General features: G+C 45.8%; 1 protein-coding gene and 1 long non-coding RNA gene across 2 annotated transcripts; one reads left to right on the top strand and one right to left on the bottom strand.

The window, feature by feature from the left end:
- The first annotated feature begins 8,893 nt into the window (after window positions 1–8,893).
- LOC144107522 (uncharacterized) lies at window positions 8,894–63,707 on the top strand. The gene is made up of 4 exons (XR_013309293.1): window positions 8,894–9,072; window positions 25,584–25,641; window positions 48,367–48,505; window positions 63,402–63,707. It is a non-coding gene; the product is annotated as an uncharacterized LOC144107522 (long non-coding RNA).
- On the bottom strand, window positions 45,450–46,658 carry LOC144107302 (uncharacterized). Its single transcript, XM_077640299.1, has one exon. It carries the CDS (start codon window positions 46,656–46,658, stop codon window positions 45,450–45,452), a length of 1,209 nt encoding a protein of 402 aa, XP_077496425.1.
- Window positions 63,708–128,216: the final 64,509 nt, after the last annotated feature.

Genomic DNA, 128,216 nt, shown 5'->3' with positions numbered 1-128,216 from the left:
AATCTACCGCCCTCGTACGCTAGATGCCTGCGACGATTAGCACAACGTACTTAAGCTTTGTGTGCGAAATTTTTCCATCAGTGAACAAGACTTCCGTGTGGAAGTCGAAACGTCCTTCCATCTTGACAACACCTTTTGGTCGGCGCTTCGTTATTTTCGCCACTTCTGAAAATTGTTTAAGATCTTCAAAAATAAGTTAATCCAAACAATTAAGAAGAGCTTGAGGTGCGTATTATATTCTGGAGTTTGTAACTAGTATAGGACAAACTGATAAACTACGAAAGAAGATAAACGTTCTTACGGGATGGAAACAGACGGGAGCATTACCACGGACGCCCCGTGAACGATTAGGAACTCGCTGATGCATCTAATCAAAACTTTGCAGCCAAATACCTTGACCCGAATTTTCGCATCACCAATGACAGCACAGCACCTAGAAACAATAATTCAATTTTATTTTAGCGCCAGCAGAACGTCTGAAGTGTGTTCCGCTTTCCTGACCTTAAAAATTCACGCAGCTGCGATAGAGGCAATCGACAGATACGGCCATTATGTAAAATCGCCCCTATTTTGGTGCGCATTTACATCTTGTGGATTTCTTGTGGTGTTTTTCTTACAAGAATGAAAACTGCAAGAGTAGCAGCCAAATTTTTTAAAGGCGACAAGCTTAATATAAAAACTACCGTGCAAAATCAATTCTCACAGTTTTTTCAATAGGCTTGTAAAAATATTCTCATCGTCTGTTATCATTTTTCGGTAGACACTAGAATATAACTGAAGCACAGTATGCATTTCAGAAGCACAGTTCCGCAAATCTGCCACTCTTAAATCATGAGAGTATATATTAAGAAACATTGAAATAATTTTTAACTACCGGTATATTTTTTGTTTATATACAGGCTTTTGACTACCACAATCACAATATTCTCCTTAAAAAGCTAGAATGGTACGCCATAAAGGGCACCCCACTGACGTTAGTATCCTCCTGTATTCAAAACAGGCAACAATTTGTCTCAGTAAATGAAATCCAATCGCAAACCAAAGATAAAATCTCGGGTATACCACAGGGAAGTATTCTCGGTCCGCTGCTTTTCAACTTCCACGTTAATGATCTAGTATCTATCAACAAGCAAAATTTGTAATGTATGCATGACACAAGCGTTTTCTTAATGTTCCACAATTACACAGAATTAATGAGAGTGGCAAATCAACTTAGCAGGCTCTCTATTTGGTAGAAAGAAAATTTTCTGCAGGTTAATTGCAATAAAACCAAAGCTGCGATTTTTCGAATATAAGGTAAAGAAATCCCTCAGCATCACACTCCACAGTTCCTGTCTATGAATATTGAGGTTGTTGGCACAATTTAAATTCTTGGTGTAATCTTCTCCAGCAACTTGCAGTGTGATGACAACAGATACTCAGTTCTCAATATATAAGCTCAGCACTAGGATTTGTACGTGAAGTCGGAATAGACACATTTTCACTACCTTTGTGAAAATACTACTATACAATGCTTTGTTTGCTTCGCACATTAATTACGGTCATTTAGTATGGGGTACTACAACGCAATCAAATCTTAATAATATATTGGTCATGCAGGAAAGGGCGCTGCATATTATTGCAAATGCATCCTATGTTGAACACACTGACCCTATCTTTGAAAGGTACTATATAAGAAAAACCCGCAACCCTTACACATAGAAACTAGTACGCAATTTTTACTTCAGCGCAAATGAACATAGTTTTACTTTAGTGGAAATAGCCAATTTACATCATTATGTATCCTCCTATAGTATACACAACACAGAAATGAGGAACGTTATCAGGCATAGCTAGGACAAATTACAGCAACAAAGTGCTTGAGAATAATTTGCCGAGGTTCCTAAATTCCTTTAATGAAATAGACATCGACATCCGAAATGTGAACCTTTCAGAATTTAAGTATTTGCTATGCTCTTATCCTTAAGTATGACGGTATAAAATGTAAAATATTTTCTCTTCATTATCTCTTCTATATGTGTGTATTATCTTCTAGGAGAGGCGACTTGTTCACATCACATGTTCGTTGTCTGCATATTGTCACGCGTGAATGCGGGAGATCACTGATCACAAGAGACGGCGGCGGGCTTCCACGAACGTCTTGACCACAGCTCTTCTTCTTCTTCTTCACCCCAGGTATATGGCACATACCAGATCGCTTCTTCTTCTTCTTCTTTTGAGGCGGCGCGTGCTAGCGAAATGCACCGTTTCACTGGCCCCCCGGGGAGGATGAGCACCGTTCCGATGCGTAGCCTGTCTGTTTAAAAAAAGTTCACTAGGGAAAGCATGATGTGCGCGCGAAGGTCCAGCTCTACCGCTATCGCTCGTAGTGAGGCTTGAGACGGACAGCGTGTACCACCTCAGGGCGCAGGGATCGCCGAGACTTCTGAAAGCCGTCAGGAACGACCTCAGAGTTGAGGTCTCCAATCGGCCTGATCACTTTGTAGGGTAAAAAATACCTACAGAGGAGCTTTTCGCTAAGTCAGCGTCGGCGAATGGGAAACCAGACCCACACGCGGTCTCCTGAAGTGTACCGAGCATCACGGCGTCGGAGGTTATAGTGTTGGGCATCTCGGCATTGTTGTTCGAGAATCCTCACTCTGGACAGCTGCGAGCCTCTTCAGCGAGGTGCAGGAAGGTGTGAAGACCCGCATTCATGTCGATGTCGTCCACATGTGGTAACGTGGCTTCCAGCATCGTGGTCACGCCGCGGCCGTAAACGAGACGGAACGGTGGCATGTTTGTCGTTTCCTGTATGGCCGTATTGTATGCGAAGGTGACGTATGGGAGCACTTCGCCCCAAGTTTTGTGCTGAACGTCGACATACATTGAGAGCATGTCACCTAGCGTTTTGTTTAATCGTTTTGTTAAACCGTTCGTTTGAGGGTGGTAGGATGTCATCTTTCGGTGGTTTGCAGGACTGTGGCGTAAAATCTGCTGTAGGAGATAAGCCATGAATTCTGTACCCTTGTCAGCGATTAGGATCTCCGGCGCATTGTGACGCAAAGCGATCTGATGGATGAAAAATTTTGCCACGTCAAGGGTTGTGGCGCTTGGCAGAGGTGATGTTTCCGTGTATCGTGTCAGATAGTCAGTTGCCACGATGACCCACTTGTTCCCCGAATGAGAAAGAAGGAATGGGCCCAGCATGTCTATCCCGATCTGCTGGAAAGGCCGCGATGGCATCTTGGTGGAGGTTTGCTGCGTAGCGCACCCCGCACCCAGCACCTCTTCCTAGATGTCACGCGTGAATGCGGGCGATCACTGATCACAAGAGACGGCAGCGGGCTTCGACGAACGTCTTGACCACAGCTCCAGATCGCTGTCACTTCCACTTCCTCTTTTTGAGGTGGCGCGTGCTTCAGGTCAGCGCTGAGCGGGCATGCGGAATGCACTGTGTCAATATGCAACTTAGCATATTCCCTGGACCTGATACTTCTTTATGAAAATGTCACAGTATAGTGTGTATGCCATGTTTTCCGAGCTGCTGCACGTTAAGGGGGTCGAAGGCCGTTCAAGCTGCGTACCAGCAGCTTTTATCACGGCCTCCTCCATTACTTTTAATGGATATCAATAAGGAAATAAATAAAAGCCGATGCGATGAGGATTTTCATTATGCAACGGTTAACTTTCGACTTGCAGGTTACACAGGCTGAGTCGTCTGGATTCATACCGCTTAAGAACATAGTCATCATCATCATCCTGACTATGCAAACTGCAGGACAAAGGCCTCTCCCATATGTCTTGTGCCTGGAAGTGACCATTTGTGAGTGGATCGGGTATAGACATATACTTTTCCTTCAGCTTTAACATTACGATACTAAGCAAAAAATTACGACATAATGGTGAAGAAAATTTTTGGTAGTAAATAGACGATACTCAAGACAAATACTTGCGCGAATGACTTCATATTTGGTAAACAATTCATCCGTATTGGCAGTAAAACTAGCACCAGCGGAAAGCCTGGTAGCTTTCGTTTGAAGAATCACAATTTTCCGAAGATTCATTTTAGATGTGGTGGCACCAACTAGGTGGCAGTTGATAATGCCTGATTGGAATAGGGCATGATAAAGTATTGGTTGTAGACATGGGGAAAATTCAGTGCGGTAGCGAGCAAGAAAGCCAACGGAAGGTGCTGTTTTCTTAATGAGAAGCGCTGCACGCGCAGTCCAGCTCATAAAGGCGTCAAACAGTACGCCTAGTGCTCGCAATTGACGAGCAGTTTGATTGTCACTGCATATAAATTGTTTCTGATATTGAATCTGTGTGGTGCTGCGTGAATTTAGGTTTCAGGAAAGTGATCATCGGCGTTTGCTATCGCTCCCCTTCCAGCGATATGTCATTCTGTGATAGCTTGCATGACAGCCTGAATCAAATCACTGTTCGATATCCCAGCGCACAAATTCTACTTTTGGGGGACTTCAACAATCCCAACATTATCTGGTCACACACGTTCCCTTTTTCTAACCCACCGAGCGCAGAAACTAACCAATTTATCACCATCTGCGCAGACTTTGGCTTGACACAAATCGTCACTTCACCCACACGTGTTACTCAAAATTCATCCTCTCTTCTAGATCTTGTATTACCGACTGCAGAAGATTGCACGTCACCTGTAATACATATGCCTGGCCTGAGCGACCACGATGTATTACATTTCACGTTAACTCATGAACACGTACCTTCATCAAACCGCTCCAAAAATATTAGGGACTACAACAAGGCTAATTTTCTTGCTATTAATGCTGAACTGAGCTCTTTTCTAGACATATTCTTGCCAAATTACCTCGAGCGCTCGGTGGAAACTAACTGGTGCATGTTCCGAAATAAGGTATCTGAATTGATTAACCGACATATTCCTCTTCGGCGCGTCTACTCGAATAACCAAGCTCCATGGTATAATCGATATTTAAACCGCCTTTCTAACAAAAAGAAAAGACTTTTTCGAACTGCTAGGAATTCATTAAAACCTGAGCGATGGACTGCATATAAATCTGCTGCCTTAGCCTATTCCCGTGCACTAAAGACTACTAAATTTTCTTTTTTTAATGTAACCCTCCCGAACATCTTAAAGTCTAATCCTAAACGCTTCTGGAGCATAATGAAACCTAGCACTAACGACAAAGTGTCATTACTTTCAGCAACTGGAAATCCCATTCCGGACCATCTTTGTGCCACTTCACTAAATGACTCTTTTGTCCAGTCATTTTCTTCCTCATCCGTTGATCGCCACCATCCCAAACTCCAATCGTGTAACTACTACTGTATGGATCCAATTGTGTTTGACTCTCATGGCATTATACCGATCATTAATAATTTAAAACAAACATCTTCTAGCGGAATCGATGGCATTAATAGCAAATTTCTTCGGAATACTGTTGAATATACCTCTATCATTTTGGAAAGCATATTCTCACAGTCGTACCATGATGGCGTAGTACCCGAGGACTGGAAAACTGCTAAGGTCATACCTGTACATAAAGCCGGTGACAAACAGAACCCATCTAACTATCGACCCATCTCTCTCACATCAATACCCTGCAAAATAATGGAACATATAATTCTCACTCACCTTGTTAATTTTCTTGAAGATAATAGCTTCTTTTCTCTGACTCAGCATGGCTTTCGGAAAGGTTTCTCCTGTGAAACTCAATTACTTTCCTTTACTAATGATCTGCACTTCTACTTAGACTCCGCGTTTTCCACAGACTGCATATTTCTCGACTTCGCTAAGGCATTCGATAAAGTTAACCATTCATTACTTCTATATAAACTCAGCATTCTAAATATTGACCCTTCTGTTCTGAACTGGATTCGCGCGTTTCTTTTTTCTCGCCTTCAGTTTGTGCATGCTAATGACACTAATTCTTCTACCGTGCCAGTTGGTTCTGGGGTTCCTCAAGGATCTGTCCTTGGCCCTTTACTGTTCCTGATTTATATTAATGATCTGCCTGCTACTGTTAACTCTAGGATTTGTTTGTTTGCCGACGACTGCGTGATTTACCGTAGAATAACTAACGATTCCGATATTCGCTCTCTCCAGGTCGATCTTAATAACATACTAGACTGGTGTCATAATTGGAAAATGGAACTAAATATTAAAAAATGCAAATCTATGAGAGTTTCACGTTCAAATACTACTTGTCCTCCTTATTTTCTTCACAGTCATCCCCTTGAAAGCGTAAGATCGTACCGGTATCTTGGCATACATATAACTAACACCCTGTCCTGGAAACTTCATATAGAACATATAGCATCTAAAGCAAACAAAACGCTTGGTTATCTTCGAAGAAATTTTACACTTGCTCCATCTTCATTAAAATCATTATTATACATGACCTACGTACGACCGCAAATGGAACACGCTTCATCTATATGGGACTCTGGACAGGTCTCACTGACACAGGTTCTGGAAACTGTCCAGAATCGTGCAACTAGATTCATTTTAGGCAATTACCATCGTACATCTAGCGTCACCCAAATGAAAAAGTCTTTAAACCTCCGGCCCCTAGCTACCCGCCGTAAGCACTTCCGCATCTGCCTATTCCATAAGATTTTCTACTCCAATTTTCAACTTCGCTCTCGATAGATTCAACCAGCACCGTTCATTTCTCACCGTCGTGATCATCAACACAAGGTCACAGTGCCTCATTGTAACACAGTGACATGTGCGCAATCATATTTTCCGCTAACTTCTAAAGAATGGAATTCCCTACCCGCATCATTAACTAGCATCACTGATTCAACTCAATTTAGAAGAATAATTACCACTCTGATTACATAATGATCGCTTTTATATTTTCTTGGAGTGTTGTGTTCTCCACGTATTAGTATTGTTCTTAAACTATTTTATTAATCTGTTCCGTGTTCATTTTGCTCACTTCTTTTTATCCTGCCTCCGTTGTTCTATAGTTTTGTATGAATTGTGCTTTGTTTATTTTTCTTGTTAACAACTGCCCTTCCCCTCTGAAATGTACTTTGTACCTTGAGGGTATCACAAATAAATAAATAAATAAATAAATAAATAAATAAATAAATAAATAAATAAATAAATTGAATCTCTCCACTGTTTCTATTTGGTGGCTCTCAAGTAGATATTGGCTTGATTTAATTTTGAGGCTGCTAGGTATAAAAAAACGGGTTTAACAAAACAGCATTAACAACGAGCCCATCATAACAGGACCATGCTTGCATTTTGTAATGAAAATGTTACCGCGATTTAGTATCTCGTCTGTTGAGGAGCCCATTAGCAAAATGCTAGTGTCATCTGCGTACACAATGAATTTCTCGTTACTGTCAATGCTTACATGGCCATTTATGTAAATGTTAAAAGAAAGGGACCTAAAAGGCGAACACCGCCCATGTATGGCCTGAAGTCTAGATATATGTCCATCGCAGAAGACAGTCTGTTTCCGATTAAATACGCAAGAGAGTAGAAGATTCAGACAAATACCTTGAACACCATATTTTTCTTGTTTAGCAAGCAAAATGTTATGGTTAAGAGATTAAAAAGCCTTGCTGAAGTTGACAAAGTTGCCGACGAGATAGTTGCTTTTAAAATTTTGCAAGTTATTTTTGTGATAGGAGAGCTGATTCAGCAGAGCGTCCCTTTCGAAAGCCGAGATGTGAATCGGTTAGTAAGTTGCGTTTAGTAATGTAGTTGTTCATTCTTTTTAGTATTTTCTTTTCATAGACCTTTGAGAAAAACCGGAAATAGAGAAATTGGACGGTAGTTGGCTAATACGGCTTTGTCACCTCCATTAAAGATCTCTCTCACTCTGGCACTTTTCATTTAATTAGGAAAAATAGCGGATGAAAGGGGCCGATTAAAAATGAAAGCTAGAGACATTTCGTTATTCCCAAATTTCATCACGCAGTGTGTCTCTTCTTTTGCTAAAGCCACGAAGCATTATCTAAGGGAGGAACAATTTCAGGGTCTAGATTTTTATCAAACTCTTAACGACCAGAAAAAGAAGCTCTTACCAAGACATCTTATTAAAATGAATTCTTTGTTGCCTTCGCGTAAGAGCCAATTATCGTTTTTAACACTGCTTTCAACAACTTTCACTCATTTTGGCTCATAAATGTCCCGTTAATTAGGTAAGCAAAAATTTCAAGACCTTAAGGGAGCTTTTAAGCTTTAAAACAGAAACAAAAGTATACTCAGCAAAGCTTCCCTGACCCAGAAACTGAATTGCGTTCATATCGACAACAATTTAATGCACAATTTATTATCATGGGCTTGAGATAGTGCCACCAAGTTTGTGGTATTAGGCTTAAAACAAGGATTTCTTTCATTCGCTTCCCATAACATACTATGACAGTAGCGACAGTAAAAGCAAATGACTTATGCGCGCATCTGGAGACGCTGCTAACGAGGCAGTTGTATTAGCATTCGCTCTGATGTGCTTGGGAACATGCCGTCCGAAGCAGACGGCCACTAGCATCTTATAATGTTGTCATGTTCTGCACGACAGCCAGAGATTAGCTGATGTGACGGAATCATGAAAGACGAGAATGATGAAGTCTTGATAAAGAATCCCATTATACATTTATTCATTACTTTAAGGGGTGCCTGCAATAATATACTACATTTGCTGAATGCATTATTACCTGCTTTATTATTAATAAATTCTAAGGAGAACCTTTCGAACAGCAGACAATTTCTGAATATTAAGGCTTCGTTTGCAACCATATCATTATTTACGCTGCCATATCAAAGTGTAGCAAATTAATTTCTTTGGATTTTTTTTTCCATTCTGCGCCTCTTGTAGGGAGCTGTGAAACTTTAGCAGCCAATTTTTACTTGGTATGATGAGTATGGATCGTGATGCATCTTGTCAAAAGTACAGGCGGCTAATTTCTCTCTGCTGCATGCACTTTCAGGAAGGATCCCTCAACCGGTTGAAGTGACACTAAGCCCGCAGTCATTCGCCGTCCAGCCCTTGAGGCTCCCGGTGGCGTCTGTTTGAGCCAAATGACTCCTGCGTTTCTCTTCATGCTCTGTCTACAGCTCTTCGCTTTGCTTGTGCAGTGAGTGAATCTATCTGTTATCATTCTACAATGATATCCCAATAGGTTTGCAGATTTTATTTTGTTATTGACACTGTTCTCCGCGTGGCAGTCTTAGTGCTGTTTCGAAAAGAGACCGGGAAAATAAAAAAAGGGCTGAACGAAAATTTTCGGTAGGTTTGCAAGCCTGGACCCTACGAGATCCCTAAAACTGTTGAAAAGTCGTGTATACAAACTTATGATATGCACAACAACAAAAAAGTAGGCACAGACATGCGATACACATATATTACAAAGCAAAAAGCGAGCACTTACACGCAGACTTTTCATAATTTGCAGATGGCCAATGTAGGAAAAACACCTGAAATGACCCAATGGTTACATCAACATTGTGTTTCTGCAAAAAGAATACAATTAAATATCTAGGAACGAGCCAACATTTTTTGATAATAATTTGTCCTTTGGATTTCAATCCGCCAACAGGGGATATGCAAGTCCAATATTTTTTCACTCCAGGTTGCGAAAACCGCAGATTGCAAATAATATGTCGAATGCGCTCATTTTGTAATGAAACAGCAGTTCGGAACTACAGAAACGTCCTTATAGCGTTTCGTTCATAGAAGTATACCGCTTCAATCTCCACAAAATTCCACGTTCAAACATACACTGCATTCCTGTGTAATAAGTTTGGTTTTGCTTATGGGGGTTTGACGTCCCAAAGCGGCTCAGGCTATGAGGAACACCGTAGTGAAGAGCTCCGGAAATATCGACCACTTGCCGTTCTTTAGCGTGCACTGAAATCGCACAGTAGACGGGCCTCAAGAATTTCGCCTCCATCGAAATTCGACCGCCGCGGCCGGCATCGAACCCGAGTCGTTCGGGTCAGCAGCCGGGCGCCGTAACCACTGAACCACCGTGACGGCCCTATGTAAGAAGTGTTTGGCGATGTATGGTAGGTCCCATGCGCAGTATGGAATTTCTACCGCTTTGTAACAGTATCACATAGCGCACCTTTCTTAAGAGTCTGCCCAAAAGCGGCTGTTCCCGACACTTTGATCGCAGTACTGGGCAACGAGTAATGGACAGCGTGTCCTGCCTTAGGCGTCTCAGGTGAAATGGATGGTGACTGCATTGTTCGCGCAGCTGTTTACGCACTAAAATTTTCTTATATTAAGCAGAAAAGGCAGATTCTATTCTGCAGTGAAACGTGTCTGAGCAGTGGGCGATTTTGCCGTTTATAGCCTATGAAGCCGAACGCGTTTCATATTCCGTCTCAAAGTAATACTAAACCTAATCACCTAATACTCACATTCACAGCGCAATACTGATGCGGCCTGGTAGTTATGGCTGGCTCGGAAGCGCGCAAAAAATGTCCCTTTGAGGAAGCCATACCCTCAGCCTGGTAGCTTCCACTCTACAGCAACCATGGCGAAGCACGCGAAGCAAGCTTAAAAGGTTTTCGATGATGAGTGCGGTTTGTGGAGCCCCTTTTTGTTATCTTCCATCGCAAACTCAAGCACGATTTCCATAGTTATCAAAGCTTGTGGTGTAGGATTCGAAGCTTGGATGATATCTAATTCTGATATCTTAAATAAATTATAAACTAATCTGGAAGCAACCGATCAGCGTAGGGCAGTTCACTAAGCACTTCGAGCGGCATGCGAAGCCATGTGTTTCTCATCGGTGGCATGTCTCTTCTCATAGAACTTAAACATTTGTTTCGTACTTCCCTACCTTTGAACAACAGTGGAAAATGGAAAATTCCTTTTTTTTGTCTCTAGTTTCAATTTTTCTAAGCTTTTTCATCTAATATTGAGCAAGGCATTCCGCACAGAGTTAGTCTTCCAGTGTCCACTGAGCGCGTGGCCTACCAACGCTGCAACAGCGAAACGGCATTTAGATATGTCCTTAAGAAAAATACACTTGTCGCTACCTGTAGCGACATATCATCTATGGCATATGGCAAATTACCTACCGATATGCTTAAACTGTAGTTGCTGTAAAATAGTTAAGGATATAATATTAAAGTTTATTAAAACGCGCGGATAATGCGCGGCTTTAGCCGCGCATTATCCACCTTCACTCAACTAGATGAAATTATTCATGACCTAGCGCATGCTCATAACAACCAGTCACGAATTGATGTGGTCTTTCTTCATTAGTTAGAAGCATTCGGTCCGGTTTCACATGCAAAACTGCTTTTCAAGCTTACTCCTCAGATACTCATAATGCACCAACCAACAGTGGTTATCTATCCGACTGGCGACTATATGAACAGTCTGGCGACCATACTTTAAATACAGTTCGAGTTCTTTCCAGTGTTCCCTAATGGTACTGTTCTGGCTCCACTCCTCTTCTTATTGCTTATAAAGACATAGCAAATCACGTTGACGCTACAATCTGCTTAATTGCAGATGACTGCGTGCTTTACCAAGAGGTCAACCAAACTAACGATCAAATTATGCTCAATAATTCTCTAAAGGAAGTTGCACAGTGGCGTGATAACTGGTAGATGGTAATTAATGCATAAAAAACGTTGTGCGTTACAAAGGAAAAAAGAAATTAGACAATACATGCTCGCTTAGCAGTACCGAAATATTGTCACTGAATGCCGGCAGAAAGGGCAGAGGCGCACACCAGGAATAGCCATGCAGACACACTCAGCGAACGAACGCACGAGCCGGGGAAGACAACAAAGACCAGCGGGTGCTGTCCCACCGCGCCAGTAAATGGCTAACACTGTGGCAATATGTAGTGTTACTAAACACCGACATCTGGGGGCAGTAATTTCCCTGGACCTGAACTGGACAACGAAAGTGCATAAAGTAACCAGTACAGCCATGCAGAAGCTGTTCCTTCTTAAAAGAGAATTGCGACAGTCGACTCATGGGACGAAACGCCTTGATTACGTCGTACTTGTCCGACCGACCTGAGAATTTGCGAATATTTTATGATTCTCGCAACACAAGAGATAATATCTGCACGCCCGAAATCATCTAAAGAAAGGCAGCATGTTTTCTTTATAACCGATGCAACCGCAGCGGTCCCACCCACTGAACGTTTACACCACGCACGTCTACACACGTTGACCAGTTGAGTAAAGCTGCAACGGTTAAAATTTCCCTACCTACTGCTTCACAACATGTTCAAGCTAAATTCTTCGAATTCTATAAATAGGAAACACACAAGAGAAACCCGACATATGCACCAAAATAAACTACAGGAATTCTCCTGCGCTAGCAACTAACTTTCACATCCTTATTTTCCGCAGATTGTACGCGAATGTAATGCACTAGAACCGTGTATACTATTACAGCGCAGCCAACCCTTGGGATCTGTTGCAAATTTGCAGCGCTTGCTGAGAAAGCAGCTCTTTCTTTTACGCATTGTTGATGACGATTGTGCATTAACATTTGTATTGCGTTACTACCTCCACATTTTGGTAGCGGCTCCAGCATAAGGAGCCCATATAAAATTGTATAAATTATTCACCTCTTCAACTCACTGCTGTAACAGCCCCATTGGGGTTGACAGTATGCCAACAAATAAATATAAATTTGTAAAGCTTTAGGCAATCTTCTTAGCATATATCCTAAGTATGGGATCAGTAGTTTTCTTGCCTCCAAGTGCGCGTCAGGCCCGTTTCACACGCATGCGATTTTCTCCTGCGACGCTGCGAATTCCGTCGGTCGGCGACTGGAGAGGGCCGTCGGTCTAGTCGCAGACGGCTTGCGATCGATTTCCGTCCGGTTGGTATTCAGTCGCAGCGTCGGTGTGTTCGCTCGGCGACTGACCAGTGGGGAGCGCCGAGATGGCGTGCGACGTGCGGCCGCGTGGGAGCTGTTGCCGCGGATGAAGCAAAACTGTTTATTCTAATCAAAACATGCGAAATATTACCTTGCATCTAAAAATACGCTGGTCATAAAATCATCTACATATTCAGTGTGACGTTTCTATCGCGTTTAATAATGGGTTGCCTATGCAAACCTTGCCTGTCCCTCCGATCGAGATCGCTGTGTCGGTGTTGCATGTGAAAGCAGTGACCGAAAATCGCACTGCGGCCTCACCGACTACACCGAATATTTTCGGTCCAGTCACAGCATGTGAAACGGGCCTTAGGCGGCAGAAAAAGAAAGAAAAAAATTGGCGGTGGTTTAGCTCTAGCTACAGCTACAGCTGGCCGAGGGAACTTGGTCACGGGACCATCCACGTGACGAACCACGTGATAAGCCACGGCGCCGCGCCGCCGGAAGCTGCTCCGCACCACGTGACTAATTACGTGACAGCGTGGCAGCGCAGCCACAGGGTGGTGGTGTAGCCACAGAGTGGCGGCGCCGCCACGCTGAAGGCTCGAAATGCTGCCGTAATGTAGCTATCGCTTCAAAACAGGCTATTTATTTTAAACCGGAAATTAGGAATAGGCACTACAGCCAAAGAGGGGTATATTCTGCCCATGCCGGTAATAAAGACAAGAAGTTTTTCTTGTTTTTTAAAATCCAGGTAGCGTAACTTGAAATATGGAACAGGCAACCATGCCATCAATGCCAGACATCAACAATTTCATGACGATTATATGCTCCTGTGTTTTCTGTGCGTACGAGAATAAGCCCATACGCAAATAGACAATAAATACCATTACCCAACTGCACAGCTGCGCACTTTGAGGCTATCAGCAATTTTGACCCAGTCTCTGCAATACGCGCCACATCGGTATGCACCTCGAAAGAGGCATGCGCTTCCTTTTTGAGCCCAGATGTCATTTCCTAACCCGAAATTTGATGAGGCCCAGCAGTGGCACACTCTTCGGTTGTCCACTTTTCGTAAGTAATGCACGGGAAGTGGCAAGAAATATTCGCCCGAACCAGCAGAGCACGACGCCTGCCGGGTTCGAGTCCAAAATACAACAGAACAATAAGTGCAGTTGGAGAAAAGGCTTCAGAACGGCAGCTATGGTGCCCGCTGAAATGTAGTCAGCGTTGCTGTCCGCGCCCACCAGACGTCCCACATATCAGCGAGCCAAAGCCGGTGGCGACTGCCGCATCTAGGAGATGGGCGAGGGTAAGAACGGCCGAGGAACTCGGCGCACGTAATAAGCAGCGGCACGGCGAGCGTCATGCCATGTAGCGGAGTGGTAGGCGGCGCTCCGTTCGACGCAGCAGGTATGAGCCGATAAAACCCGCTCGCTAAACGTACTCGCCACTCAAGCGCCCGCCGGCATTTATCACCTCGGATGATTCAGATGGAACAGTAAACAGTGTTAAAAAAAAAGAAGTGCCATACGTCCAACATATACTGTCTAAAAAGCAGGAAGACTACGTAGAATGCATTTTATCAGTGCAAAATACACGCGATCTAGGAAGGTGATACACACAGGACGAACGCTGGCTTCAACTGATGGTTTACTGGCACGAACAGAAATACACAGCAAGGTTTGAAGCCCCCGCTGATAAGCGCATACCCCGCACATTCGCATCCGCTTAGCACAGTTTGACGACGCAGCACTTTCACCTTAGGCACCCGTGCCATTCTCGTCTCCAGATAACGCAACTCCTTGAACGATAACATAAGGGATGCAGTGCTAACGCATTTATCTCCTTCCTTGTGTATCTCAAGGGCCTCAAAAATTTCCCTGCTGTTCGGCTGCTTGAAGCTGTGCAGCACACGTGTGTTGCTCAATGCTGAAGTACACGATGGTCTGGTAGGGCGAGGGCACCGTCTGCAATGTTTAGCCAGGTGGCTGCTTTTGACAAGAGACTCAACTGCTCTGCGATGTTCATTTGTAAGGCATAAAAAAATTAAGTACTTGCAACTGGGCTTGTTGGTGCATATTCGTGAAAGACATAAGAGCGCAAACTGGCAACACGGACGAGGAAGGGAACAGGACGAGCGCTACACTTTCAACAGGGTTTATTCGGGGAAGAGCGTATATATAGCCTCTGACCTTATCCATGCTCTTAATATCAATTTGACAAACATCTACCTTTCACAGATATGCCTCAAGAAACATCATTTCACTGTGCCGGACAATAACCGAGGTATCACTGATGCAATTGTCACCTCGTTTCTTGATATAAAAGGCTTCCACGAGCTCACGTTCGGTCTTATCTCGGCTTTTCAGTAGCACTTTGCATTCAGGCAGTCGGGGCTTGCAGACTATACGTTTCTCTTTCGAGCATGCTTGGCAGTGGTCTGGAAGATGGGCTCCTTTCTTGCTCAATGAATTCTTGTGTTCAAGCAGGCGCTCATTAAGACACCGGCCGGTCTGTCCAACGTACACCTTCCCGCATGTAAGCGGGAACTCGTACACCACTCCTTTCTTGCAGCCAACAAGTGGCGTTCGGTGTCTGATGGCGCACTTTTGCATTTCCTTTCTCCCAATACGTGAGCACATTCCGGCTAGCCTGGGCAAGAGCTTGCGAAAGTGGTATCCGAAATTTCTGACAGAATGTAACAGCGAGCCTAAAATAAGCACCAAGTCGCAAATCTGCACAAAAAGGTACATAATTTTTTTTAGTTGGGATACATTTGATGCATTATAATGAAAGAGTTTTATTTTATGCCTCCTGCTGTTAAATACAATTACCCTAATATAGTATAGATAATGTCCACGAAAGGTGTGTGTTCGTCGCGTCCGTGGCGGTCGAATTTGGATGGAAGCGAAATTTTAGAGGCCCCTGTACTGTGCGATGTCTGTGCACGTCAAAGAACCCAAGGTAGTTCAAATTGCCGGGGCCCTTCAATACGGCGTCCCTCATAGCCTGAGTCGCTTTGCGACGTTAAGCCCCAATAAACTGTAAACCAGAGATTGGCGACGAGCCTTTCCTAAGATCTGGAAGGCACAGGCTTCATTCCAGTTATGGGCTGTGCCGATTCCGACGGAAACCCGCTTTAGTCGCGAGGGAATAAAAGATGACGATCAGAGGCGGTCATGAAGTTCTCCTATAAGCGCTCTAGGCGTGTGCCAACTAGCTGGCACAGGTCACGTTTTGGTTCATCAAAGCATGGACGCTCATGTCTGTATAGCAGGCTGAAGGTAAGGAAAACGCGCACTCGTGGGTTTCGCCTGAAAAATGCTCGCTCCTGCCGCTAGGCCGAGCAGTACAGCGCTGCGATTGGCAGCGAAAATTTCATTTCAGCTTCTCTATAGGCCATCTGTGGTATATGCCATTTCTTAAATGCTAGAACTTATCATGCCATCTCATATCCACAAATAGATCACTAGCAATATACGTCGTTTGAAAACCAGAATAAATTTCAGCCTGGGCGTTCTTGAGATTCACAGCTGTCTGAAATTTCTGGTTATCTGCGCCGCTGTTTGCATCAGCCAACAAAAATAAATGCGATTTTCTTTCATTTCGCTGAGGCCTTTGGCCACAAGCCATGTTATCAGCTGAAATTCAAAATGAACCACATTAACGCAAATAACACAATGACTGAGTCGGTAAATGAGAACACATGCAAAAAAAGTTCCCACTGAAAATTAACGGGGTTGAATCACAACGCGATAAATCTGGCACCCACCATATTTTCCTTCTGGGATGTATGTTATTTTAATAGAGGTGAATATTATTTATTCATAAATTTCGTCATCACTCAGGTTAGGCAGATCTAAATGTGTCATATACCGCCCCAATTTTTATGTTCGTGAATGCAGTACGTTAGAGGAAGTCCTAAATAATGTAGTGGTGCACGAAATTCAAATTAGTAATGATAGAAACTAAAAGTGCTTCGGCACCCGCACTCATGTTTTCTCATATGGCTACTAAGAAACCACAAGCACTGCCTGAGATTCTGCAGAATGTTTGAACTAACAGGAGTGAACGATTTCCATTTCGAAATTTGTGTTGGAGCACACACGTCAACTGCCCTGTTCTGGGTACCACGCAAAAAACACTCGAGGTTATTTACTGAGCACTATGCAGTGCTCACAAGGATAACAGTCATTTATTATGCCTGTCTTGCGAGACTATAGCTGGAGAAAACTTCGCCTATCTGCCATTCACAGCTTCTAAGGTTAAGACGCCGCAAAGGAGCACCCCTCGCTTCTTTGTACGTCAATATTAAAGTAATTAAACATCATTTCATTACAAAACACGGCCTTGGCTCTTTGGCGCTGGAAAGGAAGCGCATGTTCTCATGCTTTGCTTTCTTAAACCTGTACAGTAACCATACTGCTACTTTTCACCAATAAAGTATCCCTGGACCCTGATCAGAAGCTCCGGCTTCCATCTGGCCTACCACTGCGTGAAGCAACTTTGCTGTGTCATCCCGTCGGTCGGTGTCCCTTTCATCAACCTTTGCTCTTTCTTAATCGGCCTGGCTGATAGCCCTGCTTGTGCCATCTGCGGGTGTCACATCTAACAGGGAGTCTGAAATAAAAGTATGAACAAAAGAAGTTTGAAGAAGACGACGAGGATGCCAATAAGGATGACGTGGATTAACCGAAGAATGAAGAAGATGAGGAATAAGCTTGCACTCTGTGAGGTGGGAAGGGATGACTGGTGGAGAACAGAAGAAGAAGAGGACGACGACAAAGATGACGTGGACTAACGCCAAGGTTATAGAAGCACGAGGAAGAGCGAGGCACGGAGGGAGGGGGGGGGGGGAAGAGAAGCGGAGGCTCCGGCGGGTCAGGGACGCTTCGGTTGGAAGAGAGCAGCGCCGGCTACTGCTCCGATGAGCTCTAGTTCTAAGACTTCACACCGCGGATTTCCTGCTGTTCCTGAGCCCATTCCGGGGAGTCAACGGAGGGCACTACCACCTGCTACGGCCAGGGGTGTCTCCAGCGCTGCTGCCACCCATCCGGGTGGCGCCCCCAACGCCAACAACACCGACATTACCTCCACGGGTGCTTGGACCAGGAGCTCGTACGACGCCGCCGACGACGCTGGCAGCGACGCCAGCCTGAGCACGCCGAACGCCAACTGGACGCGGGCTACTGGACCCATGCAACGCCGCATCTGCACCGAACCAAACGGGAGCACGAACGCCGACCGTTAACAGTAGAACGCTAGTAGTAGACGCTAGTAGCAGTGCTCCCGGGTCGTGTGTATTGATAGTCTGTGTTTTGTGTTAGCTTTGTGTGCTGGTGTTTGTGTCACGTAGGGTGTATTAAATGCGCGTCTGTGTGGGTACACCTGTCGCCTAGTCCATTCTATCGGTCCGAGTGTTCTCCGGGGAGATCCGTGACAGCGGATGTGATGAGACTATAGCCAACATTCTTTGTGAATACCCTGCCTACAGCGCCGAAAGGCAGTCTCGCTGTCGTGTGCTGGAGCGTCTAGTCTATATCCGCGCCCAGTGACGGAAATGAAGATTCTCGGCCACTGGCCACGGCGAGCGTCGGCGGTGAAAGTCTCCAATGCACTGCAGCTCTTCTTGAGAACTTCTGGCCTGCACGATAGGCTGTGACTGTACCGAACGCTTGCTCACTTTGTACACTGACTTTATTTTCCTGCTAATCTCTTTTCTCCGTCTTTATACCCACTCACCCCTTTCTCGCTGTGGTGGGTAGCAAACCGGTTTATTCTTCCCGTTAACCTCCCTGGCATTCCTCCTCCCCAATAAATCGGCCTGCGAAGCACATTCTTGGAAGCACAAGAAATATACACTCGCCAAAGAAAAATATTTAACACATGACGTTTCGAGACCCATAGGGGTCCCTTGTTCACAATGAGGATGGGCGGAATGGGCCGCTACTTATAAGCGGACTTAACTGCACAGTGAGTGGGCGTAGATATCGGGGAGATTCCCTCTCGTCCTGTTGATAGCATTCTTCGTCGTCTGTATGTAAAATGATTCGAGAAGTAATCGTGAAGATAAAGGTTTCTCCGTGTCCAAGATTGTGGCATTCTCCCAGTCAATGGAGTGCTGCATCATTTGGGCATGCTCTGCAAGTGCGTTGGAGGAAGTGCGGCTTTTCTTGACGTCATTCTTGTGTTCCCTTATTCTTCTTTTAAAATCGCCTGACTCGACAATGTATGATGCATCATCGCAATCCTTGCAGGGGATCTTGTATACAACACCGGGGTAACATGTGCGCTCAAGGCGGTCCTTCACGTGACACAGCTGCTGTTTCAGCTTGCTGGACGGTACGTGCGCAATTCGAACGCCGTATTTGGCAAATATTCGCGCCAGAGCCTCACTTGTACCCCGGGAATACGGGACAGTCGCGCGTTTCTGTTGCCCAACAAACTGGGGCTGAGCAGGTTCCTTGCAGCGGCGTTCTTGATTGTTTAGCATCTGACGGGGGTAGCCATTATTTTCAAGGTCGACACGAACTTTCTGCTGCTCGGAAGAGAGAAGGCCAGGACTAGAACATAGACGACCAGCTCTCTTGAACAGAGCTGACACGACGGAGCGTTTGTGGCCTATGGGATGGGCAGATTTAAAATCGAGGTACTTGCCGGTATGTGTGGGCTTTCGGTATACGGTAGTGGCGAGCCGATCGGGAGTGCGGAGAACGAGAACATCTAGAAAAGCAATACTTCCGGCGGCCTCTTCTTCCATTGTGAACTGCACTGTCGGTTGAAAAGAGTTGAAGTGGTCCAAAAAAGGTTTGGCATCCTTGCGCTGAATTACGCAGAAGCAATCGTCCACATATCGTAAAAACAGTTTCGGACGAGTATGAAACGATTGTAGGGCCGAACTTTCAATACACGCCAGCGCGAGGTTGGCACAGGTTACGGACACAGATGCACCCATGGCCATACCAAACACCTGCTTGTAATATACGTTGCTGAACACAAAATATGTGTTCTGAAGACAGAAGCTTAAGAGGCGGCACAGATCAACTGCTTAAAAAGGCGTACGGGATGATAGTGATGGGTCTTCTTCCAGTGCCCTTTCACAGCATTCAACAGCTAAGTTTACTGGAAGGCATGTGAACATAGATTTCACATCGAACGAGACCATGATGTCTTCGTTGTCAACCGCCACGGCCTTGAGTTTAGCAACGAAATCAGCGGAATCTTTCACGTATGTCGGCGTACGTCCAACAAGAGATCCAATAACCTGGTGCAGATACACGGATAGGTTATACAATGGGGAACGCGTGAAGTCAACTATCGGCCTGAGTGGTATGTCCGGTTTATGAATTTCAGGTAAGCCGTAAATAGCGGGTGCTGAGCCGTTATGACACAATAGCTGGTAGTAAATGTACTTTTTCGCAGGAGGAACAAATATGAAAACATCCGTTAGTAGTTTTTGAAGCTCTGTTTGCATTTTCTTCGTGGGATCCCGGCTAAGCTTGGCGTAGGTGACCGCATCTTCGAGGAGTTCGGACATCTTTGAAAGGTACTGAGTGCGGTCTAATACCACGGTTGCGTTTCCTTTGTCAGCCGGAAGGACTACTATCTTTTCGTTGCTCTTGAGTCTCTTTAGGGCATGCTTCTAGGACATGGGTGAAGTGTCGGTTTTAGCAGACTGCTTTAAAAGCGCTCCAATAGCACGTGAGCGTGCTTCAGCTTGAGATTTTGGATCTACAAGACGAACTGCCTGCTCAACAGTTCAAGTCAGTTGACCTACCCAGGGGGCAGCGCCTGTGTTGAAACTCAGACCACGGCTTAGGAGTGCATGTTCTGCAGGATCCAAGTTGTGCGACGACAAGTTTTAAATTCCTGGTATAGCATGGCTGCATTCGATGTTGCCGAGTAGGCGCAGAAACTTTGCTTCTTGGCTGGCGGCCCTCTCCGCTTGGGTTCTGGATGAGACGTAGTTCGCATGCAGCAACACGTCGATAAAATCAGTGGAAAGACGACCCTGAAGTCTGCGTTGAGAGAAGAATACTTCATTTTAAAGGCGCTTGATAGTGGCCTTGGTGTCCATGATGCGGGCCTGAAGGAGACGCCGTTCTGCTTGAGCGATGGTTTTTCTTCCGAAGGGTGTCTTTACGAGTTGAGGTAAGCGAAGGGACTTCGGTGTAAGCCCGTATGCTTTGCAACGGGAGTTGAAATGCAAGTGGCTCTGAAACGAGGCCAGTCTTGATTTCACGGAAACGAACTGACAGATCTTGGTAATCGCAGCGGGCCCATGTTTTCCGCGAAAGGCAACATAATGAAGGGTTCGACAGAATCCTGTCTGGCGAGGGGGAAGCATATTGAAAGCACAAGAAACATACACTCGCCAAAGAAAAATATTTAACACATGACGTTTCAAAGCCACTTGCATTTCAACTCCCGTTGCAAAGCATACGGGCTTATACCGAAGTCCCTTCGCTTACCTCAACTCGTAAAGACACCCTTCGGAAGAAAAACCATCGCTCAAGCAGAACGGCGTCTCCTTCAGCCCCGCATCATGGACACCAAGGCCACTATCAAGCGCCTTGAAAATGAAGTATTCTTCTCTCAACGCAGACTTCAGGGTCGTCTTTCCACTGATTTTATCGACGTGTTGCTGCATGCGAACTACGTCTCATCCAGAACCCAAGCGGAGAGGGCCGCCAGCCAAGAAGCAAAGTTTCTGCGCCTACTCGGCAACATCGAATGCAGCCATGCTATACCAGGAATTTAAAACTTGTCGTCGCACAACTTGGATCCTGCAGAGCATGCACTCCTAAGCCGTGGTCTGAGTTTCAACACAGGCGCTGCCCCCTGGGTAGGTCAACTGACTTGAACTGTTGAGCAGGCAGTTCGTCTTGTAGATCCAAAATCTCAAGCTGAAGCACGCTCACGTGCTATTGGAGCGCTTTTAAAGCAGTCTGCTAAAACCGACACTTCACCCATGTCCTAGAAGCATGCCCTAAAGAGACTCAAGAGCAACGAAAAGATAGTAGTCCTTCCGGCTGACAAAGGAAACGCAACCGTGGTATTAGACAGCACTCAGTACCTTTCAAAGATGTCCGAACTCCTCGAAGATGCGGTCACCTACGCCAAGCTTAGCCGGGATCCCACGAAGAAAATACAAACAGAGCTTCAAAAACTACTGACGGATGTTTTCATATTTGTTCCTCCTGCGATAAAGTACTGTGACGACCCCCCCATAATGCGCAGGTCCACACGGGACGGAGAGGCAAAGAGACACCGTATGGCTCAGTTTAAACAAACAGATATATTCAATAATTATACATGATTATGATTCAGAGGCTGGGGCGTCCGAGCTTACGTGCCGACGACTTCATGGGGACGATGGAGGGGCTCCGGAGTTGAGCTCGAACGGTTGCTGGCAGAAGCTGCACGCCGTCGGGCTTCGGCGCTTAAGGCCCCCTTGGCGAACGATGTCGTCCTGAGCGTTTCCTCTTCCGTACTCCTTGTCGATTTTTATATCCTCTTATCCCCACACTCCCTAGTGTGAGGACGCCCACGCCGGAGTGGGAGGGGCCTAGGGCTTTCACTTGGGTGCACAAACACACCGCCGCACTTATGGTCTCGCCCCCCTCACGTGTTGAGTCCGAGGGAAAGAAGGTTGTCGTCGAGGTAGCGTCGGCTGTGGTAGACGGTCTATGGCCCGCTGACGGTTCCCGCGGGTCACCGACCTCCGTTCTCCATCAAATGACACTCGCCACTCAAGGCCGGAACGCGAGGTCACTAAAAGGCCGGGAAAGTGGTCCCTTGTCCAGGGATGTGCTCGGGAGGGTTGATTGATGATGCCCGCCGTCTTGCCACGGGGCCAGGCCCGCCGAAACGAGGCCCTTTGTTCCTGGCATGGTTACGGCAATTGGGGAAGATAACGCCCGTCTCCCCGCGGCGGCGGCGGCGGCGTTCGACACGTGCCGACACTATGGAAAGGGGATCCGTATTGGGCTTAAACCCCTTCGTTTTGGTCGTTCACTCTCAACGAGTATGGCTCGGTAATTGATGATGCCGCTGTCACGTGGATCTTTTCCGTGCGGTCCATGGCGGCAGGCCCGAAAGCAATCCCACTCAAGTTGCTTGCAGCCATATACAGTAGAAACTTGTGTGCTGGCTGCTTCCAAAACGAGACCGGCTGTCGCCGATCTCCTCTCTTCCAGCTGAATTGTTTTCCCTTGAGTGCTTTCGCCGCCACTGGGGCTCCGTCTACGCCGCGCCGTCGAACGCGGACCCTCGTAGCACACACAAGGAACGTCACAGTACCTTTACTACCAGCTATTGTGTCATAACGGCTCAGCACCCGCTATTTACGGCTTACCTGAAATTCATAAACCGGACATACCACTCAGGCCGATAGTTGACTTCACGCGTTCCCCATTGTATAACCTATCCGTGTATCTGCACCAGGTTATTGGACCTCTTGTTGGACGTACGCCGACATACGTGAAAGATTCCGCTGATTTCGTTGCTAAACTCAAGGCCGTGGCGGTTGACAACGAAGACATCATGGTCTCGTTCGATGTGAAATCGATGCTCAGATGCCTTCCAGTAAACTTAGCTGTTGAATGCTGTGAAAGTGCACTGGAAGAAGACCCATCACTACCATCCCGTACGCCTTTTGGAGCAGTTGATCTGTGCCGCCTCTTAAGCTTCTGTCTTGAGAACACATATTTTGTGTTCAGCAACGTATATTACAAGCAGGTGTTTGGTACGGCCATGGGTGCATCTGTGTCCGTAACCTGTGCCAACCTCGTGCTGGAGTGTATTGAAAGTTCGGCCCTACAATCGTTTCATACTCGTCCGAAACTGTTTTTTTACGATATGTGGACGATTGCTTCTGCTTAATTCAGCGCAAGGATGCCAAACCTTTTTTGGACCACCTCAACTCTTTTCAACCAACAGTTCAGTTCACAATGGAAGAAGAATCCCCCGGAAGTATTGCTTTTCTCGATGTTCTCGTTCTCCGCACTCCGGATGGGCTCGCCACTACCGTATACCGAAAGCCCACACATACCGGCAAGTACCTCGATTTTAAATCTGCCCATCCCATAGGCCACAAACGCTTTGTCGTGTCAGCTCTGTTCAAGAGAGCTGGTCGTCTATGTTCTAGTCCTGGCCTTCTCTCTTCCGAGCAGCAGAAAGTTTGTGTCGACCTTGAAAATAATGGCTACCCCCGTCAGATGCCAAACAATCAAGGACGCCGCTGCAAGGAACCTGCTCAGCCCCAGTTTGTTGGGCAACAGAAACGCGCGACTGTCCCGTATTCCCGGGGTACAAGTGAGGCTCTGGCGCGAATATTTGCCAAATACGGCGTTCGAATTGCGCACGTACCGTCCAGGAAGCTGAAACAGCAGCTGTGTCACGTGAAGGACCGCCTAGAGCGCACATGTTACCCCGGTGTTGTATACAAGATCCCCTGCAAGGATTGCGATGCATCATACATTGGCGAGTCAGGCGATTTTAAAAGAAGAATAAGGGAACACAAGAATGACGTCAAGAAAAGCCGCACTTCCTCCAACGCACTTGCAGAGCATGCCCAAATGATGCAGCACTCCATTGACTGGGAGAATGCCACAATCTTGGACACGAAGAAACCTTTATCTTCACGATTACTTCTCGAATCATTTTACATACAGACGACGAAGAATGCTATCAACAGGACGAGAGGGAATCTCCCCGATATCTACGCCCACTCACTGTGCAGTCAAGTCCGCTTATAAGTAGCGGCCCATTCCGCCCATCCTCATTGTGAACAAGGGACCCGTACGGGTCTCGAAACATCATGTGTTAAATATTTTTCTTTGGCGAGTGTATGTTTGTTGTGCTTGCAATATACTTCCCCCTCGCCAGACAGGATTCTGTCGAACCCTTGATTAAGCACATTCTTGTATCAGCATGAATAAGGTTGTTTACCCGCTATTTGCGCGCTCATATCAAGTCAGCTTTACATTTATTCTCTAGCAATAAGGGCAAGCAGAACGACTGAAACGTTATGGCTCAAACACAAAGTTCACTAAAAAGTAATAATCTTTAGCAGCCCTATTCTGCATCTTATTCTGTATGTGGCTCAGGTTCTTCGAGTTTTTCGAATTTATTTATTTATAGTTATACTCTGTGCTGGTTTTGGTATCATTCTTAAATTTTGTTTGTGCTTTTACTTACGTGACGTCCCCTCCTGATGTAGGACATGTGGATTTTAATTTAAAAACAAATATTGAAGTCATTTTAACTTAAGAAATAGGCCATTATGCACAAAAAAGCCCCAAAGAATGCACAGTAAGCTAAAATAAGCAATAATTTGAACTGGAATGAGATTAGCGCCGACACATTTTGCAAGGTGCACTCCCTAAGGTCTTATTTGCCTAGCCGCATGGACACACACGCGTTGGAGATCTCTTGATGTCTTTTTTTCGCCAGTACAGGTGGACAACATGGAAGATTGATATGAATCATTACACGCAAAAAAAAAAAAACGCGACAAGAAAAGGCTTGTGGACATCGCATACAGTTGTCAGAAATTTTTATTAGCTTTTCGAAACCTCCAGAACACTGGAGTTCAATTGGCAGTTTCATTTTCACCCTGTTGTTTCAAATATTTGCAATAGAGAGTTCAACGGACGCCACCTGAGCGGTTGTCACTTTTCTTCGAAACGAGTTTCCTAAAATGCTATATGTTTTAGAAATGGTGAAAAATGTTCTCACTCCACAAACTGCTTATTCACTTTTATTTTGCTTTTGTTCCAGAGCACGTTTCCCAGGAAGGCCAGTACTATACCATCTCCATAATCGTTGCCTGAGACCCGTGAGATGGCGCTTCATGCGCATATTTATTTTTCACATTTCTGTGTACTTTCAGGTTGTCGCGATTGCTGACTCTGCGTTTTACGAGCGTTTTCTTCAACACATGAAAACAAAGAAATTAACAACGTTTGCGCTCGTGTTGTCTATCACAAGATTGAGCGAGAGCTATCGTAAATATGTATTTTCTTTAAGTCTGCCTCTCGCACCCCTTCGTTTAAAACTCTGGAGGTTTCTTGATATCCACATATTCCCATGAAACCTTTGCTATGTGTTTTTCTTTTCGTCCTGATCCTTTCCACCAAGTTTGGGAGCAGTGCGGGGATTGATTCCAACGCATATCAATTTTAAATTTTGCCATTTTTGTGACCTCAGTTCAGGCGATTTCTACGGGCAACAGTGGGTTTGTGAAGTCACAAATAGTAATCAGATGTCATTACTCACTCCCCGCCTGAAAAAGAAATCGTAAGGCTTATATATGGTCCTACTGAGTATTTTATGTACTGCGACGTCATTTACACTCTCTATTTCAGTCATTCAAACGCGCGTGCTAGTGTTTAGAATACTGTATATAACGTCATCTCTGCGTCAACCGGAGCATCGTGTGTAGCCACGAGCCAAGTTTCGGTTTCGGTTTGCCATTTTTGCTGTTTTAAAAAAAAGTTCTTGATAGCCTGGAAAACTATGGAGACTCAGGACTCCATAGAATATGATGTGTTCGAAGAACACCCGGAGTTGCCCTTTGACCCCTTCCTTCGCACTACGGTCCAGTTGTCCATGCACTTTAAGGCGGCTACACCGCCACTACTTATAACAGCTTACAGCACTTACACTTGCACGTCCTCACTGTGGCTTCGGCACAGCGATTGTGGTCTGGCTCGAGGTCTGCTACGAACCAAGTGTGAATAGTCTGCAGGGCAAGCAGGGAAGAGAGCAACCTCTGAGTTTCCCGCATTACGAAAAGCTGCGTAAACGCTTTTCATTGTCTTCATATATGTCATTACAATTGGCCTGCCAATCACTCCCGACAGTGGTCTCGGTGCCAGCGTGTGCCGTCTATCAGGCGCGGTGTGCAAAGGGGCGATGGGAGGGGGTGGTGGCGTCATTGCGCGGGCGAAAGCTGCGAGTGTGCAATCGCCGACGATGTTTCACATATGCCCTCTCGCTGCTCTATCGACTCAACAAGCTTTCTAGCTTTCATTTCCTTGGATCAGTTACTCCGTGACGGAGCTTTGCCCAAAATCGGCCATATATTCGTGAAACATTCTTGAAATACGGCGCCTAAGCAGGTGTTGACTGCATTGCGGTGGCAGAGCATTTAAGTGTGGGATTCTTTTTAAGCGCTCTGACTGAGTTCGAGAACACACGATCGTGAATTCCTTTTTCTTTAGCCTGCCGGCTGAATTTATTGCCATAATCGAGATAGTTTGAGCAGGCTTCAAAGCAGCATTCTCATTTGAAAACATGAATTCTTTGCAGCTGTAGTAAAAATTGCCATAAAAAATATTGGTCTCACTCGGAGCTGCTGAGCGAGAGCTCACAAAGACGAAGTCGCAACTTGGGCCGACATAATTAAAACGTTTGCGGCTAATTTCGCGGCAGTGGCGAGAGCGGTTTTTTTTTTCATCAGAAAAAGGCATCACCGCTGGCGCTCTTAGAAAACACAGACCGGCTCGCTGGTGTTGTGAATAAATCCAGAACACCTTGTCAAAAATAGAGTTGGAAATAAGTGCCATTGTCTTTTTACAGTTCCTTCGTCTTCATCTTTGTGGTGCTTAATGACCTTGAAACTTTGCCAACCGTTATTTAATCTTTCGGTCTATCGTTATAAGTAGCGGCAGAGCGACTTAGCGAAGTCATCATCACCAGCCCAACTCCATCCCAGATTTCTCTAACTGCGCAAGCCTATGCGTTGTCTCCTCGCACTTCCTAATCTCGTCCACGCACGTGACTCTGCCTGCACACTCCTCCTACGTTTACCGACACTTCGACTTTGATTTTAATCTAAGGGACCATCGGGTATATTCTCTTGGCATTAAATTCCCTTCCCAACATATCAAGCGACGTGTAAAAAGAAAAAAAAATGTTCTTCCATCCTACTCGGAGACCCATCAAAGCGGGAGCGTTCTTTTTCGGAGAAAAGGGAACCGCAGCACCTTGCTTAGCTGTCAGTGCCATATCAAGAAACAAAGCTTTCGCGAATCTGTTATCACTTTTCTCGCCAGGAATAAAAGAGGGCTTCGACAAGTCGATCTGATACTGGGGTCAAAATTCCTAACGCGAGTCCACGTCTCCGATGTAGCTTGAGGCCATTCTTGTGAAGATGAAATCTGGGGCCGAGTGGCGGATCGCTCTCGAAAACGCTCTCAAGTTTGAGAGCGTGACGCCAAAATGACGACACCGCGAGACGCCGACCGCGGAATCAGCCAACTAGCAGCAAGGTTGCTGTGGCAAATAGCAGGGCTCCGCCCCGGAACAATTTATTTGCAGGACAAGAAACCGTAGACTAATGTTTTTCTGTAAGCACGCAGTGAATAAAATGAGTAATTTGCTAAGATACAGTATTTCGAGCTCAACAACACCAAGCAAAACAAGAAGTGTTCTCAGTTTTGCAAGTAATAAAGTTTGCGGTTTAGTCACTTTTGTTGCTGCAAAGGTGCGCTGGTCGCGGTAAAGCGTGAACTTGTCAGTCTAAAGATCAACAAAAACGCAATGAATAAAACAAATATGGTTTTATTTTGGTAATAAACTGTGTTGAAAACTTAACAACACGAAGAAAAATTATAGAACTCTCTGTTTTGCAATTAAATTTGTTGTTGGGTAACTTCCCTTGCCATGAGGGCGCGCTGGCGGTGGTATAGCGAGAACATAGCGGCCAGCAAGAGAAAACAGCTGATTCACGGCTAGCTCGTGTTTTTTTTTTTTTTGCGTGTCGTTTAAAATCAAGGTACATTGCGGATGTCTTTAATGCGCGGAAAAACCTGTTTGAAGGCATTGAATGCTACGGGATGCGGAGATCAACTTGCAAGGAACGCTTGGCTCGAAAATCGACGAAGACAACGGTGTTCTCGGTAGGCGTTTACTATCGACGACCGAGGGACGACTGTGTTTATGTCTCTTTATAAAATGCCAGACAACCATGAATCATCACACAGAAGCAACTGCCGACAGACTGAAGCAGACAGGTGCAGCTGGTGATAGCTTGCAATCTCGTTGCGGCAGATGACAGCCGACACGACATGCCTCTGTGGCAACAATCACTCTTTTTGCCTCGTAACCAAGCGATGCCGCCCACATTGGGCTAAGCACTTGATGTTCCGTTGGTGTTTTTGTTGCTACGTTCGGTTGATGTTCAGCTGTCGCGGTAGTTCTTTTTTTTTTGCCTGCGCTATATGCAGAAATTGCGATGTTTACGCACCATTTAGTTCGTTTAGAGAGAACGGAAGCACTTGTTTTGATAACTTTGTTATTGTCACCGAGGAGGGGACGAGCTTGTTCCATTAACGTTATTTGCTGATTTTTACTGGGGTCAGCCACGCAAGAAGATGCTTGTATGGCTTGTGTAGACGCTAACTGCAAGAGGGCAGAAAGTTGAGCAAGTTTGTTCACGTTCGCTGGTACACGGCACTTTATTTCTCCACAATGAATGTGTAGAGGCAACTTTTAAGTTTGCATATGATCCAGGGCAATGAGGTAGGTAGGACAGGGCAGTGATGTGCAATATGTTATTGTATTTTGTGCAGCAGGCAGAGCGATGTTGGCATAGCTAGGTTTGATGAGGGCCGTGTTTGAAGGGCTTTAAATACTTTACATAGCTTCTAACAACATGCACTTCCTTTCAGCTCAGAAGAACACTTAGGCTTTTTTTTTTACTTATGGCCCATCTTATCTGAGGCACCCTGTATACAGGCCGCTCCAGTAGGAAAGGGAACAACCAGTTAAAAATGACTGTGATATGAAATACCTAGAGGAAAAGTGATGATGATGATGGATTTTTACGGCGCAAGGGCGTCTACGGCCAAATAGCGCCATGGCACAAGGTATTTTCAATCACTGAAGGTGGGATCAAAGACTCATTTTCCACGCATTTCAGCCTTAGTAGCCGAGCAGCAGGCCAGGGGAAAGCTTGTGCCCATTGCATCACCGGTGGGTACCCGGCGGCACTGGGGTTCGAACCCCGCACCTCCCGCATGCGAGGCGGATGCTCAACCACTCGGCCACCGCTCCGGTAGAGGAAAAGTAGCTCGAAAACAGTTATACTTGTCACAAATATTATGCGATAGCATAAGGAGCTTGTCCGGCCATATGGCATTGTCACCGACTCGTGTCATCATGAAGAAGACTTCATAGCCTTGTGTTATTGCAAACCAAGCTAGGTGTCAGTTATGGGGCAATAACCGAGTGATCAAAATTTCCCACAATGGAGCCGCCTGTATATTCTTAGAGCAGTAGCGCATTTGCAGTAATGATGTTGCATGTTTTGTTATTGTAAAGAAAGCCTCTACTCACACACCATCTCCTTGCTGATATATCTCCGATGTTTACACATGTTTGTCTATTAGTGATGATGTTCTAGTCATTCAGCAGTCATTGTAGCCTCTGCATCTTACAATATTTATTATGCATGGTTGTACAGTGGTCCCCTTGCAGTAGGTACAGCTTTCAGCACCGAGTGAAACCCCTAGCCACATACTATAAAGCTAAAAACTTAGCTTTAGTATTTACACATCTTATATGTGCCAAAATGTTTCGTAGCTTTTAAAATGCATTATGTACACTGTACCATGCAGTATTTATTTTACAGGTAGCCTCTGTATAAAAGAAAACAGGCACTTTTAACACAATTTTTCAAATTTTTTTTCTTAACTGCACTTGGAAATGCCATATGGTAATTGTACATCAAGGTAAAGTATGCTTGTGTGTTCACTGCCTTCTCTGCAATAGACACACTTCTGTCAAATGCTGTGCCTAAAAAAATAAATGCACCTACTGAATGTATGATGCACTAGAAAACAGTTTTGGTGGTGCTTTTTGATTCCAAAAAGCATAACAAATATTTCGTTCCTTATTCCTGCACTACACTTTTGGTTTATGCACGTTCGCCACACGGGTAATGACCACAGGCACTCCAAAAAGCTGGATGGAGATAGCAGAGAAGAAGCAGGTGGGCTGACATAAGAATTTGCAAAAGAGAATGCAGAATGATGCTTTTCACATATTGGGCGAGCTGTTTCAACACCTTTTCAGCCTTCAGGAAGAGACTGCAACACGCTGCTGAGGGACTGGGAGGTATACTGGAAAACACACAGTCAATGAGGTAGCAGCCGGGGGGGGGGGGGGGGGGGGGCACTGGATTTTCATTGCAGGCTTCTGGCTGCACACAGGCTGGCCAAGGGCGGCGCAACCACACCACAAAGTTTCCCACACACTTGGAGATATGTGTGGTGCATTGACACAAGGCAATGAGAGTGGCAACAGGAACAGTGACTGATATGACTCTCCACGCCAGCATGCGGAGTCGTCGCTGGACACTAGTTTCCACCGCAACTGTCGCTGCACCATCCTTAGGTACGCCTGACTCTGGAGACTGGTTGTCCTACAGAGGCCGAAAATACAGTAGCGCATTGCTCTCCCTTGGAGGTAGGTGAGGAGGGACCCTGTGTCTACGAGGTAGCCAACATGTAGAGGTGGCCCATTATTATCTCCACCCTCTGCTGACATGGGCGCATTCAAACAGAGGTTGTGAAGTGCGGCACGCGCAGTGATGATGCACACATTCCACTTCCAGGGGCAGTAGTTCATCCGATGCCTTTGAAAGCACGGGAAGGAGCTCTTCGGCGCACCGATACAGCGCTCAACCACAAGTTGTGTGAAAGCATGCATGCGGTCAGGCCTTCTGCTGAGTCTGGTCGGTGATAACTTGTGCAAGCAGTCATGACTCCAGTGGGTAGACATAGTCTCCTGCATAACAAAAATGGCGCAGTTGACCATGTCCTTCTCGGTGATCTGAACAGCCTTACAGGACGCTCTGCTATACAATCGAAGACTCATGCTAAGTAGCCCACATCTCGGCTTTGCTGAATATGACTTTCAAGAGCCTACAGACGCGCAGGATTGAGACGTATAAGTGAGCACTGCTGTCAGGTCAGTCTTTTACCATCATATTGATATAAATGATGCGCTATGATTGCCTACACAACACAAGCTCTGTCAGGTGCATTTTGCCTTCGTTTCTCTAACAGGAAATGCTGTGTATTTCTACGTTTCTACAATGTAATATGTGTCCTGTGTTTCTGCAGAAAATATAATTAACAAAAGGGTGGCAATACACTGTATCATACTGTAACGTGTCTCATTGGTGCAACTAGCCAGACTCATTCTTGCAGGTTTAGCAGATCGGGGCAAATGCATAGTGCTGGAGCTGAATATATGTGACTGATGCGTATACTACTCTGCTTTTCACAAAAGCCTGAGCCATTAAGCACAGATCTTTCTCTTTGACCCCCGCATCATTTGTTAGCCATTCGCCTTATGAGCCTGGCTGTCATGTTAATTGTCGACTTAAGTCTGTTTATCGTCTCTATGTCCTTTCTGTTGTCTTGTATTATCAATCCTAGGACCCTGACTTGGTCCACTCTGGCTACCGGTGTCCCATTTACCTCCACGAGAATGTCTCCTGCGTTGGTATCGCGTTTGCCCACCCAACAGGCCACCAGAACCCTGCCCATTCCGCATATTCCTGGAAGGATTTTGTTCTATTTCCCCATCGTTGCCTGTGTGCGTCCATATTGTTATGTCGTCCGCATATAGCGTATGTTATATTTCTTCGACAGTTTCATTAGTGGCGGTAGGTTCTTCAACGCCAGGTTGAATAAGAAAGGAGAGAGCACTGAACCTTGTGGGGTGCCCATGTCTCCCAGTTTCGGACTTGATGTCTCCTAGATTTGTTAAGGCGATAGCCTTTAATGGCTCATAGATCTTGTTCGTCATCGCCAACCGGAAGTCATGAAAACGGAAGTGACGTCATACCCACCTTGGCCGATTTGCACCAAGATCGATGTCCAGCCTAATTCGACTACGACGAACACCAGGTGACCCCAAATTTGGCCCGGGCCACCCCCAAATTCGACCTCGGCCGATTTGCACCAAAATCGATGTCCAGCCTAATTCGTCTACGGCGAACACCATGGTGACCGCTTAATTTGGCCCGGGTCGCCCCCAAATTTTACCTTGGCCGATTTTCACAAAAATCGATGTCGAGCCTAATTCGACTACGGCGAACACCATGGTGACCTCCCAATTTGGTCCGGGTCACCCCCAAATTTTACCTTGGCCGATTTGCACAAAAATCGATGTCCAGCCTAATTCGATCACGGCGAACACCATGGTGGCCCCCAATTTGGCCCGGGTCACCCCCAAATTTGACCTTGGCCGATTTGAACAAAAATCGATGTCCAGCTCAATTCGACTACGGCGAACGCCATGATGACCCCCAAATTTGGCCCAGGCCACCCCCAAATCGTCCATCCACCCCAAATCTGACCTTGGCCATAGGCTTTCGCTTCGCGCACTGTAGATCGCCAAAGTGCCCTCTGAATTTTTCTGCTGTCCTTTCAGTTAGAAAGTCCCTAACAATATCGTAGGTCCGCTTTCCAGGGGCAATCTCCGCCAGATTAATTAGTATGGCCTTGTGCTTGACATTATCAAATGCTTTATGCAGGTCGAGGCCCAATATAGTTTTGGCGCCCCTTTGTTGGGTGGTTCTATGATGCCTGCTTTGAGCTGGAGTATGACGCCCTGCGTGGAGAACTTGCTCCTAAAGCCTAGCATCGTTTCAGAAAACACCTCCCTTTCCTCTTCTTATTCCTCGAGTCTGTTTAATATTACGTGCTCCGTCAGCTTCCCCAGACACGGCGTTCGCGATGTCGGCCTGAGGTTGCCCATTTCAAGTTTATTCTCAAGGTTTGGAATAAAAATTACTTTGGCATGTTTCCATTCAGAAGGTAGACTACCTCATTTCCATATTTCATTTAGGTAGTCTGTGACTGCCGTGACCGAGACTAGATCTAGGCTCCTTAGCATTTTGTTCGCCGCCGACGTGGTTCATAGTTGACTCATTGGTCTCCATACCTCCGCTATCGAGATGTCCTCATCTAGCTCTGCGTTCTTTGCTCCTTGGTAAGCTGGAGATGAACCCCCTTTGTCTGTGTTAAGGTATCTGTTCTTCAGTTCCTCTGTTAGGTCCGCGGCCGTTTCCTGGTATTTGTGAACCAATCGTTTCAGCTGCGCCTGTGCCGCAGACTTAGTTTGTCATGGGTCTAGCAAGTGACAAAGAAGATGCCACGTGTTCTTCCCCTCTAGCTTCCGATTCATTTCATCGCAAATCTGTCCCCAGTGTTGACGCTGGAGCTCGCTTGTGTAGTCTTCTATCTGCTTTTCGAGTGTCTATATTCTCTTCTTTAGCCTTCTATCTTCTGCTTTTTCACACCTCTTCATGAGGCTCTTGTGGGCTTCCCACATGTGGGCCAGCCTCGAGTCTGTGATATCATGTCCGGTGGTTGGGGTCTCTATAGTGTGTCTGTTTACGTCTATTTTGAGTGTCTCGACCCATTGACTGAGATCCGAAATCTCCGTCGGAGCGGTCCTTTCCCTGACTTTCCTGAGAGCATCCTAGTCTGTCAATTTCGTTTCGCGCAGCTTCCCCTTCATCGGCCTGGTTTGCGTTTCGATCTGTATGATATAGTGATCGCTACCCAAGGTGTGTCCTGTGTTTGACCACCTCTCACTCTCTAGGTCGTTGCCTAGCGTCAAGTCTGGGGACGTGTCTACACTGCCATATTGCCTATCCTCGTGGGGTCTTGCGGGTTGTTCAGTAGCGTGAGCCTTAAGTTTTGGATTTCTGTCCATAGTTTGTTTCCCCTGAGCGGAGGCCGTTCGGTATCCTCGTGCCGGGTGCGGGGCGTTGAAGTCCCCCGTGATTACAAGTCCTTTCTTATTAGATAGTCTAATGGCTTTCTGTATAAGAGGTCCGCGAGCCCCGTCCCTCGGTTTCTCGGTGAGTTGTATGCATTCAGAATAAAGAGCTCTACTGTTGCTAGCTTTCGTGTTTGGGATTAGTTCCAACATCACGAGCACTACGTAGAGAACTTTAATGCATGTACAAACATTACGCGTAAACAATGAAGCCAGGAACATTTCGCATTCCCAATCTTGAGTGTATCTGCTGAATTTTTATTTCTACCGTTTCTTACGCTCATTCCTTTGATACCTCATGTCACGTTCGAAGTTTTATTGCACACCGGTTCAGGTGGAACGCGACATTCAACAGAAATTCACCTGTTTTGAATGCGTCTTGATGAAATGTTTCTTGCAGAATAGTTTAGCAATTCTCCCAAAACTAAACGCATAAAATTTCATTATTGTCGCGCACAAACATTTTCTGAAAAGTTTGTATCTCCTCACATCTTGTGGAAAGCATACAGGCTCGTCAAACTGTGGCAGAAGATAGATTCTATCCTCGCTTAATTGCTGTACGGATGCTAAGCATCATTAAAATCGTAGCTTTATTTTCTAAAAGAACGTTTAATGTAGTTGCAGTAGACGTGTGAACGGTGAAAAAATCTCATACTAAGAATTCACATTTCACTAAACTCAAAAAACGAATACTGTCATTCTGTATAGTGTAATTCAAGAAGTGCACCAAAAAACAAGTTAAACATAAACAAAGCAATCATAAAGAAATCATTTCGGCGATGACAGCAACATCCCTGAAAAGCGGTACTGCTAAAAAGCATTCAAAGCTGAACGCGATGTTCTGTTTACGTTTACTGGTGGCGTTTTCAGTGTAGCATTGCTTGGCTACCTGGACTTTGGCTTGGTGCAGGTTTGATGCCTTTTTCCGAAATGCACACTTGTGCGTGCTGGCAGCTGCGCCCGAAGAGCAACCGTCACCTCCGTGACGTCCGCCTCGCATTTGCATCGCCGATCAAACACTTTCCGCAGATCTGCCCCTAGCGGAGCCTCAAGTGCACGGATACATCTTCATGATTCACTTGCAGCAGTCCACTCAGTGATTTTTTGACGACTGTCGGCTGTTGGAGGCTCAGGATTGCGGTTTCCGTAACAACAAAATTGTAGTAACACGGACAATTGAGCTAGTTGGCACATCTTTGGAAACTTTCGAAAGCGCTGCGACAGGGGACACCAAGAGAAAGACACCATGATTGTGAAATTCAGTATCTTGGTTCAACACAGTGCTTCGTTTTGTCATGTTGGGGGCAGGCGCATGCGCTGCTGGTTGCCTTGTGCGAGCTATTTAACCTTGTGTGTTTTCCAATAACCTTCAGTTGATAGTGGCGCTTGTCCTTCGTGTCTTTCTCTTTGTGTCCCCTGTCGCAGCGCTTTCGAAAGTTTTCAAACAATATTCCACTCCTTTCTTGATGTTGTGTCGGTCCATAATAACCAAAGTCCTGAACGAAAATAGTGTAGCGCGAGAAGAGTAAGGGTGGCTAGCTGAGCGCCTGAGCAGACGCCGCGCGATCAGCTCTTGCGCGAACTCCGCTGGTTCACAGGGGAACTGGAGAGGATATCAATGCCAATACAGGGCAGTCACGTTGTGAGACCTTGAACCTTTTACTTGTTGTGTGTTTCCTCCTGCGCGTGGAATCTAAGTGGCACATGGTTTGACGACGGAGCAACAAGCTTTTCGCGGAGCCCAATATTGCGCTGCTCACACCGGCGTCGCGAAGACTATTCCAATATTTCAACCTGTTCACAACATGCAGCGCTGCCGCAGTTGATAAAACAATTTCTTGAGTACTTCACGGCAGATTTCATCATTTAAAATCCGAGACAGGACAGAGATCGAGTAATAGGAGGCGACATATGTTCATTAATGCGAAAGCATTACATGGCTGTGTCGGCGAGGTCGTGTCCGCAAAATGTGTCGGCAGCCGTTTGTCGTCCTCAGAACAGTTAGGACCAAACGAATGATCGTAATCGATAGAGGACGATGTACGACAAATTTTGATGTCTATAGGATGAGTGGTTAATTAACAAGAGCCAAAAAAAGTCGAAAAAGCGTGGACGTCAATATAGTGAGTGGACGGGAAACCACCGTGGACGGCAAAATAGTGGAAAAATAGGCAAGGGAGTGGAAAGAAAGTTTAAAATGTAAATGTGTTTATGAGTGATAATTAATCGATCAAAAAGGTTTCTTGATATACAGTACTTAAATAGCAGCAGAAGTCGTTGGACGGCCGGATAGGCTGGACGGGGATATAGTAGGTGGACGGGGAAACGCCTATGGGTGCCAAATTTGAAAAACCGAAATGCGTGCTTGAGCTGAAAGGGGGATTTATGTACAGAAACTGTGCGAACCTTGTTATGAAATCCTCCTTAGAAGAAAAAGAGGAGCAAAGAGAGGCGATAAGTTGTCCTCAGAACACATGCTTTTGCATTCCTCTACGTAAGCAGACTTAGGTGCCCTCGGAATTTTTAGACAAACTAATTCTTCACAATTTTCGCCATCAAAGCCATATAAAATTTATCAACCGGAGCGTTCCCCGCATCTTTTTTTTCCCCACAAACGCATTACGGTGCTTGCACGCCTGATTTATAAAAGTATAATACCACTGATGCGTCATCCCTTAACATCTCAGTAGCAGCGGCTAAAATTCCCAATCCATGGTGTTCAGGCAAAGAAAGAGCACCCATGTATTAATAGACTTCAGGTTAATACAGTATGAAAAGAAAGTATGGACAATGAAATAATTTTAGTACGTGCTAATGAGTGACAAGGACACCTTTTCCGCTTTGCTGACTAGGTTACATCTTTGCGTATATTATCAAAACTTTATTTTCAGCTTTAGGGAAGAAATAACCGGAAACTTCGTCATTGTGTGCAAACTTGTCTTTCCTTGTGATGTTGGAGGACCCTTACAAGGCTGTGCAGGCAGGCGGATATGTTACTGATGTTCCAATAACACTTCTGTTGGGCCTAGTTGGTGCATGGTGATACAGATGAACGATGTGCGCAAACTATTCGACGAACCACATATACGGGAGAAGCACAAGGACTGGCGCAACAACGGATGTTTTCTAGCTTGGATTGTAAGAAGGGGAGGAGAAAAATAGGACGAGCGCGTTGAATGATACCACCTTTTAGGCTAAACTATAGCGTCCAATATACGGCAAATTGCTAGTGACTACCACGCGTATTTATGCAGTAGCGTACACCAAGGTTTCATGCGAGACAAAAGCAATGGCTTTGCGCCACCACTCGGGTCGCATTGGAAGGCCGCTTCATTTAAGCCGTGAATACACGAATAGCTTCCACAGAATGTACGTTCTCATCAAAGCGAGAGACGATATATTTATTTTTTCTCGGCTGTGACGAGAGATCCGATGAGAGATCTACGATTTCTATTATTAGCATACAGCAGGTTCTGTGCAGTGCAGATCGTGCAGTTCTGTGCAGCGCGCCAAGTCGCAGTGCAGACATGCGACTTGGCTAGGAAGCAAGAAGCATCCTCTCGAAAAGTGACAAGCTTAAACTATCCTGCTTCTAAAGCTAAGTAAAACAAAATCTACCATGAAATTTATTGAATACGCGGTGTTTATGCACATATGTTATAGAGACGGCTGTTGCCACACGGTAGTGACAACGCTGTGGAGTGTAGATCACCAGACTAAGGTGACACCGAAACGATCTGTCATTCCACTGACTTCGATCCACAAATAACTGAACAACTCGATGGCGGCGATAGCAACATCCGTGCTCAGAAGTTGTACAAAAAACAGAAGACTGCTCTTGGCCGCGCTAAACATAAAGCTGGCGAACTTCCGAGAGAAGGCGCGGCATTTGCCAACTAAAACCTCGAATAACGTAGAAGTAGATGCGTGCGGCTGCAATAATTCCTGCGTCACAAACAATGTGATGAAGCTGAGCGCCGGAGGGCTCATTGCATGCTTACGACGCTTAGTGAGTGGCGTCTTCCGGAGCTTTGTTGACAGAGAAGGCCACTCCCTGTAGCGCCGTAAACGCTAGGTCATTCAAATAATTCTCTCTGTGCGTGGGCAACGCTGGTTTTACTATAGCGAAGGTCAGCTATGCTGCGTTGGCTCCTGTGGACTGCGGTTCTAACCGGACGAACACACTGCGCACCTCAGAGCTTCTTCCATGGATGCGACCGTTGTGCCTTTGTTGAGATGGCGATATTCGCTCAAGTTTGTAATCCGCGCCAGCTATTCCATGCCACAAAACAGGCGTTACCTTCGCGGTGCCGCGGTCTTGGAGCAACTGCGTGTTCTCCTCGATCACCGCTTCAATGTTCTTGGTATTCACGACACTTGCGCAGACCAAGACGCTTGAGCGGGGTGCAAATTTCTGCAGCAGACTGCTCGGCGGTAACGCAGGGCCAGAACCAACCCAGGCAAGCAGTGGGTGCAAAAGGACGATGTTTATTAAGTGGCTCGGGATTTAATAGCCAAAAGAAGAAGGACGAAGGAAAGGGAAAGTCAGTAACAAAGAGGGCTGTATTGGTTTGCAAAAAGAAAGACGTATAAGTGCTGCAATGGCAATTATTCAGCAGCCGTGGATGACGGTATACCAAGGTCAACCCAAGGTATACCAAGGTCAGTCGATACAAATGCGTCCGAGCATGACTGCCCATGCCTGTTCATAGAGCCATCAGTGTAAACTCGCAGGTGTCCACCGTAGACGCTGTTCCCAATATCGAGCACCAAGGACCCGCCAGAGACAGCGATTGCTTCGTGCCTGGGGTGTCGGGGCGGCAGTGAATGTTACCATTAAACTATGCTGATACCTGCGTCCCGTGGATGACCAACCCACTGTGCTTAGGGTGTGAAGGAGGGGAAGAAACGGCGTTGTAGCTCCATGGGAGTAAGGAGGGCCGAAGTCTCAGGATGCACTCCTTGAAGGGAATCTTGCTTAATGTTTGTGCGATGATTAGTACAGCCACGTCAGTTCCAAGCAGAGCGTCCTCTTTCGGATACACAATTCCTGCTGACTCCAGCTCTGACGCCAGTCATTAACGTGGTTTACCTTCTCGACGGTGGTGTCTTCAGTGGGCAATATATTTCATGAATAAGGAATAATCTCCACACAAAGATACAATCACTGCCTGGCCTGCCTCTTTCAAGAGACGTAAACGAAGAAATCCATTCATTTCGCAGTATCAGCGGCGCCACCGTGAAATGCGAATTCCAGGCCCATTATGACAGGGAAGCCTGTGAGTCATTCCTAACATAGATATTGAACACTTGTCTGCTGGAATTAACAAGAGTGCCATGAAACTCTCCTCCGTATCCGGCAAACTTCATTTAAGATAAAATGATCCATCTTTGTTTGATCAACCAAGATGTGTTGATCGGTTTATCAAAAAAAAAAAAAATATCTTCTATGCTTATTGCTTGCAATTACAGTTAAGGCTTGTATCGTTGTTAAAAAAGATTTTACTGCGTGACGTTCACTTGTTTATATTTATGCTATTATAACTTGTGTCTACGAAAAAAAATGTTTTATGATGTGACCTTCGTTTTGCTTACACTTTTTACCACTCTAGTGCTTGCCTTAAATTTACCTGTGCGCTTTCAAGCCTCTCTAGTATGCTTACGGCTTTTAATGATAGTTCAGGTACTACAATACCGCCATGTTCTTTTATTCATGTTTTTCTCGCTGACACTGTACTCCTTTTTTCGTGACAGCGTAAGCAGCTCGCTCTGCTGGCAAACCAGCTTCGGCTGTTATCCGGCCTCAGTAGCAAAAATCACAAAGGTTTCAGAAATAAAAAAAATTAGCCGCCATTGGGGTTCGAACCCTATCCAGCTGTGTACCAGGCGGGCAAAACATATAGGCCACAAATGATTCGCTTTTTTTCTTTATTGCCTGATAGACCACGAAGGTTTCTCTTTTCTATATTGCCTGTTTCGACAGATTTACAACAGTTCACAAACAGGATTACGTTCGGCACTGCACTCATAGGCCACGATGGTTCGTTGGTTCAAACGTTTTAGAGGAGCACCTAATGACTGCGCTGTGGCGGGTATTGCTTAGTAACGTGTGTTGCGTACGCGTTCTGATGTTATAGTAATTAAAGAACAAATATTAATATGATAATTCGGCATCAGAAATTGTTTGGTAGGAAAATGTAGTGTTATGGTGCCTCACTGTACTTAAACGAACGGTATGTGTATGAAGATGTAGTGACGCATTATGTCGTGCCGTGTAACCTAGATATTGATCAGTGGGTGACTGGTGATTGATAGTCGCTAATGTGGTCTGTAACTATTATTGTAGTCGATGACCGTGACCGGTAATGGGATTATTGACTGGTAATAGGTCAGAAATAACAAAAAAAAGGAATAAAAAGAGAAAAAGAAGGAAGGGACGCTATCGCGTCAACTGCTAAGGCGAAGAAGCTTAAGCGTCCTCCTAATTTTTTGTATACTCTAAAATAAACCTCTCCGTTTGGTCCTTTCCGATCGTCACATGATTGGACCACCGCAAGTGACACCAACTGGGGGCAGTTCGAGTACTTGACGTGTGTGCGTCTGTCGGGCTTGGCGGGGCGCTGTCTGCGCTGGAAGAAAGGCCGAAAGATATAAAGACGCTCACAAATTACGCGCACGCACTCTCCTACCGTTCGTTTTTCTTTTACTTCGCACACTGGCCATATCGGCATGATTTGCGTTCGCTGTATACTATACGAACTCATGTAAGGTATTTTCCTTCTTGGGCCCCCCAACCCGCTGTCTTTTTTTTCTTCGCTAATCAGTACGCATCATCCGCGCCTCTGCTCTCCTCATGGTGGTGCCGATTTGCTTCAGAGGCTATGAATGCATAAATAAACAACCCCATTTCTCCGGTAGGGTATATATATATATATATATATATATATATATATATATATATATATATATATATATATATATATATATATATATATATATATATATATATATATATATATATATAAGTATTATTATCCCACTAATTAGCACTACACGTATTAAAAAAATTAAATATTCCCCTATGCACCTTGGTTTCAGTGACTGTTGGCTCCCTTCATTAGCTTGTATATATTGTTACGTCCGGGGTTTATTCAAACCACGACGGGTGGCGACTGACAAACCAGATGGGGTCCAATCTCCAAGCACGAGACGCCACCAACCACCTCGTATTCTCCCTCTACCCAGCGATGCGGACCAAATAGACTAGGCATCGCCTCTTCGTGTGCGTCACACTTCCTCCTACGCAGCCGAAACCCACTGGGCGAGTATAAAAACACCGCGGGAATGGTAGGGCTTCAGCCGGACAATGTGAGTCACATCAGTTCGTGTAGAACGACGGCCGCTTGCCGTGAGACGCGCTATGCGGTAGTAGAGGTCACTAATTTTCTCAATAATGACATATGGTCCATCGTGGTGGCACAGCAGCTTTTGGAACAGTCCCCGCTTTCGGACAGGCTTCCACAACAAGACCAAATCACCAGGTCTGTAAGTGACGTGACGGCGGTGGGCATCGTAACGCGCTTTGGCCCGATCTTGGGAGGCGAGGACACGAAGGCGGGCGAGACGCCGGGCCTCTTCGGCGAGACAAAGTGTCTCAGCGATGGAAGGGTGTTCATGAGACTCGGCAGAAAATGGTAGTATGGTGTCCAGGGTGTAGCGTGGAGGGCAAGCATATAGTAGAAAGAAGGGGCTGAATCCAGTGGTCTCATGGCGCGCGGTATTGAACGCGTAGGTAGTGAACGGCAGGACGCTGTCCCAGTTTTTATGTTTCGGAACAACGTACATTGAGAGCATGTTGGTAATTGTTCGGTTCGTGCGCTCAGTTAACCCATTCGTCTGGGGATGGCAAGGCGAGGAATGGCGAAAATGCGATGCGCAAAAACGGAGAAGCTGTTCGACAACGTCAGCGGTGAACTGCCGACCACGGTCACTGATGATAACTTTTGGGGCTCCATGGCGGAGAACTATGGAGCGCAGCATAAGCGAGGACACATGAGACGCTGTAGACGAGGGTAGGGCGGCCGTTTCACAATACTGAGTGAGGTAATCAATACAAACCACTATCCATCGGTTACCATGATAGGATTTGGGAAATGGGCCGAGGTCTATGCCCACTTGCTCGAACGGTGTGGAAGGTGGTGTCACAGGGTGAAGCTGACCAGCAGAAACGCTAGTAAGGCACTTATATCGTTGGCACTGAGGGCAGCTGGCGACGTACCGCTCAGTCGTGGCGCGCATTTTCGGCTAATAGAAGCGGGCCTGGACACGGTGGAGCGTTCGTGCCGACCCAAGATGTCCAGATGTAGGGTCGTCGTGCATGGCCTGCAAGACGGAGGTGTACAGGCTCTGCGGAACTACCAGAAGGAAGCGCTGACCCGTAGAAGAATAATTTTTCTTCCATAGCAGACCATCTCGCAAGAAGTGGTTTGCACCGGAGGGGTGTTCAGCCTCCGCAAGAAGAGGCTGCAGGGTCGAATCTCGCTGCTGCTCGGCTTGGAATGTGGCGAGGTCGGGAAAACACGGTGAGACTGACGCGACGCAGTGATCGAAATCATCGATGTTCGACTCTGTCTCAGAAAGAGGCAACCGCGAAAGACAGTCCGCGTCAGCGTGCCGGCGACCGCTCTTGTAGGCGACTGTGTAGTCAAACTCTTGTAGCCGGAGAGCCCACCGTGCAAGGCTGCCACATGGGTCACGAAGGTTAACGAGCCAGCAGAGTGCATGATGGTCGGTGACGATGGTGAACGGGCGTCCGTAGAGATACGAACGGAAACGCTGCGTGGCGAAGACGACGGCGAGGCATTCCAGCTCGGTGACCGTGTAATTGCGCTCCGGCTTACTGAGTGAACGACTTGCATACGCAACAACGTGCTCTTTGGTGTCGCAGCGCTGGATGAGCACAGCCCCGAGACCAACCCCGCTGGCGTCGGTATGAATCTCTGTGGGGGCGGAGGGATCGAAGTGGCGAAGTACAGGGTGGGACGTGAGAAGGAATTTCAGATGACGGAAGGCGGAGTCGCACTCAGGGGTCCACTCGAAAGCCACATCTTTCTGAAGCAGGCCTGTCAGCGGGTATGCGATGTCCGCAAAGCGATGGATGAAACGGCGAAAGTATGAGCACAAGCCCAAGAAACTTCGCAGCTCTTTGACTGACTGTGGTGGCTTGAAGGACTCGACAGCTGCAGTCTTGGCTGGATCAGGTCTGACGCCGTCTTTGTCAGCGAGGTGTCCAAGCACTAACGCTTGGCGCGCACCAAAGTGGCACTTTTTAGAATTAAGCACAAGACCAGCTTTGCGCATGCAGTCCAGGACGAGAGCTAAACGATCCTTGTGCTCACTGAACCTCTTTCCGAAAATAACAACATCGTCAGGGTAGCACTTGCTTATCTCCCATTTCAAACCACACAGTATAGTGTCCATAAATCTCTCGAAAGTGGCGGGCGCATTACAAAGACCGAATGGCATTACATTAAATTCATAAAGGCCGTCAGGTGTAATAAACGCTGTTTTCTCCTTATTCGCGGGATGCATAGGGATTTGCCAATACCCTGACCGGAGGTCAATAGAAGAAAAGTAGGACGCTGAAAAAAGGCAGTCGATGGCATCGTCGATTCGAGGGAGAGGGTACACGTCTTTTCTGGTGACGGCATTTAGACGACGGTAATCCACGCAGAAACGCCATGATCCATCTTTTTTTCGAACAAGGATTACTGGAGCAGCCCAAGGACTCGAGGACTCTTGTATAACACCTTTGGTTAACATCTCCTGCACTTGTTCATTAATCACCTTGCGTTCAGACGGAGACACTCGGTAGGGCTTTTGTCGGATCGGATGTGAGGCGCCAGTGTCAACCCTGTGCTGGGTCCGAGACGAGGGAATGGAAGATGCGCCGCCGGGCTGTGAAAAATCGAACACAGTGGAGTGTCGCCGGAGGATGGCCAACAGAGCACGGCGCTCATGCGTGCAAAGCGAGTTGTCGATCATGCGAAGAAACTGCGACTCGTCGTAAAGCTCTGGTGGTGCAGCGCCCAAGGCGGTGGTAACTAAGGCAACGGATACCGGCGTGTCGTGGCTGCATGACGCAAGCTTGTGGCCTTCAGGCAGAACTACAGATTGTGTCGAACAATTCACTGTCCAGAGTTCAGTGCTTCCGTTGGTGACAGAAACCATGGCATGAGGAACCAAGATGTTCTTCTTCATGCAGTTCAAGTGGTTCGGCTCCACAGTCGCATCAAACACGTCGAGAGGGGTATTGGGGCAGGAAACGGGTACGCATACAGCCGAAGAAGGAGGCATGACAGTATCTTGAGTAACACAAAACACACTTTCTTCACTGCACGAGCCTTCCACAAGGCCAGAGGTGGAACATTTGCTGACGTTGAGCTCACCGGTGTGACAGTCGACGTTAGCGCCACACAGCTGCAAAAAGTCGAGGCCAAGAATAACATCGTGCGTCGACCGGGCGAGCACCGCCATTTCCGTGCTGAACACTTCACCACTCAAAGAAACCTTAACACTACACACTCCAACTGCAGGCAACGGTTCGCCACTCACACCACAAAACTCGACATTTTTGTCCCATCGAAACAACATCGAAACGTCCGAGGCGACACTTAAACGCAGCACTCATAACTGAAACAGTAGCACCGGTATCCACTAAAGCCAGCACAGGTACTCCATCCACTAGCACATTCACTTTGTTTCGTAACATCACTACAGGCAGAAGTATCTCTTCCAGTGGCAGACGTCCACCGACCTCACCCCCATCGGTCGCGCCGACTAGTTTTCCGGCGGAGGTGAGGAGGATCGGCGTCGAGGTGATGGAGATCGACGAGTGCGGTGAGCTGGAGGTGGTGTCAACCTTCTATCCGATGCCGGCGAACGATTTCTCATTTGTGCAGACCATGGGTTGCCGGAATCAGGAGTGTAAGATGGGTACCAGGAAGAAGCGGGTTGGTAATTCAGCCGCGGAGGATAGGTAGAGGAACCGTAACGGGAGGGCTGTCGCTGTCGTCGACGGGGACAAAATCGCGAGATTTGACCGGGTTGGCCACAGCGGTAGCACACAAGAGAAAAATCAGCAGCAGGCTGCGCCGGCAAGTAGTCATCATACGAAGGACCGGGCCGACAGTTCTCGTCGTATGTGGCCGGCGTAGGATGGTAAAATCGGGACCGGTGTTCCGGGGGCGATCGCGGTATGTTGCTCGGCTGCAGTCCTCGGGGTACCCGGTGCTCCTCAAACTCCGCTGCGTTAACGGCGGCTGGCGGAGGAGGGCGCGTGGGAAACACAGGAGGGAGAGCTGAGGAATCCCGTGTGAGTTCCAGCGACCTGTTCAACTCTTCGCGGACGATCTGGCGGATTGTGGAACCCAGATCACATGACGATGATGTGTCTACAGCTGCAACCGTCGTCACCCCGGCCAATCGGCCAAATTTAGGTGTGATGCGACGCATTTTCAATGTCTCAAACGTGCGGCAGTGCTGGATTACGTCGGACACGGACTCAAGACTTTCTTTGCCAATAAGAAAATTATAGACGTCTTCGGCGAATCCTTTAAGTAAATGGCCAACTTTGTCCTCTTCTGTCATGTTCGGAGAGACGACCTTGCATAACTTGACGATTTCTTCTATGTACTTCGTACATGTCTCACCGGGAAGCTGAGCCCTTTGCGCAAGCATTTGCTGAGCACGCTTTTTCTTTGCGACTGAGCCCCCGAAGCACTTCTTCAGCTCCTCTACAAAGCAGTCCCACGTCGTTAAAGAATCTTCGTGGTTGTCATACCACGATAGGGCCGTGTCCGTTAGGGAAAACACAACATTGGCAAGTCTAGCGGAGGAGTTCCACTTATTGTAGCGACTCACGCGAAGGTAGTGGGTGAGCCATTCATCCACGTCTTCGCTGGTTGAGCCCGCGAACGACCGTGGCTCCCGGTAATGCTGCCACGAACTGCTGGGCGCAGACGTCGGAGCGTTGTCGTCCAGGGACATCATGGGCACAGAAGGCGGTAGACTAGCAATGCGACGACTCCAGCGACGGTGAAGCAGGGGATCCGTCTTCGGCGAACCAGTACACCCCGCACCTTCCACCAAGATGTTACGTCCGGGGTTTATTCAAACCACGACGGGCGACTGACAAACCAGATGGGGTCCAACCTCCAAGCACGAGACGCCACCAACCACCTCGTTCTCCTCTTCCTCTCTCAACCCAGCGATGCCGACCAAATAGACTAGGCATCGCCTCTTCGTGAGCGTCACAATATATATATACATCTTCGTCGTTACAACACACACACACACACACACACACACACACACACACACACACACACACACACACACACACACACACACACACACACACACACACACACACACACACACACACACACACACACACACACACACACACACACACACACACACACACACACACACACACACACACACACACACACACACACACACACACACACACACACACACACACACACACACACACACACACACACACACACACACACACACACACACACACACACACACACACACACACACACACACACACACGCGCACACACACACACACACACACACACACACATGGATGTCTCTCGGCTCCCGCCCGCGAGCGCGTGATTTTCGATTGACGCGAGAAATGGCACAAATTAGTCGAGTCACAGCGGTGAAGGTATTCGCGTTTTGAAACTATAAAAACTGATATTGATATTATTAATGGTCAGCTACAAATCTGTAGTTGCGATCAGGTGTCTGTAAGTAATATGCTTGGAAATGTAATTGGTGTTTATTTCTTTCCTAAAGAAAGAGGAAGCCAAGGCAAAAGGCGGTAGGCCTGACCAGGCTTTTGCTCCCTTATACATACACCAGCGCACATGTCCAGTGCACACACCTCCACGAGCATAAATTGAATATATCATGTGCTATCTATACACGCCTATATAGAACATTCAAAGAAAGTAGCAATGCACGTAGAATTTTTATACAGAAAACAACAGTGCACTAGCGTCAAAAACATTAATTTCATGCTACAGAATTTTTATACAAAGACAAGATCATATATTCAGAAAAAGAGAAAACAGAACTACAGCGAGTAGATCAATACAACTTGGCAGGATATTCATTCAAATATGTTTTGCATTATTTTTAAACATATTTATTGGTGCAAACAATTCCGCATGCCGTGAAGTTTAGTTAATGATAAATGATACCTGAAAAGTCAATTCTGTTCCCATAATTTAACTATTAGAATTTTGTTAATCCCTTCACTAGTCAACAAGATTCGCCTGTATTTGACGTCCGCCAACACTGGCATTATAGTATTGCGAAAAGCTTCTCTGTACCTCAAGACCCTATTTTTAAAAATTAGTGGCCGGCTGCCTTGGAACACCTGTAGCTTTCTCGATGATGGTGTTGATGAATATTAACGGCGCAAGCAGCTGTGGCCAAAGGGCGGCATGGCACAAGGTACTTTCGTGTACACAAGTTGGGTCCAAGATCCTGTTATCTTGTATTCCACTGCTGATAAGCCAAGCACCCGGCTAGGGGAAGCTTGCATTCATTGTATCACCGTATATCCCGCATGCGGCTGAGCTCTGTCGAGGGTGATGTCCCCGCTAAAAGCTACTACACGCGGCTAAGTGGCATCAGCCTATTGCGATTTGTATTCTCTGCTTCATTAGTGCGATCCGAACCAGCATGCACCCCAGTGCCCACCTGGATGCGAGTGCTATGCAGAACTTGCCCGGCCTCGGAGAGGAACCTGCTTTGATGGGCGCTTCACTCGACCTGCCGGCTACGCTCCGCTTCCTGCGATACCTGGTAAACAACACAAGATTGTTGTTATTTTTTTCCATAATGCTGGCCGACACTTCGGCGATTACATTCCTCAAAATTTGAAGCCTGTTATGAATAAATTTCTCTATACAGCCTTGATACCACCATAACGGCTATCAGGCTTCTGGGGCGATACTAGTATCTTCTTTCTCTCCGCAAATTTGTCTACATGGTGTAGGTGTCTTCGCTGCTTGCTCAGGGCAGGAACACTAAATTGAGGTTACTAATGCAAAATTTAAATGCCCCGACCAACTGTAAATATGGACTGACATTTTCTCGTACCGTAGAACGTGACCGATGGCCAGGGAAGAGCCTTTTCCACTCCATTTCCAGCGTTCCCCTCATGGACATTGAAATCGCTCAGCCGATTACCAGGTTTTCGCAAATAGCCCAAAAAAGAATTGCGCTTGTCATATGCGGCTGGTGGTATATGGTGCCCAAATGAGTGTCAAAAAGAGTGGGTTAACCACTTCGATTTCACATGCTAACAGTATTTATAGCTGTAGTGTTTTTTGAAGCGAAAAGCTGCACTACTGCTAAGTAAAGCAGTCGTGGCGTAGGCCGGAGAAGGACCTTGAACGACCTTCAGCCGAACCACGTTAGCCGCATATGACCATATGTGGTACGGTTGTGGTGTCGAACCCTTGACCCCTGACCTTCACCGATTACTTTAGTTGACCTTTGACCCCTGACCTTTGACATTGCGTGTCCTTTGGATTGACCTTTCACCTTAAGAACATCCGATGGGGTGATGTGAAGCCACGTGATGACGTCCGATGGGGGTGCCGTGAGATCATGTGATACCACCTCATAGACACGTGGTGGTGTGGTTATATATAGAGCGGCTGCCGCGAGCGTGTAGCGGAGCTGTCATGGGCAAACCTCAGACGCTCAGAAAGCGTCCTTCCTTTTCGCTGAATTTTAGGGCTAGCCAAGTAAAGCCACTGCCATTTTTTTCCATCCACTTATGCGGTTAAATTCGTATATCAATTCTAGTGGACTTGATCATTGATTCAGGGTGTCAGAAGACCTAATGAAGATTTGCTTTATGTCGAAAGAATGTACGCGATAAATTTTTTTTTCTTTTACGCTGCCACGCTCTCGCTGGTCATTTACTTCGTGAAAACGGTGCGCGTTCTTTGAATGTCTGATCCACAAAAATAACTGCTCAGAACTTCTTTCTGCTATTTTTTATACCAAATTAAGGCTCGAAAAGAGCTGATCTGCAATAGATGCTACTGCTTCTGGTTGATCTTAGTTGGAAATTGAAACCTCGAGCATTAAAGCAAAGTGTCTTTGTAGTGACCTTATAAAATATCGGTGGTACTGCTAAACCAAAAGGTAGCTATGCACTAGTTTTTATGTCCCTTTCCTGCACGTGAGCACAGCTATGTATTACATGTGTTAATATTAATTTGTTGAACTTATCAAAATCGACCAGAGCAGCATCAGAGCATTGAATACCTCAGATCACAACGCCTTAATAAGCTAGCTATCGCTGTGCAAGAAACACGGGCAGCTACAGCACAGCTGGCAAACGAACGCTAATGCTTTGTTAACCGCGCGATTAACGGAATTCTATGCTTCATTTTCCTGAAAAGTTCAGGCTAGAAGCAAAGAGTTTTCTCTTTGTGTTTCGGGAACTCCCCATGGCTTGTTCTAGGCGGTGGAAAAGTAGAGCCTACAGGTAAGGACACACTGCAGCGGAAAACCGCGTGCGGCGCGCCGCCAGCGGCTACCGCTTGCCCCGAAACCTGCCCCGGAGGCAGGTTGATCTGCCGCGCTGAGAAAGGGTCAATGTCCTTTCAGTGTAGGTGGAGAGTGCCTCTTTTCTCTGCTTCCCTCTGGGGGGATCACTGCTCAGAGCAGGGGGGGGGGGGGGAGGGGTAAGAGAGGAGGGAGGTCTGAGAAACGCAACATGGGACGCACAAGGCGGGCGTCTAGGGCGCATGGCGGGCAGGAGTTGACTGATTGGGGACTGGAGTAGTGATGAGAAGAGGTGGTTCACCACGACACTACACAACACCGCACAATAGGAGCACTGCACTGCCGTGGAGGGGCATATGGATGGTAAGGCTGCCCGCACTGTGACTGTCCTGTTATGGAATGGGAGAGGTCCGTTGACTGCGCTTGGAGCACTGAGAGATCACTCTTAGGAAAAGGACACAGCACTGTGGAAACCCCGACAAAAGTAGTCTATAGTCAGTCTATAGACTTCTTATAGACTCTATTGCCTTCCTATAGATATTTCTTTTTGTTTATTCATACTCTATAGACCGTCTATAGACAAAACTCTACTAAAAGTATATGCCCATAAATATGCAGGTTGTCTTTTCGCTGTCTATAACATTTGTATTGCCTATAGACTTTTCTCTTAGGTTTGTCTATAGAAAGTCTATATACTTTACAGACAGGAGTCTATGGACAGTATACAGACTGTCTAAAGAATTTTCTGCAATGTAATTGAAGGTAGGGAACGCTGCAGAGATGAGGGATACTCTTATGCACTGCCCGATTGTTCATTTGGGGCTGACATGGACTGGCAGAATGTAGGTCACATAAACACAGTAATGTATAGCTGTGCTCTGACAGGAGCAGAAGTCAGTGTATTAACGGGGAGAGGCACACCTACACACTAAGCATTATGGGCATTGATGTGGGGAACAGGTTGATCAATGGGAGTAGGGAGCATAATGAGGCACTGGCGGTAATATGCGAATACATAGATTAATGGTTGGCAGTTCTCACTCTGCCCTGCGAAGAGTGGAGTAAAAAGTGAAATGAAGGTGGAAGAAAAGAGAAGAAAGACAAAAATAGTTGTAAAAAGAAGAAAAAAAGGGGGATTGGAAGAGGGGAGGACATTATGCACTGGAAGGTGGGAGAATAAGTATGCACTCGCAGTAAAAGGGGCACGATGTCTTCAGTTGGAATGCCGAGGTTGAGATTGCATTGTATTCAAAGCAAAGTGTCTCTATTCACTGTCACTAATGCAAGTCAGTATACACTGTAGTTTGTAAACACACAAACAAAAGGGCTGTGCACTGACACGAGAAGAGGTCAATTTGCACTGAAAGCCAACAAGGAAAAATGCGATGTGCACTTGCTTGGCAGGAAGTCGGTTTGCACGGCAAGTTAACAGAAAAATGGATTGTGCACGGCTTGGGAGGAAGTCCATTTGCACTGTAAGGTAACAAAAAAAATGTCGCTGTGCATGTGTACAAGTGTTGTTAGCAGTTTTAGATATAAGACCCTCTACGAAAGACACTGCATGACAGCATGAGGAAACAAAAAGTATGCAATATGAGGTAGAATTGGTAATAATTGCTGACAGAAATTATACATAGGGACAAGGATATATGACGATATGTAGTGTTGAGATCATAGGACTCAGGAGAGGGTTGTGTGGTCGAGGAAAGTGAGAAGATGTTGACAGCCTCGCAGTACGTGCCATTTGGGAAGAGGAGGTGGTTTTCAGTTTCCGCAGGCAATCCGAACTATTTTTTACTGTGAATTATTGTTTCTATGTCCGGCCACTTTCGGCGGCTTACCGCGGTGAGGGGAGACCAATATAGGCGCGCGATTGAATGGATAGATGGAATGGATGGAAGGTAGGAGCGTCCCTTTTGAAACGGGGTGATGGCAGTTGCCACCATGCTCAACTTTTTTCTCTTTAATTTTGTTTAACTGTCTTGTAAGTTATAAAAATTTGTCATTTTATTTAAATAAGTCTTCCGACACTTTTAACCTCATGTCACCTCTCTGCTTTTGAGCCTCCAATCTTCCAATCGCATTTTGCTCATTTCCACCGCAGATTTATTTACACCACCGTTATCTCTAAACCCTAATGCCTCAGGAAGAGAGACTATGCCTGCATCGACATCGGGATGGATACCATCATATTTTAGTATGAGGTGTCCTATTGTTTCTACAGACACAAAGCATATGTGCCATCTTCGTTAAATTTATTTGTGTGGATGCGCGTTTTAGGACACCCTGACCTAGCTTCAAAGGGCAGAGCACTGCCTTTTGAGTTTCATAAAACGCTTCCTTCCTGATCTCACTTTTCAGTATCGACATAATTCTACAGTATGCTTCTTTTTACCTTCCGCGTTTTTAACCTGTAGTTTACGGCTCTTTCTTTCTCCGTCCTCGTGTCTGGCATAATTACTGGTTAGCTTTCTAGGTCTTTTCCGCCAGTGTGAGTCAACGCTCTTTCTGCATAGCTATTTAAATACCTTACCTGCCACCTGTTATCGTCCAATTTCCTCAGGCGTTCTTCGCATAGTATTCGACAATGAGCTTTCCGTACTTCGAACGATGTCCGGGCCACATACCCCTGTACTGCCTCGTTTGTGGTTTTCCCGTTGACAACCAGCGGTAATCTTCAAGCAGCTCTCTGATTTACTTCTAGTCTCGACTGAACTTCTGCCCTTACCCACAGAACCCCATTCCCGAAAGTAGGCCCCGGCACCATTATTCCTTTCCAAATACCTCTCAGTACTTCATATTTGTTTTACCTCCATAATGCCCTATGCTTCATTATCCTGGTATCTCTTCGCCCTTTTGCTATGAGAGACTGTTCGTGCTTTTCCGTGTACATCTGCCCTTTGTTTACCCATAATCCGAGATATTTGTATTCGGCCACTCGGGGCATTTCATGGCCTTGTATTGTAATTACCTTCACATTTGAACAATGAAACACAACGAAGAATGGGCATCACAAGCGCGGACTCGCAACTAGATTTTTATTCACGTCAAAGATATCTTAAATACTAAGACCGCCAAACACAAAACAGTGGGAAAACAAAGGAAAACAAGACATAAAAGCTAATCGTCATGCCCACAACGATTACAATCGGCACGAGCGCAAAGCTACACATCTTGGCTGGATAAGAACATGATTTCTTTATTAGTTAGTGCAACAGAAGGGTCAATAATGCAACTATCAGATTCCAAGCGGATGTGAAAAGCCTCCAATATCTCGCGCGTTCGGCTGTCATTATGTTTACCTAAGATTACGGTGTTAGAAAACAGAGGGGTGCATGTGCCTTCTCTCCAGTGAAGGGCCAGGTTACAAGATGACCCATTATCCCGGGACCTCTGGTGGTCACTTAGACGAGCGTTAACGCAAAGTCCAGTCTGGCCAATCTAAGTCACCCCGCAAGTGCACGGTATCCTGTAGACAACACAGACATTACAGGGCACAAAAGGGCTCTTATGGTTGGTCTGATAGCCTCCACCCTTTTTCTTCGCGGTTGTTGCATTTGCCTTCGCTTCCGCCTGCCTGCACTCACCTCTAGGTTTGCTTGGCGCTGAAAAAGCCCCATCGTATCTCGCCGCCACATTTTTTAAACCATGCCCAACACCATGTGTGTAAGGCACCACCACAGACTTCTTTTTTTCTTATTTCTCTTGATCCATCTTAGAAGCTTATCACATTCCCTGGAAATCGCATGAGAGGGGTAACCGCTAGATTTTAATCGGCCAACTTGACTCAAAATGCTTTCGTTGATTCTTGCAAAGCATGACTTTTTCATTGCAGATTTCAGGCTAGAAAAAAACAATGCCATTTTTTACCAATTTTGTATGGCCTGATTGGTAATTTAGGAATGACTTGGTAGAGCGAGGAGAGTATTCCCAACACACATGACGCCCTTCAAAGAACAGTGTTAAATCCAGAAATTGAAGTACCGCTTCTTTAGGAAGTTCAGTCGTGAAAGTTAGGCCCATAGCGCATTCTTTGAAAACCTTCAGTACGTCTACCAACCTACGTGTAATGTTCCCATTCTTAACAAAAACAATATAATCATCGACATACTGAAAGGTTCTCATAACCCATGACATCAACTGTCAATGATTCTGTCTACCCTGGCAAGGAATATATTGGCTAATACAGGTGCTACTTTAGATCCTCTGCACACTCCATCATTCTGCACAAACGATTTCCCTTTCCATTCAATGACAGTTGAAAGGAGGTAAAAAGACAGAATCTCTGAGAAGCTCTCAAGGGACACACCACAGCTAGTAATAAATTCTTTTTCATTGTTGTGTTCAACGATGCACATTTTAGCACTTTTCATGAGCGCACCATGTGGTAGAGAATAATAAAGGTCTTGCACATCGATACTGAAAGCATCACACCTTCCCGGGTTATTGGATTTTAGAAAGTCAGCTATAGCTTCGGAATTAGAAATGTGAAAAGGATCCTCAAATATCAGACACGACAAATGCTTTTGACGATAGCTGCACACGAAGAACTGCCAAGTGCCGTACTCAGACACGATATATCTAAAGGGAACGATGTCCTTATGCGTCTTCGCAGAAAAGAAAACCTGAAGGTGCGATCCTTTTGCACCCCTAACAGAAGCCGCGAGGCGTTGAAAGTTGTTTTCCTCCAAAAGACGGAGGGCACCTGCCTTGACTTTGTTAGCTCTGAAAGTCACAGACTTGAAGTTCATCGTTAAGGCTTGACGCGCTTTTTTTTCAAAGGTGCCAGCAGGGAGAACGACGAAGCACCCTTCCTTGTCGGCGACCATTATTCTGAGGCCACTAGATTCTGCAAAGTCAACGAGCTTCCTCATGCGGCAATAATTCCCTGGTCCTCCTTTGTTCTTTCGAAAACGTCGATACATTCCGAGATGCAATGAAACTGGCTTTCTTTGTCTGCCAACTGGAATATTTTCTTTGACACTTTCAACCGTGGCTCATATGCAAACTTCGGTCCCAACCTGAGAGTTGCTAGGTGTTCTTCCGGCACGTCGCAGTCGCCCAGGAAAACGACCTTTCCTTGCTCCGCAACGTCCTTCTTCCTACTCGGCAAGCCTGCGCGGACTGAGTTCCAGAGGAACTCTAATTCCATCGTCCCACACCACTCCGAGAATCCTTACTGCCAATCGGTCCTGCCACAAACAACCCGTAGATGGTCTTTGAAGAACCGTGCTTGACGCCACAATTCGGACTTCATGATTTTGCACACTCGCCTGGTATGTCCTCTTGACGCTCCAAAAAACCACACACCATTTGAACGTCATGAGGGCAAAGCCCGTACCTGACATGCCAAAAGAGAACTCTGGCCCTGCACACACGCACACAGCGATAGTGGACATGATGACAGCAGCATTGCCTACAGGGGAGCTGGTTAGAAAGATTAAAAAGAGGGGAGCCCACGGTACTAGAAATTACATTCGTCAAGGCTGCGAACTGGGTGAGTTGGTACTTATCAGTTGTATCGTTGAAAATAGTTGAAAGTACCCGATCAGTTGTATCGTTGAAAATCATCCCACCTGACTTAGGTGCGCTAAAACTGAAACCTAGAGTGTGTCCTTCGTCTCCACAGCAATTAACCAGAGTTTTTAAATGTTCCTGGCTATCTGGTAACAGTACAATATCGTCCGCATTCTTTAAACCTTGTAGTCATTGCTCAACAACCTTTCCGCATAATCTGTACGACAGATTATAACCTAGATTGCTTCCCTGTAGCCTTCTTTCCATACTTATCATATAATGCATGAACAGCAGCGGTGATAAAGGACAACCTTGCCTTAATCCTTCCAGCACCTCGACAGTTGCCGTACTCTTAATTCCATCCCTTGTTATTTCAACTTTATTTTCTAGACATATTTCCTGCAGAAAATCAATTCCCTCATGACCGATACCTTAATCTTTTAGTATGTTCCATAGGAGTTCCCTGTTCACGTTGTCGTATGCACCGATTATGTCCAGGAAGGCTAAATACAAAGGTCTGTTTTCTGCCTTAGCTATTTCTATGCACTGGGTAAGCACGAATAGGCTATCATCTAAGCGCCTACCTCTTCTGAACCCGTTCTGAAATTCTCTGAGTGTTCTATTACTTTATACCCATGACAGCATTTTTATTTTCACCGCCTGCATCACCGGCGTGTATAAAACAGATGTCGTAATCGGTCGGAAGGATTTTATGTTCATCTTATCGCCTTTCCTTTATACATCAAATTCCTTTTAATCTGTCTCCAGCTGTGCGGAATTTGCTTATTTGTTATGACAGCCTTCAATCTTTTGTCAGCGTTTCCTTGCCTCTTGGGACGAGTTCATTAATTAGCTTGATTGAAATTTCATCTATCCCTGCGGACGCGCATTTTGGAATATTTGATTCCGTTTTTTTAGTTAAGATTGGTGAGTTCTAAGTTGTTTTCTGTTGTGCTGTCCTGTGTTGCCCCCTCATTTGTGTCGATTATCCTATCGTGTTTCCTTAATGACTCAGCTATAGCTGATGAAATGTAGTTCAGAGCGTGATCTCGCTCCCAACATTTTCCTTCGGCATCGTGAATCTCTTCCTGCTTTCTGGGATTCGCTTTACCCAGCCAGCTGATATGGTTACAGAGTTTCCTTGACACCACTTTAGTTGGATCGCGAACTTGAACCAGCCAGCGATCAGAGGGCTGCTTTATTTTAGCCTGGACGAGGACTTGCACTTGCTGTTCCTTTTGTCGATAATATTCCCATTTTTGGCATTTTTCGCCATCAGATAACTGCGCCCTCCTTGTTTCTCTGTGTTCCCGTGATGCCAACCGTCGTGCGATTGCGTCCCTACCTTCCTTATTCCACCAACTACGTGGGCGAGTTGGTGGTGATCCATCGTATTAAAAACTAGCGCTAAAAACACAGACAGAGGACGAGACGAGACACACGGAAGGCGCCTTCCGTGTGTCTCGTCTCGTCCTCTGTCTGTGCTTTTTAGCGCTGGTTTTTAATAAGTTGTTGTTCTGTTGCTCCTTTCCGAGACGTATCCATCGATAAACGGTGTATCTTCTAGATCCCCGAGATGTGTTTCGCATAGCGCGTATATACCTACTTTTTCGTCCTTTAACTGCTGTTCTATTTCTAACCATTTCGCTCTCGAATTTCTACCGGCTTGCATTTATTTATTACATCCTCAAAGGCCCCATTGAAGGGGTATTACATGAGGGAGTGGAATTCAGGGCACATTGTTGATTCGATGGATTTTTTGAATGATAATGGGTCGGAGTGAAGTACGACGGTGTTGGGCAATTCATTCTAGTCCTTTGCAGTGTGGACAAAAAATGATGACAGGTGAGCACTAGTCCGGGCAAGAGGAGGGTAAACGGCCTTCTGGTGGTTCGTGCGGCTAGAGATGCGGTGGGCAGGGCTGGTAACAGACTTGGTCATTGGGTGATGGTAAAAGTTATGAAAAAGGCATAGTCTTGCAATTGTACGGCGGTCTGCCAAGTTTGTAAGATGAGCATTACGTTTTAGTTCAGTGACACTTACATGATAGGAATAGGCCGAGTGGATGAATCTTGCTGCGCGGTTTTGTGTTGCTTCCACTAAGTTAGAAAGGTTACTTTGATATGGGCCCGATACCGCGCTTGCGTATTTAAGTTTGGGACGAATGAATGTTAAATAAGCTAAAAACTTTACGGATGGAGGAGCGAAGGGTTCGGCGAAAATAAGCGATAACACGATTAGCATCGTTAATAATCTGCGTTACGTGATGTGACCAATTGAGATCGCGGGTTAAATTAACACCCAAGTATTTATACCATGTTACAGCAGTGATTTCGGAATTGGAGATTGAGTAGCTTGAAGTAGGTTGGGGGCGACATCGATGAAAGGATAGGAGAGATGTTTTCTTCGCGTTTAAAGACATTAGCCATTCGTTACACCAGGTTATTACGCAGTCAATGTTGGATTGTAGGAGTTGGATGTCACTACTGTTGGTTATTGGGTGGTAAATAACGCAGTCGTCTGCAAACATGCGCATGTTAGAACACAAGTTAGCTGGCACGTCATTAATATAAATAAGGAAGAGAAGGGGCCCGAGGACGGTGCCTTGTGGCACCCCAGACAGAACAGAAGCATAAGAAGATGTATGCTTATAAGCTAAAACAAACTGCTGTCGGTTAGTAAGGAAGTTCCGAATCCATTCCAAAATAAAGCAATTAAGATTAAGGCGTGAAAGTTTGAAAAAGAGCCGCTTATGACGAAATTTGTCGAAGGCCTTTTCAAAATCAAGGAACAGAGCGTAAACTGGAATGTTAAGGTCGAGGTTGGAGCTTAAGTCGTTAACAAACAATGCTAGTTGAGCGTCGCACGATAAACCTTTTAGCAAACCATGTTGAGCAGGCTGAAAATAATTAACTGAAACGAGGAATTTCATAATATGCGAGTATATTACATACTCCATTAACTTTGAAACATGCTAGTGATGGATATCGGTCGGTAATTATGACTAGAAGACGATGGGCTCTTTTTTGGAACTGGAATGACCTTGCCCACTTTCCAGTCTTCTGGTATGACACCTGATGAAAGAGACTGGCGAAAAATATGGGAAAGTATTACGCTAGTAGTATGCTTCGTGTTTTTGAGTATTTTTGCGTTAATGCCGTCGATACCTGCAGATGACATTAGTTTCAAAGAGTCTATAAGTATTACAATACCATTAGGGTCAAAAGCAATATCAGGAACGGGCGGGAAATAAAAGGACGGGAAATCAGGAAGGTCACCGCCTGGTTCGCGAGTGAAAACAGAGCTAAAGGTTAAATTTAAGATTTCCTCAACGTCTTGCTCCGCAATTGGATTATTATCGTCGCAAAGTGTTATCGTATCGCTCAATTTAGGATTGATGTACTTCCAGAATTGACGAGGGTTTGTGCGTAGCATACTGGGCCGTGTAGATGAAAAAAAAAATGAATGCTTGGCTCTGAGAACTTCTCAGGTATAAAATTTTTCAGCTTCATAATATTTATTCCATGTGTTCGGGTTCTTAGAACGTGTAGCGGATCGAAAAGCCTGCATGTTTATGTACCTGATCCTGGTGTTAAATTTCTTTTTGTAGTTTTTCCTGGACCTTCTAGTGACCATTTTGTTGGGGTCAGCCGCCATTGTTGCACTTTATACTTTGCTTCTACCTACCCCTACGCCCTGAGCCGCAGTGGACACCCTAAAAAAGCTACTGCCCAGCCTGCCAGGCGCCAGCCGATCTCGGCTCCTAGCCTTCCAATAAAATGGATGTCTTCTCGTGTAAAGCCTCTGCCAAAGCGTGCTCTATGCACTTGTGGGTGTTGTAGGAACAGCGCTAAGAACAGGACAGAAGTCAAACATGGAAGCACAGGGACGGGCGCTGACTATCAATTGAATCTTTATTTCGGAGCACAAACATATATAAGGGGGCAGCAAGGGGGTACAATCAGGTATGCGCGGTCACATGGAAACAGTGAATAGTCACGTCAAATAATGAATTTAGACATCTGAGGCTGAGAAGGACGGAAGGGAAGAGGCGATATAACAGAAAAAAACGATAAAAAACTGCACGGTGTAGAGGGCCGTCACGCGAACTAAGAAAAACCAGATGAAGGATTAAACAGGATGCGAAAGTATGACGAAAAAATGGGTTTATAAAAGTTTTAAACTCGTGGAAGCGATAGTGAAAGAATAAAACCATTAAAAACAATAAAAATTGCTGTGTGCGGCTAAAAACATCTAAAGAGGGCGTTCAACATTTCTCAAGTTTAACAGGGGCCAAAAATTAAAAAGACTAAAAAGTTTTTGAAGACAGTCAACGAAAAAACGCCAAAAACCAAAGCACCATGAACCCCAAGGAACTAGAGGGGAAAAAATGTCTGCTAGAACACAAATACCCTGAGTAGTCGCCTCTCAAAAGGTATGCCCAGCTGCCTTTAAGAACATCAATTCTTTCTCAGAAAGGCAGATGGACAGAGTGCTCACACAGCAGTCTTTGGCACGCCGGATTTCGATGGCTTCGATTATTTCTCTAGATAAGCGATCCCGTCCTTTGCCAATGATCGCGCACCCGTCGTAAGCAGGGGTGCAGGTGTCGTAATTACACTTTTTGCAATGTTTTGCAAGGTTCCCGGTGATAGCTACCCTGCTCATATTATTGTGGTGTTCTTGTAGCCTGGTGTTTATACATCTCCCCGTTTGGCCTATGTATTTCCAAGTTAGTAAAGCGAGGCATCATCAGCCTGTGCCTCAACAACGCCCTTCATAAATCCTGTGACCATCTGCTTCAAGAAAGTCTTCATAAACAGATAGGGCGCCTCCATGCTGCGTGCTACCCCTTGCAGCTCATTATAGCAGTAGCAGAATGCCTCAATAAAAAACGACGGGAACAACGTCCACCAGCACCCAATGGAAACGACCGCAAAAAAGTTGTCGTTATACCCTATCTGCACAACGTCAGCCATAGCCTGAAAAAAGTTGGCAAACGAGCAGGCGCGGACTTGGTGTTTTCGGCACCCCATAAGCTCTCCTCACTCTGCAAGAGAGTTAACAGTAGTAGAGTTCCTCCTGGCTGTGGGCAGACGCATGGCAATCCCCACGTTTCATGCGCCACAGGTGTTGTATATTCAGTTCCCCTGTCCTGCGGAAAGAAATACATAGGCCAAACGGGCAGATGTATAAACACCAGGCTACAAGAACACCACAATAATATGAGCAGGGTAGCTATCACCGGGAACCTTGCAAAATATTGCAAAAAGTCTAATTACGACGGGTGCACGATCATTGGCAAAGGACGGGATCGCTTATCTAGAGAAATAATCGAAGCCATCGAAATCCGGCGTGCCAAAGACTGCTGTGTGAGCACTCCGTCCATCTGCCTTTCTGAGAAAGAATTGATGTTCTTAAAGGCAGCTGGGCATACCTTTTGAGAGGCGACTTAACTCAGGGTATTTGTGTTCTAGCAGACATTTTTTCCCCTCTCGTTCCTTGGGGTTCATGGTGCTTTGATTTGGCGTTTTTTCGTTGACTGTCTTCAAAAACTTTTTAGTCTTTTTAATTTTTGGCCCCTGTTAAACTTGAGAAATGTTGAACGCCCTCTTTACATGTTTTTAGCCGCACACAGCAATTTTTATTGTTTTTAATGGTTTTATTCTTTCACTATCGCTTCCACGAGTTTTAAACTTTTATAAACCCATTTTTTCGCCATACTTTCGCATCCTGTTTAATCCTTCATCTGGTTTTTCTTAGTTCGCGTGACGGCCCTCTACACCGTGCAGTTTTTTATCGTTTTTTTTCTGTTATATCGCCTCTTCCCTTCCGTCCTTCTCAGCCTCAGATGTCAAAATTCATTATTTGACGTGACTATTCACTGTTTCCATGTGACCGCGCATACCTGATTGTACCCCCTTGCTGCCACCTTATATATGTTTGTGCTCCGAAATAAAGATTCAGTTGATAGTCAGCGCCCGTCCCTGTGCTTCCATGTTTGACTTCTGTCCTGTTCTTAGCGCTGTTCCTACACCATGCAATACCAACTAGCCCGTCAACTCGCTTTCCTAAAATTCTATGCACTTGCTTGTTTATGTCTGCCACTTCCTTATCTCTAACAGCCCTAACGTCCTTGACAACCTCTCTGTTCTCTCCTTGCACCTCCGGCACTGTGCACACCACGATCTGCACTTGCTGTGCTATCGCCCTTAAATCGTCAACTCACTCCGCTAATCTTTCTACTACTTTTGTGGCTTCACCATTGAGGACATCATTTAGCCCTGCCGCTACCACTACCAAATTGCGCTGTGCAACATTCTTAGAAAGATCGGTTTTTGTCTCTCAATACTGCGTCCATTGCCCTGCCTGGGAATGCCCCGACTGCAACCCGCTTATCACCCTTTACACGCTCCATTATAGTTCTTTCCACCTCCTCATATTTGAGTCACCACAAATAAGCACTAGGGTATTCTCTTGCTCCTTCCTAACTTCCCGATTATGCTGCCTCTTATCAGTGACTGTGACCTCATTCCTTGAGGTTAGCTTGTTCCCCTTCTCTCCATCGCCTCCATACTTCCTAGCTGCCACGTGTGCGTAGCTGTTCCTGTCTAAACCTGCCTGTCCTACTTTCCTATTGCTGTCCATGCTAGCGCAGGCTCCAACCACGTGGCTGGCGCTGGAATGTATGCCAATGTGGCTTCGCTTGAAGGTTTCCGCCATTTTTGCGTCCAACAATTGACTAAGCTGTTCTTGAAGTTTTCCCTTCTCTGCCCTCTCTTTTTGTAGCTCTCTTTCTAGAGTATCTATACGGAACGCAAAGGCTGGTGTTCGCTTCGTCAGCCCTGTCCAGGCGTGCACTTAATACGCAGGATTGTCACATAAAATTCGCGCCTTCGGCCTCCTATACACATTTGAACATCGTTTCCTCCAAATTCACCGACGCCTCACACTCCTTGCATTTAACCTTCAATTGGTTGACCATTTTAGCAGCACTCGATTATTGCTACCACAAATTGCTTGTAAAGGTACATTCCAAGAAAAAACACCCTCAAGCCTGTGCTCAAATAAAATTCTGCCTACCGCAAAAGCCGATCACCTAAAAAAAACGAATAACTACCTGTCTAAACTAGTTAACTCACAAATGAGCGCTACAGATCTATAGCGGCCGGCCAGAAAAGACCCTGTCTTTACGTAACTGACCTGCTCTTTCTCCCGCTCTTCACCAAAGTAGCGTAGATCTAAAAACTAGCCTAAATCCTAACTCTCACAATATTAAAGGAAAGAACTCCTATTTGACGTAGTCACGGCGCTCTCACAGTCGTCAGTCCGTCCGGTCCCGGCCACCACGCGTAACTTTGTCGCGCCAGTGCCGCCACCTCTTGTCTCCTACCTAAGTGACATTCCAGCAGCGGCGGCGCCGCTTCGCCGATTTCCCGTGCACTCATCGCCGCCGCTATGGCCATCCATTTCGCGGCGTACGCTTTTCCGCTTGTCTGGTCGTACCTTGACTCACATGTACACTTTCTTAAGGGTAACACTACGTTGTACACAAGAGATGACAAAGCTGAGAAATACAGAGAAATATTTATTTCTAGCGGCCTTATAGCCCAAAGCGCTGATAATATTGTGTCCTAACTACCTGTATTCTTGGCAGGCATTCCTTTTCTTGGGCGTTAGAGGTGGACACCGCAGAGAGAGGGAGCGTCGGCGAGACTGGCAGGATCAGGGCACGAAACCAGATGGTCTGGCTACTGCAGCGCTCTGCAGAAAGGTATGCACCGCACCCGAAGCTACTGCTAGCTGGCCCATGTCCCACAACGTGCACAACATCAACGGTACGGCGCTCTGAGATACCGTGATCGAAGACTGGTCTACGAATCACCAAGAATACTGCCTCGTGACCTTTTTATCTCGCCTGTTTCGCTGCTTCTCATTTAGATGTACCCGCGCGCTCCGATGTTTCCGCACTGCCGACATCTGCGGTATGCAAAATAAAATTGTCAAATTAGCCGACTGCCTTCGGCTTCTGTGCTGACACATGCTCGGCGTGTCGCTGGTCGAAAGCGGGCCTCAGAAACTACGGAATACTCCATGGCCAGTCAATGGGAGGGTTCTTCAAAGTTTCGGTTTGGCCGTGGACATGTTCACCGAGTTTGCCTCGCGCCTGTCTTTCTGCGTTTACGGATAAAAAATTACTCGAAGGTTTCCAACAGGGGCAGCGAAAATATAATAAAGCATGTCCCCGTACGCAGTGCTGGTTTTAATCTATTTGCTGCAATCTTACAGGTACTATCGGGGACAAAATGGTATACTCCACGCAGTGGGAGCCGGAGCAACAGGAAACTGCATCATAACGCCATCTACAGGCGGCATCTGAGATCGAGACAGACAATGGGAGCCCTTTATTAACTGCCGGCATGTCTGTAGACTCGTTGCAGTGTTTCGTGCTCCAGGTCGCCAAAATGCCGAGCGGCGCCGCAGCAGTAGCCATCTGGCGGCCCTCTTTTCATGTTGTTTCTTCTTTTTTTTCCACACGCGTTCGAGATATGGTTTGAGAGCTGGCGCGCACGGCGCCGCTCGGTATTTTGGCGAGCTCATGCACGAAACATTGAAACGAGTCAAGCGACGTGCCTGCAGATAATAAAGGGCTCCCATTGCCTGTTTCGATCCAAGGTGCCGCCTGCAGATGGCGTTACGATGCAGTTTTCCGTTGCTCCGGCTTCCGCGGTGCGGAGTATAACACTTTTGTCCCCGATAGTACTGTGGACCAGCCTGAAGCTACAAGCTCGGATAGGAAAGCGACAGCCATTATTCCTAAAGGGCTTTATTAAAGAGCTGAATGGGCTCCTTAGGGGCGCTCACACATTGCCAAATCATGTAACGGAGGCTGGAGGTCTCCGAAAAAGCTACAGATGTGGAGCAAGCTATAAGAGCTATTGAAAGTTTGGTTTCCCGGGAAGGGGTATATGTACATAGGCTCTGCTTTTTCTTTTGGCTTTGGTGTATGTTGATAAACCGAGTGCTGTGCCATTGTATTAAGCAGCACCGACACTAATGATCTCCAAATGCAGTGTCATGAGCTAGAGACAGAATAATGGAAAGGCAAGGAGGACATATGCAACAAATGTTAATTTTACGACTACTCTCATATTCCATGCTTTTGTGCTGAACACAGTCAGATGTCTAGGTCTAGCGCAGACACGAACATGCTATCATTGATGTCCACGTGTACTACGTGGACATCGCCAGTCCCCACCGTGGGGGGTGGTTCACCGCAGCAGTGGTCAACGACAACACCACAGTGGCAGGACTCACTTTCCGCGCCTACAGCACAACACAGGCGGAGGAAATCGCGATTGCGCTCGCACTCTTCCTCCCAAAAGTGAAACACATGATTACCGACTCGAGGGGGCCTGTCGGAACTATGAGCTGGATTGGATACCTCCTCTCGCCTGGCGCATCCTACAAAATTGTTGTCGGTCCAGCGACCCTCAAAACTGTAACCTCATCTGGGCTCCCGGCCACCAGGGACTACAGGGAAATGAGTTAGCCGATCAGGCGGCCCGCGTGCTCTTTCCCCGGGCACACACACTTGCTCAGGAAGCCTACTCCGAGCGATATACTCAACCTCTAATTACAAAGACATCACTACATATTACAAGGACAGTCATCGTCACTTTCCGAAACCCTGTAAGGACCTCCGGAGAGCAGACGAACGGCTTCTTTTCAAAATTTTTACAAATACAGTGTTGTGTCCGGCTGTATTGAAACACTTCAATTCAGAATTTGATGGTGGCTGCAGGCTGTGCGCAGCGACATTCTCGGACGTTTTTCATATGGTCTGGGCCTGCCCTTCCAATCCCCACCCTTCCCAATCCTTCATCTCCCACCCTTCTAGGGAGGCCTGGGAGGAGGCTCTGCTCAGCTGCCATGACCTGCAGCCCCACGGACCTTGGTCGCCAGGGCGCGAGCGGCGCTAGACGCCATTGGGGCTCCGGAATTATCAATTATTATTATTATCACTGCTTGCTGAGTGAGGTATGAAGTGCAATATCCTCGTGGTCACCATGGTGACTGATATTCTACCGTAGGTCGCTAGCGTTTTCCTTATTGTTTTTGTGTGCGCTTAGCATTATATAAATTGTTAGTTTAGCCCTTGATTGTAATATTTCAGAAAGGCAGCAAACAGAAGAGCATTGCTCGAATTATTTGTGCAAACTAAGAGAAATGTTTCTTGAGTGCTACTAGGGCAAGTACATACTGGTTCCAAGATCTATTGGTCTCAGCAGCCGCTTGGAATGTTGGAGAGGTTTATTTACTTGCAATAAAGAAAAAAAGTGCGGCTATGGCTGAGTGGTCTAAAGCGCCGGCAAGCGAATGTGGTCTGTTCACGCCGCTGCCGGTTAGCATCGCGGAGGCTGTACACATTGACAGACGGCGTCGGGTTTTCGTTCGTAGGACCGTTCTAATGCGAGCACCTTAAAGTTGCCAACGTTGAAATACTCTTCGCACTCATTGTCAGGAGAACAAGGCCACTAAGGTAAATGGCCTTATTTCGCCACGTTTACAGGCGAGTTCCGTACGCCTTGATTATGAGCGCTGAAATAAGAGTGCTATAACTACCCTTTGCAGGACGCGTAGCCACTATTGCAGCCATGAACGAAGCACTCTTGCCCCTATTAAAACATAATTGAGCACTCTTTACTGTCGCCAAATGAACAAAATATTCAAGACAGCGGAACAAAGCTCATCTCCAGTCGTGACAAGCCGTCCTGCACATCGTCGTCCGACTGTCAGCCGAGCTGCCGGTCACCCAGTCAGGGGTAGCCGTCGGCAACATGATGCCATGAAGCGGCTCTTTAATAGGCCAGGGCAGACATACGAAGCGACAAATGAGCGTACGATAATTCCGGTAAAGTGTATACCTGCGGATCCGAGGGGCCAGGCGGCGAGAGCCGCGCGTCGTCTGCTCGAGCTGACGACACGTTTTTCTGAGGCCAAAAACAGAAGCATTTGGACAGTCAAAGCATTTAGCTGCTCATAACTAGGCGGTTAAACAAAGAAAACAGGCATGTGTTAAGGTTGGGGTCTTTGAACGCTGAGTGAGGCAGCAAATCTTCCGGATTCAGTCGTGCAGATAGCCCCGGCACTGAACACGTACTGGCCCTAGCGGCGCTGTCTCGACGGAACTGTGGAGAAAAGCCATCCCACGTAAGGACCGTTTGCAGCAGCCTTCGGACTATTTATTTGAGAAGCATTTCTAGCCTCATCTCGTGTCCAAAACGTGGGAAGCCACGTACAATTAAGTACATGTACTTGTACGTACACCGCGGCGAGCGTGTCTTGGGAAAGACGCGTTGCCCACAAGGTTCCCTGACTGCTCTGCACCCCTGTAGAAAGTCAGGAAGGAACGGAAAAAAGCCTGCTGAGAGGCACGTTAACCCGGTGCCAATTAAACGTACACCGTGTTCTTCACGAGCCGCTCGACGGTCCTTAAGAGGATGCGGCGAATTAAGAACTCCCGTCTACAGAGGAGGGCCCGCAGGAATCATCCTCCTCGGACACCACATCGCGCGGATTCAATTACATCTTTGAAGTGTCGTCGGATATTTTATCTTCTAGTGCCTGGGGCTGCCATCGACTCGAACTAGATGGTGTCAGAAGCGTATACTTTTCGAAAGCTGAACGCATCAAGGTTGACCACTTGACAGCACCGCCAATCCCGTCTCCCCCAGTCGTGTCAACAAGGATCGTTGACGTCCCTTAGCCGAGCTATTCATTTTGTTTCGTGCGAGTGGGTTGCTGCAGCGCATTGCGCACGAGTGCTGCGGCGAAACAGAGTGTCCGTGCGTTTGGTGTCATTGTTATCCTTATCTATTTTTACTCCTATTTGCTGCTCTCTCTTTTTTTTAAATCTCTTTTTTGACGGCTTACTCGCGAGTTACATCGCTTCAGAGGAGATACATCATCGTGCGCTGACGAGAGCTACAGTTTTTCCTTCCCTTGCCTTGATCACAAGGAGACAATTACGGCTCAGCTTTTACACTACTATGTGTCAATGAGGACGCGTCAGTACTGCAAAGCAAAGTAATGAGCAACAGGACGCAAACACCGAGGAAACTGTCAAAGCTTTCCTAAGTATATTCTTGATTGCAGCGTGGAAAGGCCGGGGTTTTAGCGAGAAAAGCAAGGTCTAATTTCCGTGCTGCTTGTCGTGTAGGTCGTATATATGCTCTTTCGCTCATGAGTGACACCGATTTTAGAGTGCCTTACTTTCCTATAAAATAAAGCTAGGCATATAAAGGCCGAATGAGGTTACGATCGAGTGCGATATAATGCAGTTTCAGTAGTGTGCGAACTAATTCAATCAGGCCTGAGCTCTTCTGGCATGCGTGCGATATTTTCACACTATGCCAAGAATTTCAAGTTTCATTTATTTAATGTCTGTAGTACAAAAAAATAGCAGCTGTGAGGTTCTGCTCAGATAGCGCTCATCACTGCATGCAGGCTCATTCAGCACGCCCTATTGAACTACGTTACCTGAATGATTTTCGGTTTGGCTGGTTGTTGAATTACGGATGACCTATCAATACAGGCATCCACTTTTTATCGGACTGGTGGCAAGTGAATTGTTGGAAGTCCCAATGTTTCGCACACGCTAAATGACCTGCCCAATTTACTTCGCTTTTTCTAACTTCAAAAGGGGCGCAGTCGTGTGGCGCCATCCGGCCGAGAGGCGAAAACTGCGAGAGGTTCTGAGCCACCTGTTGAGCGCTCGTTTAGACAACTTTCTATTCTTAAACCGTGCAGACGACTATGGGTGCGTTCCAATACCTCCAAGTAGACGGCTACTTAGACGTCTAGCCCAAGGAGGCTATATATTACTGCTGGAGTGGAAGTGGCGCCCAAGCGCTGAAGCCGAGGCACTGCCATTTTGCTCAGGGCTAACGATGACCCATTAAAGGCTGTCATCAACGGCCTAATTGCTGTAACCCATATACTCTTACCAATTACTAAGTAATGGGTAATTCCTAATTTGTCGTAAATTAGTAATAGATTTGTAATTAGGCAGTAATAGTAATTCGATAACAAAAATGAAAACAAATAAAAAGTTAAAAGATGAAAATAAAAATGAGCAACTGAATAAAAAGTTAATGAAAAATGAGAAAAACAAAACAAAAATATAAATTTATAACGAAGGCAAGTATAATTAAAATAAAAAAAACAAATTAAAAATAATAAAACAAAACAAACAGAAACAAAAACACAATGGGTACAAGCGTCGTGTAAAAAATCCCGCGTTCTAGAAAGTTCTATGCTTTGGCATTCCTGCACGTAAGCAGGCATAAGTGCCCTCAGTAATTTTTTTCTAATCCGCTTATCGCCACCATCGCCAGCTGTTCCTACCTGCACTGTGGAAGCTATGACCTGGGTCAATGCCTCCTGAAGAATATGCCTGAAAGGTCTCCTCGATTGCAATGGGCCCCGAGATCGCCACACCATTGCGCAGACTGGTCGCTAAGCGGCGCTAAATAATGACCCTCAATTTCGGTTTCAATGGCTGGGAGACTGTGATGCGCGGCGCCCGATCATGCTGTTTCATCCTTTTTTCGGGCTTTTAGCGACAAATTTTATTTTGTTAATGACAAAAAACGTGTTTTTGAATGTCGCAGAGTGCAGCAAATGCTCAAGAAGTCTGAGCTGACTTCCACATAATACTGTAAGTTCATAAGTTTCGATTTCGAAATCTGAAAGCGTGCTGTGCACGCCGTTCTATCATGCCATTATAACCTTTTTTCTGCTGCATAATAAGTAACTTTTGGACGGTTTACAACCAAAGAAACATGTTGGAAACATCCATACTGCAACAAGTGCTTGAAGTGGCTATAAATGCCGCAAAATAAGTAATTACACTGCATGATGCATGGTTGTATAATTGTACTGCTGACAATGTACTGCTGACTGCGGACAAGCAAAAAGGGAAAATAATCCATGAGATAGAGAAAGGACAGAAGGAAGTCCGGAATTAACTGAGCTCTCAACTGCAGCCAGGTGACCCGTGGAAAAGGAGGACTGCATGGTGCTCAACGGATCCATGGAAGCCAGAGACGTCGCGCTAACCTTCCTGGGGAGTCGTTGGCCCGCAGGGGGCACATACCTCATATCTAATGTTCTTAGAACTTTGCGAGGCGCGCGTCTGTTACAATCTTGCTGCGGAGCATTGCGAGAGATGTTTCGATCGGGTGAAGCAGATCTTGGAAGGCCCAGTCGGCGCTGTTTCTGGTCATTTTTCCGACGAGCGTTAGCCGAAAGGTACCTCCGTGAATAACGTTGGCAAATTTCAGATAAACTTGCCCCTCTTATCTGTTCTTTCCACAAGCAACACAGCTCACTAGGTTCTTGTGTCATGCACACGCGCACAGTGACATGAATTGGGGAAACACAGGCCTGACTGACCGGATTTCTCCAAATTACAAGCACGTGCGTTGATGAAATGACAACTGGAACAAGGGGAGTATCAGACATGGCGAGCGACTTGTGAATATATATAAAAAAACTGTGCTTGAAGGCACAGACACGTACGTGCACACTTACAAGGAAAAATGACATACGTCGGTGCGATGAAGGCGGCGGAATTCGTTTCTTACTGTAGTTCGAAGAATTTTCGGGAAAGAGGTTTCTTGTTGTACATCTTCGCAACAGCGTTCTTGTCTGTTATGCCAAGTGCATGGTTTGTTAGCAACGGTTTGATGAACTTCTTGCATATATATGCCGCTATCTTTGATCCCACAGGTCAAAACAGGCACACCCGCGATTTTATTCACACTGTAGAGCAGTCCAGTGGCCTTTGCAGATGCGTTCGGTCTTTGAGCATGATATCAAGGAACTTCTTGAGGCTCCGTAACACTCTTAGGTGCCCTGATGCCAGTTTAAAGAGTCCATTCCTGTCTTGGTGGGCAGCCAAACTGTCTACAGTAGCATTTCCTTGGCTGGATATGCAAGCTACAAACTGCAGAATAATTTGATGCTGCATTTGGCTGCCAGTTTTTTCTTCGAATTACCTTGAGCCATCTTTCCCGGAGTTCTAAGTAGGAAGGAATTTATGAAACGAAACGCCGGGCTTCTTGTTTCGCTGACTGGACATGCAAAACGGAACGCGACAGGAAGGTATTTTTGCTCGCTACTCGCTCCAGAAACTGCAGTCATCGACGCGTCACTTGTCAAACGGTAACACTAAGCACACCAGACAAATAATATAATAAACAGCGCACCAGAAGGCATACTTCTTGCTGCAACGGCAGTCACAAGAAAATTCTGTGCTGCCGGCGTGTCGTCTGCTAGAGGGCCATCTGACAGCGCCGCCACAACGGCGGGCAGAAACGCCCCTGACGATGGAGGAAAAGTTTTCCTTCCTCCATGCCCCTGACGCTTCCGGCATGTTCTTCAGGAGGCTTTGCCTGGGCTAGTGCCTAGAATACCTGGGCGCCTGGGCGTCCGTGATGTCGCGTGCGACCCATGGAAATTCTCTTGGTAGAAATCTGTGATTTTAGGCGAAACGCACCGAAGTTAGCGCTTGATCCCCCTCGATTTCTTTCAGAATATGGGTTTTTGTTCTCCTTTCAAAAGTCTTCTGCCAGAATATTAAAAAATCTTATCATGGATTGCTTTGAATTTTGCAGACGAGTTCTAAACTAGGTCTTATTAAAACAATTATTTTTTTTGTTCGTGCACGTTTCGCATTTTTTTTCTGAACAATACCCAAAGTACTGAATTTTTATATATTTTTGGCTCATAATTTCAGGCTTAATTACTGCTATTTTTAGAAAAGTATGCAGTCGTCATTTGTAGTCACTTTTTATCGGCTCCAGGCACTTGTGCAACATTTAAGAAAATTAACCAAATTGTTACCACGCGAAAAAAAAAAACAAAATTGTGTGCATCCTGAGCGGGTCCAAATAAATATATAAAAACAGCCGTTTGATAGCTAGTCTAATGTGATTTGGCGCAACAATTTTAATTCGATTATTTTTGGTTTTAGGCGGGAAAAATAATTTCAAATTAAGCGCCTTCGCTGCTCTTCGCCGGTCGGTGTTGTGGCTTTTGTGTCGTGCTGCCACTCCACTGCATTGCACGCACGCACGGTACATGCCCGGCATACTCTCATCGGTTTGAAAAGGGCGCCCGCCGGCTATATTGTGCTCTCTTTTTCGCGAGGACGCAGCTTCCGAAACAAGTTCGTTCCTGCCTGAGCGACTGAAGGTGCGAGTTCAAGGTCAGTACACGCGCTCGCCGTCTTGTCCTCTAGAGGTAACGCCATCGAATGCATGCGCCTCGTTCGCGCCGCTGCACAGCAAAGCTCATCGGTGATTTTGACGGCGTTTACGCTGTTTGCCAACTTGGAGTTTACACTCTGCGACGCCACCACTCGTGGCTAGTGAGATGCAGCGGTAAAATAAAGATGCGGGCCTGTCAGCTCCTGACAGCGTGCTGTTACGTATACCATTCGTAGGGCAAAATTGTGTGTTTGTATGGTATGGTTCATGGGCTATAACGTCCAAAAGTGACTCGTGGGGCATTGTGGGACGCCATAGTGGATTCATTTCGACCACCCGGTGATCTTTAACTTGTCCCGACATCGCGCAGTACACGGGCGCCTTGCGTTCAGTCTCCATCGAAACGTGGCCGCCGTGGCCGGGATCGAACCCCGTTCACAGGCTAAGCCGCCGAGCGCCCTTGCCATAAATGTATTCTATATTCGGCGACTCATTCCCCTAACAGATTCTGGGAGCCCGGCGAAATATGAATGCTCTAGCCAGATCACCGCAGCGGAGTCACTGGATGCCACCACTGACCTGGGGCCGGCTGCTCGCTGGGTGGGGACGCCTGAACGCACCAGGCTAAGATTTTGAGCAGCGCCGGTGCCAGGTTGTACAGTTGAGTTGCAGTACAGGGCAACCGTCATCGGCGGCGCGGACGCTCGATTTTCCCGAACTTTTTTCTCGCCTAAGGCAAAAATTGCTCCAATTAAAATCATTGAGCCAAATCCCAACCACAGTGGCTATGAAATGAGCTCCTTTCTGTATATTTATTTGGGACTACCTCAGGGTAAAATTAATATATGAATACATGACATTACAAATACATTATTCTCAAACTCTATCAATTTTTTTCAAATATTACATTTAGGTAATTGTATGGGCTGAATTTGTGTAGGAGCAGATGATTTAATGGCTAAAAATTTTGGACACCTGGCTTTACGATATCTCGGCATCTAGGACATATTTTATTTCTAAGGGCAGCGTTTGCAATAATTGCCAAAGAAAATATCTGATAATTGTAGGGGAAGCTCTTTGTTGTTTGAGGCCAGGACGGGAGTTTTGCGGACTAAGACTAAGAGTCAGGTACCATGAGATAGACACGTTGTGCGTTACGTGCGGAGAGGAGGAGGAAATGGCTGAACACGTCATACTTTTCTGTAAAGGGCTTCACTCTACAGTGGATAGCATTGGGGTTTAATGACAGTGAAGGGAAAGTAGCTTTTAAGCGGGTAGAAGTAACCAAGCGAAGGTTATCTGATTAGTGGCTAAAATCAAGTTAAGAGTAAAATTTCATAATTCATGGCGAGGTGGCTTGAGCCACCGCCCGATTTAAAGTGTTCAGCCGTATCTATTCGTCAATCCAAAGCACGGTTGTTCAACCACGCTTCAAGAATTTATAATTTTTCAACGTATATTGATGCATGACATTCACACATTGAATGTTGCTGTTCCAAGTGCTGTAAAATTACTAACGACGGTAAAATAGAAAAATGGCCTTGATTAGTACTCTGCACTCATTGATGACGTAGCCATTATATGAAAAACATTTTTTTATTGAGCCTTTTTTTTACAGAAGTAATGAGCAGCAATGCATATTAAAGGAACAGTGAGTAAGACCTGTTTTGGCTGTGCAGATGTCTTTGCGTTGTCAGCTTGATTGCAGATGTTCATAGGGCTTCTGTGAAAGCGTTAGCACGAGTTTTCACAGCGGGGCAGTGGAGCGCGGAGAATGTGCTTGCTGTTCTTACTTCCAGAGGTAACAATGCACCCACCTTGCACTACCGTACTGCGGCATGTGTTTTCTGCTCTTGGCCACTGGTGCAACAAAAAGGACAGTCATCGCAAACTGCCTGGGCATCAGTTCGGAGAGCAGTGAAGTAAAAGAATGCGCACTCCACAGTACAGAACCATATAACTGGTCACTGCGATCAGTGCAGTGAACTTCCTATGCTGTCATGCGCTGTTTCATAATCATCATGACCATGACTACAAGCTCTCCATTTGTATAACCGTCAGAATTAACAAGTTAATTAGTAATATAGCTAATTACAATGGTTTCCATGATTAATGGCATCACCCACAGCTTTCAGCTTGTTGCTGTAAAAATTTTCGTTCTATTGTGACAACCCTGTTTGAGGACTTAGTTTAACGGGGGGCACTACCCATGCCTGCATTCGATTTCATGGTTACACTTATTACTAACAATGAGATGGACTATAATATTTTTCAATTGTCGAAGCCGAATTTTTGCCGTTATGTATATAATGGGCAGCAATGGCGAAGACATACAGCATCCTCCTTGCCTGCAAGAAGACTGGGGTTCGAATCTTGGTGCCACGCAATTCTCCACTGGGTTTAAAAAGAAAAAAAGCTCCGCATGTTGATGTAATTGCATAAGACTTGGGGTGCAGCCTGATCTCCGTGACCAGATCCGACAATGCATCTCCCTTACCAGACCAGGATTTGTCCACCCAGGTGCGTTATTTCACCACAACCTCCTATATGAACACACCAACTAACCCTCGGCCCTCAGTCCCAAGTGGCTGTGGAGCAACTGACCCAGATAGCGGTCAGATCTTTGACGCAGCAGAGGGTGCTAAGAATCTCTGGCTATGGACAGGTCGCCATTGGAACCGGAACCTGGCAACCTTTAACCCTAGAATCTTATTCAGTGAGGCTAGCCTAGCAGTGCTTTTTGAGGAACTAGCGGGTATTAAATGGGATGTCCTAGGTCTTAGGTTAAGAGGACATATGAGACGTATACAGTGTTATTAGGCGGGCACGTACTATGCTTTCGGGGATTAGCAGACAGGCGAGAACTAGGTGTAGTATTCCTCATCAGTCAGGATGAAGCTGGCAACATAGAGGGATTCCATAGTATTAACGAAAGGGCAGCAGCTATAGTAATTAGGCTTAATAAGAGGTACAAACAGAAGGTGACACAAGCCTACGCGCCTACATTCAGCCATGATGACCAGATGTTGAAAGTTTCTACGAAGACATGGAATTGGCAATGAAAAAAGTAAAATGACAGTAGTGTCCAGTGTACCAAGTTTTTAAAAAAACACGGAATGTCCTAGCCCTGGCGGTGTCTGTGCAAGAAGGCAAGAAGGCGGTGTCTGTGCAAGAAGGCAAGAAGAAAAACTGGTTGTCTTGAGAGATCTCTCAAGACAACCAGTTTTTTCTGCAGCGTAAAGGTATCTGTATTGGCTCATGTGTAGCTCCGATTTTATGTGACATATTTTTATCTTCAATTGACCGCCTTCTTTCACAGACATTTCAAGGGGGGCCAGTTTTTAAAGTTTTTAGACATGTTGATGACTTTTTAATTATTTTAAGACCAGGGAACTCTACGTAGATCCCTTGACCATATTGTTTCACTTGTATTAAATACTTTTAATCGACTCGGGAAAGGTTTCGTTTTTACCCATGAACTCCCTGAAAGTCAGGCGTTGCGTTCTTTAGACCTCAAGCTTATGTTCTGCCGAGACCATATTTGCTGGATGTACTCCCCCCGAGCCAACAAAGAGCTGCTCAGCTACGACTCGGCTCATTCCAAGGTGGTAAAACGAGGTATTGCGTCGCTTTGCCTGGAGTCTGCGCTTCAAAAATCTTCCCCTCATAAAATGCAGCAGAGTGTCAATGATCAGGTTGAGCGACTTTTATCTGCAGGCTTCCCTGGCCCGGTCATTTCAGCTGTCGCTGAAACCCTCCTGCAGCAGCACAGATCTGAGCCCCCTTCTTCGAAGCCGGTGGTGGTCCCTTATGTACACCAACTCACGCGCAACCTAACAAAAGTGGCTGGCAGGCACCGTGTGCCTTTGGTGTTCTCAGCACCCAACAAGCTATCTAAGCTATGCCCTCGCATCACGGGTTGTGCCGGCAGGGGCTGCAACAAAAAACATGGGATCGCCTACACCAAATGTGCAATAGGAGTGGTGTACTGCATTCCCCTCTCATGTGGGGCTTCATAAGTTGGCCAAACTGGCCGCTGTATTAATGACCGGCTACGGGAGCATGCCAAAAACATAGAAAACAAAGACACTAGTGCTAATATCGTGCGTCACATTGCTTCGTGCTCGTGTAGGGCAAGGTTGAAGAAAACCACGGTTCTAGGCAAAAGCGGCAATGATAAGGCTAGGCTGATTCTAGAGGCTTATTATATAAGAAAGCTGTCCGATCGTTGTGTCAGTGACACGTCTGTACACGTTTATTCATCGGAATGTGCCTTCTTAGATTCTTTTTTTGATTAACTTGTGCGCATGCCTCATGTGCGGTTTCTGTGCCTTTTCCACGCGCATGTTCGACATTCTGTTCCTATATAACCCCTGTACCACAGCATGAATAAACAGTTGGTAGTAGCGCTCGTGAACTTGTTTTTTGTGTCCCTTACTCTGTCCGTCGTCCGGAATTTTTGCGCTTCCTATAGTTTACAACATGCATCACCAACTAGCCCGGCAGCTTGCTCTCCTGATCATACTGTACGAAGATGCCGAAACTGCCGCATTATTCACATATATATATATCTTCCGCCTTAAATATGTAGTGGGTAATTAAAAATTACTTCAGTGAAACTTTGATTATATGACTTTCAGGGGACAGTGCAATACATTCGTGTAATAAACACATCTGCTACTCTCTCACTGTCAAAATTAAGATTTTCTATACATGTTATAAAAGCGCTAGCACTGCTGTTTTCATTCTGCAAGAATTAGTACTCGGACTGCACAGCCAGGCCTTTCAGCGGCGAAGGGGCGGCTTCATATGAGATGCGCCTGCTCTCCCATCACTGTGCGTTAAGTAGGCGTCACATGCGCTTCGAAAATGTTGATTTGAACGATGTGCCAGAAGTATGGCTGCTCCATCCTTTCATAGACGTTTCTTGACACGGTATGGCCATCCCAGCAACTTGTCTTTCTGTTCAAAGACCGCTGTCACTCCGTTGCAGAAAGCAGCAGTGTCTATAGTAGGTATTCACATTATAAAAGAAAAAAATTAGAATCGTGGTGTTCGTCTGCATGAATGAGGGGCAAGGGGACACCCCACACAGGGAGCGTGCTTCCTGCAGTGATGTGCGGCTGGCAGGGTGACAGCGCGCCGCTTACCCTATGTTGCTAGGCCTAACGTGCTCCATACTGAAGCTGCAGTGGAAACTCTCATAAGTTCCCTGCAGCACTGTGGAAGGTAGGGACCTCATCACTAAAGCAGGGGTATGCATTAGTATTCTTCTGCTTATGGCGTAGACAGATCTGGTTAGAAATTAGTATAAATCAATACTGTCTACGTACCATAAGCATATGCACACTTATGTACTCTAAACACGAGTAGTTTGCGGGATGTGTTGCCTTTTGTCAATTTCGCAGTTCAGCGTGTTCAAACAGCGTGTGCAAGTTCAGCGTGTGCAAACAGAGACTCAACAGTTAAGCTCAGCGCGGTGGCACCATCTGCCTGTTATAATGGGAACTATTTTGTCAACAAACTGATGCTCTTCTTTAGGTTTTCAGGTAGCAGAATAATCAATCTAAATAAAAATTACACCAACTTTATCGCTCATACAATTTGTTATAGGCAAGATTAGACAAAGCGAAAGCCTGCTGGCGCATTTACGGCCTGTGTATGTGCCCAAAATGGCAGTAACGATGACAAATTCAGTCTGAAGCGAAGGGTCTTAATTTAAGGGCGCTGCCATTTTCAAAACAATGTTCCAGCTTACACAAATGTCACGCATGCTCAGCTCAGGGAAGTAACGCGAGCGTACGCTAAGGCTCGATTTGAAATGGAGTTTGGCACATGTACACTATGACACACTGTTTTTTTTAGCATAGTCTAGGCACCTTTAGAATAGCATATGCATGTCTACGTACGGCAAAAACAAGCATTTTGCAGTATGTTACGCTGTTTGCTTCATTGGCATGATGGAGACGCAAGTATATGATGATGATGATGATGATGATGTGTCATAACCCTTTGTAGCAGGCAGTTACAACGTTCGCACTCAGCCTAGTGGCGCGATCTGGTGGCTGGAAGGGAACCTTTTTTGTCAACAAACAGATGCTCTTCTTAAAGCCTAGGAGTGGCAGAATCGTTGCTCTAAATAAAAATTTTTTCACTCATACGTTTTATTATAGGTGACATGAGATGAAGCAAACGATTGATGCACCATTTGTGGCTGATAAACGTACTGAAAAATGCTGTAGCAGCGACGAATTCACTCTGAAACGAGGGGTTCTGCTCTGAAGCACGCTGCCATGCCAGAAATGACATTTTAGCTTATGCAAGAGCCACGCATGCTAAACTCTGGAAGCATATCTAATGCGAGCATACTTTAAGAGGGGATCCTAAGCTGAAGAGTCAACTTTTGAAATACTGCACCAAATGTGATAAAATTTTCAGGGATGGTGTATCTTCTTCTCGATAGAATATATTCTAAATTTGAGCTCCTGACCTCAAACAGAAAAAAAAAATTATAGCTTTCATATTGAGCAATCAGATGTCAGATTAGAAAAACTATCATTTAAAAAAATGGAGATAAGCTAGTTGTTTCTGATTAGATATCTGCTAGATGGTTTATGGTGCAGGATAAGTCGAGTCATATTTTTTTATCCTTTCTCTAAAAAGTCATCACTCTAAATACGAAGTTAATTTTTGTTGTTGTCATTATATGTGAGACTTCTCAAACTATTTTGTGTTCGAAAATATTTAACAACCTGAAAAATATATTACCTTGGTCCTTAGAAAATTTCAGACGAGAAACCACCTTGAAAGCAGCTTCTGTCGATGCAGTTTGGAAATGATAGTTTTCCTAACGATTTTGTTTTCCCAAAAAGTGCAAACTGAGAAAAATGAATTCAAAGATTACCGAACATGGTATTTTATTTTAGGGTAAAAAAAATATTCAAAGTGCCCTGATCTATAAGTCGGGCCCTCATCTTCAACACAACGCTTCTCTGCGGCAAATGCTTGAAGCTTTCTTTGTTTTTTTCAGGTTTAGAGCTGTCCATCGCCCTTGCGTTCGCTCATGAAATACTTTGATGGGCTGCTTCCTGGACATGCTTCCTCGTCTGGAGTCTGTGTTCCAGTTCCAGCTTGTCAAACACTCTCTTGATGCCACGTGTGCCCTCATTAAATTCTAGTACAGCCAAGGCTGCCGCAGTCTCCACTGTTCTTAGTGCTGCAGATTCCGTCTTCGGGTGATGAACCATCATTGCAGCTCGAAGGGTTCGCATCGATTTTTGGCGGCAGTTTTGGGCCTTGCGAATGCACAAGCAGACGCTCAATTCCTGGCGATCGTGCGCTGTGTAGGCCTGTCGCTTTCAGGGTGCGTTTTCGCTTCTTGAAGCTTCTCCGAGTCGAAGCCTTCGTTGCCGGCATCTTCCATTCACAACATCGACCACCCGCTGATCGCAATAAACTCACTCAAGGAAGAAAAGGTAACAGATAGGAAGCGTCGAAGAAAATCAAAGTGTGAGCAACTCCGAACGGTGCGAAAACAGCGTTGGGTGGTCATGTGGCGTATTTCTACCAATCCGAGCTCCTTTTTCGGTATGCCATCCACTCTGCAAGTGGTACATTCAGAAATAGGAATTTCGTTTTAAAACGAAAGCTTTACTGGCTGCGAACTTGTGATTTCTTTGTGGCGATGCTCCGAGGAGGCACAAAGACAGACATTGAGCCATTGCCTAGCAACCGCCGCAGCTGGGCGGTCGAAGCTGGCATGACGTCACACTGCACGCCTCGCCGCAGAGCCGAACCGGTCTGACTGGGCTGGCAGCGGCGCGCGCACTCGGCGCGAAATAGAGACATGCTCCAAGTCTCCATCAGTACGGTCAGAGTACGCCGAAGCCGCTGAACACGTCGACGGTCAAGTGCAGTTGGAGTATAGAGGGTCTCGCTTTGGCCGGAGTGACGTCGCCGTGCAGCGCGTGCGTGCGCACGTTACGTCGGAGTGTAAATGCGCCTTAAGAGAGCCTGCGCTTAACCTCTGACCAACATATTCGGTGGTGGCATCTATGGGAGCCACTGAAACCCCCGCACACTCACTGAATAAAAAAAAAACCTGTGTCGGAGCTGGGAATCGAACCTGGGCCTTTGGCTGTTGAGGCGGACCCACTCCGGCACGATGGCTCTAGGTTTAATCATGAATAAAGGCGCATCTACTGAATGCATGCTTCCAATGCAGAAGTCGCCGCGCTTTCGTTATGTATATCCTGGCCTAACAGAGCTAGGCCATCAGCAGTTTGAGTTTTTGTCAGTGGCCTTGTGTATTCTCAACACAGGTCTTCCGTGACTAAAAAGGATGAAAATTAGGCTTTTTAACGTGGGCATTCACTTGAAGTTTGGTGTTTTGCACATACTGCGGTCGCGTCTTGACAAGCGCGTTCATAGACGCCTTCGACAGCAATTGTGTGCCACCGCCTCGTGAAAAAAAATAATTTTCTTCTTTTCTACTGCTCAGATAACAACCAAACTTGCTGAGCATATTCTTCATTAAATCAGCAATCCAAAGCAACTAAAACTTGAACAATTTTTTTTCGAAAATCGGTATTTTAGCCCCGCTCCCCCCCTAAGGCTAGATTTAAAATAGTGTATGGCACATCCCCACTGGAAAGGCCTCTTTTTAGTATAGCTTATGCAATAGCGTACACTAAAATTAGTGTGCTTCGTAGTGTGCATGGGCCGAGTGCTATTTCTAAATTGAGCCTTAAAGGTGCACTAAAGAGGAATCTTAACTCGTCATTTAGCTGCGGGAATTCTACACGCTCCGGGCATTCTTATTAACTCTGAATCATTGTTTTGTGCGGCCGAGTGCCCTAATTAAATCAGATTAAACGTCCAAGCTCCCGCCTTTGCTTACTCAACGCGGTAGGTAGGCGGAGTCAAGCAACGCGTGGAGTACCTTTCAGCCAGTCCAGTGGCGGCTTCGCTTTCGCTTTGTTTTTGTTTTTTAGGTTTCTGGGAATAAACAGTTTCCTTCACAGATATTATAGCCGCAGATTAGGTCCGCGGAAATAAAAATACATGTGGACTCTGATTTACGTATCACTCCGCCGATGGCAAAGTGGAAAGCCACCACTGGACTGGCTTGACGCGTTGGTTGACTCCTCCTACCTACCACATGGAGTTAAAAAAAAGCGGCAGCCGGGACGTTTAATCTGATTTAATTGGGGCAATCGGCCGCACAGGACAATAATTCGACGTTTCTAAGAATGCCCGGAACGTGTAGATTGTGTTCCCGCGGTAAAAAGACGAGTTCAGATTCCGCTTTAGCGCACCTTTAACACACGCTTGCACATATGCTATTTTCAGCTTCGCTAGTGCTGCAAGGGACGCTGAGATGGAGTGTAGCCACTGCTTATTGTAAAAACGTCTACTGTGAAATATAATTCCAAAATATTGGCGTATGGACACTTGTTAGGTCCAGACGTAATAATCCTTAATACAGAGCACATGGTGAAGTGGGTCCATGCGGTACGACTGTAGTACAATGAACAATCATTAAAATCAGGGCTCGGTACCAAGTAAACACAAAAAATTTTGGGGAAAGATGAAGAATTTGAACAATTTAAGACATAAAAAACTGGGTGATTAAAGCATGGCTGATCTTTGTCACTGAATTCATCCAACAACTCTTCCTGCTCCATCCACGATAAGTGACGTGGAGATACTGAACGATGGGCACTTCATGTGTCTGCCGTTATTTCTGAATTTCTCCGGGACATGGGATATAATCGCATGGGCGCTCGCTTGGTTTTTTGGAGAATTCAGTCTCAAGAAAAAGGAGTGAGGGTGCTTACTCGAGCATGTGCGGATGCTTGGTATTTTGTGGTAATCTTGTTACCACCTGCATAATGACTTCATGCCGGTATTAACGTGAAATTGATTTCTGTAATGGCTTTGTCAGTGAAGCACATGGAAAAACAGGCCAGGTCAAAGCCATTTCATGCCGACGGCCATGGATCGCAAGCATGGAGGTCGAGCCTCAGCAGGACCATCGTGAGCAGGCCGTCTGCACTGGATCGCATCGGTGTGCGTACATGGCCCTGCCTTGATTTTAATTTGAAACACCCTGGGTTGGGATGACATAAAATGCCCCACTAGCCTTTCTTGTTCGGTGCGGTTCCCGCTGGACGTCGTGCAAGGAGGGGTGTGAATAATTTTCCATTGTATAATACAGGATTTTAATGCGTTCTCCAGGTTCACATTGTAAAATGTGAGTCATCCATGAATAGGGAACACACAATCACAGTTCCACTGTAGCTGCTTTAGCTTTGAAGGGATGTGTGCTAGTGAGAGGCACTAAAGTGAGCGCATCTTGCAAAGAGGAAGGTTGCTTTGTTTATGAAGTTCCACTGGTAACTTCTGTGGTACCGTTGTCTGAACATTTTCTGATGCAATATTGATCAGATGCACAAAGTGCTAACCATACTGCATTGAGGACGCTTGTGGCCCTGCAGGGATAATACATTGTTATTTTGTTTTGCAGATGCTAGTTAAAGTTTGGAGCCAAGATCACAAAATCAAAAAGCTTTTGGCAGGTAGAAGTGTTGAAGAGATGAAGAGAAAGGCTACACAGGAAGGCATATGCCCTTGTGTCTAAAGCAGTGATCTCAAGGCAAGTTTGAAACAACTTCCTCTTAAGCAAGTCACAGCTCACAAAAGCCAGAACAGATGTATCAGGTGCCAACATTGGTGTTTATGTTTACAAATCTCACACGGATGTAGTCAAAAGCACCGCCAGAACAGAAGCTTGCAACTCAAGCAATGCAGTGACTCATCAGGGAATTTTGTGAATATATATTGTCTGTCTACATCAAGGCAGCTCCTTGTTGATGAGGCTGCTGACGGTACACTATTACTTGTGACTAGCCCAGCAAGTTCCTTGTGCTCTCGTTTTATTTAGTGTGATTTGCTGAGTAGAGTTGAATCTCTTTAATTTGGAATTGATTGATTCAGATGTGTGGGTCATCTGACTTGATTAGTTTTTAAAGCGATGTTTATGGCCTTTGTGCATAGAGGGCGTATGTAATGAACTGCTCCCATCAACATTGTGTATATTAAGAAGGCCCTGCTTAATTCAAACGACATGATGTAATCCTGAGTCCTCTTCGAATTTTAATTACTGAAGGACATAAAGTGTATTTGAAGCATAATATCTATTCGCTTATGGGGCGGATTTTAACGACCTTCCTTGAAAGTTAGTTGGCCAGGTGTTATCAAATTCTTTGCGACATAAACTAATCATAGGTAATAAATGCTACGTGTATAGCGCAACCACAGACAAAGTATGCGAGATCGGACCAGCTAGGAGCTGGATTGAACCCAAAACACTCAACGCATCACCGGTTTCACCCTCTCCACATTCAGGTTCAGCATAACTATCTCATGCTCGAAGACAAACAAACTGCATATCGCTTCTTTTCACGAATGTTCGAAGTATCGCCAACAAACGCACATCACTGTCATGCCATATCGACGCATGCTCAGCTGATATAGTTTCCTTACTGAAACGTGGCTCTGAGCAAAAATAAAAAATAGTGAAATATTAGACTGTGAAAAAACACAACTTTTACAGATTCGATCGCGATTTCTGTGCTGGTGGAGGTGTACTCATTGCCGTGAACTCTCTTATCAATTCCTTCGCAATCCCCATTGATTCACCGCTAGAAATAGTTTGCACTCATGTAGCTTTTCCAACAGGTGACCTTATCTTTTGTGCCTGTTATAGGTCCCCATCCTCACCAGCTACTTTCTGCACTGATCTTCATGATGTTCTTAACAATTTAATTGTCCGATACCCAAAATCACATTTATTCTTGCTAGGTGATTTCAATTTTCCAAATATAGTGTGTAAATCCGGTGTTCCCTCTCTTAAGGAGCCATCCTCCGAATGCATCCATTTTTTAGACATCTGCGCCGACTTCAATCTAACACAGCTGATTCATGAACCTACACGCACTACCAGTAGCTCCTCAAATACCTTACATTGTTTTTACCACAGCCCCTGATTTGGTCTCTACTCCGACGTGCATGAAAGGAATCAGTGACCACTCTCTTTTCCACTTGACAATTAAGAAGAAAGTTCGTTCTACGAAAGTCGTTAAAACTATATGGGACTACAATGCCGCCGATACCACATCCATCACAGCTGAACTAGAATCATTCCTTACTGAGTACACACTAAACTTTTCCAAACGTACCGTTGAAGAGAACTGGTTAATTTACAAGCACAAACTGCTTGCACTAATAGATCGTGTGGGGGTTGAATGGGGAGATAAGTAGGTTCTCCCCACTCAATCGCGGCTGACACGGTTCAAAGCCGCCCGGACCCAACCCCGTGATCGCGTACGCTACCGAGCGCTCGCCGACCACGGCGGGCCTTGCTCTGGGGGAACAAAGGAACGACACATTGGCTGACACAAACAGGCATTTATTGGTACAGAAACAATAACGCCAGCTAGCAACAAGGTACGCTAATGAATCAAGGTCGTCCGACTCACCAGCAAGGTTCCGAGCGAATGTTCGCCCGCGCTAGGGCAAGGGATATATACTCCGAAGGCCGGACGGGACGAGTACGGGAGCCTGTCTCCCCGTCGCTTCCTCGCCCCGCCGGCGAAGAGCGGAGCCCCAAACGACGCATCCGCTCGCGCCGACGATCCCCAGCCGAAGCCCCTCTCCCGCGCGCGGGCTTTGGCAGTCTCCGCGCAGTGATGCTGGCGCCCTCTCTTGCCAGTTAATGTAACTCACAAGGGAATGCGCTCAGCCTCGAGGTGAGACCGCCGCTGCACGGTGCCTCGCGGGAAAGCAAACTCAGGGGGCTGCAGGGCAGGTCCCCACAATCGCCATGTGCCTAAAAGAAAGATCGTTTCTAATTCTGCTTCACCGTGGTTTACTGGAACCCTGCGCCGCCTACGCAACAAAAAGAAACGTATTTTTCGTCGTGCCAAAGCAACTAACCTTCCTGAACGCTGGGCTGCATATCATCACATTCACGCGGAATACGCTATCACAGTCAAAAATGGAAAAAAAAATTTCGATAACACCCTTCCATCACTTCTACAATCTAATCCACGCAAATTCTGGAATATTGTTGGTGGAAAAGAAAGCAAATTAATCAAACTAGCCGGTTCTGACAATGCCCCCATTCCTACGAACCAGTGCTGCTCCGTTTTAAATGATGTATTTTGTACTGTTTTCCTCAAAAGTGCTCCCACTGCTCTTCCCTCTGTACCTAATTACTCTTACTTGCCAATGAATTCTATTTCTATAGATTGGGCCGGCGTTTGCAAAGTTCATTGAAAGCGTGAAAATATGTTCTTCATCGGGTGAAGATTCAATCAACTGTAAAATGCCCAAAATTGCTTATCCGTATTCTGCAATTATGTTTTCGATGCTTTTTTCACAGTCTCTAGGTTCCTCAGTACTCCCAATCGATTGGAGGGTTGGCAAAGTTGTTCCGGTCCCTAAATCAGGTAACACTCATTCCCCCGAAAACTATCGCCCTATATCACTCACAAGTATTCCATGTAAACTTTTGGAGCATGTTATATGTTCTCATCTCGTCAATTTTCTTGAGTATAATTCCTTCTTTGCGGCTGAACAACACGGTTTTAGAAAGATGTTCTCATGCGAAACACAACTTATATGTTTTATTAATAACCTTTTTACCTATGCTGACATGAGCTTGGATGTAGATTGCGTGTTTTTGGACTTTGCGAAAGCTTTCGATACTGTTTCACGTGATCTCCTAATTCTTAAACTTAGCATGCTTAACATTGATCCAAATGTTCTAAACTGGATTAAAAGCTTTCTGTCAAATCGAACTCAGTACGTTTCTGCTAACGACTGTTCATCTTCTCACATTTCCGTAACATCGGGCGTACCCTAGGGATCGGTACTGGGACCTCTTCCCTTATCTATATTAACGACCTTCCCAAATGCGTTTCCCATTCATCTATCAGGCTTTTCGCCGATGACTGCGTCGTTTGTCGCAAAATAACTGATCACACTGATTCTATGAAGCTTCAAGAAGATCTTAACAGCATATCTAACTGGTGCGATAGATGGTTCATGCGACTAAATGCTAACAAATGTAAAACAATGCATGTATCGCGTCGCACCAACATCCCTGACAACACGCGCACTTACTTTCTTCGCGACACTTCCCTTAAATCCGTGAACTCATACAGATACCTAGGTGTTCATATTTCACGTAACCTATCATGGCATATGCACGTCGAACACGTCACTAATAACGCTAATCGGGTTCTTGGGTACCTACGTCGAAATTTCTTTGCTGCGCCTCTGCCGATAAAACCAACATTGTACAAAACATTAGTGCGGCCAAAACTAGAATATGCATGCACAGTGCGGGATCCCATTCAAATCACACTAATAAATACACTTGAATCCATTCAAAATGGCGCAGCACGTTTTATCTTATCTAACTATTCCCGTCACGCCAGCATTACTTCCACGAAAAGCACCCTTGCCCTGCCGGACCTTTCTTCGCGCCGTAAATGCTTTCGACTTTGTCTTCTTCATAGAATGTATCACCATAACCCTTTGTTAATGGATCATCTTGTTGCTCGCCCATCATACATATCCTCCCGTTCTGACCACATGTTTAAAGTTGCTTTCCAAATTTTCAGAACAAAAGCGTGTCATAATTCATTTATTCCCAAAACCAGCGCAAACTGGAACGACCTTCCTCCCTCCATCGCTGCCATTTCTGACATTAACATCTTCAAGACCACTGGATTTTCTGCCGCTTTGTAAAATAATATTGTATAATATCACTGTTTTTGTTAAGTACCAATACCACTCCTTTCTGTAATGCCTTCAGGCCTGGAAAGTATTCGAAATAAATAAATAAATAAAAAGATCCTGCTTAGGATGCCGAAATATTTATGGGCCGTCATTTTTCCAACTTTTACGCAAGAACCTGAAGAACTGGAATTATTTTTTTCTCACGATCACTCTGCACTGAACGTGTTTGAATAAAGGGCTCGTTCCCTTTCCAGCCTGGGACTGTGCACGCTACTGCAGTAGTACATTCCAAGGTGGCCCTGGAGCCAGTTTGATTATGTAAGGTATTCCTTTAGCCTATTGTCTATACATCTCCTGGTTTGCTTGGCATGCGGCCATCTTCTAGGACATAGAAGCATTTACATGTGGAAATTCCATTCCTCATTTCGTGGTGGTATAATTTTACTCACCCAAATTTGTCAAGATATGTAACTGATAGGCTTAAGGAACGTCAGTGCAAGACTGGGAAAGTAATTTTAGAGAATGGTGAAATCCGCTGCAGTGTCTGATGATGTGTTTTGTGTTTGGAGAAAAGAAGCTAAGTACTACAAAAAAACCAAGGATATGAGAGATTTCTCGGGTTTTATTAGTACCTGTAGGTTTACATCGAAAATGCATCAGTATGGCATTTTATCGTGAATTCTCTAATTCTTCTTAGCAATGTGGCTTAGTTTCAGTGTCTTATTAGTTTTTTGTTTGCACTTTTTGTGTGTTTTTGTTTGGTGCATGCCATGGTTTGACGGTAGTTTTACGGTTTTGCTGAATATAGAACATCACTTGTCAGCACTGAATTCTTCTCATCCGCTCTTGTTGCCACTTCTGGTTAACCAGTCTGCTGGATCGCAATGACAAAGCCTTGCTTTGAAAACTCACCTTTCAAAATGTCTTTTTTTGTCCCAGGTATTTCTAGAGGATGGCACAGAGGTTGGTGAGGAAAGCTTTATGTACATGCAAGAGAACTTTGGTGGCATGTTGGGCTACATGTTCATAGTTGGCTCCAGTGCTTCTAGTGCAGGTACGGCGCAAATACACTGCGGTGCAATATTAAAAGCATTATTCAGGGTATTGGGCTGTTTGCTGCTCTTGAGGCAGGCCGCCAAAATACTGAATTGAGTAGTGAATTATGCACTTTCAATTTATCACTTAGTAGTTTCATATCAGGAAAATACATGCAACGCTTTTTCTCTCATGCATAAAACAGATCTACCACCTATCTTTTGGCTAGCACGAATGTAAAGCCCTGTTGCTCACAGTGCTCTTTAGATAAGGTTTACAACGTACCATATTTATGTGTACATAATGCAAGGACGGGAGATTTAAGACCCCGCGAAAATAAAAAAAAGGACTATAACGAGGACTCAGCCTGTTGTAGATGACATCAGCCAAAGGCACAGAACAGGCAGTGATGGCAGTCAAAAATATAGAAGAAATGGATATATCAGTAGTATTTAAGAGGCTACATTTCAGAAATTTGTGTGATTCCATTCATTGCAGCAAAGCCTTGGATGCTTAACACACGCAGTCTCCCACATAGCCATGGCCACCGTAACCGCTGCGCTGCCGCTGTTTCGTGTTTTGTGCTGCCCAGTCTTGAGCATTTCTTTCTTTTCCGTACTGCACACAACTCTTGCAGTGCTTTCTCATTTTGAGCAGCTCACACTGCCTCCTTTACTTGTTGATATTCACCCTTTTCTTTCTTTGCTATTAATGTTTTTCTGAAGTTACTACAGAGTAAAGAAGGCATTGGAGTGTAAAAAATCTCGCCAGGTACCTATGTGTATAGGTAGTATGCACTCATTGAAGATACCATGATGTGTGCGGGAACAAAGTATGCTTAAGCTTCACGTTTATTATTTTTTTTTCTACTGTCCCTGAACATTTCAAGAGTGGACAGGGCTTTGAAATCCCAAACAATGGCCAAAAGTGATTTTTTGATTACATTGTATCCACTTGTATGCGTAGTTTGTTATGCTGTCCCGAAGTTTGATGTTTTGAAATCGACCGGGAAGTATTGTGAAAAAATGTTTCATTAACCGGAGCGGCTGTGCATTGCGGGGAAACTCTCAAACAGTGGAACGTTTTCTCCATTATGACTTTGCCTAGATACTCGCCTCGTGGAGCAGATTTCGTCACGACTGTTTTATATGTTGCCGTCAAATTTAGTACTGTTTATTCATGCTCACAGCCACTGGCACGTGGCATGTATGATGTTGTCTGTGACGCTTGTTTGTGCTTTGGCGCCTTGCCCCGCAGGGGGGCGTCTGCAGTGTGCAGGCGTTGGTGAGTGGCGACACCACGGGTTCCCGAGCATCCGCAGGGACACCCCCGCAAGGGAATTATGGTGAACAGTACATCACCACAGACCCGAGCACCCGCGCCTAGCCGTGCGTGGCATCGCCATGTCCGGTGAAAAGGGGATCCTGGTGGTTGAGCTGATGCCGAGCGTTTGGACCTTTAAAGTCCCTCGGCGGAGGCAACACACCACTTTGGCCCCAGCTTCCTGTAGACGGCACCACGGGCCTTACCCAACCGGGGGAAATCGGCAGTCGCCTTTTCCTGTCCTCCCCTCCATCTTTCACTTTCTCTTTCTTACAACTCTCCTTCCTCCTCCTCCTTCTTTGGTTTTTACATTTTTTTCTGGCGGCTAGGGTTAACCTTGTGTGGCGAAGTACCCTGGGTTTCATCATATTTGGTTATAGCAGTGGTGTACAGCTGGCGTGGGCAGGGCTTGGTTTCAAGTTCCTGTCCCTTCCTCTTGTTGGGCTCCATGGTGGGTGGCTGGCACCAAGCCCGAAGAACATATTTTTTTATGGCTTCCTTCCTGCTTACGATCACCCTCTGAAAAGGAGGAAAACCGATGTCACATCCCATTTTTTAACAAAAAGAAGACAACGTTTTCTAAGTGCACAGTAAAGAAACAGAAAAGCCAGCCAGAAAAATATCCCCGTTCCTTGTTTCAAGAGTTCTTGCTGATTCCTTGGGTCGTCATTACAAAGTCACAAAGTTGGCTAGTGGTGACCTCCTGCTTGAACTGGTCGACATTACTCAAATATCAAAACTTGCAAACCTTGAAACTTTTGGCGATATTCCTGTCTCTGTCACACCACACAGATCACTGAACACAGTACGTGGTGTCATCTCAGACAATGACTTTCTGCACCTAACAGAGGAAGAGATGCTTGAAGGACGTTCTCCTCAAAATGTAACGTAATGAGCGTCCATAGAATTACAATCCGCAAAGACAACAAAGAGATTCCAACAAAACACCTGGTCCTGATGTTTGCCTCTTTCACCCTACCCGAATCAATCGAGGTAGGCTATGCAAAATCTCCATTCGCCAGTATATACCCAACCCTAGATACTGTTTCAAATGCCAGAAGTTTCATTACTGCTCACAAAGCTGCCGCGGCCGTAACACCTGTGCTAAATGTACCTCAAATGACCACCAATCATACGACTGCGATGCCGCGCCACGCTGTGCAAGCTGCGAAGGCGACCAGATTGCTTATTCATGGTCTTCTCCTGCCTGGAAGAAAGAAAAGGAAATAATTACAATAAAGAGAAAAGATAATAGATTTAAAGAGGCAAGAAGGCGTTATGCAATGTCACATTGCACTTTCTCCTTCACACTCCAGACAAACTTCGCCGATGCGGTGCACGGTTTCGGCGCATCACACCGGTCTCAGGCACCTGCCCAGCTCACACATAGTTAGGCTGAGGCAAAGCCATCCGCGCCTCTGGTAGATGCAGTGAGAGCTGATATGCCACCCATGAAAAAGGCCCGCCGGCCACCAAGTTGGCAGCCCGCAAGGCTTCCGCCGTTTGGGAGAAGCCCACAACCCCCCTGTCCGCGGGCTCCCCGCAGAACTCCAACGCCTTCAGTGAGGCGATGGACACAAGTCAGAGCTCGCCTCCGCAGTGGCGGAAGCGGAACTCTCTTGATCACAAAAAAGAAAAAACCTTAATAACAGGTCCTCAACAAGGAGGGACTTAAGGTCTATACATTACTCCCCCAAAATCATCATGGCGTTCCTTATCTACTGGAACTGCCGTGGAATTCTAAATAACTTTAGTGATGCAACAGATATCTTAAATTATCTATCTCCTGGTGCACTGTGTCTACAGGAGACCAATTTGGGACTTTCTCATAAAAATTATTTTGAAAAGTATAGTCTTTCGCCGTGACTGTGAGCAGGCAAATAAGCTCTCTGGAGGTGTTGCTGTTATAGTTCAGAGCGGCGTTGCAACCCATGAAATCAAGCTCCAGACGAATTATGAAGCCGATGCAGTCACCGTCCTAAGCTTTAAAACAATTACCGTATGCTCTATATATCTTCCACCACATCTCAGTGTAACACTACAAGATCTAGAGGAGCTTTTTAGGCAGCTACTAGAGCCATATCTGGTAGTCGGGGATTTTAATGCGTACTCCCCATTTTGGGGGAGTGAACAGACACTAGAGGTCGGGTTTTAAAAGATTTTATTCCGTGCAACAACGTCTGCTTGCTCAATACAGGCAAACCCACATATTGCTCTTAACCCTCCGGTAAGATGAGTTGCATAAACTTGTCTTTTAGCTCTCTATCCGTTTTTACCGTTTTTGCCGACTTTAAGGGGGATGTTCTTGATAACTCGTACGGAAGTGATCACGTTCCTGTAGTAATTACCTTTTCATCCCCACCACCTATCATTCCAACTAAACCACGCCATTGGAAGCTGTACATAGCGGACTGGTCACTATTTCAAAAAAAGGCCTGTCTGGAGAAAATATTTTCGGATGATCTTAGCATTGACAAAATAAATAAAATTATTACAACATGTATAATTGCGGCTGCACATCTATCTATTCCGCAGTCATCAGGAGTTGTACGACAAAATAATAAGATCTGCACATACAAGAGTGCAGAGAAGCAAAAAAGAAACAAAACAAAGCCTGGGAACTTTCCGAAGATAACACACACACGACAAACTCATAAATTTTAAAAAGGCGAGAGCAAAAGCGCGACATATCCGTCGCAATGGTGAAAAAACTTCATGGAAAAGCTATATGTCATCCATAAATAGTTCAGTTAAATCAAAACAAATGTGGGAACAAGTCCACAAACTTAATGGCAGCTTTTCTCTTTTTACAATTCCTTTCCTAGCACCTCCGGATAGACAAACAAGCATTAGCGAACAGGCCAACAAACTAGGGGAACACTTCGCCGCAGTTTCGAGCTCCTCACACTACACACAATCATTTTTGAAGTACATGAACACAACTTAAAAACGACTGCCGACCAGTGGCAGTGCAAATGAACATTACAATAAATGAATTACACTACAAGAAATCCGTACAGTACTTTCGGCCAGCAAACAGATAGTACCAGGCCCAGATGAAATCCATTAAGAAATGCTTGCACGTCTCTCCGAAGATGCTCTAGAAGCTCTTCTAAAATTCTTCAATAAAGTATGGCAGTCTAGAAAAATGCTAGAACCGTGAAAAAAAGGCGTGGTTGTGCCATTCCTGAAATCTGGAAAACCGCCAACTTCGGCTGGTAGTGGCAGGCCAATAGCACTTACGAATTGTCTTGCTAAAAATTTTGAGAGTGCTAAATATTAGGTTAATGTTCATCCTTGAATTGTGCAAACTTCTTGATATGCACCAATGTGGATTTAAAAAAGCATGCTGTACAAATGACCATCTTGTCAGTCTTGAAAACACAGTCCGTGAAGCATTCATACATAAACAGCACTGTATAGAAGTATTTTTTGACTTGGAAAAAGCTTATCATACTACCTGGATGTAAGGTATTCCTCGTGACCTCGCGGATCTAGGTATCCGTGGCAGGATGCTGAACTGTTTAAAAGACTTTCTTTCTGACCGCTCATTTCGTAGACGTCTACGTTGCACGCTTTCGAAAAAATTCATCCAAGAAAATGGAGTACCGCGGGGTTGTATTATAAGTACCACAATATTTATTGTAAAAATGAAGTCAATATCGCAAATAATTCTAAGGTTTATCATGTATTCCGTATATGTTGACGACTTTCAAATTTCATGCACATCTTTTAGCTCATCAACATGCGAAAGACAGATGCAGCTTACACTGAACAAACTAGCGACTTGGGCGGACCAAAATGGATTTAAGTTGTCTCCACAAAAAACAGTTGCCGTCCCTTACTCACCGGAAAGGGGCGTGCAGACTGATCCCACCCTGCACTATTCTACAAGTAAAAGAAGAGGAAAAATTCCCAGGCATAACTTTTGACAGAAAGCTCACATTCTTACACCATATACACAGCCTCAAAAAGAAAGCTTCTTGATCTCTAAATATACTGAAGATACTCTCACAGAAACACTGGGGGTCCGATAGGTTATGCCTTTTACAGATCTACTGCTCCGTAGTACGGTCCACTTTGGACTATGGATGCATTGTGTATGGGTCTGCAAGACCATCTTACTTCAAAAAACTGGATCCTGTACAAAACCTGGACCTCTGTCTATCAACTGCTGCATACAGAACATCCGCCGTAAACAGTCTATATGTAGAAACAAATGAACCATCTCTTGCAAACAGAAGAGCAATACTTACCTGTGAATATGTACTGAATATAAGATCCTTACCAAAACATCTTTGTTACCCCATAGTTACCAAGTGCACATCTAGAAGAATGTTCAATAATAAACCACAATCAATCAAACCTTTGCTATTACGCTTTGAAGATGCATGTCATGGACTCGGAATACTAGATCCCCTACCTAAAATTACTCCGAGACACGATCCATTGCCGCCATGGTACTGCCTTCCCGCTGCGTGCGACTTCACGCTGACTCAGTTTCGTAAAAAAGAAACACCACATGAACATCTACTTTAAGAATAGTTGGCTTTGAAAGAGAAATATTCAAGCTACATGGAGTTTTACACAAATGGCCCGAAAACAGCGGTGTACGTTGGAAGCGCCGTAGTACAGGGGAAGTGGGAGGAAATAGTAAGATTGCCAAGTTATGTATCAATCTTTACTGCCGAATGTTATGATGTGTGCATGGCTGTGGACAAAATAGTACATGAGAACATCGAAAACAGTATAATATACTCAGATTCCCTGAGCCTACTCAGAGCGCTGCAGTCAAGAAATGCAGTTGAACCCTTAGTAGACAGCATCATACGTAACATAAATATTTCACAACACAAGGATCTACGATATGGTTTTGCTGGGTCCCGAGCCACGTCGGCATAGAGGGTAACGAGGGAGCACAGCAGTACGAGCTCAAAATGGTGAAATCAAGAATGTGGACATACCTTTTAAATACTGCATGAAGTTCATACATAAAAAATTAAAGAACAAATGGCAGAAAGAGTGGGATAATGAGCTCAACAACAAACTACAGCTCATAAAGCCCACTTTGGGGGAATGGAAGTCATGCAGACACCAAGAACGTTTCACTGAAGTAATCTTATGTCGCCTTCGCATAGGACACATGGACCTGACTCACAGCTACTTACTTACAAAAGAAGACAAACCTATTTGTGAAAGATGCGGAGACGAGCCCACACTAAGCAATATCTTATTTGCATGTTCAAACCTAGAAAAACTAAGAAAAAAGGTATTTTAGTGAATTTTATAATAAATGCATTCCATTTCATCCAGTGCTACTCGAGTGATAATGCAATTGTTGATATTTCTGATGCTTTTAACATTTTACGAGAGGCTGGTTATCTTAATAAACTGTGAATGTCTCACTTTTCTTTGATACACGCCAGTCACTTTCTCATTCCTGAGAAGAAGGCTAAGGTGTGTATTTCATTGGTTGGGGGCCTCGACATCCTTCCTTTGCAAAGGGTGGCTGCTGACGTTACCTTACCTTGTTTACAGCTTTTACCATTAGCCACTTTAAAAATTTTCTTGCCCTTTACCTTCACTAGGTGATATAAAAGAACATTTTAGACCCATTACACTACCGTTTTTTTTTGTATAAAATCAAGCACAAGACAGTTTTCTATACCTTATGTTTGGCGCATGATGGCCTTAGCTGCCTATGTGCCATAAAACCCAACACAACACACAACGCTTTGGTGCCTTACTTCGTTAGTTGCTTTGGTGCTTTGATGCGTAGTTGCTTTGGTGCCAGCTTTAAATTTAGTACAGCCTAGAGCGGCATGCATTCTGTTTGACGACCACCGAGCACGCCTGTTGCTATTGCCGCCGCCAAGTCATTCAGCTATTTGTGGGCGCAGGTCCGGCCATGAAACAGTTTCTTTTGGACGCCGTTTTCACTGTCTTCTTTACTACTTGACTACCATCACCGCTACTAGACACTATTCTTACCCCATTTGTTTTGGTCCACTCTAGGATCATAAATGAAGGTCAAGGCACTCTGTCAAATTTTAAAGCACTACTTCACAAGGTCAAGCCAGCTCACCGAGCTTGTGTGAAGCTTGACCTTGAGAATGACCTTGTCCAAACGATTAATAAATAAATAAATAAAATACTGCTGTAACAGATATTCGAACTCGCAGTGGTACAAACAGATTAGCTTCGCTGGCCACTGCACGAGAGCACTATGCTATTGCTGCAGCCGACCGCACGTCCTGTTAAACTGCAACGCACTCTCGTACTGTACATTGCACATCGTCACCTTCATCAAAAGAGTAGCAATTTGGGCCTGTTGGTAGGTCATCTTGAAGTGTTGATAGCGCGAAGACTCAAGAACACAGCAGAGAAGTAGACGTGCTTTGTTCCATCCGCTTGTCTTTGTGTTCTTGTGCTTTCGCGCTACCAACACTTCGTCATGATCTCTATCAACTAATACTACTATGAAACTACTATAAACACTCGGGCGCTGTGCATTGCACATCGTAGTCTTCATCAACGAGTATTACCGGGATGAAGGTGGTGATGCATAGACGCTAACGACGACGAAGCTCTTGAAGTGGCCGGCTGACACTTGTACTGGAGAACTGCTCCTTGTTGTTCCGCCTCTTCCTCCACTGCTTCATCGATTACTTGTCCAAGAGACTTCGTCCCCAGCACTTTCCATGACCCAATAAACTACTTTTCACTACGAGCTAATATCGTCACCAGACATGCCGACGACTCAGCAAAGCAAAACCATGCACCAACCAGGCTAAAGACATGCTCTCGCATGTGTACTGGGTGTAACTACAGCGTAGTTCACTATTAATGACATTGAGAAAGCCGGGAAATTGGATCGTTATAAACCCTTACTGTTACATGTGGACCAGAAGAAAAAATGAGAAGGAAAAAGGGTGCATCTATGTATTGTTTCATGCGTGTAGCCGCCGCCACTGGTGCTCGTGTCAAGGGTGCACAGCGTCTGCCAAGTTCTCCGAGCAAGCCGCGTCGCCGTTTAAGGAATAACCAAGCGTGAGGGAAGGGATGGGAGGGGAGTGTGAGGGTAGTGCGGGAGGCGCTCTCTCTTGTTGTCGCGTCCCAACTCAGGGGTCCCAGCCACGGTGTTAGAAGTACTTTAGGTGGTACGACGACGCCCCCGGAGGCGAGACACATTTGTCTCTACTTCCCTCGTCCGCCTCTAGATGGCGTTAGCGTGAGTCGGGCCGCCCGTGCCCGTTGCCGAGCCTGTTTCACGTTCCGTCTTACGGGTGATCCAGTGAACTCTGGCGCTCGGCGTTGATTTACGCTCCTTAAGCGGACAGTATTAACGTTTCACGGCACTGTTATCGCCGCTGAACGCTTTTGTTTGCATTGCAAGCGAATATAGGCCGTTTTAAACGCGAAATCGGCGTTGCCGATGTGCCGAACTGCGGAGTGTGGTGCTGTTGGGGCGGCGCTTTGGGGTTTGATATGTTCAGTTTTTACTATTTTAATTTTTATTTTTCACTTGCCCAATGCCTCCAACTCAGTTTCATGAGAGTGGATAACACATATCTATATTTTTAATGCTTCAAGCTGGTACTTGTGTAAACTGCAAACAAGCTGCAGATGCGATTCCGCAACACAGAGGAAATGAGGCAAGTGGCAGAGTTCGCGATACACATGATTTATTTTTACGAATGCCAGTGAACAGCAAAGTAATCATCAGCGATGCTAGCAGTTCTTGACAAGTAACAAAGACGGCAGTGACATAAATTTAAACGAAATATCGACAGCAACGGCAGAAAAAGACAACACACATGGAAACTCTGAACTCTAAACGTAGTTCTGTACATCTTTAGCCATAGTCCTATACACAGTATCATCTCATGACAACCCATTACGTTGTTCCATAAAAAGGCAGCATGCCACTTATGCCAGCTTTGAGAGTTTGCGAAGGTTTTGGCTTTTGTTGGGCTCATTTTTCTTGAGCTGTTTGCAGTACTGGCGCATTCGCAATCCGACGTAGTAGTGCAACACTTGTGCCATTATATCTCTTTTATGTTCTGGACACGGAAAAGAGAAATTGAAGTTTTCTAGCGCGTAGTCAATGGTGATGTCATACACTTCTTTGTCATCAGCGTGCTTCTGAAATATTTCTTCTGTCTGCTTCACAAAGTAGAAGAGCGCAGAGTGAGGATGTTTAAGCCCTCCTCGGGTTTTGCACATTACGAGAGCTGCTTCAGGCTTTCTTGCCACATTATCTGTTGCTACTAGCCCGAGTCTACACTGTGAACAGCCCGTGTTTTTCAGTAGCTTCCTGGACAGAAAGCCTGTCACATAGTAAACAATGCAATCTGTCACACTGGTCGCCATGGAGACATTTTCAAACACAGCCTGGCATTCAATTTCGTTCTCCACATAGCCATCAAGTTTTGCCTTAAGCTCTTCCAATCGAGACTGACTAGGCGCATCTTCTAAAAATGCAGCTGTCAGATCTGAAAGACTCAGCAGACGCGGTTCCTCTTTAGCCTCCAACTGGCAGTTCCCGTACTTAGGCGGTTTCATTAGACTGTAAATAGACAGCATGCTGTAAAGCTGTAGAAAAGTTGGCAGACAGGGGTGTTCATTTTGGCCACCTGCATAACGGATGACGCCAAAAAATTTTTCCAGAACATCTTGATTAAATTTTGCTGTCAGGACATACTTGACGTCGCATTTTTCCAAAAGTTGTTTAGAAAGTTGCATTGTGGAAAGTATGGTCACTCGCAACCCTTCAGCAGTTGAGTCTGATAAAAAGTTGTGGCGATCAATTTTTCCAGCCTTGACATCCTTCTCCCACTCATTCAGCCACTGTAAAGAAGACTCCAGCACTTTAAAGTCCGCGCCACCCAACCTCAGCCCTTCGTTTGGATGTCTGCGATTTAGTGCATCAAACAAATTATTAATTCTGACTGTGAACTCAACTGTGCTTTCTATATTTCGGAGTCCCTCTATTCCTCTCTTGGAATAAAACTGCAGGCCGTTTGCAACGCTCATACTAAAAAGCTGAGTAGCCAGCTTTACTCTCATCTTTTTTGTATTAGTTGGATTCAAATGAGGAAACGACAGTTTTGGACATACCCTGAGTCGGCCTTCAGCTTTCATGTCCGCCACAAAGAGCTTATCATAATGCGACCAAAACACTCGGCTCCCATTGATGCTAAACATTTCGTACTGCAACAGGCGATTGCGTACACATTTGATGAGATGTGGTGCGTCCGAAAAAACAAAAACATCATGGTCGTCACATGCAGGGTTCAAAAAGCTATTTCTAGCGCCTTCTAGAACTCCTGTTACACCGAAATGCTTCCACATTGACCGGTTGGTTGCAGCACCATCACACACAATTCCATCGACAAGTGCACCGGCATCTTCAAGTAGAAGGATAGCCTTCATTATAAGTTGTGCCAGTATTGTCCCTTTCGTTGGTCCACGGCTTGCAAAGACTGCAATAGGTTGGAAATAATTTTCCCCAAAAGAACGGAACGCGAAGACTAGTCCATGGTCTGCCAATTGGTTGGGTGCTTGTACCTCGTCTCCGAAGTCCGCATGACCAATGTAGGTCATTGTTCTCGCATTAACTTTCATTTCCTTGCGGACATGGATCTCATCAAATATCAGAATTCCATGCCGCTTAAAACTATCCTTTGTCGCCAGCTTTCTTTTGAAGGCAGAGAGGAAACGGGTGTCAAAGCCACAATTAACACGCACCATAGATAAGTACTTCCTTATAGTTGATGTGCAAGGAAGTGGTAAGATGTTGTTGTCTCTTAGGAAAGAGTACCCTGATGGACTGCGTATATGCAAGAGAAGACAGAGTAAAAGCCATTCTTCGGTGTAGCGTCTGCTATTTTTGTTGGTGCATCTGGCAGCTGCTATGCATTCTTTAATAGCTGCTGTCTGCCCTTCTGGAAGTCTCAAATGCCGGAGCTTGTCATCCAGGGCCTCATCAGAAATGGACGGTAACTTTTTTTGAGTGTCCTTGAGTTGAGTCGTCAGTGCCTTCACTCTCTTTGTCAGACGGCTAACCGATTTCTTCAAAGCATACTGAGCCCTTCTGAAGAGAGCACCATCGCCCTTTTTAGCAGTAGTCATGCGGACGTATCGTACGGACTTATTTCCTGTACTTTTGCTCAGCATGCGCTTGTAGTGTATTCGAAGTGTTGTTTCTAGGCACTTGCAGCGTGGGCATGCAGTCTCGGTACCCTTTACAAAGAAAGCACAGTTATTGTGCCGCCACCGGCTTGTGATATGAACAAAGGCAGTAGCTGGGCGAACATTTGTTTACTGCTTGACTCCTGGTCCACCAACACACAAGCGCATCTGGTGCACATGCGGCAACAGCTTTTCAATATCAGCAGTGCATGCTATATCGCAAGGAACTTCAAGAGACTGAAGAGTCACACGCTTACCTAGCAAGGCAACAGTTACAACAAGGTCCGAGTCGATGCTGATTGCTTTCCTTACTATTATATGGCTAGGAGGAGCACCCATATAGCTATACCTGCCATCAGGTTCAACTGCATCGGGCAGTACCACTGCGGCTTGAGAAATCTGCACCTCACAGAACACATCGCCCGCACCCCATCGATGTCAGTTTTATGGCATGCCCACGCATCAGTTGGCAAAGTTATGCACCCAGGATTGTGAAAAACTTCATCGAAAGGCCCTTTCCTGAGTTCAGCATCCGGACTGGTCGAACTTGAGCAGCTTTCAGGCGCACTTCCATTGTCCACACTGGATGATTGCAGGGATTCGCTTGAAGTTCCGCCGTCGTTGGGTGCCTGTGTGCCCAATGGGCCGTCGTCTGCAGCACGATGCCGCTTGGGAGCGGCGGGGTTCTGACGATCCATAGGCTCTTTTCTTCGTTTTGTCTTCTTCGACAAGTAATCCGGGCATCCGGGAAAAATCGTCGGAATGGCGTCACCAGCCAAAGTAGCTATTCGTGGCGCACTTGCTAACACTTGGCCGTTGAAATGAGCCTCCCATGTTTTAGTGACGAAGCTCGGTTCAAAGTGCTTCTCGCACACGTGGTCAGTCGGCTGCAGCAAGCGGTCCTTGCGCGGTATGGCGTGTCGCCAAGCTTTAAGACGGTCCTCATCCTTTGGAGCTGCAAACAGGGACACCTTCTCAGAGCACGTCTTGTAACCGGAGTTACATCGAGGAACGAAGCACTTTCTCCCCATGTCGTCACTTTTTCATCACTGTGCGACTGGGCGCAATGGTCGGTGAGAATAATCGCATCTCCGAGCAATGATTCTCGTGAAGAGCGCGTGAGCGACGGCGAATGTCAAGCACAACACAAGAGCTAGCTAGCACGTGGAGTGAGCACCACGCGCGGAGATAGCGCTAGAATAGTGCGGCGATGGGACACGGTAGACCCGACCGGCCCGACCACGTGGGCCCGACACACAGTGGCGCCCTCTCACGGCATTCTCGGAAGTTCGTCCGAATGTTCTCCGCGGCGGTTGCACGGCGGAGGCGCGCCGTCGTATCACCTAAAGTACTTCTAACACTGTGGTCCCAGCCCTCTCCTCTCCGCAACGCCGGAGAGGCGGCGCGCGCGATCAGACGTTCTAAAAGGTTCCAGCCCTCTCGAGAACACAGGGGAAAAGACGCAGCCTAACGTGTGCTGTGGCGCCTCCTCCTCCTCCTCTCAGTTTCGCCGGTCACTTCTAGAAGTTTCAGAGTTGGTTATTTGAGAGCATGTGTGCGTGTCTTTTACTCTTATGCGGTTCTTTGTCAGGCTTCATCGACGTAACTAGTTAGGCCCCAGATGTTTACTGGTACAATCGAGTGCTATTACTCACACGGACAGGCTTTCACTTAATGGGGCAAGTAAGGTTTTCGCCTTAATAGCTTCAGCCAGTTCCTTGCGAAGAATTAGTTACGCAACTGATGAAAGTGGAAAGTGCTTCGTCTGCTGCTGCTGCTAAACGAGCTGCCTGAGCAGAGGCCCAGCGCCATCGAAGCAGAAGCTCTTTGCTACCGCCAATAGGACATTGCCGTTCACGCCTCCGATGCAGAAGATCATCGCTGCTGCCTATGAAGACTCTGCCATTCATGCGCTCAGATTTCGCATTAGGGAGTATCATAATAGTGCTTAGAATGTTTTGCTCAAGACAACTGTAAAATTTCGTGTTGGGCAAACAAGCTGTCTTTTATTTACTATTGGCGGTTGCAGCGGTCGCCATCTGTCACTGCAATGCTGTGCATAGTTGCATTTTCTTTGTAAAGTACACCTTTGGCCGTTTTCGGTGCAGAAAAGAGTATCTGAAATATTGTTTTTATTTATTGCATCCACTGGGTGAATAAAGCAGCTTTTGATTGCCTTTTACTCTGGCATCTGATGCGCAACTATAAATGTGGCTGAATTTTACTTCTACTGTGTTCCACTTCTCTGCAGAGAGCAATAGCGCATATGGATATTTCTGTGGCATCCACAGTGCAGTGACAACCTGTTGGCACTGACAGTAGCAGCCGAACTGACATCCGCTTCCGGTGTATCGACCAGTCAGGCGAGGCCGAAAATGGCGGTTTCAGTTATGACAAACTCGGACTATGGGCCCTGATGTAAATGGTTGCCCTAACAGGTGGCGTGAAAGCAGCATAATGTGCTCGTCATCGTTGTTTCACTTCTCAATACGGGAGCACCCCAGAGGACCGCAGGCGACTGTCATTTCTGTGCTATATCTTGTGCACATTCCAGTGCAGCCGGCCTTGTACTTGTGTGAAAATCTTTGGAGTCAGGTTCACTGTTCTAAACTGAACCATGCCACTTCCGGTTTCACTTTCAGTTTAGCCGATGTCACTTCCGATCTGATGATGTCACTGGTTCCACTTCCGGTTTGGTTCATATCCCATCTGATCCATTGTGTCACATGGTTAGCAGTATGCTAATGAGCGTCAGATATTCTGTCTACCTGTAGAACCTTGCATGATGTCATGGACACTTGTGGTGCATAATGGGAAGTGGAAAGTTCAATCATGTGGTCAACGATCATGTGATGTGACATGTGGCACTGGAACGTTCCATGACGTCACGCTTGAGGCATGATGGGGAGTTTCATGCCTTGTGTCGTGACATCAGTGCTCGCCTGTCATATATGAGGGAAGGGGTGCTGCAGTCAGTTGTGCTGTTGATTCCGTGCAGCTAACGCGTGTTGCAGTCTTTTCCACTGTGGATGGTGTGCCATTTATGAGTGCTGGGCCGTTGCCGGTGTTTTGTGCTGGATAGCATGTGGTGGTCTATCTTCTGTGCCAGTGCCTCGGTGTCCAGGCAGACCATTCAAGACAGATGCAGATAATACAGAAACGAAAGCTAATTGCGTAGAACAGATGCGGTGCAAGCGACACAAAAATACTGGACTGCGTGCTCAAGAACCTGAGGCCGTGTGCGAGATGTGACAGCCAGACCCTAAACTACGTGCGCGAGAAACTGAGGCCAAGCATCGAAAACAGCAGCAAGATGCTGAAATTCATGCTAGGGAAGCTGCAACACGACAGAGGCACCAAGAAAACTCTTCACTGCGACAGCGGGAGGCGGAGGCCAGGCAGCATAGGCATCACGAAGACCCTGTGTTGGGAGAACGAGAAGCGGAAGCTAAGAAGTTGAAGTGGCAGGCAAAAGCAGAACGAGCTCGGAACAGGGCCCCATTGTCATCAAAGGTCCCATTGTCAGTGTGCCAATAGATGTGGATACTACTGCGCAAATGCTGCTGTGGGGTGTGGATGAGGACCAGGCCTTGAGTGTGCACATCAAGCGCAAGTTAATGTACTAGAGTGCGTTTGGGACTTGGCCAAGAAATTAGAGCTAGTGCCCCGGATGGCGTTCCTTGAAAGGTTTTCGCTCTATCAGTTTTACGGCATCAAGATTAGCAGGAAGAAGGTGGGCAAGGTGTGGGACAGCCTTGTAGAGACAACCAACAACAGTGCAGAGCACATGTACAATCCGTGTGACGAGCACAGTTCGATGTAAGCGGCCGTTGTCATGTAACTTGGCCGGGAGACCATGGTGGTGGACGATAGCAACATCTTGCCTTGGCGCCGAGCGAGGGAAGAACTCCTGTGAGCATTGCCTTCAACGAACATGCTGAGGAGCTCTCCTTTCTGCAGATTTGCCTCAGTGAGCCGTTTCCTAAAATGAGGAGTTTTGATGAGAAGTTTTCCAGAATGCTGCATCAGCGTGCCGGCCTCAAGCTTGTGACGCCGAGGAGTGTCGTCTCTACCAGCAGAAGTACATGTATCGAATAGGCATTTCACAGCCACAACAGCATCAGCGCTGTAAGAACCTGCCATTTCAGCGGTCTTGTGGCCATGCTGCTGGCGCCGGGAGACTAGAATCTTCGAGAGAGCAGCACAGACGACGAGGCAATCGAACAGCCTAAGGATATGAGCCTCGACGACAGTGAAGTGCGCGCCTGCGCAGTGGTTATGATCGAGACTGCGAGTGCTGAAGGTGGGTGGTGTGTTGGGCTAGCAAGAACAATAGATTACAGTGGTGAACATTAATATGAATTGATGTTGTAAACAATGCTTTTTGAAGAATATGATGGAATCCTGTTTGGTCATGGTGAGTTTTCAGAAGAGCTCATAGAACCAGCGTGAAAAGATGTGTGAGCGAAGCCCGAAAGACCAGTGTGGTTATGGTGTCATGATCAATTGTGTCGTGAACAAAGAACAGTGTGTATGCCTATGTGTGAGGAGAGTTCGCTGAAGGGAACCATTTATGCTGTTGCATCATACCGTTAAGGTGGAGCTTAAAGGGAAGCTGAAACAGTTTTAAAATTGCATGAAACGCTGTGGTTGGGGAGAAGAGACCTTGGAAATCATGTGCGTAAATTTTTTGTCGATTCTGTCCACAAAAAGTGCTGCAGTCGCTTCTCAAAAACCCACCACCGACACGCTCTCGTCGCTTCCGGAAGCGCCAAGTGGGGGGATGGCAAAAAGGGAGAACTGGCGGAAAAGACGCTATTCATGAAGAATCGGCCAGCCGTCCTGTTTTGCTTTCTCCGCTGCGGGCCCCGCTGTGGAGAACAACCTATCTGCTGCCAGTGCCATTTTCTTTGTCTAGTTTTGTTGTGCAGTGTTATTCTTGAAGCCTGCAGAATAACGGCCTGAGGGGCCTGAACCCAGCATATAAACCAGTTTTGACATTGTACTTCTTTCGAACAGCGCTGAGCACACAGCTTGGTAGAATCCATCGGTTGTTCTCCTCCAGCCCCTTCCATGTTAATCAGGAAAACTTCCAGAACACAGCATACCGAAACACGTCCTGCACAAAATATGTCTTTTGCATCAATATTTCTTTTTTGGATTTTACTTTCTTACCTGTTTGTAAACTTTTTGCGCTTTCCAGCTGGCTCACATTCATGCTGAGCTAAAGGCACTTCCAGCACTGCCTTACTGAGGCACACAGTCTTCAACTCTTTTGAGCTCAATACGAAGTGTGCGGCTTTTTGCTTTTTTCTGCCTTTTTCGTGGCTTCACGTCTAGAACGAAATCTAATACCATCGCTGTGTGGCTCCCGACTTTGGCTGCTGTCGAACGTCTGCAAACACTCAAGTGCATATCGATTACAAGCGAGATCTCGGTGCCGGTCCAGGTGTACCTAGTAGAAGGTTCGGACCTACAACGCTGTGTTGTTTACAACGTCGACGTTGCCGAAGAGCAGACGACCCTCCAGCGGGAGGTGTACTGTCGAACCCACCGTGTCATCCAAGCGCGGTATATGGGAAAGGGGCGCTCGTGCATCGTCACACTACAGCGACCACCAACTCTCCCAGAACGACTTTACTACTATGGCTGTATTCTGCGGCCTCGCCCTTACAAACCGAGTGCTGTCTATTGCTACAGCTGTTTCAGACCTGGCCACATGCGCCGATCATGCACTTTTTCAACGCAAGATGAGGCTCGGTCACAAGGCACACCGTCTTACAGGTGCGGACTTTGCAAGACTGACGACCACGAGATCACCTCTCCAACTTGCCCGACAAAACAGAAAGCAACTGAGAAGGTTCCGCGTGGGGTCCGTAAGCACGTGCCTCCTAATGAAAACTGAGCCCCGATACAGACATTTAACAGGTTTGCGGCTCCTCAGTGGGATGAAGACGACTTGCCGAAGCTTTGTGAGCCCAATCCACCTGCAGCCCCTGCCCAACAGTCGTACAGTGATAAAGTGCGCAAGGATCGCCGTCGCCTTCAAGCTACACAAAAGCACCGCATACTGGAACCTCTGCGTGAGGACATGGCAGCAGTTGACGACCAAATTGCACGCCTTTTAGCCGAGGTCTCTAAGCTACGGCAACGCCTTGAACTGTTTGCTCGCCGTAGACAACCAGTGGAATCCCACACCACGCCAATCAATGCTGCAGTGCCTTCGACTACGTCCAGCACTCATGCGTCGCCGACTCTACCACGTCTTCTGCATCACTGCAGGATAACTCAACAACAACCCTCCTCCGATTTATGGTAAATTAGTTATCTAGCCTGACATGAGTTCTATTACAACGCTTAGAAGCCTAATTGAAAATGGCGAGTACACGTAGTTCTGGTGCGCTCCAATGGAACTGCAGAGGCATCTACATAAATCTAGAAGAGCTCAAATCACGACTTCGCATGAACAAGCTCCACGTGTGGGCCCTGCTACTGCAAGAAACCAATGCCTTGCCATCGATTCCGGGCTTTAATGGATACATGTCTCCTTCCATGAACGACCGTCGTGTGCACACTGTTGCCCCTCCGGGAAAGGCGGCGGTTTAAGTTGATGCGTGTTTTTCTTCAAGTTCGCCTCTCTCTAGAAAACTGCTGCACCTCATATCAAGAGGTAGTCGCAGTGACTGTGAAGCTTCCCAAGGCAACTGTTGTGGTCGTGTCATACTATGTAAGACCCGCCGGTGGAGCTCCCTCGCGCATTTATCTGGGGTGGTTATTAACTCTACGACGACAGCACCCAACGTGGCCTGTTTTAGTCGGTGGTGACTTTAACGCCCCTCATCCGGACTGGGGGTACCCCACTTCAAGCCCATGTGGTAGGCGTGTGTGGGACGCATTGGCGGATGCGCTGTTTGTTTCAATCAACCATCCAGATTCAGCAACGCGGACTGAGCGCCATGCTAGCAGTCCAACATATGCTCCGGGCCTTACGTGGTGGTCAGGACCTGGAACTCCATCGTGGCACCTGGAGCCAGACTGCTGGGGTAGTGACCACCATCCTATCATCATCGGTCTCCATCCATCAAGGACCCGGCGATTACGCCGTAGGTGTTCTGTAGTCAATTGGGACACGTTTCGCACCACCGTTGAAGATCTCTCTCTGAAATCATCTACACTCCTTGTGGACTGCATACAAACTGCGCTGAATAAGGCTACTGCTGTCACCTGGACGGGCGTGAATCGCCCGGCGCCGGATGTGGGTCTGCTTAACCTGTGGGCTGCTCGCTTGACAAGCGGAGATGGCAGCTTCCCGAGACCCGACTTCTGCGCAAGCAAGGACAAGGCTGAATTACCTTACTGCCAAGGCTCGCAGATATGAACGCGATCTCTCGCGACGGCAGTGGCATGCGTGGTGTGAGCAGTTCTTGACAAAGTCATCGAATGATTCTCTCTGGCGAACGCTTCGTGCAATTGAACGTGGTTCCCGTTGTCCTGACTCAGCGGCCACAGCAGGCTTCGCAGCTAACTTAGCTCCGGATGAGTTCGCCAGAGAGGCAGCGCGGAAGAATTTTCCCATGTATGATGTGTTGCCTCCAAGGCATCATCTGTCGATAAGCTCCCATCTGCAGCCGACGCCGAGGGAATTGCAAGCCCATTTGCAATGCCGGAGTTGCTTGCAGCAATAGACGAGGCCCGCCGGAAAACTGCGCCCGGTCCGGACTCCATTCCGTACGAGGTTTAAAAGAACTTAAGTTCCGCTGTACTGCCTCAACTCCTCGCCACCATTAATTAACAAGGTATGGATAGAAGGCGTCGTACCAGAAACCTGGAAATCGGCTATTGTGATCCCCATATCAAAGCCGGGGAAGCCGCCGACAGACCTCGGAAATTTCCGGCCTATATCGCTTACGCCAACATTATGCAAGCTTACCGAAAAAATGCTTGCCACACGACTGTCGTGGTGGCTTGAGCACCATGGTTTCTACCATCCCGCCCAAATTGGCTTTCGTACGTCCATAGGTAAAGAAGATGGACTGGCTGTCTTAGCGTCAGCTGTTCTGGCCTCAACTCGCAGCCAGAATGTATGTACTGTACTGGCCATGGACGTTGAAAAGGCATACAATAATATCAGTCATGCTGCCATCCTAGAATCGCTTGATATGCTGCATTTCCTCGTTAGAGTGCGCAATTTTGTTAAATCCTTCCTGGAAGGCCGACACTGCCATACGCCTCGGTGGTGAGGCCTTCGGATCATTTGTGCCTCTTCGCGGCGTTCCCCAGGGATCGGTGTTATCGCCAACATTATTTAATATTTCTTTTATCCCCCTTGCTTGGCGCTTACATGATGTCTCTGAGATTAAGTTCTTATTGTATGCTGATGATATAACGGTGTGGAGCACTCACAACGACCTGATGACTCAAGCAGAAGGCCTACAATCAGCCATAGATATTACGTCGACTTTTGCTTCTTTAATTGGTCTGCAGCTTTCAGTGAGCAAAACCACGTTCGTGCCAGTTGCAAACCGCTGGGGGCGCCGTAAACTGGCTGCAACACCAATTGGTCTCCATCTATCCGGAGCTCCAATTCAAGAAAGTTCGACCGTAAAAATCTTGGGCATGACAATACACGAGTCAAGAACAGGTACTGCTAGGGCTTTCTCGGGCTAAAAAGCAAGCAATTCAGGCGTTGGGTCTGATTAGACGCATTGCTTCTAAAACAGGCGGAGCCCGCTCTCATGTTGCACGACAGTTGGTGAGGGCGGTTGTGCAACCGCGCCTCGTTTACCAAGCCCAATTCCAGCATTTGACCAGGGCTCAGTGGGATCGTCTAGAAGCTGTTAATCGAGAGGCAATGAGGGTCATCACTTGCCTTCCCCGCATTACTCCGATCGTGACGCTCCAAGAACATGCGCAGCTGAATGCACTAGATGAGCTGGTGCAGCATTGACGCGATGCTCGCCGCCTAAAGTTAAGCCTTACACACACAACGCGTGCACTCGGGGCATATGCTTCATCGCACTACATTCTACAGCCGCCCCCGCCACTTCTTCCTCCTTGGCGTTTTGTGCAGCTAAGCGATAACAAGCCAACTGATCTACGTCGGCCATCATCTACCCGCGCGGCATCGTCGTTTCGCGACCGAATTGCAGAGCAAGACGTCAATCTGCCGCATGGCTCCATCGTTATGTACGTTGACGCAAGCATCCAGGCCTGCGAAACAACAACGGCAGTTTACTGTCCTTGCAAGCCTGCTCTGAACAAAACGTCAAGGTTTCGCCTCTCAGAACCTCCTTCCTCTTACTCTGCGGAGATGCTTGCGGTTCAAAAGGCACTTTGCTCTGTGGCCGCTATTCCCATGCTCCCACGGCCCGCATTGTCATTCGTACCGACGCCTTTCACGTCGCACGCCTACTATGACGAATCAGTCGCACCCCAGAAATCTGCCAAGACATCCATCGTCTAGCGGCACGCATCCCGCAACAAATCCGTATTGAGTCAGTACTGCTGGGATTAACAGCGCTGAGACGAGGGACAAAGAAAGAAGAAGACAACAGGACCGGCGCTTGTTTCTTTGTCCCTCGTCTCAATGCTGTTATTCCCAGCAGTAGGTTTCCACTCGCTCAACTCTCCGTTTTATTGAGTGGGTCCCGCGTGACCTCCTGAGCGCACAAAGCCGCGCAGATTCTGCGACTCGCCTTTCGACCCCAACCTCGTCTTTGCCTCGAGTTCTCACTCTGGATGTCAGCACCCTCCTTTTAACAAGAAAGGAACACTTCCGGCGCCGCACACGTGCTCTAATCCCTCCGTGTGCGGTAACCCTCCCCCGCGGTCTTACCCATGCAGAGGACGTTGCGCTTCGGAGGATACGGGCGGGGTTGCCCTAACTCCAGCTGTGACATGCAAGTGGCCGCATCTCAAAGATTTATTTCCCTGCCCCGGGTGTCCAGTCTGCAAGAACAGAGACTGTGAGGCGGATATTTACCACCTGTTGTGGGACTGCCATGCGCTGAAGCCGACGAGATTTCGGCACCTGGCGGCAGTGGGACTCTCACCAGACAATCCGGATTCATATAATGCATGGACACAGGGTCCATATTATCGTTCACTTCTTGATTTTATCAGATCAGCTCAACTTTTTCATTTATTTAAGCATCTTACTGATCTCTCACTTCATATTTTTTATGCCCTGAGGCAATAAACATCGCTTCAAAAAAAAAAAAAACTCTTCCGGGACTGAGTTTCTCGCCTGACAGTTAGCTTGAAATAAACAGGGACGCGGGAGTCCTGTGTACATGAAAAAAAGAGATCACCACGGTCAAACGTCCCCCTTCTATCGCGGAGAATGGTGAGGCCTGCTGTGTTCGGCTTCTGGAGAGCGGCATTATTATCCAAGGAGTCTACGTGGCACCGGGAACATCTGTCAAGCAGGCGATTGATGGGGTTTGCATGTGTATACCAGCCCACGCACAGCTTCCCAGTTGTGTGAGACTTTGGGGTACTTGAACTAGACACAGGGTTCATATCATCGTTCACTTCTTGATTTCATCAAATCAGCCCACCTTATTTCATTTATTTAAGCATCTTACTCATCTCTTTCTTCATAGTTTTTATGCCTTGAGGCTATAAACATCGCTTAAAAAATAACGCCGCTTGAAAATTTTGGAAAATAATCATGCACAACAGATTTTTAAACAATACTGGAAAGAAATGTCAACATAGAAGATTTCTAAATTTCGTCATTGGTTAAGAGCTTCTCTTCAATAATTGTTCGTGGAAAGAATACTTAAAACGGTTATTACGCATGGTAAATGGCGTTACGGTGCGGCTATGTCATTGTCTTGTGGTGTAACCGGATGAAACAAATTATTCTTGTGAGATCTGTCTTATAGTGGCCGTTAATAAATTGAAAGACGAATTTAAGTCGTGACAAGCGGTTTTTTTGCGTTAACGGGGGCAAGTGCGCTTTGGTTAACAGTTATGTGCACCCACATTTATTTTAAATTGAGCGAGCTGCTTTTCTTGGCACCATTTCTATAATAAGTGTGTTTTAGTTAAAGTGTCCCAAATTTACGCATGCACAGTCTAGCATGGACAGAATTATGTTTTTGTGTGCGAGGTGTCAGACAGAAAGAGTAAGAAGTATCAGAGCTCTCCTCAGAAAGAACAATTTGTGCTTAACGTCAGCCAATATGTGGTCAGTGTGCTTAGTTCAAGTGATATCCTTAGCGATAAAGTGTCCGAGATACTTACAACGTATCTCGAGAAACGTTTTGATAGGGTGAATGTTTAGGCTTCTTATCTGAAGCGGCGTCTGCAGTAGTGAGCAGTATAGCTTTTTAGTCCGCTATTCTGTCTACTGTCTGGCTATTTGTTTTGGCAGTAATCGATCCTCTAACAAAAACAGAGCTCGAGCATTGATTGAGAATTGCCTTGAAATATGGTGTTTTCTTCTACAATCTGCAACAAGTCGAAACCAAAAGCAATGCCCAACATAGCTTTACCTTTGGGGTTGTGCTTTTTTACTAAAAAGTTTGACCACTCTACTTCAGTCAAATTAAAATATCCTGGAAGAATAATACAGTTATTGGGTATAACAGTTGTGCACAAATATTGTTTCAGTTCCTATAATATGGCAACGACAGAGTTGGGGGGTTTCTACTTTGCTTAAATAATATATCTATCTTTTGCATAGTACGGTGTCCAAAAAATGCGCTCTAAATTGGGTACATCAGGCATTGGTACCTCATTTAATAATTTAAACCAAATGCTGACATATCCACCTCTGACATCAATGTCCTTTCGGTACGAACTGTTCTGTCTAGATCTGTCTAGGCCTGCCTCAGAGTGCTTCAACAGTGGCTACGATAGCAATCGCTAGAGACCACCTTGTCAAGACCCACATTGAAATTGAAGTACTCAGGACCCATATAAGGCATTTAGCCAGGAATCCTCGTCAGCATTTAGCCTCTCTACCAGCGGACAGGCCACACACATCTTTCAGCCAAACGATAAATGCATATGATGAATAATTGCCAGCTTGTTTCACTCCGGCTGCGAGACCTTCGATCCCTCCATGGTGCCTCGCTCAGCCAAAAATCAACCTCGCAATACCTGGTATCTCGAAAAAAGCTGATCTCTCATCATCAGCCCTTCGACAGCTCACGCTACTACATTTGTACGAGAACTACCGTGACTCAACACATATTTACACTGATGGATCTGTCCTTCCAAGCAGCTCCGCGGCGGCAATCGTCATTCCAGCGAAAGCTACAACAATCAAATTTAAGACGACCCACACGACAACATCGACCGCAGCAGAGCTCGCAGCGCTCTTAACTGCCCTTCATCACATTGGTGATGAATCGCCACACAAATGGACAATATTCTGCGATTCGAAGGCGGCACTGCAGTCTCTACTGTCACCTCTACGACGCGGACCGCACGAACAACTAATCTTCCATATTACAGAGACGTTACACCATATAAGTGATGCCGGCCATGAAATAACGTTCCAGTGGCTTCCAAGTCACTGCGGGATTATCGGCAATGTACGGGCGGATCACGCTGCCGGCTCAGCCCATACTGAGGAGCGCCACGTCCCAATTCCTCTTTCTAGAACTGACGCGGCACGGAAGCTCCGCCTACTTGCTCGGCAGTGCACCAAGTCGCAATGAAATGAGCCACATTTAAGAAATACGCGACTGTATTCACTTGATCCAACATTAAGTCTTCGAGCGCCATCACAGCTTCGCCGTAGAGACGCCACGCTTTTATATCGACTTTGGTTGGGTGTTGCCTTTACTAAAGCCTATGCCTTCCGCATAGGGATGACCGACACCCCAACCTGTGACCACTGCGGCCATGAAGAATCAATTGGCCATATATTGTGCTCGTGCCCGCAGTACAGTCCACAGAGGGCATGCCTTAGCCACGAACTTGACCAACTGGACGACCAACCGCTATCCGAAGAAAGAATTCTACAACATCGAAAGGACCTACCGTCGCAGAAGAAGGCCGTGCAAGCGCTTTTCCGCTTCTTACAATCTACCGGCCTGTGTGAAAGACTAACTGGAACGCCTTGTGCGTGTGTGTCTCCATGTGTGCACGTTCTTTTTTTTTCCTCTCTCATCTTTCTAACCCCTATCCCCCATCCCCAGTGTAGGGTAGCAAACCGGAGACCCACATCTGGTTAACCTCGCTGCGTTTCCTTTTCATTCTCTCTCTCTCTTTTCTTACAAAAAATTCAGAAATTAACAAAATAGAAACACTAAGAATGCCCTGACCTGCGAAATGGTCCTAGCAAGGTAACAAAACAAACCAGGTTAAAATAGATGAAATAGTTGTGAAGAAATCTGGTTCACAAGCTGAGCATCTAGTCACAAATCGGAAATGGAAAAAAAATGCCGATCGTTCGAGCATTTCCTTGCAATGCACAGCTGCTGCAGTTCACAAAAATTTTTTAGAGTACTTCTTGGTTGACTTAGCAATCAGACTTCGAGACAGCATAAAAATTGTGTAAAGTTTTAGCTGAAACACACTATATAATGGATCGAACGTATATGTACAAATTGAGGTACTACGCACCCATTGTTGCTGTGTGATATGTTGTGGTCACGTGGTACTGTTTTGGTCAATTTGTCCTCCATTGCAGACAGACGCGTCCTTGACAAACGTAAGTAGTAAGAGCTAACACTCCTAAAACAAAGCATACCAGCAGACACAGCAATTACAAAAAATAAATTTTTTGGTCATTTTAGGGATTCTAAAGCCACGTCCCCCGTTAAGCGGTACTCTATTTTTTTTTGTTTTTATTAACGCGATCTTATTGTTTTACTCACATGTCGGTTTCCTTTTCAAAGTTCAGTTTTCTTTGTTTTCCAGTGGAAAAACGTAACTTATTGGCCATGGTGATGCAGTGGCTATAGCGTTCTGCTGCTGCGGACAAGGTCAAGAGTTTGATTCCAGGTTATAGTGGTCAAATTAATTGGGGCAAATTGAAAACACCTGTGGACAGTGTCATGCTAATACATAACAAGAAAAATCTAAGGGACCAGAATTGACCTGGAGCTTTTGCACTATAGCATTTCATATCCTGTGTGCAAATTTGGGATAGTGATTCCCACAAGAAGCAACATTATACTGTAAAATATCATTGTTTCTCTAAGATGAACTTGGCCACACACACACACACACACACACACACACACACACACACACACACACACACACACACACACACACACACACACACACACACACACACACACACACACACACACACACACACACACACACACACACACACACACACACACACACACACACACACACACACACACACACACACACACACACACACACACACACACACACACACACACACACACACACACACACACACACACACACACACACACACACACACACACACACACACACACACACACACACCTGATTAGCCTTTTTGTTTGCTAACGTGCACAGGTACGCAAGATATTATTTTGCCTTGCTTAAAAGTTTAACGTTTAAAGGAAACGGGTATGGGTTAGTGTGAGAGGGTTTGTGCTATTACAAGACAGACGGGACAGAAATTCTGGAATTTGTGCCAGCCCCGAACACTCTGCCTTGTGAGCAGACAAGGGTAGGGAAATGAGGGGCTCGTTATTTATTTATTTATTTGCGAATACTGCAGGCCCTTCTCGGGCCCATGCGGGAGTGGATACAAGCCACAAAAAATTTACAATGGCGGATCGAACAAGGAAGACAGGTATATGCACAAATAAATACACAATACAATTTCATCATTACAAACCCATCACGGTGAGAATGTTGGATCAAGGTGATTAACATGCTGTAAGAAAGATTCGACTGTGCGTCAGTTCACAACAGTGGATGGTAGTTTATTTCAGTAATGAATAGCTGAAGGGAGCAAGGAATATTTGTGAACATTAATGTGGCTTATGGGTTGACGAAGTGCTTTCGTATTGTTAGTCCTTGAGGAGTGGTAAAATGGTTCCTGAAGGTATGTTTCTTTTTTATGTTGAAGTGTCCGTGATAAAGTAGGTACAAGAACTTCAGTCTTGATACTACTCTACGCTGAGCTAGGCTGTGTAGATATGCTTTCTTTAGTAGGTTATGTTGAATTCCAATGGCAGATCGAGTGCGCTCCGCCGGATCACAAACGGAGCGCGTAGTTAAGGCGGAGATCACTCCCTTCCATTTTGCCAATGGAATGCATGCGCTCCCGCGGGGGCACTTCAGCGCAAGAACAACCTTGGCAAGAATAGCTCCAAGTTCAGGCAACATGGTGGCGCCCTTCGAAGCGCGGACTCTCGCTTCACCAGCGATTCGTCCTTGCCGCCGCTCTGTCTCTCGCGTTCACGGCAAACAAAAGGCGCACGAAGCTTTCGGTTTGTGTGATGATGCCCGCACCACAAAATCCTAGTGATGAAACGTGCCAAACTTTCAGATTGCTTCCTTATTTACAGAGCTGCTAGGCTTAGAGAGTACGCGTCGTCTGACGTCAGAAAGCGCGGGAGATTCAAACAAGTCAACGATTTTGGTCTAAAAAGCGGCCACAAAGAATTGACCGCGATGGAATTGACATCCTGTTAAGACAATTATTTGTTTTAACTTGTGCGGACGCGAATAAAATGAAAAATAATTACATTTGGGAGAATTCAATTAAAAAAAGTAAAAAAAAACTGTACGTTGCCCTGATCATCGCGTAGCGACGACAGGAAGTTCGCGTATGCGACAGAACGGATGCAGCCGGTCATGACCGGAAGCAGACGCGGGAAAGTAAAACGTCGCGCGGTGTTCCGGTCAAATCTGCTGATTTCAGCGGAGCAAATATCGCTGCTCCACGGAGCGATCCGGGATCGACATCTGATCCCGATCTGCAATTGGAACAGTCAACTCGCACTCCCATTTTGCCATTGGAATACGATTGCTCTCAACAGAGCAGAAAAACGTGATCCGGATCTGCCATTGGAATTCAACATTAGAGACGCTGGAGTGCCTGGAATAGTTCGAGTATACAAAGCATACTGCAAGGTTCTCAATTCGTTCTAATCTGCCTATTAAATATTTCTGGTGGGGACTCCAAATAATATCAGCGTACTCTAAGGACGGTCTCACGAGGGTTTTGTTTGCATTAAGTTTTACAGCAGGAGGAGCATTGCGTAATCTTCTTCTGAGGAAATAAAACTTTCCCTGGGCCTTCTTGCATATGCTACTTACATGTTGTTCCCAGCTCAGATTGCTTGATAGCGTCACCCCTAGGTATTTTACAGAATTTGTTTTTACGCCCGGGACATTATTTAAAGTGTATGAAAAATCTAGTGGCGTTTTTTTGTTGGTAAAAACTATGCTATTTGTTTTGACGGCATTAAGTTTCATTCCCAAAATAATGCTCAAGTCTGAATGGATGATAAAGAATCGTTTAGTTTAATGTGATCTTCTACAGAATGTATTACCTTATACACTACGCAGTCACCCGCGAAGAGTCGGATTTGCACCCCCGGCTCAACGCATGAGTGGATAATATATATATATATATATATATATATATATATATATATATATATATATATATATATATATATATATATATATATATATATATATATATATATATATATATATATATTAAGAATAACAAGGATGCAAGCACTGAACCCTGAGGTACTCCTGAATAAACATCCGAGTTGCCAGTTTTTCAGTTTGACACATATTTTACCGTTTTTCAGAAAGCAGTCAATTCATGAAATTACGTCATTTTCAATGCCTATAGCCTGGAGCTTTGTAAGTAAGTCTTGATGAGGAACTAAGTCAAATGCCTTAGAAAAGTCTAAGAAGGCATCTAACTCACTCCTTACATTCAGGGCATTTGCGATATCGTAAGTTATCTCTGCCAACTGTGTGGTTGTTGATAATCGGGATCGAAAGCCAAGTTGCCGACTGTAGAGTAGACGATTAATTTCTAGGTGATTAATGAGTGCATTGTAAATAATATGTTCTAGCAGTTTACAACTAGAGCTTGTTAGCGAGACCGGCCTGTAGTTATTTCGTCCTTGGGACCACTCTTATGAATTGGAACTATTTCAGCACAGCGCCAGTCATCCGGAATTGTTATGGTTTGCATTGACAGAGTGAATATCCTAAATAAATATTTTGAAACCCCTGATGCGTATTTACTTGAAAACTATTTGAGATATCATCCAGCCCCGTAGATTTCTTTGTGTCTAGTTTTCATAGTAAGCAGAGAATGCCATTCTCGGTTATGCTTATTTCAGGCATAGGTTGAGTGATGGAGTATGCTTGTAGGCAAGTTCCGGAAGCCTTACGTGAGAAGACAGACTGAAAGAAGGAGTTGGAATTCGTAGCAATAGTGTCAGGGTCAGTAATGATACCGCTTTTGGTTTTTATTTCGGAAACTGTGGATTGCTCGCTTGCAATATAGCGCCAAAACATGTGCGGGTCTTGCTTCATAAAGAACGGCAGCTTTTCCGAGAAGAAACGTGTTTTAGCATTTCGAATTTCATCGTGCAGCGTACTGATAAGGTGTACAAGATCGCCTGACGAGCGATGCTTGCGCCGCTTAATCTTTCTTTTCAGGTGAATAATTTCTCGCGTTATCCACGGATATTCTCGGTTGACATGTTGACATGTTTTTTTCGCAAAAAAATATAATGCTGCTCGCAGAAGTGAACAACGTCTTTGAAATAAGACCATAAAGCACAAACGTCACTCAATGCTTCATATTCTGGGAAACAAGCTTCCAGGTGAGCTAAAACGAAAATATAATCTGCCCGCTTGTAATCTTTGACAAAGGTAACGGATGGTTTTACAGGGCTGTGTGAAATATGGAATGGACATGAGAGGATTATCATTTTATGGTCCGAAATTCCATCGTCGATATTTACCGAACAGTTTTCCAGTGAGCTGCTAACGAGCATGAGGTCAAGCAGAGAAGAGCATGTGCCGACAGTTCGAGTATCAGAGGTAACTAATTGATTCAACTGGAAACTAAATGCACTTAGTAACAGCATTTCAGCACTTTTCACTTCTTTGTTTTCATGGGACATTTCTGACCAATCAATTCCAGGTAAGTTGAAGTCTCCTGTGATGATTATTTTTGATCTTGAATTGGTATGTTGTGTCAGATAGTCGTGCATTACTTCGAGATACTCGGCGGTAGCTTTCGGTGGTCGATATACACCTCTGAGCAGTATGTGTTTGCCCGCGAATTCTAAATTACACCATACACTGTCGTGTCCATCAATGTCATCCATGCGGGAGAATGTAATGTTGTTTTTAACTACAATTGCTACTCCTCCGCTTCTTGCACCTCGGTCTTTGGGGATAAGCTTGTACGATGGTGGGACAACTTCAGATTCCTGCACCTCTGCATGCAACCATGTTTCGGTAACAACCAGGATGTGTGGCTGATAATATAGTATTATGCCTTCTAGAAGATCGAATTTGTTTAGTACACTTTGCGCATTAAACGATATAACTCTCAGAACTTTATTGTCGCCTTGTCATTCTTCAGTTCGAACTCTTGATTTGCGAGGGGTAGAAGTACTGGGACGAGTTGCCTCCATTCTCCAATTTCGTTGCGAATTCCAGATGTACAACTTTCCGTCGATTTTCAATTTGTCAAACTTAAGAGTCGCTTTCGATCTATTTGCTCTTTCATCTGCTGTGGAACGCCAAAGGTTTGAGCGTATGTCTCTTATCCTTTTTGAAAAGTCCTCAGCTATTGAAATATTTGATCCTTTCAGCTTGAAGCAGTTATACAAAATCTTAGTTTTTTCTGAAAAATCAAACAGTCTCAGCATGATCGGACGGAAGCTGTCACTCTGATGATTGCCGATTCTGTGTACTCTTTCTACTGACACTACGTCAACTCCAAGAACCTCTTTGAAAATATCTTGTTTGACTTTATCCTCTAGTGTTTTTGAATCTTCCTCCGGCTCTTCTTTCCAACCGTATATGACAAGGTTGTTGCGCCGGCTACTATTCTCTAAATCGTCTACTTTGGCTACTATATCTAGCATCTGTTTATTAGTACTCTGACAGGTGGCGTCGCATTCTGCAATTTTATCCTCACATTGCCTAAGTCGGCTCATTTCTGTCTCAATTACTGTAGTCCTGTCTTGGATGCTACAAACAGTTGATTCTACCTGTTTCAGGTTCGTTGTTAGTTGTTTCAAAAGTTTGTTGGTTTTCGTTTGCTCTTTGAGAATTTTTTTCAGTATTTCAGTATTAGAGCTACAATCTGTATCTGAATCAGTACCCGGTCCCGGGTTAAGTTCTACATCACCAGATGTTAGTAACAACAATCTAATTATATCAATGCAATCAAGCAATGCAGAAACAAGAAACTGGACTTGGTAGCACCATCAAAGCAACAGAGTCATTTCGAATAGAAGAGAATGAGTATTTATCACCAACCTGGGCAATCAAGAAGAAATGGATGAGCATCCTTGCTCTTTCGGTGCCACCAAGTCCTCTGAAGGCATGGCTGTTGGTGTTCCTGGTTATATAGCTGTGCTGACGTGCTTCTGATGACGTCACTGCCTGGGTCAGGTGGTATGGGCGTAGCACGCGTGGAAAGGAGTTGAACGGTGGCGATTGTGTTCTGTCGATGATAAGCCTAACAGTTGAGCGATTCACAGGATTCAAAATGCTCGCATCTGGGCAAGCATGCGCAGAGTGCCCATCGACGAACCCGGCTGACGACAGGACCATCTGGGCAATCAAGAAGAAATGGATGATCATCCTTGCTCTTTCGGTGCCACCAAGTCCACATATGTAGGAAGCCAACAGTCACAGAAATGAAGGATTGTTTATGTTGATCTTTTTCTTTTTAATTCGTGGTGTTGATCAATGGGAAATAGGTAGTGTAATTATTTTATGGCTGAGAGATAATTCAGAAAAACAACCATGTCCCGCTGCTGAGATCCGAACCGTTGACCTTCGGATTCCACGTTCGGGGCTCTTGTTACCAATGTATACCACTGGCATCATGTGGCTGTTTTTTCATTTTTCAGCCGTAAAATAAACACACTATTAATTTTCCTTTGATTGACATCACAAATTAAAATAGAAACATTCCTTCATGCTTTTTGTGGTTTTGGCCAGTGTGCCTCCAGTCTGCTTTGTGATTGAGTATTGCAGCCTACCATGTTCTGATTGAAGCGCGCCAACTTGCACGACAGTGTATTTGAATGAGCTAGTGCCTTCTGGCTTGACTAAAAATTCAGGCCAAAGACTTGAATTTCTGGTTGTGCTGTGACTGTAAATTCTTTGTAATAAGTGCTGTGTAATTGTTTTTTTTGCAAATGCTGTAAGTGCATGACGTAGCTACCAGTGTTCAGTACTCTTGCCGAACCTGAATGCATTTAAATGTTGCTTGCAGAAAAGCCCTTGACGTTCTCCTCCTAGCCATCACTCCAAGAGATGCAGTCATTGAAAATACCTTGGGATTCCCTGTCTCATGACACTTTAACGTCTCTGAGCACATCGAAACCACTTGAAAGAAGTAAGCAGCTAGAACTGGTGAGGCTAATAGCAACAGCCATGCGCAATGCAGCTACCACGACGCCAACTGCGAAGCAGGTCCGTGCAGTGACCAACCATGTTAGGCACAAGTATCCCGTGGCACACTGTGATCCACTCCTCACCTCTTCAGGGTGTTGTACATTTCATGGACTTGCTGAAAACATTCAAAGCAGAATTCAAAACACTAGGCAGGGCTATAAACGGTTCTCTGATGAACTGTGCGGAGGGTCCATAAAGAGAGCAACGCCAAGAATGGTCTACGGCTGCACAGAATGGCAGCCACCGGTCAGCACCATCGACTTCGATGAATGCGAGCAAGCCAGAAGAATCTTTGATGCTGAAAGTTTGAAAGCGCCAGAGCAGCAAAACGTTGATCTTCAAGACGAACTGTTGATGCGTGCTTATGCAGCAGTTCGAATGGCTATCAACACCTCAGGCAAGCGTGTCTGTGACATACGGAAAGAGTGGCCCTTGCTGTTCACGCCGCACCACTTCCTAGCCCACTTTAAAAGGCATGTGTGCATTTCTTGAATTCTGCATGCCCATAAATTTAAATGGTGTTTCAGATTTGGTGGAAAGTAATGATGTTACACAGCGCGTGCTGAGGTAATCGTTATTGCAGTATGTGCATGGTAAGAAACTTATTACATTAAAGGGACCGACCACTGAAAAAAGAAATGCAAAGATCGTGCTTCAATATTGTAAGAACGAAGAACTGCAGTATCATAGAAACGAGGATTTCTAATTTTAATTTGACATTAAGAAGTACATAAAAAGCCACCTTGCGGTGAAACCGATCATTATCAGTGTAGCGCCCCACGTGACCACATCTCTTTAAAATATCACTTGTTTTAAGTGCGGTGTTTTTTTTTCACGAGGGTTCACGTTTTATACTCTCTCCAGTGCGCCCTCCGGTGAAAAGCAACGCTTCGTTCACATCAACAACTTTTTGCTTTTGTCACTAGATGGCGCCACACTGTTTAGAAGTTGTGGATGGTGTGGCAATCACAGTCCACTAAAACTTTTATGGGTGAGGCATACATCACTGTTGCGACACCTTTGAGTGTGGAAACTAATAAGGGACGCTACTCAGTACTAACAGTTCCCTATTACTGTCTGTTGGGTGAGGTTTATAATAGTTTTAAGAACGTTAGATCTTACTCATCATGTTTGGAGATTTCGTGGGGTCTGCTACCCATGGATGGATGGATGGAAGGTAGGAGCATCCCCTTTGAAACGGGGCAGTGGTAGTTGCCACTATGCTCAGTTTTTTTTCCTTTATTTTTCTTTACTCTGCTGTAGGTTGTTAATACAATTCGCCATTTCCTTTAAAAAAACGTCTTCTTGCACTTTAAAACTTAAGTAACCTCTCTGCTTTTGTGCCACCAATGCTCCAATCGGTGGGTGGGCGGGCGGGCGGGCGGGCGGATGGATGGATAAGGCTGAACCCTTTAAATCGGGCGGTGGCTCAAGCCACCTAGCCGTGACTCATGAAATTTTACTTTTGTCTTGATTCTAGCCACCAATCGATAACCTTCGCTTGGTTAAATCTACCCGCTCAAAATCACTTTCCCTTCACCATCTCTAAACACCAATGCCTTGGATAAATCAGCCCCTCTGCTTTCCAGTGTAGTATGAAGCTTATTACAGAAAAGTATGAAGTGCTCAGCCGTTTCCTCCTCTCCGCACGTAACGCACAAAGTGTCCATCTCGTGGTACCTTACTCTATATGTCTTAGTCCGCAAAACTGCCGTCGTGGCCTCAAACAACAAAGAGCTTCCCCTACAATTATCAGATATTTTCTTATGCAGTTTCCTGCTTAAATATTCTGTATGTTCCCAGTGCCCATTGCGTCAGCATCCCTGTTTTCTACAGAGCTCTTCTCTGTTTGTTTAACCTTTTTCTTAACCTATAATTGCTGATTTGCCCCTTACTGCTGTCCAGATATTTGCTTGTGAATTTTCTAGTTCGCTTTCTCTATTTCGTTTCAACATTCTTTATGTATAGGTAGATGAAAACTTTCCTAGCCCACTGCTTTTCCCCAATTTTTCTCAATTGCTCCTCAAATGCTATCTTCCTGCTAGCTTCTCTCCTCTCGAACGACGCCCATCCCATATCACCCTGTTCCCCCTGATTTGATGTATTACCATATCTCCGTGCCAGTTTTTACCTCAGTTTCTAGCTTCATCCGTTCCTCTCGCTGCACCTTCAGGACACCTTTCAGTTTCTTAATCCTGGCTGCCCATTCCCTTTTCAGCGTCTGAACGGCCTCCTCAAAACGCTCACATATCTTGCACGCGAAGCTCCTGAACTTCGTCTCGTCTAAATAGCACCAACGATCGTACTCCTGGCACTACGCTAAGTCCCTGTCCACGTAACAAAGTAAAAGCCCGCCAAAATTCCTAAACAAAATCCTTCAGCACTACGGAACGTAAAAGCTCGGCAAAATTCCTACACAAATTCCTACTCACTGTGCGATCAGAGCGCCATCCGCGGCAGGAGCTAAATAACAGCATATCTCGCATTGAGACTTCTAGCGCCGCCTACAATGCATGCACTTTTATTCCGCTATACATTCTCCAACATCAAGGGACACCTATCCAGGGACAGTTGTGTACCAAATTTGGTAGGCACATAAAGCCCTACAGGTTGTGGTATTGAAATAAAACCGGAATTGAATAATATGCAAACATTATATACATGGAATTACCAATTCAAGCGTTACCAAATTGAACCGCAAGCCGAATTCTAGGTCCACCTTTACCCCGAAATGAGGCAAGTTCCGTTTGGGACCTATCCTGAGGGGGCGCAACCTGGCAGCGCAACTCGACAACGGGTAGACGTGCATCGTAATTTCTCTGATAGATGGCGCTAGGCGTTGATTGCTCCGCTAGGTGGAAAAGTTTGTTTGCTTTTCCGAACCGCTCAGGGTTTTCTTCACTCACCCCGCTAGATGCAGAAATTCTTCCGTTTTACGCACGGCCAATAAATCCAACGCTCTTTACTTCAACGCCTTCCAGACGGTGGCGGCCTTTTTTTCTGGTTTAGCACTTTTGCTAAAGTTTAATCGCCATTGTACTTGCTGATCGTAGTTTCCATCGCTGGGATACATAAAGACGTGAGCATGCACTCATTTTCATTTTAAAATTTTTCGTTAAAATCTTATGCAGTGTTTCCAACAAAATAATTGTGGAATAAAGCATCTCATGCAACAAGCTTTCTGTTGTGCCGAAAAAAAATTGGTTCTTAAAATTCAGTGTTCAGTCGCGTTAAGGCGTCTTTTATGGCCAGATTCAGTCGTGGTGCAATTTACAAAGAAGAAATGCAAGAAATGGGCAAGCCAGTGAACGTTTATTTAGTTACAAAACTAAGTGAAACCCAAAAATGGATTGAAAATTTAGTTTTAAAATTTGTATAGCAGTAGTGAATGCAGTTATAAAGCAGTGTAGCAATTTGAAGTGCAATAGACCACACAAGATGTGACCACCATTGTGAGAAAGTTCCGCTGCCTTCCAGCTGCTTAAGTTTGTCCTTCGATAGAATTTCAAGGCTTGTTTTGTGTACTGTTTACTTTTTCAGTTGTTAGTATGTTCCTGAGTAGAGATGAATAAAAAGGGTAGGTATGCTACTGCGAGCTATGTGGTCATACATACACAGTTTGCTTCGTTTTTGGGTTTTGATATTTTTTTCCCAGAATTGGGGGGCAAAAATTGGACTACGTTTTTTTCTTAGCTCATATTGTGTTACAAATAGGGTTATTGTACCAAAGTTTCAGTTAAAAATAAAGCACTGATATTTATCCCCCGAATTCTCTAAAAAAACACGAAAACGAAGGGACCTATATATATATATATATATATATATATATATATATATATATATATATATATATATATATATATACGTCGCACTCGCGGTATTACAGGACGTGCTACGTCCACCGCTATGGTCGAGGGTGGCGCTGGTGAACACTCTCAAGGTTCGCTTACACGCAGTAAACATAAATACCCACGAAAGCAGCAGATTGGAGATATATATATATATATATATGAGAATCAGTCTTGCACTAAGGGGTCAGGGCCAGAGGTGAAGCTCTGGCTCCTTAGAACTGCAAGTCTTGTGGCACAAATGACCTTTCACTCACTCAGTTTTGCCGCATTTTCGGTGATGCCAGCCAGTCTTTACAGCCAAACTTCTCTCATCAGGCTTACTGACACGGAGCTAGAGGGAGCGTTTGTCAATCAGAGAATTGCAGACCTCGAGCTTCTGCACGCATTTTTGCGGCACAGAATCAAGGGGGACGATGCACTGAGATGGCTCGTCATGACAGACATGGTGGATCAGTCCATTGGCCGGCCAGCAGCATTGATCACGGGCTTATTCCCCCTGCTGTGCAATTTCTTCAGAGAGAAGAAAGAATTCCTGTTCGGTGTTTTTGGGCGAGTTCTTGAGGCAAGTTCTGAGGCGAGTTTTTCTGTCACACAAGCTCACTAAGGTGTAGCCAGTGGCTGTGCAAAAGTGGATCATTTCAGAAGAGTTATAGTTTCAGTACAACTTTATGAGAAGACCTCCATGTCTGAGTAGTCTGTAGAAATCTATGGGCTTTCTCTTTGTAGTTCTGTTGCTGGAATTAGATACATGCTACCATAATTACCCGTGCAAAACACACAATTTTTTTTCGAATTTTGCCTGTGCGAAGACCTTAAATCAGTCAGGCCTTCATGCATCATAGAATACCTGTAGAAATAATGCAGCATTGCTGCAACTTCTGCACAAAATAGTGAAATATCTGGTGAGAAGTTAGACATTAATTCATTTTCCTCACTGGTTTTGCTCTCGTTGCTGTCTCTGTCGTACGATGGCCTCACCTCATCAGCACACTCCCAGAGGTGGCCATCATCTGTGCTCGTCCATTGCATTAGAAATGCTGGCACAATCCAGTAGTACATTGAGAAACTGGGTCATGGTGGGTTAAATATTGTCCCAAGTTTCAAGTTTATTGGACACATAAGATTACAGTTGCCGACTGATTTTTCGGACTCGAAGGGACGCGAAAAATGGTCCTAATAATAGAACAGTCTGAAAAATGAGTGAATTACAAAAAAAAACACTTTATTGAGATGAAATCGGCTTAAAAATGTCACTGATTTTACCTTGCAGCATGCTTTCACTTTTCTATTGCTGACGACGATTTGCGCTAAAGTTGTGCTTTCACTGTAGACGCTAGACAGCAAGGTCACGGCATTTAGTTGAATACTTCCCATGCTTCATTGACGGACCCGGCGGCACCGGCAGGGCCATGTTGTCCACAACCCGAGTGTGCACAACACCGCTTGTCAAACACACGCAAAGACAAGGCACTTTTCGTTCAAAGCGGTGGAACCACCGGACGCAATCACAAAATGGTGAATGGATGCAACTTCATGAAGACCAAGCGCCACTCGGTCGACGCAGTCAGAGAAACCAAAGTGACGACACGACGAATGGTGAACGTATGAGATTCGCTGCGGTCGCTCAGTGGTTAGGACGCTCGGCTACTGATTCGGAGTACCCGGTTTCGAACCCGACCGCGGTGACCGCGTTTCGATGAAGGCGAAACCCAAAGGCGCCAGTGTGCTTTGTAATGTCAGTGCACATTAAGAGGGAGAAAAACATTTATTGAAATCTCAATGAGATTAGCGGTGCGCCGTCGTCTTCATCGTTGACGTCTGGCCTCTTCGCAAGGTCGGGCCCCTATTCCAGGGCTCCGCAGACTCTTGCTGTTTCGCATGCGTGCTGCACAAGGGCCCTTTGGGCTGTGAGCTCGCTACTGGTGAGCAGAAGACCCTCCCCTTGCCCCGCACTCGGGGTTTTGAGTTTGTGGAATGCATAATTGCGTTTGCACTCCCATGTGATGTGGTATAGCGTGGGGGTGCCCCGCACCACGGGCATGTGTCCCTGAATTGTGTAGGGAACATTTTGTGTACAATGTATAGGTTGAAGAATGTTCCTGTTTGCAGTCTCCGCCAGTTCACTGCCAGATCCCAGCTGGTCGAAATTATTCCGGAGCCCTCAACTACAGCACCTCTTTTTTTTCCTTTCTTCTCTCAGTCCTTCCTTTCTCCCATCCCTTAATGAGCGGTTCTGCTATCCGCCGAGTTGTGAGATAGCTACTAAGCAATTTCCTTTCCCCAACAACCGATTTTCAACGTATGGGACAGGCAATAACTGCTAGCGACAACACCCTAATGCCGACGACAAAAGCAAGTGGGCGGCGGTGACAACCCGACTGCCGCCTCAAAGTGTCAGAGATCGCAGGGACCTCTACTGGCAAAACTGAGGTACCGAAAGTATGTCAAGCCAATCCATTATCCAACTGCAGCGCAAATCCACCTCAATTCAAGATCCGCGGTGGCTCAGTGGTTAGGGCGCTCGACTACTGATCCGGAGTTCCCGGGTTCGAACCCGACCGCAGCGGCTGCGTTTTTATGGGGGAAAAACGCTAAGGCGCCCGTGTGCTGTGCGATGTCAGTGCACGTTAAAGATCCCCAGGTGGTCGAAATTATTCCGGAGCCCTCCACTACGGCACCTCCTTCCTTTCTGCTTTCACTCCCTCCCTTATACCTTCCCTTACGGCTCGGTTCAGGTGTCCAACGATATATGAGACAGATACTGCGCCATTTCCTTTCCCCCAAAATCAGTTATTATTATGATTATTATTATTATTAATAATATTATTAATATTATTATTGCGCGGTCGAAAAGCCGATAAGACGGCCGATTTTGGCCCGCAGGCGACTGAAATTAGTCCAAAAAATCGAACTTTCGGACTTTAGAAGTCCGAAATATCCATCGCGAATATGTACGCGCTTCTATGGGGTGACTGACAGTGCCTCATCGAGCTCAGAAATATCCTACAAGTTCGAATTATTGGTTCGGATTACCCTTTGGCTACTCTAGTACATTTATAATCAAAATAAGAACAGGTAATGTGGGGTGTGTTCCTTGCACGAGTAGATATGCTAATTATTCTCTTCTTTGAGGTTGTCTGTAACTTTGATCTTCACTGTGAAGTTAAGTTTCTTAACTCTTGTCACCCATGTGCCTTCTGACAGAGCATGCATTTTGGGTATATTCCAGTAGGTATTTGTGAAGACAGCTTCTTACTTCCACAGGCAACAGCCAATGTTGATGAACTGATTGCGGACCTGCCCCCTACTCCATTGGTGGTTCTACTTGGTAAGGCTGTCATAATTCTGCTTATGTTCAGAGCGGTGAACTGCAGCATAGCTTACTCAAGAGCAAGGAAGTACCAAACTTCGTTGATAAGAAATATCTAGCAGGGCCGTGAAAGGTAACCAGCATAGTAGAGTAAAAGAGCCGTGAAAGGTAACCAGCATAGTAGAGGAAAAGGACAGAGTGTGCTTTAATGCACGGACGTAGCCAGAAAGCAGCAAAGAGAAAATTCACGAATGGCAAAAATCAGATATATGGACTAAGATATGCAAAGGGTAAAGTCATTAGCGATTTGACTAAAATAGTTGAAAGGGCTCCGTAGAAAAATATAATTTGGTCCGTTTCATTAGGTTACCGCATTCCAATCACAAAGGGCCGATCTCAATGAAAAGATGATTTTAAAAGCTAGGGAAGACCAAAAACACAGCTGTTGTCATCACTGGTCATGTTTGCATATAAGATGCGTTTATGGGCACTGATTTTTTAGCACAGATGCTAGAGGCTATGCTACATCACTTCAAAATTGTGGGAAGACGTCCTTATCGGCAGGAGCACCATGAGTTTGAACCAAGTGGTGGGAATATTTTAAAATCCAATTTTCTTACTGATGAGTTTGTCTTTTGCTGTCGGACAAACGAAGAATAGCCAGAAAGAGAAACAAAATCAGTTTTTATTGAAAGCAGCACTGTATTTACTAGTATAGGAGAGCCGGCAATTTAGGAAAAAATTTTCGAGCACAAAAAATTGTTTCATGTGTGCATAATTTTGCCTGCGTGGTACGTCCCAATGGGAGTCGATATGCAGTAACCGCCCTGCAGCACTTGGTACGACTATGGACGCGTCGTTACACACATTAGAATCTACCTGGAACCGCAAACACATTGTGCCTAAGCACACTTGCCTTGTGTGGTAGGTGTTTGCTCTAGAAAGGACTACGTTGCCATCAGAACGATTCCCTTCTATGGAAAAGTTAGAATGAGGTACATCTTCTGGTGAGGTGCCACCAACCAGGCTTGGGTGCTGGCAGAAAATGCGCCTTAAAGTAT

The sequence above is a fragment of the Amblyomma americanum genome, chromosome 10, assembly GCF_052857255.1.
Source record: "Amblyomma americanum isolate KBUSLIRL-KWMA chromosome 10, ASM5285725v1, whole genome shotgun sequence".
Classification (NCBI taxonomy): Eukaryota; Metazoa; Arthropoda; class Arachnida; order Ixodida; family Ixodidae; genus Amblyomma; species Amblyomma americanum.
The sequence above is the reverse complement of the archived record's forward strand: the minus strand, read 5'-3'. Positions and strand labels throughout refer to the sequence as shown.

Bases quoted from the DNA above. Each gene is read 5' to 3' on its own strand.
- LOC144107302 (XM_077640299.1), bottom strand. From the start codon at position 46,658: ATGTCCCTGGACGACAACGCTCCGACGTCTGCGCCCAGCAGTTCGTGG.